Below are 143,747 nucleotides of genomic sequence, written 5' to 3' on the forward strand. Positions count from 1 at the left end.
CAGCCGATACAGAAGCTCGGTTTGAGCGCTCAGCCCAAGCGGAGTCGTGGGGAGCTGGAACCATCGGATGAGGAAGGCGGCTTCTGTTCTGATCCCTGCCACTGGCACTGCTCCCGACTAAGGACTAGGCGCACGAAACCTGCGGACTGCGTGAATGAATGGGATAAATCCGACTTTTAGGGGCCCGGGAAGTGGTGGCGGTCAGGGAGGTAGCCGCCTTCTGAGGTCCACCGGGACGCTGGATGACACGGTTTAAGGAAAAGGTTCACATCGCACTGTTTAGCTAGGCGTCAAGGATAGGGGAGGGAGAGAAGTAGCCCTTCCGTGAATCCAAGTGCACTCCTTCACCAACGCGGGTTCCCCAGGGCGGAGAAGCCCCGCAGCGGCTTCCCTCTCCTCACCACCAGGAAGCCCCCCAGGCCGCTCCACGCGCGACTCGAAATGGCCCCAGCGAGGGCCGGTAGCGGTGACGTCAGCGCGGCGCGCCGGGTGCGAGCCGGCTCCCTGGAGACGCCGCGGCGATCGCGAACTCCGCGTCTGACAGAACCTAGATCGCCGGGGCCTTCCAGTTCCAGCTGTGATGGACAATGCCCGCGAGTCTCCTACGGACAAGGGCGGGGAGGCGGCAGAGTCAGAGGAGACGGCCGCCGCGCTGGGGGGCGCGGGGACGACGGACGCGGACGGCATCCCGGAGGAGACGGACGGTGATGGAGACACGGACTTGAAAGAGGCTGCGGCCGAGGAGGGCGAGGTAGGAGCGGGGCTCGCCGCGGCCTGCGCCCCCTCGGCAGCCCGAGGGCGTGTGGGACGAACGCAGAGCCGGCCGTGCTCCCTGAGGCTCGCGTGTCGCCCGGCCCGGCGTCTGAGGGAACGTTCGATGGCTTCGCCCGTGTCAGCACAGGCCAAGTCAGCGGCAGAGAGCTTTGGGAGGGATGCTGAAGGCCTGTGCCGAGGCTTCTGGGACGTCCTGGACGGTGACCTAAGGGACACCACGTCCATCCGTGGAGCTGCGCTGGAGAACCCCGCAGTGTCGCCCAGCTACGCACCCCTGGGGACCCCAGTCTCAGCTCCGACCTCTTAGAAGGAACTTCGGAGCCCCTGGACTGGGCGTTAGATGGATCGCTTTTGCCCCCAACCGTAGACAGCGTTTAGAAAGAAACAATGGACTGAGCTATTCTTTAAAAGACATTCAAACCCGGTTTAGAAGACAAATCGAGTTTGAGTGATATGCCTAGTCCACTGCAACATGGACATTTGCAGCCAGCGGAGGGTAGAATTATTACTCTTCTGAAACACATTTAAAATTAATCAAGGGCCAATGTTGGGGCACAGCGTATGAAGCTTCTTGTAACCCCAGAATCCCATATAGGTTGTCAGTTCCATCTTTACTGCTCCACTTCCAAGCTAACTCCTTGTCAAAATGCCCAGGAAAGCAGCGGGAAATAGCCCAAATAGGACATCTGCACCCATGTGGGAGACGAGGATGGAATTCAACACTCCTGGCTTAGATATAGTCCAACCCCAGTGGTTGTGGCCATGGAGGGAGTGAACTAGCAGATCTAATGATATCTATAACTTTGCCTTTCAGATAAATAAATAAATCTTTAAAAACGGAACATGTGCCAGACTACTAGGAAAAAGTTCTTAACAGTAAAAACTATTGCAGACCACATCTTGTAACTACATTGCAATAAACATAAAACTAACAACAAAGTCCACCACAAGAATAATAATTTTAAAAAACTAACAACCTGGACATTTAATAGTCCTTAGATTAACTAACAGAATATTGTATTGAATCCTTTCAGATTTGACCAAAGCCTGTTTTAGAGAAAAATTCATAACTTACCTCCCTCTTGGGTTACCACTCCCACTGGACAGCACAAAAACCAGGACAGGGGCAGGGGTGGCTAGACAGAAAGACACCTGCCAATAAGTGTGTGGGCTGAATAGTAGGCTGGTTGGGTTGAACTAGGCTTCAATGCCCATTGACATGTACGAGAGCTAAATGGGAAGTGAGACAGACTAGACAAGCCTGCGATACATACTGGCAAGCATGGGAACCAGGGTAGTGGGCAGGCCTGGTGGGGGTTATGGAGAGTTGCCCCAACTAGGCTGCAGCTCCAACTGGTTTGCGTGAGGACCAAGTATGAAGTGGGTAGGATCGACCTGGACTACAACACCCATTGGTTCATGAGAAAGACAGGACTGGAAACAGAACTGACCCAGCAATAGCAATGACCAGCATGTGCAAAAGCTGATTGGTGCGAAGGATGGTGCCAGACCCTGTACTAGCAAACTCACGCAAGAATCAGGTCTGGGATCATCTTAGATGAAGTTTGTTTGGAGATCCCTGCAACTGAACTGCTGACCTCAGAACCCCAACCATGAGGAGACTAGGTCAGCCAGTGGATTCTGAATCTGGAATGGCGAGATTGGCAGCAATCCAGAACTGTTGAACTATCAAAACTTCTTGAGCAGGACCCTCAGAGCGCGCCTCACATTGGGGATCTGGGATGGGTGGGAAGCTGGGTGGGGCTTTTCCCTTTGTTTCTCCCCTGACCCCAGATACAGGGAAAAAACAATAATAGTGTGGAAACAATGGTATTACCACTTTCACCCTGTAGCCCTTGACCCTTTGTACCCTTGCAGGGCCCAGTCTCCCAAGGGTTAACTGCACAGCTTAGCTTGTTTCTCAGAGGATAACAGGATGGGCAATTTTGGCCTGATACATCTAGCCACTGGCTTAACTGCAAGTTCCTGCTTCTTATTTGTCAAGTTATCTGCCAAGGGATTGGATAGACACTGGGAGGAGCTCGAGGGATTTAGGGTGGCCACTTGAGGACTGGATAAACACTGGGAGGAGCTAGGCAGAGTATAAAAGACAGCCTGGAGTTTCAATAATCATCATTCGCATTCGGCATTCTCCTGACAAGAATGGTGCACTGCGTGTTGTCTTTTTTGTAACCCTAGTCCCTCTGCTCGGCTCGGGGTACTTGGCGACGCGGGCGTTCCCAACATACCCTAATCAACTAAGTAAGATTATTAAAAATAATAAGAAAAAAATCGTAGCTTTGCATATTTTTAATTCTTTTTTTTTTAAAGGTATTTATTAGAGAAAAAAGTTCTCCCATCTCCTGATTCATACCCCCAAATGCTTGAAACATTGGAGCCATTCCTTGCTGGCTGTCAGGCTACATGCTAGCAGGAATCAGGACCAGAGCCAGGCATCAACACCCAGGCACTTGCATGCCAACCTCTTGACATTTTTCTGCTACAAGTAAGCATCCAACTAAAAAAAAAATAAATAAATAGGGGAAAAATTACCCAAAAATGTATGGGAACAAGGAGTTAATGAAGATAAAAGTAGATGCTAATTAATTAGTACCTAAAAATTAGAAATTGTAAAACGAAGAGTTGTTTCTCTGAAATGCTTGTGTACAGCAGTATAGGCAGGAATAAGAAAGGAAAAGTTAGTTTTTCAGTTTAGGCCAGATCAGTGTGAAGATTATGAAAAGCTGATGACCATTTAGAAAAATGTAAATCACTAAAATTGAAGCACAAAGAGGTTAGGAAACTTGTACAATAAATAACTAGAAAGAAAATGAGAAGGTTATCAGATATGCTGTCCCCACTCCCAACCACCACCCTACATTCCCTGACCATATTCTTCTCTGAACTTAAATCTGAGTTCCTTTTTTTTTTTTTAAGATTTATTTATTTTTATTGCAAAGTCATATACAGAGAGGAGGAGAGACAGAAAGGAAGACCCACCATCCGAGGATTCACTCCCCAAGTGACTGCAACAGCTGGAGCTGAGCCAAATCAAAGCCAGGAACCTAGAGCCTCCTCCAGGTCTCCCACTTGGGTGCAAGGTCCCAAGGCACTGGCCGTCCCCTACTGCTTTCCAGGCCACAAGCAGGGAGCTGCATGGGAAGCTGAGCTGCCGGGATTAGAACCGACGCCTATATGGGATCCTGGCGCGTTCAAGGCAAGGATTTTAGCCGCTAACCACTGCACCGGGCCCAATCTTAGTCTTCTTTAAGGAAAACAGAACTAAAATCTCATTAATGAACTTTTTTACATACTCAATATTTTATATTAAACAGATGTGTTAAACATTGAACATGAACAAAAGTATTAAATGTTTTGGGGGGCTATATAAATAGTAAGAGACAAACCTGACTTTAAAGTTTTCAGTCTTGTCATTGGAAATAAATACATTCATATTCAGTGAGATTGAAGTAGAGAGGAAGAAAAGGATACTACATGTAGGGAAGCTTATTTAAAACTGCCAAAGTGAAGGTTTTGTGAGAAGGGAGGCTGGCAGGCAGGAGAACATTCACCTATTGGCTCATTGTCCAAATGCCAGCAACTCAGACTCAGTCCAACATGCCCACCTGGAGAGCAGGGCTTCAGCCATCTGAGTTACCACCTGCTGCCTCCCAGGGTCTGCATTTGCAGGAAGCTGGAACTAAAAGCTGGAGCTATGATTCAAACCCCAGTACTCACTAACTGGCACCCATATGGGATGCCAGCATCGCACAGAGCAGTTTAAACCTCTACTTCATAATACCAGCCCCGAAACCCTGGGCACTCCAGCAGGTGACATGGTCATTCCAACCAGCATCTCAGCTGCAAGGCCAGAGGTGCAACCCAGGGCCTCCTTTCTAAGATGCAGTCTAAATGAGATCGGCAGCAGGAAAAACATCTGCAGATCTTGAGCAGAACTGGTTGGATAGAGAGGATTCTGCTGATATCCCTGGTAAAGAACAAGGCAGGAGAGTGGGCCCAGGAAGCAGTTTTCATGGTCTATGCCATTTCATTATCCTGTAGACACTGAAGCTGTAACCATAGCTGAACTGGAAAGCTAGATTATTTAACTGGCTTTCTTTTCAGGAGAGCCATTCTGAAGCCAGGAGCTTCTTCTGGGTCTCCTACGCGGTGCAGGGTCCCAAAGCTTTGGGCCTCCCTCAACTGCTTTCCCAGGCTGCAAGCAGGGAGCCGGATGGGAAGCAGGCCTGCCAGGATTAAAACCAGTGCCTGTATGGGATCCCAGTGCGTGCCAAGCGAGGACTTTGCCAGTAGGCTATTGCACCAGGCCCCAGTCCAGGAATTTAAAAAAAAAACAAAAACTATTCAATAAATGGACTTGCTGTGTTATGGATAGGTACAAAAATATATCACAGTCTTTCTCATCTTCCCAGCTCAAGAGTCAGGATGCCTCAGATTTAACGGCAGCCGAAAGAGAAGACTCATTGCTTCCTCCTGCAGCTAAAAAGCAGAAAATAGACACCAAAGAAAAGAAGGAGAAGAAGCAGAAAGTGGATGAAGATGAGATTCAGAAGATGCAGTAAGTCTCTTGTTGGGCCTTCCATTTCCAAGGCTCTGACCTAACCACACGAATCCAAAGAACAGTTCTTGGCTCCTAAATTTCTAGCATAAGAGGAAATAAAACAATTAATACATTATTGTGGTATAGAAAATTATCACTGTACCATCAAAAGATTTATGGTGATAATACTTCTGTTAATATGATCCAAGATATTTTCAGTATTTTGTGTGGGTTTTGATTGTTTGGAGGGGAAATGTCAAGTACTTGGGCCAGCCCAGCATTGTGACACGATGAGCTAAGCTAATGCAACACTGGTATCCCATGTCCAAATGTCAATTTGGATCCTGGCTGCTCTACTTCTAGTTCAGTTCCTTCCAAAAGGAGACAGCAGATATGCCCAACTCCTTATCCTGATGCCACTCACCACTCATGGGGAGACCAGGATGGAGTTCCTGGTAGCTGGCTTCCCCTTGGCCCAGGCCTGGGTGCTATGGTCACTTGGGAGGAATGGAGGCTGTTTCTGCTTCTCTGCCTTAAGTTGGTGTTTTAAGAAAATTGTCAAATCCTGTTCATAACCTTCTTTTCTCATTATGTATGGTATTTTACATACTAATAGTTTTACCTCCAGGATATAATCTCGTTCTAGTTGAAAATAGTTCTATTTTCTGATTATAAAAGTGGTATTAGCTCACCTCAAATAACTGAGAGAATTTTAACAAAATTAATGCCATTACCAAGAGTTTAAGTATACACATTTAAACTTAATAATTTGGGCAAATTTTTTTTAATGGTGTATAAAAGCTAAATAGTTTCCTATCAGTAAATCTATTTTTTTTTTTTCATTTTTTTTTTCATTGAGTAAATCTATTTTTAATGGCTGCTCTCTGTCCCATTTTGTGGCTCAGGTAAAACATAATCAATCCTGTAACTATTCTGATTGAATCTTTTATGTTAACAGAATTCTGAAGTGTCTTTGGGTACATGTCCACATATTTATCCTAGAAGTGTAATTGGTGGTTCAAATACGAGCTTTTTCTTTTTTTTTTTAATTATTTTTTATTTTTATTGGAAAGAATATATTCAGAGAGGGAAAGACAGAGAGAAAGATCTTCCATCCAATAATTCACTCCTCAAGTGGCCACAAAGGCTGGAGCTGAGCTGATCCAAAGTCGGCAGCCAGGACCTTCCTCTGGGTCTCCCACGTAGGTGCAGGTTCCCAAGGTCATGGGCCATCCTCTATTGCTTTCCTAGGCCACAAACTTGGAGCTGAATGGGAAGTGGACTAGCCGGGACTCGAACTGGCACCCATATGGAATCCTGGCACATGCAAAGTGAGGATTTAGCCACTAGGCTACCACATCAGGCCCAAATATAAGCATTTTCAAAGGCTTTTCATGTTTCCGAGTTCCAATCTGAAAAAGTGTTCCACTTCATACTCTGCCAGCATGCATGAGAACTTTTTTAAAGATTTATTTTTATTGAAAGGCAGATTTATAGAGAGAAGGAGAAACAAAAGGATCTCCCATCTGCTGGTTCACTCCCAAGTGAAGCCAGGAGCTTCTTCCAGGTCTCCCATGTGGTTGCAGGGTCTCAAGGCTTTAGGCCATCCTCTACTGCTTTCCCAGACCACAAGCAGAGAGTTGGATGGGAAGTGGAGCAGCCAGGACACCAAGCAGTGCCCAAATAGGATCCTGGCACATGAAGGGAGAGGATTAGCCTGCTGAATCATTATACCAGGCCCATATTATGAAATTCTTTACATTCTAATGCTGTTCTTTTTAATACTTGCTTAACATTAAAATATTATCTTTTAATTTATAGCTCTAGTTTAGTATTAAATAGTGAGAATTCATTTTACAATTTTTTTCTCTATATTGGCTATTGTTGGTTTTTTTAAATTTGCTTATTTTCTAAAATTGGTTTAGTCTTTTTTTTTTTTTTTTCTTTCTTGAAAGAGGGATCTTCCATTTCCTGGCTAACTCCCAAAATGCTTGCACAATTCAGTTGGCCAGGAGCCCAGAAGTGCATCTGAGTTACCCACATGGGTGGCCGAGACCCAATTACTTCAGCTGTTATCTTGATGCACATTAATAGGAAGCTGGAATCAAAAGTAGAGTCAGCTCTGCTTCCAGTGGCAGGGTCTGGGGAAGGGGCAGCAGGTGCCCTGTCCAGCTGGGAAGGTGGCAAAAAGAAGCCCCTGAAACAATCCAAGAAGCAGACCAGGAGATGGATGAGGACGGTAAGACTTGCAAGCACAAACAGAAAGAGGACCAGAAGAAACTCAAGGAGTAAAAGCAAAGGCCGCAGGGAAAGGCCCTTTGGCCACAAATGAAATTAAGAAATCTGTCAAAAAGTAAGCTGCTCCTTCTGCCTGAAGTGATGCTGCCCCCGACCCCATGCCTGTCTGAACATCTGGATTCCTGGCCGGAGCGTCTTTTACCTCCCATAGTTAGAGTGAAGTGTTACCTCAGAGCCTGTTGTACATTTACAAATAAACTTTTGTTAAAAAATAAGAGGGGGGATCACCACCATCCCGTAAACAAGAAGTGGAGCGGGGCCTCCCATACGGGATGTGGGTGTCCTTAATGCCCCGAAGGTGGCATAACTGCTGCACCCAGTAACTGCCGTGCCAGCAGTCTATCTGAAAGAATCATGTATTCATAGAATTGTTTTTGATAACTTTGAAAACTATGTATTTGAATGTATATTGATATTTTAAATTTTTGCCGTCAGTATGAAATGCAGCAAGGTAAAATTAGAGAGCCTAATGGTGAAAACAAACGGTATGATACAACATTGTTTCTGTCCTTGATGAAAGGAGTTGATTTATGTTTTCTCAAGTTCTTCCCGAGTACAAATATCTATCCTTCCTAAGCACCAAGCTTATTGCTTAACTACTTCAGACTTTGCCTTTGTTAACTTGCTACCAAGTACTCAGTTTTATAAGCCAACTTACTTACTGGAATCTTTGTCTAGAATCCTGGTTTCTTCCTTCTCGGAGGAGCAGCTGAACCGTTATGAAATGTATCGCCGGTCAGCTTTCCCGAAGGCAGCCATTAAAAGGGTAAGGACCATCACTATGTGGCATTGCCAGCTTTTATTTATTTTTTTTAAGATACTTATTTTTGGGCCCAGCGGCGTGGCCTAGCGGCTAAAGTCCTCACCTTGAATGCACCAGGATCCCATATGGGCACCGGTTCTAATCCCGGCAGCTCCACTTCCCATCCAGCTCCCTGCTTGTGGCCTGGGAAAGCAGTCAAGGACGGCCCAAAGATTTGGGACCCTGCACCCATCATGTGAGAGACCCAGAAGAGGTTCCAGGTTTCCGGCTTGGGATCGGTGCAGCACCGGCCGTTGCGGCTCACTTGGGGAGTGAATCATCAGACGGAAGATTTTCTTCTCTGTATATCTGACTTTGTAATAAAAATAAATAAATCTTTAAAAAAAGGATACTTATTTTTATTTAAAAGGCAGATTTACAGAGAAAAGGAAAGACAGAAAGATCCTCCATCTGTTGGTTCACTCCCTTCAAATGGCTGCAATGGCCAGTACTGAGCTAATCCAAAGCCAGGAACAAGGAGCCAGGAACTTCCTCAGGGTCTCCCGTGTGGATGCAGGATCCCAAGATCTTTGGCCATCCTCAACTGCTGTCCCAGGCCACAAGCAGAGAGCTGGATGGGAAGTAGAGCAGCTGGGACATGAACTGGCGCTCACATGGGATGCTTGCGCTAGTCCCAGGCCCTGCATTTCATCTTAAATTAGAAATGATTCAGACTCCAGCCATGTCCACTGGCAGTTTAAAGTAAGGTTTTGGGCAAGCTACTGTTTTTATTTAGGAAAACACAAATAGCATGCCCTCAATTATTTAAACAATTCCAGTTTGTAAACTAAGGAGTCTCCACATATGAAGTAAGTCATTACGCAGCTGAAGTCTCGTCTAATAGTCTTAGCCTCTAGGCATTAGGAAGCAGTTTTCCACTGCAAGGCTCAGTTGTTAGTACCATGTGCTGATGTCAATCTTGGGCTGTTTTAATCACAGTCTTTGTTCTTTTTCAAGCTGATTCAGTCCATTACCGGGACCTCAGTGTCTCAGAACGTTGTTATTGCCATGTCTGGTATTTCCAAGGTCTTCGTCGGGGAGGTAGTGGAAGAAGGTAAGTGGTGATGGGTACAAATACTAGGTTATACCTGTGCTGGCCTTTTGTTCAAGAATATCTCTACTAAGGAATATAGTAAAGCACCTGTGAGAATTTGTTTGCACTAGAAGTTTACCACATGGTGAGCCCTGTATGACACCTTTTTCTGCAGTTTCCGTGTTGGGGTTAGGATCCATCTGGGAAGTCTCCCTCCCTGACTCCTATCCTCACCCCAGGATGACAGACATCAATTTTATATTTTTCTCTAGTGGACCAGGTTGTTTTTACTGCCAAAATTAAATATGAAAAGGGAGCAGTCATCAGGACTGAACGATGGATTGTGGGTTGTTGTCACTGATATGTAACCCCTGGGGATTGCCCCTTTGTGTATTGAGTCAGCAGTCTGATTTTACTGAGCTGGGAAAATCTTTTCTTTTTTTTTAATTCTTTTTAATTGGAAAGGCAGATTTACAAAAACAAGAGAAAAATCTTACATCCACTGGTTCATTCCCCAAATAGCCAGAGGCCAGGGCTGAGCTGATCCAAAGCCAGGGGCTATGAGCTTCTTCCGGGTCTCCCACATGGGTGTACAGTCCCAAGGCTTTGGGTCCTCCTCCACTGCCACAGCAGGAGGCCACAAGCAGGGAGCTGGTGGGAAGTGGAGCAGCTGGGACATGAACTGGAACCTATATGTCATGTCAGCACTTATAGGTGGAAGATTAGATAATTGAGCTATTGCACTGGGATCCTCGTAAATTTTTTTTTAAGCAGTGAGTATTAAACTGTTGCCTAGAATAAAGCCCTGTGTAGGATTTGTACTAAAGGTAATATGACACATTGTCTAGTATAACTTTTAGAAGGGAAAATGCCATGGTTTATTTTCTTACAAGCTGGGAAGAGTTAATGAGAGTTATACAACTCAAAATGATTATGTGACTAATAAATTCTTATATGATAATCAAACTTTATCCTCACCCCATTTAGCACTGGATGTGTGTGAGAAGTGGGGAGAAATGCCACCACTACAACCCAAACACATGAGGGAGGCCGTTCGGCGACTAAAGTCAAAAGGACAGATCCCCAACTCGAAGCACAAAAAAATCATCTTCTTCTAGACCAAAGCCTAGAAGAGGCTGGTTTAATGATGGAAGAAATAACTGGCTGCAGCTTCTGTTACTGCAGCTGTCTGCATTGGTGCTGCAGTACTCAGTCCGGCGATTACCTGACATGTCTTTCTCAAAACTCTGTTCACCACACCTAGAAGACATGCACCTAGTTGGCACTTGCTGTGACTCAACTTTGGGACCTTCTAGACCTTTTGAGGTGCTGAATACCTGGAGAACAACAGTGTATGCTGCTTTCAGAGAGAGAAAAACATTCCCATGAGAGCTTGGATAGTTTCACGTTAAAGCCTAAAGTTGCTAAGACTTAGATTGTTCCTCACATCAGTTAATGTAGATGAAACAACCAGAACCTTGACTTGTGATACTCTGCCAGGAAGACACGGCGACAGCAGTTAGTGCAATGATGTGTTCTTGTGAACATCTTAAGATTCTCCCATGAATTGGTGGTGAGTGATCATTACACTTTTCTACCTTGACACCCATGTGTTCATTTTCCTTATGGCTGGCTGGAATAGGGAAGGTGAGCATTCATTCATCTTTGGCACCCAAATAAAACTGCTCTTGGCTTTTTTGTGAAAATTTGAGTCTTTCCCATTTTCTACTACAACCATTAAAAAGTTATTTAAAAGAAATTCCAAACACTGTTCAAAACTGTATAAAATTCCATATATTTCACATTCCTGTAAATAAAATATACCACAACCATCACTGTTTAATAAGTTTAATTTGCCTTTTTTTTTTCCAGTTGGTTCACAGAACCAGTACAGTCTGATTAACTATTGCAACATTAAAATTTTCCAATACTGACCAGGATTCCAGTTCATCAATATATTTTCATTGTTTTCCTCAGACAGAGGGGAATGGAGTGACCATTGATTTACCATTATTGACCTTTTACTGACAGTGATCACCAGAAGTAAGGCTACTGTATATAGTTGGCAATCCCCCAGAGTTCATTCTTCTCTATCAGTTAATGTCATGAAAGGATAAGGGTTTTGAAGCTGTCTTCTTTTGAAGTGTTCCTGAGCATGTCTTAAAGATTCCAATTCTGTTTAACACCCTGAGTGGGGAAACAGCTTGGACTCATGAAGTTGGACAAATGTTACCATTAGAATCTTACATTAAAACTCATGACTTCAAACATCTAATTAGCCAAGGAGAAGACACTTCAGCAGGGAATTCCATGAAGAAATGCTATAAGACTCAAGCTAAATCGAACTAACAACAACAAAAGATACTCTTGCAGTTCTAACAGGAAATTTTTTTAAAAAAACAGTGAGAGGGACCATACCTGTTACAATCAGAGATGCTGGCTAAGGCTGCAGCTTAATGAGAGAAAAATGAAATCCCGAGTCTGGTCACTTAGTGAAGCCTCACTGAAGGGTTACGTAGGAGTGCTTCCCTTTGCGCCAGGGGTGAACGAGGAGACCCACTCAGGCAGAAGGCAGACAACAGCCAGGAAGGCGCCACACCAGACGGAAATGCTTAGTGATGACTGAACGCTTGGGCGGTGAAGACAGCTTGGATACTTCTCAAGCAGTGAGGTGTCATCCCACTAACTTGTGTGGTAAGCTACCCACTGGTTTCCATAACTTAGTAATTTTACTACAGCAGACGTCAAATGTTTTTAGCATGTACTAAATAAAACAAAACAAAAAACCCTCACACAAAGTTTTTTTTTGGGAATGGAGAGTTCTCGTGGTACTGTGGCCACACTTCAAAACTGCCTTCTTCCCGCTACTGCATTTCTCCCAAAAGGAAACAAACATAAATAAGTCCAATAGTGTTTACTCCTCTGTGTATTCCACATATAGGAATTCTTTCTTATAGGACCATGAAAAGCATACAGGTTGAGATTATGGCAATAAGAGGGCAGCTGGAACAGCCACAGAAGACGAGCCAGCCTGTGAATAGAACCTACTTTTGCCTTAAGTCAGAGAAACTAAAACAGGAGTTGAAAACAGAATGTGATAGTAAGAGCCATCCCTACAACTCAGATAAAGGGAAGATTTCAAATCAAGTTCACGTGCACTAAGCACAGTCCCAGTACGTCCATGTAAACAGGAAATCCAAATTACAGACCTGTACCGTGGATGTAAATGCTTCACAGCTGAAATGACTGAACGCAGCAACTGAAGCCTCGGAGAGGTGCTGTCACCCCAGACGTTTTCTTGAGGTATTGTTTGTTATTTCTTGTTCTGAGTCTTGCAGCTCCAAGGCAGATATCCAATGGGATCAAGGGGCTGACACGACTTTCTCCTACTATAGAGGAGATTGCTACCAGGCCACATTTGTTCATTATGAAAGTCTCATCTCCCAGTGAGCAGGAATATGAGATTTTATGTGATTTTTACAAAAATCCCATGAAATACCCTACCACCACATTTCCTAAAGAAGGACTTAAACATACAATGACCGAAGCTGCCAACTGTCAAACAGCCAAGAGTTCCAGACTCCTTCAGAACCCAGAAAAGGCTGGGCTGTGCTTGGTCGCTAAGCCTTGGAACTCACTGGATGTATTTGTATTGCCTCCCCCTAAGTAGACCAAAGCAATGCCTGTTCTACATTCCCCTTGCATGGAGGGATACCAGAGGGAAGGACGGAAAGGAAGGAAACAGCTTTGATTTTAAACTAGTTCAGGGAGCTTCAGGTTGAATAATTCTATTTCCTGGCTACTGGGTCTCCCAGCTTTCTCAGGGACATCAGAACCACCATATTGGGAAGGGCCAGTCATCTACCTGATTGAGCATTCAAAAGCACTCTAAAGGATAGTTTGTAGGGGGATGCATATACCTCTCAGTTGTATATCACAAAGTAGCCCTAGTTTTCTACAATTACTTTTTGGAGGTCATTCTACAAGGATTCCTCTTCAACCTTCTGTATCTACTTGGATAACAAGCTTAACTTTCTGACTTGCTGTGGAAAGTGCTTTGTTTTACCTAAGGCTGTGAGGTAGGGCCCCAGAGCCAGTTCTTGAGGACCAAGTCCTTACTCTGCGCTGGGTATCTGGTGAGCACTCCCGTTGGCTTTCATCTGTGTAGAACAATGGTCAACATTTCAAAGAGGTGTCCTCCCATAGGAGCACATCTCCCCCCTGGTAGTTTCCGTTATCCTCTGGACCCTCACTCCCTTCCCCATCCATTTTATAAAACTTCTAGAAATACACAGTACTTAGACTAAGACAGAACCTGGGCTTTGCAGGGGTACAGTTCTGGATGCTGTCCCCTGCTGACCACAGAGGGCAGGCGGGCTCTGACTCCCAGCAGCGCGCTGGGCCTGCTCCCTCTCTATTGAACAGCTGCGTCACTCAGTGGTCCTCACACTTCTGACGCTGAGCCTCACCTATTGCTTTTTTGAGTTTCCACAGCCCTGTTTGCTATGACCTTCCTGTGATTTTGCATTTTGAAATCTCTTCCAATCTACCTGAACTTAGTGACATTAGATTTCCTTATAAAATCCTACTCTTCAAGTCATTTATACAAAGCTTAAACAGGACTGAACTAAGCCTCAACCCCTGGAAACTTCCTGTTAACATTATTTCCAGAAAGACGTTTCTTTATTCCTAAGTCTCCAAATTGTTTTGTAAACATTGACAGAGTCCCACAATCCCATAATAACAGTGTTAAAACTTGCTTTAGTGAAAACACTTGACAAAAGTTCTTTCAAAGTCTGAACATATTAGCTCTTCATCTCCATGATATTTGCTTCTTTTTTACCCTCAAAGAACTAGAATATACAAGCAAAGCATGATAACCTATGAAAGAAATCACTTTATATTTCCTTCAGGTCATGTATGTTTAAGACTTTACTGACTTCACTTAAATCACTATTTTACCATCTTGGCTAGTCAAGGTATTAGCCGATGAACTTTCTGTCCAATCAGTGCAGCTTGGAGTGTATCACAGAGCAGCATGGGTGAAACGGAGAGACAGGAAAAAGAGGGGAAATAACTTCTCTGGGGATGGGACAAAACCCAGAAAGGTTAAGGGTTTTACGTAAGGGTTTATATAAGTCAAAATCACATGATTTTGAATGAGAAGGAGATAAGAAGCAACATGTTACCATGTGTATACATAAAACACATTTTTAGCTTCCAAAGCACCAAGCGCTAAGGAGAGCACTGTTGCCAAACCCCAGTGCTGAGAACACAGATGTGTCAGGGACCCAGAAAGAACAATAGACAAGCCCTCAGGTGCAGTTGTGGGAGAAGGATGGGTCTCTAGGTAGGTAAGTGGAGGGAGTGTAGATTCAAGTTTCCCTGTTGAGCTCTACCCCAGCCCAGCCCAGCCCAGCCTGGGAGAACGTTTCCTTGATTAAAATTGCAAACACTGTGTTTAACAGAGAGAACTGAGCTACTGCTGTTTGCTTTCCACCTCAGCACCATGATGATGAAAGTGTAACAGGAAGCCCGACCCTCCACCAAGATGACAGGCATTGGTTCCCTGTCCAAAAAAAGGCAAAGTGCTGGTCCCCTTTAGTCGTATGCCCTTCCTGCTCCCCAGACCCCCTCGTGAGACTACTTCCTGTTCCTCTCTACTACAAGGTCTAAAGCTTAAGTCAAGGACTTCTCAGGCCTGCCACAGGAAGCTCTGGGACGTGGACTCTTTGGTGGCTCTGTGGGCAACTGGGGAGGTGGGTACTTTCCACTTGTTCACACAGGCTGCAAAGGTAGCAAATATCTCTGACATGAAATTAGGATGTGAAATGGCCGTACAGTGTGAAGAAGATTCCACCTAGTAACCAGAAGGCCAAAAGGCTTTATACAGGCAAGGCATGGTGTGTGAGCCACCCATGCGTCCTGGGATATGGCCGTCCTTCGCCCTGTCCTTCATCCCAGTTACAACAATAGGTGAGAAGCACACCCCTGAGGAGTGGCTGAACACCCACCCTCACTTGCTCTGACATCCACGGCAGATGGACTTGACACCAGGTGGGCCTTCTGTCCTAGATGGTGCTATTGCTGGTGATTTCTCTCCCTGGCGCAGATGGCTGAGCCACTGCCATCAGAGCTCAAAGAGGGGGTTATATTTCCTAATCTCCTGAAGAAGTCTTTCTTTATCTTGGTTGGCATTGGCCAGTGCTTGTTTGGTTTCTATAAGTTCCTTTTGTAGGGTGGGCAGTTCTTTCACCTGAGAAAAAATGAGTCATTCACAGTTAATGTACATGGTAATACCACCTTGCAACAACAACCAGTCAGGGTAATAAAGAAATAATTCAAGCAGAATAATCTATAAGTTAAGCCAATGATCAGGAGAACTCAACCAGATCTAAGAGGTACTTCTCACTCTGGCATTCTCCTCTTACATGAACACCAACAGGAGGACTCTACGATCAAGCAACCTATTGCTTCTAGCTCCTCACTTACTGGTTAGTACTCCTAGAAACTGCTACCAGGTAACAGGAGCCAAGACTGCCAGCTATACATGGCACAAGCCACCTTTTCAGCCCTCAGGGTTCTCCTGCTTCCAGAATTATAGTCCCTAAGGGCTTATGGGGGAGGTGCTGTTCAGTTAGGGCCTCACCTGCTGTCCAAAAACCTCTCCTGTGGATATCAAAAACACCTGTTCTTTGCGGGGTTGCTGCTTCTCACTTTCAGGTACTTCTGTTGGTGGTCTGTCCTGAGCAGTGGCTGGAAAAAAAGTGAAAGTTTCAAGTGACAAAGTGCCGCCGCCACCACCGGCCACTTGCCAGCTGTTGTCTGTTCACTTAGAGGAGACAAAAGGCAGGGGCCAAGAGGCTGGGAAGCACAACTCACCGCCCAAGTGGAACACACCATCGTCACCCCGCTTTAGCACAACATGCTCCAGGGCCACAGTAATGGGGAGCGGGCCTGGCGACGTTGGGTAGATGGGCGGAATATCATCCTAGGGGAGAGTGGGAAAGCATATGACACCTCTAGACAGCTTACTACAGTTAGGCAATGCAACTGTGCCTTCTACCATTCAGCTCAGAGCAGTTTTGTGCTTTTGTTGTGACACATATTTTTGCAAGGTAAGAGAGACCAACAGTCTCTCCCTTAACTACGGCTGGTAAAACTGAAGCTGGGATAGGCTGAGGGCTTGCCTGCAGTGATGAGGGGTGCCAGGGACAAGAATGCATTTAGAGACAAGGTCTCTCACCTGTACTCAGACTGCCTTGAGAGCCACACACATTTATTTCCACACGAACAAAACACAGAAATGCTAACATGCATGTCCTTACCTGACCCTCTTACCACAAGGGAAAAGGTGAACAGCTGTCGCTGCTACAATTCCCTGCTGTACAAGGTCGAGGGCTAAACCCACAGGATCCTCTTACCTTTAGGGTGACGCTGGAGTTCAGGAACTCAATCTGCATGGGGACCACCACTGGGATCTCCTCATCCTCCAAGAAGGGCCCCAGGCCATTCAGCACTGAAGTGAGCAGCTCAAGGTCACAGCCTTGAAGCAAGAAATGCAGGAAGCCATTCTGTGTGGCCAGAGGGGAATGAACGGCTGCACCAGGCCCCACCTCGAAGCGGAGGCCCACCGCTGGTCCAAGGTGATCAGACTTTGGGCTGGCCTCCTGGACGCTTGGGCCTAGCAAAAGGAATATAAGAAGAAGATTCATGAATTAACAGCTAGTAACTGAGTTAAGCGCTTTTCATGTAATGTTCACAGCAACCTTATGCCTAAAGAATGCTCATCACCACCATCTCATAGGTGAACAAACTAGGTTGCAGAGAGTAAGTTGGCCGAAGTTACAGGATTTAAAGCTGGGCGGGCTGACCACAAAGTCTGTGGCTTATATACTTTGGTATAATGCTTTTTCTGGGGGAACAGAGATTAAGGGTCAATGAAAAGCAGACCTTGCTGTGAGTCTGACTGGGCTCCTGGCCAAGGAAAGATTCTATTAATTTCTATGTCTCTTCCATTTGGTACAAAAGTCTTAGGTTCCTCATCTCTTGCTTGATAGAACTAAGCAAGTAGGATCTATGCTGATCTCTCCAAAATTCCATAAAGAACAACCTCAGGCTTAGCCAAGTACATGGAACAACCCATGTATTTCGGGAAATGCAAAAATTGGTACCATCATTTTGGGAAACAATCTGGCCTTACTTTTCTTAGTAAAGTGAAACCTGTTCCTAGAGAAATGATCTAGAAATTATAACCTCAGGAATATCCCGGAGAAGCTCTGCAATGTTGCGTGTCAGGAGACATGCACAAGGCTATTTCCAGCAACTTCTCTGAAATCAGGAAACACCTAGAAACATCCCAGGGGTCTGGAGAAGTAGGTAAGAGTACTGAGTACAAGAGCCAATGGGAGTTGCTGGAGAGTTACTGAAGCTTGGGTCACAACTCAGTAAATTCAATAAAATGCATCAACTTGCACACTTAAAATGAGTGAAGTTTATACTATGAAAATTATATTTCAATTAAAAAGGCAAAAAGTACCATATTTATATAATAGACTGTGATGTGGTAATAAGATTGAACGAGTAAATTAACACCTTGTGAGAATTTCAAGAATATTGTGTCTCATGAAAGAAACCAATCACAAAAACTATAGGTTATAGTTCTTTTTAGAAAAACTAAAAAACCTGTAAAGCTACTTAATACATTTGGAGAAACACACATGGAAAAAATTATAAAGTAAAGGAAAAGGATATAATAAACACAGAACTGAGGATAGTGACCTAACAGGCCAGGTGAGCAACAGGGAGAGGTCCCGGAGAGCAAATTCAGGGACTTCAAAGGTCAGGAAGGGTACCGTCACATTTATTACAGTCAGTGCAGGAGGCAGGCAGTCACGGCATTATCATCTTATGCTTTGTATGCACTTTGTAAACAATCTTTAATATCTGCTCGGTACTTTTGAAATTGACTTTTAATGAAGCATGTTAACATGAGCCCAGGTTTTTGTTGTTGTTGTTGTTGTTGGTTTTTTTTGCTTATGTATACAGTTGAAATGAATCCTTAACATGATAGGATGGAACTGATTCCATACCAGATACAGTTTCAAATTGGCAGCCACAAATGTGAAGAGGTGCACACTGTCCCCACAGAAGCTCCAGGAGTACTGGGCAGGGAGGAAGGGCAACAGCCGAGGGACAGCCAAGCCTGGGAAAGAGCTCACAGAGGCTCCTTGCAACATAGAAGCACTGCTGGAGCTTCCCCTTCTTCTGATGGCTGCGAGTGACAAAGACCAAGGACGTGCACTAGAACAGCTGTCCCTTTGAGCACAGACAGTGGCAGGTGTCAGTTACCGATGGTTGCCCTAGATGAATCCCCTCAGCCCTCCTGGCACAGCTACTAGCCTCACCTGGGCACTGCCCGTGCAGGAACTGCCAGAGTCCCACGGTGCCCAGCTGCTGGAGGGCCAGTTCCTCTGCTTGCAGGGCAATAGTCAGGTCCTCACCGCATACCTCAAGCCCCAGAGTCACCTCATGCACCTTCAGGACCAGGACTGAGACCTGTCAAAGGAGATTGTCTTAGCTCTGAGTCTCGGGTGTCCAGCCCAGTGCCAGCCCTCTGCATGCAGGGAATAAGGCTCAGCAGCTGACCGGCTGAAGGATGAGGTCTTCCCTACTGGGTGAGGCAGAAGTGTTGGCTTCCGACGAGCCTTGGCCAGAATTCTCTACGACAGGGCTGCCCTGAACACCAGCATCATCAGAAACGTTGGGAAGTGGCCCTGGTGGTACAGAGTCTCGACCGGACTCTGCATGAGAAAGATGATAAGACAGTTTGTGAGTCAGAAATGTCACTTCAAAAATAATTACAATCAACATAAAATATTTATGAGACAAAGAGAAATTTGAAGACTATATATTTGATGACATTAACGAGTTATTATGTCTTAAAAACTGCTTTTAAATTTTACCCTTAGCACATATATATTATTATGTATAGGATGCCATGGTGGCATTTCTGATTACTTTTAAGTTTTAAAACCATGATGATGATTTTTGGTCGCATTTCAACAAACCTATAAATAGAATACAACCCAAGTTTCCACTGAATGTCAAACTTGTACACAAAATATCATACACACACACACACACACACACACACACTACGGAACTTTCTTCAGCCTCAGAAAAAAAATTCTGACATTTGCCTGAGAACATTACACCAACTAGAATAAAATCTGTCATAAATGGAAAAGCTATACTGTATGACTCCATTTAAATGAGGAACCTAAGACAATGAAATCTGCAGACAGAAAGCGAGAGGGTGGCTGCCGGGGCCAGAGGAGGGAAGGAACGGTGAGTGAGTGCTTAGTGGGCAGAGCTGCAGTTCTGTACCATGGGACGAGTCCTGCAGAACGTGCGTGTAGTGGCTGCACAGCAATGGTGTCCCTCACGCCTCTCAACCACACACTTAAAAATGGATAAGATGGTAAGCTTCCTAGGTACCCCATGATTTTTTTCAAGTTTTCAGTCTATTTTCCAGCAACATACAACTTGAAAATACTTATGAACAAATGGGTATGCTTGGAATTCACTTTAAGATATTACGAGAAGCAGGCAGGGTCCATAAAACAATGTGAATTCTCCATGCTGCAGCTGGGTAACAGGTGTGTGAGGAGCCACTACTCGATTCTGTCTACTGCAATATATATCTGAAAATTTCCTTGAAACCCTGGCATGGTAGCCTAGCGGCTAAAGTCCTCTCTTTGCAAGCACCAGGATCCCATATGGGCACCAGTTTTAGCCCTGCTGCTCCACTTCCCATCCAGCTCCCTGCTTGTGGCCTGAGAAAGCAATGAAGGACAGCCCAAAGCCTTGGGACCCTGCACCCACGTGGGAGACCCAGAAGAGGCTCCTGGCTCCTGGCTTTGGATCAGCTCAGCTCCAGCCATTGCAGCCACTTGAGGAGTGAACCAGCAGATGAAGATCTTTATCTCTGTCTCTCCTCCTCTTTGTATATCTGCCTTTCCAATAAGAATAAATCAATCTTGGGGCCCGGTGGCATGGCCTAGTGGCTAAAGTCCTCGCCTTGAAAGCCCCGGGATCCCATATGGGCGCTGGTTCTAATCCCAGCAGCTCCACTTCCCATCCAGCTCCCTGCTTGTGGCCTGGGAAAGCAGTCGAGGACGGCCCAATGCATTGGGACACTGCACCCGCGTGGGAGACCCGGAAGAGGTTCCAGGTTCCCAGCTTCGGATCAGCGCGCATCAGCCCGTTGCGGCTCACATGGGGAGTGAATCATCGGACGGAAGATCTTCCTCTCTGTCTCTCCTCCTTTCTGTATATCTGGCTGTAATAAAATGAATAAATCTTAAAAAAAAAAAGAATAAATCAATCTTTTTTAAAAAGAAGTAAAAAATAACAATATTATACATGCTCCATGGCTACATGCCACCCATTCTCTTAAATTACAACCACAATATGTCACACCTGTAAAAATGTCTATTATCAAAAAAAATGAAGAGTAACAATAAAGGACATAGAGAAAAGTAAACCCTATGCAATGCTGAGAGAATATAAGCTTTTTATTTTAAAAAAAATTATTTACTTTTATTTGAAAGGCAGATTTTACAGAGAGGAGAGAGAGAGAGAGATCCTCCATCTGCTAAACTTCACTCACAAATGACCACAACAGCCAGAGTTGAGCCAATCTGAAGCCAGGAGCCAGGAGCTTCTTCTGGGTCTCCCATGTGAGTGCATGGTCCCATGGCTTTAGACCATCCTCTACTGCTTTCCAGACCATAAGGAGAGAGCTGGAGGGGAAGTGGAGCAGCTGGGACACTCATCAGCACCCATATGGGATGCTGGCATTTGCAGGCAGAGGATTAGCCAATTGAGCCAAAGCAGGAATGTAAATTTAGTAGAATTATTATTGCAAACAGCACAGACATACCTCAAAAAAAACTAAAATTAGAGTCACTGTATGATTCAATAATCCTACTTCTGACTATACATCCAAAGGATTTGAAATCAGTGTGTCTAGAGGCATCTGTACTCCTGTGTTTATTACAGCATTATCCACATAGCCAAGTTATGAAATAAATGCAGGTATCCATCAACCAATGAATGGTGAAAGAAATGTGGTAGGGGGCCCAGCATGGTAGCCTAGTGGCTAAAGTCCTCGTCTTGCATACCCGGGATCCCATATGGGTGCCAGTTCTAATCCCAGCAGCCCCACTTCCTACTCAGCTCCCTGCTCCCCATTCCATGTCCTGCTTGTGACCTGGTAAAGCAGCTGAGAACAGCACAAAGCCTTGGGACCCTGCACCCATTTGCAAGACCCGGAAGAGGCTCCGGGCTCCTGGCTTCAGATCGGCTCAGCTCCAGTCATTGCTTGGGGAGTGAATCAATGGACAGAAGATCTTTCTCTCTGTCTCTCCTCCTCTCTTTATATCTGACTTTCTAATAAAAAGAAAATAAATCTTCAAAAAAAAATGTGGTACGGACACACTTTTGGTATCATGGTTAAGATGCTACTTGGAGGTACTGGTGCCATGGCGTGGCAGGGAAAGCCCACAAAGAGGTACCAGCATCCCATATGGGGACAGGCTGGAGTCCAGCTGCTTCACTTCTGATCCACCTCCCTGTTTACAGCCTGGCAAAGCAGCCCGAGATGGCCCAAATGCTTGGACCCCTGAACCATGCAGGAGACGCCAGTAAAGTTCCTGGCTTCATGCTGGCCTAGCTCTGGTCGTGTTGAACATTTGGGGGTGAAGCAACAGAACCAGTAGACAGAAGATTTCTCTGTCTCTTTTTAACTCTGCCTGATAAATAATTTTTTTTAAAACTCCACTTGCAGTACCTGAATCCCACAACAGAAAGCTTAGGCTTGAGCCCCTGCTTGCCAGTTCCAGCTTCCTGCTCATGAGTACCCTGGCAGGCAGCAGTGATGGCTCAAGCACTGAAGCCCCTGCCCTCTCCCCTCCATGTGGACCACCGGGCTCCCAGTCTTGCTCTGGCCCAGCCTCAGCATTTGAACTAAACCAGAGAACTTCCTCCTTCCCTCTCTCTCTCTCGCTTCCTCACTTTTCTCTCTCTTCATCTCTCTCTCTATTCCCCAACTCGCTATTTCAAATAAAAAACAGAAGTTTGAAATCAATATAATTTTGAGAAAGAAAATATACAATAATAGTCACTTTGAAAAAAAAAAGAAGGAAAGCCTATCATTTGCCCCCAACATGGGTAAGTTTGGAGGACATTATACTAAATATCATAAATCAGGCACAGAAAGACAAAATCTACCTGTCCGTCTTCAACCCCAGCATAAAGCAACTGAGCATACAGAAGCAGAGAGCAGCCTGGTGGTTACCAGGGTTTGGGGAACGGGAGAGATGGGGAGATGTAGGTCAGAGGTCACAATGCTCTAACTAGACATGAAGAATAAATGAGAAGTGTTTGGAAATGATGAATACGCTTGCTTGAATCAAAAATTACAGATTGTATACATACAGCAGCACTTGGTATCCCACGTATATACCATCATAATTTGTCAATATCCAATTAAAACACACACATTCACTCTTCGGATCATATTAAGGGATCCTTTAAGAGTTTATTTCAATAAGCTTAAACCTCAATGTAACTTCACAGTTGAATTGATTTAATTTTTAAAAGTTACTTGTTCCTGTCAACAGACAAAAAGCTCATATTTCCTGTCCAATAAAAAGTGAAAACAAAAATTCAACTATACTACTCAAAACTGAAACCAACCACAAACTAATTATATTGCTGCAGCTAAAATCTGATTTAAATATTTCTGTGATACAGATCACAAATAAGCAACAATCTAGGATATAGAAATAAAGGCAATCACAACAAATCCACTCAAACATCCTGGCTTGTTTTGACTGTGAGAATGCCTGCGGTAGGCAGTCTTGGCTCCTCCTGACCCTGGCCCCTGCAGCCCTGTCGGGTTCTGTTGCCACATACCAGCCTCCAGGAGCATCACAAAGCTGTCACTGCCATCACTGTCCACTGAAATCCGGTCTTCGGGGCCACTGCTATCCAAGGAGACTCCGTCGAATGACTGTTGAGACACTGTCCTCTTCATGGAGAAAAACCGCAGGCGGGCAGCGCCCCCACTCGCTGGGGCTGCCAGTCCCTCCTCAGTCCTGCCCATCGGCTCCCTGCTGGGAAAAAAACAGGGAGCACAGATGGGCCTTTAGATGTGCCTGTGTGCTCCCACCCCCTTCCTCCTTGGCTCACACAGTTTACACTTGTCCTCCAGCTCCCGCGACTAAAGGGATGAAGTCATTTTTCAACTGTTGGCTTTTCTGGAGCCTCTTACTTGGGCATAAATGATTAACATTAAATATCACACTTATTCAGCGTCATTCTACCTACAGTAGAGACCCTGGTGCTGACAAATGGCTGAATGGCACCTGAAACCACTTGTATTCATTCTGTAAGTACAAGAGGGCTTCAAAAAGTTCCTGGGAAACACAGAATCTTTTTAATTACATTTTCCATGAACTTTCTGAAGCCCTTCATATTTATTGAATAGCTTCTGTATGGCGAGGCTCCCTACCAGGCATGAGGGAGCAGTGGGGGTGGGCACACTGAGACAGGTATACTTTCTGTCTCAAACAATCCAACTCCATTAGGAGAGAGGGGAGTTGTAAGTGCATTACTTTACATGGGAGTCAGCCACACAATTCAGAGGCTAATGAGAAGGGGATAGGGAACGGCTGTGTGAAAGCACACCACACTTGAAGGACTGAGGTGGGGGAGGCAGGGGGAGACATTCTACAGGGAACACATACACACCACACACCCACCCACCCACACACCCAGAAACAAAATGCACCCTCAGAGATGAGGAAGGACCTGGCCATGCTGCAGCACAGTTTCTGCTGATAAGAGCAGCAAAAGATACAGTTAGAAAGGCCTAGCACAGCAGGAGGATGCCTTTGCTGTCTTTCTAACTCAACTAATAAACAAACCAACCCAAGCTCATACCTACAGGTGCAACTACCAGGCAATTACCAAGTTTCCTAACTTCTCATTAAGTATTTATTCACTTGGGCCACAGCCGGATTACAGAAAACCTTGCATAAAACATTTCCTACCGGGACCAGCATTGTGGTATGACAGAGCCAAAAGAGGCTGCCTGCCACCCCTTTTGTGCACCAGTTTCTGATCCAGCTGCTTCAGCTGCGATTCAGCTCCCTGCTGATGTGCCTGGGGAAAGTAGTACAAGATAGGTCCAAGTGCTTGGGCCCCTGCATCCACATGGGGAACCTAGAAAAAGCTCCAGGCTTCAGCTTGGCCCGGCTCCAGCCACTTGCTGCCACTTGGGGAGTAAATCAGAAGATGGAAAGTCTCTGTCTCTCCTTACCTCTTTGTAATTCTGAATTTCAAATAAAGAATTAATATTTTAAGTGAGATTATTTAAGAAATGTTTTGAAAACTACAAAATGCCATATGGTTATACTATAACTGATTATGCCCCACCAAGAAGTTTAACCCTGAACTCCAGGGGGAGAAGGAAGCAGAGTAAAGGTTCTGGAGTTGGGAACTGACAAAATCACTCCTGTGTTTTAGGAAATCAGCCTCGGCTTTTTCAGACCAGCTAGAGAGGGAAAGACCTCCAGCAGCAATCAGTAATTCACTAAAACAGTGCACCTGTGGGAAGACATGGGCAACACTGATGTGAGATTCCCTAAGGCAGTGGCCTTGAAATGTGGTCCTGGCAGCAGCAGTAGCATCAACAGTTTTTTAGAAAAGCAGATTCTCACAAATATGTGTGACTACTGAATACGGAACTGCAGGCGGGTGCTGTGCTCGCTCTCCGCGCCTTCTAGGCATTCCCACGCACATTAAAATTTGTGAGCCACTGATAGAGGAATTCAGTTAGCACACAACAAATGAGCTTGAGGCAGACAGCTAAAATGTAGCACTTGGATGAACAGGTGAATGTTATAATCAAAAAGAAGGGATAAAGAATTTAGCTTTGTGTTGCTTTGTTTTGTTCTGACCAAAGATTAATTGGCTAGTTGATTGACTGACTGATTCATTGACCTGCCTCGTAGGGTCTGCAGGCGGGAGCCGGATCCAGCACCAAGACCAGGGATTCTGATGCCAGATGGCACCTTCATCACCGGCTCTCACTCCAGGAATTTAATTTTCTCTTTGTGAGGCTGAAGCACCTTGGGAAATCTACGTGGAGCCATGTCTAGTAGGTAGCTTTAAATAAAGAACATGGTAACAGGACAAGGTTAGAACTGAAAATATAGACTATGACGTGAAGACAGGGATAAAACAATCTAGGGAGAAAGTATTCAAAAGCACAGACTGGTACAAAAGCTGATAAATTCAGCAAAAACTTTAAAGATGTTTGCTGCTATTGACCCAAAATTTCACTTCTAGGTTTTTATTCATATGTAAAATACATGTTTATATATGCATCATATGCAAAAAGATGCTGATCACATAAGCAAGAGCATTTAACAAAGCACTGGTTCTACCTGAGAAAAACTGGAAAAAGACTAAATGATTCACAAACAGTGGAATGGATGAATGAATTATAAACACAACCATCTGTAAGAATGCAATAAATGGAGAGGGAAATATTCACAATAAAACGTTAAGTGAATAAAGCAAGATGTAATACTATAGAAATAATTTTTGTTTCAAAAAACATTCTGTATATTAAATGCATAAATACATACAAGCATTCATACAAACACACAAATATTATACAAGTATATAAAAACTGGAAGACAATTGACCTGTACATAACTAGTGACTTTTTCTGGAAGGTATCACTGTTAGTGATCTTCTCTATTCTTCCACTTCCTACACTGACAGCACAATGGATGCAACACAGTCCTATCATTTTAAAAAAAAAACAGCAGTATGACAAAAGTGATCAGAATATGGATGGTGCAGCCTTATGGAGCATTTCCATTTCTAGGATCAAAGGAAGAAGAAAACAGCCCAGAACAAAGAGAAGACGCCTTCGGAGAAGTGAGAGTGACGGGATTAACCACACGCTCAAGGGAAGTGGGCGGCCGGCAATCTGATCACCACAAAGCTGTCCAGGAGATGGGGGACTGCGACAAGCCAGTAGCGTGGGCAGTCTGGAGAGCCTTACTGCTGTCTTCAACAAGTGGGCAGCCCACACCTCTGTGTCCTCCTTGTCACCTCTCCTCTGCCCAGCTCCCTGCCTCTCTCCTTTTGCGACAGGCAGCAGCACACTGCTGAGCAGGTGCCCAGGCAAGCGGTCAGCCTCTGGATCACCACTGCCCAGCTGCAGGATCATGAGCCAACTGCTGGTGCTCTGAGCCTCTGCTTCCTGCGTAAAACAGGAGCGGTGGGGCGCAACACTGGGAGCCACCTTAGGCGGCTGCTGGAGGGATTCAGGGGGTAGGACAGCGCCTTACACACAGAGAGCAGCCAGCACAAAAGTAACATTCACTCCTTCACCTTTTTCTCTCCTCTTGCCATTTGGTTGGCTGTCACAGCGGTACTGGCACACCCCAGGCGCTGCTGAGGGACCTACTGGAGAAGTTTCATCTAGACAACAGCTCTAAAATCACTGTTTTTCACACCCCAGACTGTAAACCACAACGTGTTTCAGCAAAGATTTCCCTAAGTTTTTATTATCTTTCCTAAAACTACAGGCAACCATGAAAACAAAAATCCATACTCTCCACTCTCTACACTGTCCATTTCAGTGGTTCTCTCCTTACCCACAACTGTCTCTCCAGGGTTTAACATAGAGCTTAGCTCTCACTAAGGATTCAACAGAAATAAAAATAATAAAAACTGTCAAAGCAAGAAATGAAAATTCTCTTTTGCCCTGGCAGTCACTGGTAAGGCTCAGCAGAACAGCTAAGGCCCCAGCTTTTCTGCTTACAAGATACAGAGTCAGGACGACGCATGCGCTTAGCTCCCTGAGGGCCTGTTCCCTCAGACATAGCTCAAGACAGAAATGTCTACAGCTACCTTACGAAGAAGCTGCCATGCAGATCCAACCGAACAAGAAATGGCAAAACAGCCCACTGGTAAGACAGACAACAAGTGCTACTAGTCTCCATAGCCCGTCTTTATCAGTAATAGTAAGTCAGCATGATCTGATTCTAAGCAATCAATGTTGCTTGAAAATTGCCCTTTTAGGGCTGGCGCAATGGTTCAATTGACTAATCCTCCACCTACAAGTGGGATCCCATATGGGCACCAGTTCAAGTCCCCACTGCTTCACTTCCCATCCAGCTCCCTGCTGATGGCCTGGGAAAGCAGTAGAGGATGGCCCAAAGCTTTGGGACTCTGCAATCATGTAAGAGACCCAAAAGAAGCTCCTGGCTCCTAGCTTCAGATTGACTCAGCTCTGACCAATACAGCCATTTGGGGAGTGAACCAGTGGATGAAACATCTCTCTCTCTCTCTCTCTCTCTCCTCCTCTCTGTAAATCTGCCTTTCCAATAAAAAGAATAAATATTTTTAAAAGAAATAAAGAAAGAAAAAAAGCTGCCCATTTACACAAAGTATTCCATGCATTGTCCTGGACTCTATGGTACTTGCCAATCTAAAAATGCACTTGGGGGTCAGAACCAGGAGGCCATGAGACAGCTGCCAGAGGCAGGGACACACTCACTTGGCTGGCGGCAGGGACAGCATCTTGTGCATGGTGGAGGTCATGCGATCTCTTCCCAGACTGAAGGCATCCTTGGTGAGGGACACAGCTTCCTTGGTGAGGTCCACGGTGGCATGCAGAGCCTCCTTGGTGGCATCCTTGGTCATATGAATGGCACTGGACAATTCCCCCTCAATGTTCTTCAAGGGGATAAGTTCACCTTGTCCATTCACAGCTGGATCCCTGACAGCTGGGGGTTTCGGAGTAGCTGTTGAGCTAGAGGCCTGGGTTCTGCTTGGTGTCTTTGCCTGTAGCGACCCAACAGCCTCAGGACCCTTCCCTGCCACCTGCTGTGCCAGGGGGCCTGAGTCCTGCAGTTCCCCGTGGCCATGTGCCCTCTCCTGGGATGCCTCCTGACTGCCAATGTTACCGTCCTCCAGGACCCTCTCAGGGCTTGCTGGGCCCCGGTCTGAGGAGGCATCAGACTTCGGTTCCTGTTCCTCCGAAGGGGACAGCTCTGAGTCTACGAGGCTGGTGGTGTCCGAACCCGCAGAGTCGGTGTCATGCACACTGCCTGGAGCAGGCTGCATGAGCAGAGCCACCTCAGCGCTGGGGAAGAGGACTCCAATGCAAGCGGTCTGGTTCTGCAGCGGAGACCCGGTCATGGCCTCCTTGTCTTTCGCCAGCTGCTCCTGGAGCTCCTGCAGCACCTCCTTGAGGCGGAGCAGCGCCAAGTACTGGTAGTGGTCAAGCCTCACGCGGACATGAGTGGGCGAGTTCACAAGCACGTGGACGTCTGCTGCATCCTCGAGTTCCGCCAGGGGTTTCTTGCTGTCCACACCCCCGCTGCCTTCTTTCCAACTCTCAGGAAGTCCCGACAGGCTCTTCAAATCATGCTCAGTCTTTGACCTCTGTTGGGGCACAGAGTCAGCGGCCAGGGCTTCAGACTGGCCGGGACTGCCGAAGCTGGCCGACGGCTTCAGCCTGCCCTCGGAGGCTAAAAGGAGTTTCTGTGCCTGGGCTTGTTCCCAGCGGAGCGGGAGGCAGGCCCAAATGGACAAAGGAAAGGGGGCCACAAAATTCAAAGCATGGCCTTTGAAGTGCTCCGTTCCCTCGAAGTCCAGGGAAATCTGGGTGAAGTAGATGGACCAGAGATCCTGAGAGGCCTTAGGTCTCTGGGGAGGGAGGGTGCTGGGCTGAGGAGGCCGGGAATCCGTCTGGAAGGCATGATGCAGGAAGAGCATGTGCAGAAGGCTGAAGCCCCCTGGAACCTTGGGAAAGCGATCATAACTGGAATGAAAGAACTCCGCAGCAGCAAAGGCCCGGAAGAGACTCTGGAGGTCCTGACAGCTGCAGTGCGGTGCGTGGCGTGTGTTGGTGGCAGTCACTCCCGAGGCAGAGAGGACAAGGGCCTGGGGACGATGCAGCTCCGCCCGTTCTCTCTTCTCCAGCGGGAAGCTAACCTTGCAACAGAAACGGAACAAGTCACCACGGCCATCCGAGTTATCTCAGCATCCCACTGCTAATACATGCATGAAAGCTGACCTGGACTTCCATGAGAGGAACTGTGGATTACAAGCCCCTGGGGAAATGCCACGGGAGCTCCCGACAGGAAGCCCCACTCTCTGCCTACCTTCAGCCAGAAGGCGTCCAGCCGGATATCCAAGTGCTCATCTTTTTGCCTTGAATCTTCCAGCTTGTAGATGGCTTTGAACTGTTCCAGGCTGTGGTACAAATCCAGACAGAAGAGGTTTCCCCAGAGCAGGCTGACCGGGTCCATGGTAAACGTCAGGCCATTTAATTGAACATAGAGATTGGGACAGGGAACTGCGAAGCACAGAGAAAAAGAGATGCTTAGGGACAAAGCAATAGCTCAACTCAAGTTTACTTAACACCTGACGTTATATTTTTTATCATTGGGAAAGCAACTGTTACACACTTAACATGAAGCAGAACTTGCTACGGAAGTGTGCTAATTACTTCAAACACCTACAGCTCCTACTAGTGAAAGAGGACATATGCAGCAGCTCCAGGTGTGTTAGAGGCAACCAAAATGTTGGAAAGCCTGAATAAGCCAGAAGCAGCTTGAACTTAAAGTAAAAAGAAGTTTTTACAAATAACTTATCCCCCACACCCAGGCTCAGGCTGTAAGGGTCAGTGAGTCTTTGCAGGCCCTGATAAGAGTAAGAGCAAGTAGCTCCTTGTCCCGCATACCCAGGCTCAGGCTGTAAGGGTCAGTGGCCCTGATAAGAGTAAGAGTGAATAGCCCCATGTCCTGTGTTTCACAGATGTTACCTATAGGTTTGCATCTGTAACCCCTTAGCTTAGAGTGGTTTTTTTCTTGTCATAATGAATAGGGACTTGAGGCATTTCACAGGCATTTAGTCTTGCCTGTATTTGATTGGAGTATTTTGTATTGTCTTTAAAATGATTGGAGTATTTTTCGTGGGCGCGGGCTTTGCTGTAATGGCCAAACTGGCCCATGAGAATCTGGCTTGTCCCTGGCTTGGGGTCTTGCTTCACCCACTGGTCCTGCGTGGCCATGTGAGGAGCTCGACCCTGGCTAGCCAGCTCAATAAACTCTGCTTGCTGATTGCATCCTCGTCGGGTTCTTTGCTATCCAACAGTGGGATGATTTTGGACCCTAACAGGTGGACAAACCATTGGGAGCCTGGGGGAGGCAGAGGTGGCGAGCAGCAGGTGCTCACCTGGAAGCTCCTGATTATCTGGGAAGTAATACTCGGTGAACTCGATGTGGATGGCAGAGACCTGGGTGGGCAGGTTGTGGAGTTGCCGACTGCAGGAGAGGAGTGTAGAAGGCTTCTTACTTGGCTGGCCAGCTGTGGAAACCTAAGCAATTGCAACTGAGGTTAGCATCCAGAGATGTCCGTCTCCTCTGAGGAATGCCAACCTCTCGCATCCTCCAGAGGCTATACAGGGCGCAGAGAGCACAATGATTTTCACACGCGTGGGGGAACTTCAACAAGTTTTTAAGACAATGGAAGTTAGAAATAAAGTTTACGGGCCTAGCACAGTAGCCTAACAGCTAAAGTCCTCTCCTTGCATGCTCTGGGATCCCATATGGGCACCGGTTCCAATCCTGGTAGCTCCATTTCCCATCCAGCTCCCTGCCTGTGGCCTGGGAAAGCAGTTGAGGACAGCACAAAGCCTTGGGACCCTGCACCCATGTGCAAGACCCGGAAGAGGCTCCAGGCTCCTGGCTTCATGTCAGCTCAGCTCCGGCCGTTGCTTGGGGAGTGAATCAATGGACAGAAGATCTTTCTCTCCTTCTCTTCTCCTCTCTGTATATCTGACTTTCCAAAAAAAAAAATAATAATAATAAATCTTGTTTAAAAAAGAGAGAAAATTTACTCTGCTACCAAAAATGTCAAAATCCAGGCATACAAAGGGTCCTATGAAGTTCCTACCTGCAGGTGATGAAAACTCTTTGCATAGATTTCATAAACTGTTTACAACCACAATAAGCTTCTCTTTTAATTCAACTGCTCTATGAGCTTTTTGAAGTATCCCCACACTCCCAGCATTCCCACCACTGCCTCCCACCATTAGCCAAGTCAGCATGCTCGGCAGGAAGCAGCAGCAGGAGATGCCCTGAGATGACCAAGCCCCCACGTGAGCAGCCATGCTCAGAAACAGAACAATCAACCCACATGCCTATAAGGGCGGTGGGCTGCCCCTGAATTTTACCGCTCAGCTCATTCCACACCTGGGGCCTTCCAGCTGAACGTCCCATCCCTTTCCAACTAGGCTGCCCCATGTCCTCACCTGGTGGATGTCCAGGTCATCGACCCGGACGACTACGCAGCTGGAGCGCAGGCGATTCCATGCTGGGGGTCCAAAGGAAGCTTGCCGGCCCTGGCAGGGGCTTCTCTCAGGCGGGTTCTTCCGAGGACTGGACAGAGAATCTAAGTCAAGACACAAAAGGTGGGCATGAGGATCAGGTATGTTCAACTCTCAGATCATTAATGTTAAGTGTAAAATAGACAGCTATCACTGTCTTGCTCATGAAGGAAGCTCAAAAGTTACATTCTCCTTAAGAGCAAGGCATCAGCCGAGTGAACAGAGATGATGACAACTTCTCTTCAACAATGTGGCCAGCCCTGGGAGCAAACAGGATTCTAGGAAAACAAAAAAAAAATTGGGGGGCAGCACAGTGGCATATTAGCCTAAGCCTCTGCCTGCAGTGACAGCATCCCACATGAATACAAACTGGTTTGAAAGCCAGCTGCTCCACTTCCAATTCAACCTCCTGCTCATGTGTCTGGGAAGGCAGCAGAGGATGGTCCAAATCCTAGGGCTCCTTCACCTATGTGGGAAATTTAGAGGAGGGCTCCAGGCTCCTGGCTTCGGACAGACCAAATTTCGACCACTACGAACATTTGGGGAGTAAATCAGTGGATAGAAGATTTCTCTGCCTCTGCTTCTCTAGTCAACTCGCCCATTGCTTGACCGCAGTGGTTATTCAGTTAAACGGCAAGAGGCCTACAGCAGGAGTCCCTCCTGACTCACCTGCTTTCCTCCGGAAGGGTGAGTCTACTCCCAGGTGCCAGGGTGGTTTCACACCAGTTTCCTCATGCCACTTCTCCATTTTATTCTGAAATTCCATCACCAATTTCTGGGCCCACTGGCCTCGTGTCTCCATGGCCTCACAGTGCCTGACCCAGTGTCTGCAGCTATCGCCTATGCAACAGAGAAGCACAATGGTATTCAGCTTAGGTCATGACCCGTCATGCCAATGCTAACTTTGTCAGTTTTATGCATGTTCAGAAACTGATCCCTCACCCCTGAATCCAGAATCTTCTGGGTTAAGGAAAACTTACACGATGAGAACTCCCAAGCTCTTCAGCATCCCGTGGTGATACTCCCCTATGGTTCCTGAAAGCCGGCTGCCGACTGTTGTCCTCTTTGAGTATGGACTACTGCAGAGGCAGTAAAGCCAGTGGCATAAGGGGCTGAGGCTAATAGCAAGAGCACCATCTTGGGCACTGCCTCCCCTCCCACCTGCTCTCATCACCATGGAGACTCCCCAAGAGCAGGCACTACAAGTTCCTATGTGTCCTCCCGACAGGGGAGATCTCCGGTGCCTCTCTGAGCATGTGCAGCTGTCTTTGGCACCTTCCACTTGGTGGAGATGAACCAGGGAATCTGCCCTCAGTATTTTGGGCCACACTAGAACTGACCCCATTGAGAATTCTCCTAACCTGCCCGGTGGAAGGGGTAATAGTCGAATGCCATCTTGCGGAAGGTAAGCTGCATGGCACCACCCATGAGTCTGTTGGCAGAGACACCTATAAGAGAAAAATACAGGTGAATGGCAGCAGAAGAAATACAGGAGCCTAACTACCAATTCAAGCAGTTCAAAATGCTCTGAGAGGAGCTTTCTCTGGTCCTTGCCTGCTTCCAACTTTGGGTCCCCACCACCCTCTCGTAGTAACCATCAGGAGCACTCCAGAAACCCCTCAAAACAAACAAACAAACAAACAAAACTAGAATAGACAGACAGAGAACAATAAGGAAAGCTTAGAACCAGACAGGAAACGGTCAGCGGGGATGCACTTGTACCTCACTGGGTGGGACACAAAGATTAGTTACTCCTCACTGGGGTATGGAAGATTTCTCTGCACACCCTTCCTAAACATGCTCACCTAAACTGTTGACATATATCCTGTTAGAATTATAGAGTTAGACCACCCGAAAAACAGCCAGGTTCAGCGAAATCATGCTTCAATGCTATAAACTGCTAAAGACTAAAATTAAAATAGGCATGAGACAGCTGAATAGCAATCTAAGCCATTTTAAGGTGTATAGAATACGGTTGAATGTAAACCAAAATTGAAATGTCTATGAAGAAGTCACAGGTTGTGGTTGAGAACCTGCATTTTCCTATTAACATATTGGTTAATCAATACCATGTCAATTAATGCCATAATGTTGTAAATGGTTGGAAATATTATGTTGGGACTTTTAATTGATTGGAATGATACTCGGCCAGCTCTACCTTCAGACCAGAGATGGTCTCACCAAGAAACCATTGACCTTACCAGGACAATAAGATGCTGGACTTTATGCTTGGTAAATACCTCCAATGAAAGAACGTCAACTGAATTTGAACTATGGAAATGCAACAAGGTGGAGCAACCCACCGTTGGGGGAGGGTTTTGGGAGGGGCGGGGGGAATCCCAGTGCATAAAAAAATGTATCACATAATGCAATGTAATTAGTTTTAAAAAAAGGAAATGCAATAAAAATATATGTTAAAACAAACAAACAAACAAAAAAAAAAACCAAAATGCTCTGAGAGTCAGGTCCAAAGCCCAGTGCAGCTAAAAGGCTGTGATGTCAGCTGACACCCTTCTCCTTATAGTAGCAATAGCCAATGAGCATGTTCTAGCAGAATTTTATAAGGTATGCCCCCATTTTCTCCGTAACTTACTGCCAAAAGAAACATGCCAAGTTTTGCAGTTTCTAGAAAGGCAGAAGTTTCTGAACTCGGGATTCAGGAGTCCCCAGTCCAGCCTTCTCATGGACCCACTCTACAACCCTGACTCACAGACTCCGCCAGGCCTAACGAAATGGGTACCCCGATCCCTCAACACAAGGCAGGAGAAGCAGAAGCCAACTTGCCAACACGCAGAACCCTCCACACTTCTACTCAGACCTCAGAACTGAAGCTGTGACATTAGGGAATTATCACTCTGCATACCAAGCAGGCATGGATGCTAAAGCAAAGACTGCAAGCAGGGACACTCTCAAATATACAGAATACTGCAGGAGAACTGGAATCAGAACAGTAAGTCCAACACCGCACTATGCTTTTCTTGGAGTGTCATTTGTGTCCGCATGAACAAACTTCCCACATGTGCCCTATCCCTCCAATGAGGCTGCAGAGCTATAACAGGAACACTTTCCTTCACATCCATGCAATGTTTGGCCCACCCTCTTGTCCTCTATTACTCTATCTAGCATAGAGCCTTGCAGGGAGTAGATGCTCAATAAACAAGAGGGGCAACACCAAGGAAAGCATCGAAGGGAAATGCTGGGGGCGTCTAGGTGTAAGCTGTAACACCTCAACCAGCAGACACTCTTGTTCAATCCATTCTAGGTTTCACTGCCCCACGTTTTGGGCACACCTAATGAGAGGCACACCTGTGCCTATGTTTCTGTTCCTCAGTCTCACTTTCACAATCAGTGCCTTTTAAGTGGCCTTTTTAGACACTTGTTTTTCCCTAACTGCCCATTCTCTGTGAAATCTTAACACCACAGATACACCAGGTATCTATCGAGGAACTATATATATATGTGTGTGCTTTATACACAAAAAAGAACAAACAGAAATTTTACTCTTCTGTTTAAGGCAGGGTTAGGAAACACTAGTTTTTTGAGTTGAAAAATTAAAGCAGAGGCAGGCAGCTGAGCAGCCAAAACGCTGCTTGGGATGCCCACATCTCATATGAGGGTGCATACGGTCAAGTCTGGCCTCGGCACCTGCCTGTAGCTTTCTGCTAATCCATACCCCGGCAGGCAGCAAGCACTTGGGTCTGCATCCCACAGGGCAGGCCTGGATGGGGTTCCAAGCTCCTGGCTGCTGCAGGCCTCTGGCAAGCAAAGCACAGGATGACACTTACCTCTCTATATCCATTTCTCTCTCTGGCAATCAGATATATTTAAGCATTTTTTTTAATTAAAATTTTAAAGCTATCAATATTTTAACTATATTTGTTGATAGTTTTTACTATAATCCCTTTACTTAAACTGTACAATGCCAGGGTCTGGTGCAGTAGCCTAATGGCTAATGTCCTTGTCTTCCATGCGCCAGGATCCCATATGGGCGCCGGTTCTAATCCCAGCTGCTCTACTTCCCGTCCAGCTCCCTGCTTGTGGCCTGGGAAAGCAGTAGAGAATATCCCAAAGTCTTGGGACCCTGCACCTGCTTAGGAGACCCTAAAGAGGTTCCTGGCTTCAGATCGGCCACTGCAGCCACTTGGGGAATGAACCAGCAGATGCAAGATTTTTCTCTCTGTCTCTTCTTCTCTCTGTAAATCTAACTTTCCAACAAAAAATAAAATAAATCTAAAAACATTGTAACACATCAGATTATATATACAAATGAGTAATTTATATGCCTAATAGCAATATAATCAAAATTTTAATTCAAATTGTTTAACAAAGTAAAAACGTTAAACATTTTACATTTCTTAAATTTTAGTAAATTTAACTTTTTATATAAGAAACTGGCTACTGTACATTCACTTACTGTCAACATTTCAACATTTAACTAGATTAACAATGAGTTGAGTAATCCTGAGTAGAATGAAATAAAGCATACAATATTTTAAGTTCATTCTCACAGTTCCACTCACAGACTCAGTCATAAACAACACAAGGACGGCAGACAATGGCATCTAGCAGGCACTTGCAGGCCATCTCTGTCCATGGGACTTCGAGACTGAATAGTTAACTGAAAAGCCTCTACTTAGAGCCAGAGACAGAAGCTTAGCTTGCTACACTAGCACCGGGCCCAGAGTTGTACATTCTAACAAAATAAAATGTGTGATATGTAAATTAGATCTTCATAAGGTTAATAACAGTCACTTTTGACATTTGGTGGTAGTATCACCTCAGTTGAAACTGTATGACTCAAGCTATGGTAGGAAGAGGGTTACATACTAACATTATTTGGAGCTAAAAGAATAACAGACTACCTGGATTGAACACATTAAAACAGCCTAGGGACTGGCTTTGTGGCTTAGCAAACTAGGCTATAGCCTCCAACACCAGCACCCCACATGGGCAATGGCTTGCGTCAAGTCCTGGCTGTGTCACTTCTGGTTAAGCTCTCTACTAATGGCCCACGAAACACAGAAGAAGATGGCCCAACTGTTTAGCCCATTGCACTCATGAGTGAGAACCAGAAGAAGCTCCTGACTTACACTGGCTCAGCCCTGGTTATTGTGGTTATTAGCAGAATGAACCAGTGGGTGGAAAAGTCACTGTCTCAGGACCAGCATTGTGGCTTATCATGTTAAACCTCTGATTGCACCACCAGAATCCCACAAGTCCCAGCTATTACACTTCCAATCCAGCTCCTTACTATTGTGCCTTGGAAAGCAGCAGAAGACGGCTTAAGACATTGGGGGTCCTACATCCATATGGGAGCCCAGGAAAAAGTTCCTGGTTCCTGATTTTGGACCAGCCTAGCCCCAGTCCCAGCCATTGTGGCCATTTAGGGAATGAATCAACCATCAGAAACCTCTCTTCCTCTCTCTGTAACTCTATCATTTAAATAAAAATAAATAAATCAGGCCTAGCGTGGTGGCCTAGTAGCTAAAGTCCTTGCTTTGAGCGTGCTGGAATCCCGTATGAGCCCCGGTTTTAATCTGAGCAGCCCTGCGTCTATCCAGCTCCCTGCTTGTGGCCCAGGAAAGCAGTAGAGAATGGCCCAAAGTCTTGGGACCCTGCACCCGCATGGGAGACCCGGAATAAGCTCCTGGCTCTTGGCTTTGGATTGGCTCAGCTCCAGCCATTATAGCTACTTGGGGAGTGAATCATTGGACTGAAGATCTTCCTCTCTGTCCTCCTCTGTATATCTGACTTTGCAATAATTTTTTTTAATTCTTTAAAATAAATAAATAAATCTTTAAAAAAGTTTTTCTCCCTGTCTCTGTAGCTCTGAGTTTCAAATAAATGTATCATTAAAATAAAACAGAGGCCAGTACTGTAGCATGGTGGTTAAGCAGATGTCTGCAGTGCCAACATCCTTATTGGCCACCAGTGTCACTCTCAGTTATTCCACTTCTGATCCAGCTCCCTGCTAATGCACCTGAGAAAGAAGCAGAAGATGGCCTGAGTCCCACCCAAGTGAGAAAATGGATGAAGCTGCTGGTTCTTGGCTTTTGCCTGGCTCAGCCCTTGCTGTTGCAGACATTTTAGGGATGAATCAACAGATGGAAGTTCTTGCCCAAGGTGTGTCTCTTCTAGTCCTTCTGTAACTTTTTCAAAGAGACAAATCTTTAAAATAACATAGTCTATAATTGAAATCAAATGTGGTCAACAATGGCCAATATATCTAATTGCAAACACAAGACATAAATGGTAAACAGGATCTATAAACGAGTGACTGAAATTCTCCAGTTAGTTGGTGGGCGCAGGACAGGCCATGCTTAAGAGAGAGCGGCAAGGGGAATTTGGGGCCCATATGCTTGATCCTGAAGGAAAACAGAAAGCGGCAGGTGATAACTCTTCTCCCCATCAAGCACCCATCTCCATTCCAGTCTGACAGGTGAAGGAGCTTCTGATTTTAATAAACAGTGTTGGGCCTGTCGTGGTAGCCTAGTGGCTAAAGTTCTCGCCTTGCACGCTCCAGGATTCCCATATAGACGCAAGTTCTAACTCAGCCACTTGGGGAGTGAACCAGCAGATGGAAGAATTCTCTCTCTCTCTCCTTCTCTCTGTAAATCTGATTGTCCAATAATAAATAAAATAAAATATTTTTAATTATTAAAAAGATAGTTTATGGGCCCGGCAGCGTGGCCTAGCAGCTAAAGTCCTTGCCTTGAACGCACCAGGATCCCATATGGGTGCCGGTTCTAATCCCGGCAGCTCCACTTCCCTTCCAGCTCCCTGCTTGTGGCCTGGGAAAGCAGTTGAGAACGGCCCAATGCATTGGGACCCTGCACCCGCGTGGGAGACCTGGAAGAGGTTCCTGGTTCCTGGCTTCGGATCGGCGCATACCGGCCCGTTGCGGCTCACTTGGGGAGTGAATCATCGGATGGAAGATCTTCCTCTCTGTCTCTCCTCCTCTCTGTATATCCGGCTTTCCAATAATAAAATCTTTAAAAAAAAAAAAAAAAAGATAGTTTATTTTTAAAAATATAAGCCAATGTACCCAAATATCCAATATACCCATCTAAATACGCATTCAAAATGAAAATAATTATTGTGTTATTTAACATTTTTTTTTATTCAACATCTTTGAAATTCAAACTTTCTGTCACACTTGCAATATGTCTCCAGTTGCCTTATGACACACTCACATGCGATTAGTGGCTACTCTACTGGACAGAATAATCCCACAGAATCTTAGAGTCCCACCTGTACTACCTAGCTTTCCCTTCACTTCTCTCCCCACATACAACGGGAGGAGTCAAAGCTGTAAGAACTTTCTCCATTGAATGATCCTACACTGAGGAATATACCATATCTGGTATAACAGCCTGGGAATCATCCCCAAAGCTACAAATAGTTCATCCACTAAGTAGATTTGGCTTCATGAAAGAAATGAAAAGGGGCTGGTGTTGAGACACAGCAGGGACAGCCAGCACTTGCAATGTGACATCCCTTATGGGTGCCACCCCACTTGCAATCCACTTCCCTGCCAAAGGCCTAGGAAAAGCAGCACTGAGTGGCCCAAGTGTTTGGGGCCCCTGCCTGCCATGAGGGAGACCCAAATGAAGCTCCTAGCTTCTGGCTTCAGTCTGACCCATCCTGGCCATTGCAACCATCAAGACAGAAAACCAGCAGCTAGAAGATGGCTCTCCTCCCTGTACTTCTCTCCCCACTCTCTCTGCACTTTTTTATTTTTAAAATATTTATTTTTTATTGGAAAGGCAGATGTACATAGAGAAAGAGAAACAGAGATAAAGATCTTCCACACACTGATTCACTCCCCAAATGACCACAACAGCCAGAGCTGAGCTGATCCAAAGCCAGGAACCTAGAGCTTCCTCTGGGTCTCTCACGTGAATGCAGAGTCCCAAGGCCTTGAGCCATCCTCTATTGATTTCCCAGTCCACAATCACGGAGCTAGATGGGAAGTGGAGCAGCCAGGACACAAACTAGCACCCGTGTGGGATTCTGGCACTTGAAAGTGAAGGATAAGCTGTTGAGCTATCACGCCAAGCTCCCAATAATGTATTTTTAGTTGAGACTTTTGAAAGGATTAAAAATCAATCATCAAACAAACAAAACCAAAGACTTTGAAAGAAATAACCAAAGAAAATCACAGTGATGAACTTCCAGAATGAGCAGGTGGGTCAATGATCTCCTTTGGTATCAACAGCAAAAATGCTATTGTTTCCTCTTCCTTTCCTCTCAGAATGATCATGGAGATGAGTGGCCATCACTCACACATCATGCAGAGATGCAATGCTTGTGTGGTCCCCAGGAAGAAGAAAAGCAGGTGGGGCCGCCATGGACACTGAGGCTAGCTCTCCCAGAGAGGAGAACACAGCAGTCAGAGAATCATCTATCATGAGTGAGCATTGAAGACCAAGAGCTGGCAGCCTGGGGCATTATAAAGGGACAGCATTGAAGAAACAGACAGCAGAGTAAGAATAATACTTAATATTCGCCTATAAATAACGTCCTCCAAACTCAGTATGCTGTCTCCTTTGAGCCTAATGACAATCTGTGAGGAAAGAGGATATGATGTAATTCAGCTTCACAAATGAGGAAACCCAGAAAGGTTAAAGCAAGACATTAAGTGATTTCCCTAAGGCTCATCAAGAAAAGTAATGACTTAATTTCATTTATTTTTTATTCTTAATGTTTGTTTGGATGTACGCAACACCAATCGCGCTAAGCATGACAAGAACACAGCAAAACATCTCTACTTGGTAAAAATTGCACACAATAGGGCCCGGCGGCGTGGCCTAGTGGCTAAAGTCCTCACCTTGAACGCCCCGGGATCCCATATGGGCGCCGGTTCTAATCCCCGGCAGCTCCACTTCCCATCCAGCTCCCTGCTTGTGGCCTGCGAAGGCAGTCGAGGATGGCCCAAAGCTTTGGGACCCTGCACCCATGTGGGAGACCCGGAAGAGGTTCCTGGTTCCCTGCATCGGATCGGCGTGCACCGGCCCGTTGCGGCTCACTTGGGGAGTGAAACATCGGATGGAAAATCTTCCTCTCTGTCTCCTCCTCTCTGTATATCTGGCTTTCCAATAATAATAAAAAAAAAAATCTTTAAAAAAAAATTGCACACAATAAACACCTGAAGTGACTCAAAAGCTTGATCACACTGAGGTTTCCTGCAGCTGAATTTACTTTCCTAAAACTATTTTTTTCTTTAAAGATTTACGTGTTTTTATTGGAAAGGCCAAGTTACAGATAGAGGAGAGACAAAGATCTTCTATACACTAGTTCACTCCCCAAATGTCTACAATGGTCAAAGCTGGGCTGGGCCAAAGACAGGAGCCTCTTCCTAGTCTCCAACATGAGTACAGAGGCTCAAAAAACGTAGGCCATGCTCTGCTGCTTTCCCAGGACAAAAGCAGGGAGGAGCTGGATCAGAAGTGTGAGCCGACGCCTATATGGGATGTGAACCGACGCTTATATGGGATGCCAGCACTGCAGGCAGAGGCTTAGCTAGTTATGCCACGGCACCAGTCTTTACTTCGCTGAAATCTTAGGTCCATGATTCTCAAACTCTGACAAGCATTGCCCAAAGGACTTTGGAAGGCAGGAGGGGAATGCACATTGCTTGGACTCTGTCCCTGAAGATTCTAACTTAGCAGGTTTGGGAAATGGGTCCAGAATCTACAATTGATCAAGCACAGCTGGTTGTCCCACTATACCCCTATAGGCTGACAGAGCACTGCCTCCCACTTAACACAGAGAGCCACCCCAGGATGGCTGAGGCCCGGTGGCTGCTTCTTTCCAAGTTCTCAAACAAAGTATTCTAGAGCATCTCAGTGAAAAAGCCCCTTCGGTCCCAGGCTTTGCCCAGCTCTAGACAGTGATGTGGACCACCCAGCCCAGGCTCAGGCCTCATGGGCTACCTGGCTCTCGGGACTGGCTATCATCACAAATGTGCAGGTCCAGGCGGGAGATGAGCAGGTGGTAGGAGGACTCTTTCACATCAAATTTCTCAAAGTACTGGCTGAGGCGGGTGCTGCTGCTGTTGCTGTTGCCCTGGCTGCCACCAAATGCCTGGGCCCAGGACTGCTGGGCACTGGGAGCAGGTGGAGTGATCTACATGTGACAGAGAGAAAAACAACAAGTCCAGAGGCTGAGATGATCCTTCAGAGGCTTTCTTCACACTGCAGCCCAGTTTGAATACAATTACAGTTTAGCGAAATACCCTTGCTTCTAACTGTTGACCTGGCAGCTCACGTAGGTCTGGTGCTAATTCCAACTTAAGGAACTCAAAGTCTAAGAGCACGCCTAATTCATTAGCCTAGTAACTGCTGGAGCACTGTGATGAGATATGAAATGCACTCCAAGCTCTCAACCACTAGGATTTAGCTCACAGATAACAAAACACCTCCTCTAGGGAGTCTTTCCTAAGTGCCGTCATTCAACCTGCGCAGTGAAACACCTCTGGTTTGAGCTCTTTGGCCAAAATGCTTGCCCATGCTGTAGCACTGATCACACAATATTACAACTTGTTGATGGTTCACATTTCCAGACAGTGACAGCCCCAAGGACAGGAAAAGAAGTTTAGTCCACTTGTCTTCTGTAGGGACTAACATCATATTCCTAAAACACTGGAATTATCTAATGAACAGAATGAAAAAACAATCAGAGGTATGGGCAAAGCCTAAAATCATCCCAGAAGCAAAGGAAAAATCTTCCAAACGAACCAAAGTATTGCTCCTGCCTGTGTAAGTCTGAATTAGGTCTGCTCCACCTTCTTCCCCAGACCCAGCAAGGGTGTCTGTTAGGTTTCTAACCTGTACAGGCTCAGGGGCCAGGCTCTTTCTTTGCTGGGCTGACTTCTCCATGGCCTCGCTCAGTGACTCAGCGTACTTCATCATGGCCTTGAGTTGTGAGTCTGTCAGCACCCAGAGCAGGTCATCCAACAGGAACATCAACTTGGAGGCTATGACATTACAATCTTTGGTCTAAAGGGGCCAAAGAAAATACCAGGTTTATCATCTTACACCATCCCAGTGCCTCAAGCTGATGATTGCTCAATCAGTTTCAGAGGTGGATTTCCAATTACTTACCAAATTACTGAAGTTCTCTCGATGAACAACCAAGCAGCAACAGTTAAATGAACTGCTAGGTGCCCATAACAATGTCAAGAATAGTGACTGGAGAACAGAGCTATGGAAAAGTTCCCTCCCTGTGGATACCGTGCAACACTGAGCTGCAGACCCTTCCCCTTCGCATGTCATTTGAGGGGACAAGAACATTCTGAACAACACAAGGACACTGAATCTAGGGCTGTGTGGAAGAAAAAAAGATGGGCATGAACACCTTCCTGAGGGCAGAGAACACACTCACTCTTCTCTTCAGGGCTATCTGGATCCTGCCTTGGTTGGTGATGAGCCTCAGCGGCGTGGTGACTGGCTCCTGATCACCGCTGTCTGTAGCATCCGCCTCAATGCGAAGGGTTTGCCAAGTTATCTCCTTAAATGTTAACACCTGGAAGGAGAGAAAGCCAATTCCTTCATGCCATGGGTGAAATGAACCAAGAGGTAGGAAGTATGGAGACAGACAGGCAAGGCAGCCTCCCACTGTTCTCGATTGAGATCCTAGCTATGAACAGCCAGTGGTCAGAGACCCGTAACTAAGGGAAAGGTGTCTCAGTATCACCAGACAGAAAGTGCACTTGGGTTCCCAGGAATAGGGAACATCAGGAGAAACCGCCCAAGCAAGAATAATGTCCTTTAAGAATCACTCCTCCTTGGTTACTCATTACTATGTCAATTAATTCCATAATGATGTAAATTGTTGCTGATGGTATGTTGGAGCTTTCAATTGACTGGGATGATACTCTGCTGGCTCTGTCTTCAGACCAGAGAGGGTATACCTAAGAAGCCGTTGAACTTGACTGGACAATAAGATGCTGGACTCTATGTTTGGTATACGCTTGCAATGGGGGAATCTCAACTGAACTTGAGCTGTGGTTATGCAACAAGGTGGAGGAATCCACCATGGTGGGAGGGTTTGGGGAGGGGTGGGGAGAACCCAAGTACCTATGAAACTGTATCACATAATACAATGTAATTAATGAAGTAAAATAATAAATAATTAAAAGAAAAAAAAAAAAGAATCAGTCCTCCTTTGGCTCCCCGCTTCCCAACTCCCCCTGCAATGCTGGGGCTGTCACCTCTCCTCGGCGGGGGTCGGTGATGCGAGTTAGGCGGAGGTCACTCTGCTGCCAGTTGGGGTTGACACTATAGCCCTGCAGCTGCCACAATTCGAACGAAGCGTGGAAGGCCTTCGAGTGAATCTTGATGGTGATGGAGTTGACGATGATGAACATGCCCTCCACCACCTTCTCGGCAAAGCCGTACTCACTACAAAAAGAGCAACCCAGTGATCACCATCATGGGAGATTGCAGGCAGAGTTGTCTGTTTTTTCCCAAAATTCCACATAGCCACTCTATTTTCATCATTTATTTTCCTTTTTAAAAATGTACTTATTTTAATTGGAAAGACTGGGAGAAGAAGAGACAGAGAAAGAGAGACATCTTCCACACATTCTGTTCATTCCCCAATTGGCCACAGCAGTTGCATCTGAACTGAAAGAAAGCCAGGAGTCAGGAGCTTCTTCTGGGTCTCCCACATGGGTGCAGAATCCAAGGCCTTGGACCATTCTGTGCTGCTTTCCTAGACCACAAGCAGGGAGCTGGATGGGAAGTGGAGCACATGGGACACAAACTGACACCCATGTGGTATGTTGGCACTGTAGACAGAACATTAGCCTACTATGACACTGTGTGGGTTCCAATTTCTTTTTTAAAAAAGACTTTATTTATTTGAAAAGAAGAGTCACAGAGAGACATCTTCAATTGATCGGTCTATTCCCCAAATGGTCCTAACAGCCAGGGCTGGTCAGGCTGAAGGCAGGAACCCGAAAAGTCTCCCAGGTCCATCATGTGGGTGCAGAGACTCAAGTACCTCAAGCACGTTCCTCTGACTTCTGGGGTGCATTAGTAGGGAGCTGGATCAGAAGTAGAGCAGCTGAGTCTCAATGCCCATGTGGAATGGTGGCATTGCAGATAGCCCAACCTGTTAGGCCGCAATGCTAAACCCACACAGTCTTTATATTTTTTAAATATTTATTTATCTATTTATTTAAAAGAGAGAGAGAGAAAAAGAGATAGCCTATCTGCTGGGTTACTCTCCAGATGACCATAAGGGCCAGGGTGGTCCCAGTTGAAGCCTGGGGTTCCCAGGTGAACCATCTTCTGGTGCTTCTCCCAGGCAGTAGAGCAGCCTCAACTTGATGCTGTGCCTAGACAGGACACCAGCAATGCAGACGTGCCTTAACCTGACCTTCACACCAGCCATTATCCTGGAAGACATCAGACTAAGCTGTTTGGTGCTACAACTATTACAGGTGATTGTCTTCCATTTTCTCTTCTTGTGCCTTATATATTTTTTAATCTTTTTAAATTATTTATGATGACAATGGAATACTCTTTTTTTAATGGGATTTTTTAAAAGGAATATAGGAAAAAGAGTTGACCTGGCAACAATCTCCCCTATTAAAAATAAATTGGTAATTTTTTTTATATTTCACAAAGTCCCTGAATAAATATTATAGATACTGTTTTGTGAGGGGTGATATAAACAACCAAAAGAAAATATGGGTTTGTATAAAATCTTCAAAGACAGAGCGTATTCTGCAAAGGCAATGGGAAGATGACAGGAACTCAACCCAGGTTAGGAAGAGACGGAATGCCACTCCAGAGCAGCCTCACCAGAGTGAGGGCAAAAGCAGCAGAGGGAGAGACATGAACAATCTCTGACAGCCCCTCTGCATGAGGACAACAGATACTCTGGACTTGTGGGGGAACCACTTCTCACTACCACAGGTAAAAAGGAGGCCCAGAAAATCAAACAGAAAAAAAAAAAATAGATTTGCAATTTATATCAAAAAGGACTGATGTTCCTAGGACTTCAAAATTTGCAGGGGATTGGGGGAAGACCAAAAACCCAATAAAAGTAGGACAAACTACAAATAGATTACAGCAAAAAATAGATGCAAACAAATATTAAACAAAAAGTGCTCAACCTGAGCCCCGGGACAGGTCGCTGGCCCAGGTCCATGAGTGCACCTGTGAGAATTAGTCCTTCTCAATATAAAGGATAGAGTGGTGGAGTAGTGGATGGTATATAGCGGATTGGTAGACCACTGGGGCCTGCAGAGAACTTCTGGTACCACAGCAGAGAATGGAGAACAGAACATATCAGACGAACACCCCAGCCAAACGCTGACAGTAAATATGTCGGCAAATGGAGACATTAAGGTCGACACTGCCAGCCAATGGATATTGGAAGGGTTCCCTCAACATTTGATTGGCAAGACTGACAGAACTAGCATTCAGAACTATCACATCCACCTGGACAGAACCCTCGGAGTTTGCAACACATCGGAACCCTGAGTTGATATGGGGGGCCATTCCCTATCCCTGGGTGTTTAGGAGACTGGGTGCAACTTCTCCCCTTATTTCCCCCTCCTCCCAGAAATAGAAAGAAGAAACAGAAAGTTTGGAAACAATGATCACACCAACTTTCCCCTAACCCTGGATCTTTCCCATCCTGATCAACTATGTAGACATCATCTAAAATGAAAAAAAAAAAAAAATGAAGTGGTCAACCTAATCAAAACTACACTGAGAATCACATTACGACAAAGGAAATGGCAATGGGGGGAGAATGGTCCTTTCAATAAACCCTGTCTATCTTACCATCCACGTGCGAAACAGGAGTGGAGGTCCAGGCTCCTGGCTTCTGTCTGGCCCAGCCCAGACTGTTGCAGCCATTGGGGAGTGCATGAATCAGCAGATGGAAGATTTCTTTCTGTGTCTCTCCCCTTGCCATGGTTCTTACACATTTTAAATTTGCATATAGAAAAATTCATTTGTGGTATTACTTTGTGGGATTTAATAAATACATACAGTTATGTACCAACCAACAACAACATGACAAATGACATGGCATTAATATATTGAATAATGTGATGACTGTATTGGTTAATCCTCTACCTGCAAGCATCAGCATCACATATGGGTGCCAGTTTGTGTCCCAGCCGCTCCATGTCCCATCCAGTTCCCTGCTTAAGGCCTAGGAAAGCAATGGAGGATGACCCACATCCTTGGGACCCTGCACCCACATCAGAGACTCAAAGGAAGCTTCTGCCTCCTGGCTTCAGATCAGCTCAGCTCCAGCCGTTGTGGCCATTTGGGGAGTGAACCAGTGGATGGAAGATTTTTCTCTCTGTGTCTCTGTCCCTCTGTATATCTGCCTTTCTGATAAAAATAAATAAATCTTATACTTAAAAATAGAAACTAAAAATACATCAAATATTCACCTATAGCAACAGAGAAATTGTGGCAAATTCATGTAATAGAACATGATACAGTGATGAGGCTGAAGGAATTTTATATACACATAAATGTACTATGTACGTGTATATATATGTATATACATAAACTATCCCAAACTTAACACTGAAGTAACATAGCTTGACACAATTGACTATATTCATTTACACAGCTTTAAAAAAAAAAAAAAACAGACAAAACTCACCCTTGCTGCTTGAAACCAGTAAAAAAGTCACCTTTGCATGTGAGTATGACCAGAAAAGTCACAAGAAGCATCTAGGCTTCCCAAGCACTCTGCCTCTTGATCTAACTTGGTAAATAATGACTGGGCTTACAATTTGTGTATTTCAATATATCACACTTTTATATAATATACCAAAAAAAAAAACAATGAAATATCATGTATCATTTCTCACATTAGGTAAAGATACTGAAGTCTGATTATTCTGTACTGACAAGGCCCAAGAACAAGAACTCTTACACACATCTCATCACAAGGCAAAGTTCCAAAGGAGGGGCTGGCGTTGCGCTCTAGCAAGTTAAGCTCCCAACTGTGATGCCAGCTCCCGTAGATCCAGATGTTCCATTTGCAATCCAGCGCCCTGCTAATCCACCGGGGGAAGCTGCAGAAGACGGCCCAAGTGCTTGGAGGCTGCACCCAGAAGAAGTTCCTGGCTCCAGGCTTCAGAAGAGGTCAGCCCTGGCCACCGCTGCCATTTGGGGAGTGAACCAGTACATAAGACCTAGCTCTCTCTCTTAACTCTTACTTTCAAATAAATTAAAAAAAAAAATTTTTTTAAATAAAAGTCTATAGAGATCCTTCTCCTCCTGGAAACATTTTTACCAACAAAACAAAACCAATAAATAAATAAATAAATAGAATCAAATCAATCCAGTAAATCTAACCATCAGATTCAATGGGAAACATTTGAAATGAAACTTCAAGGATGCAATCAATCAAAATATAATGCAAGGGAAAACCTTTTAAAAAGCATTTTCTACAATGAGTAAGTAGTAGATTCTTTGTACATTTTTTGAAGATTTTTTTTATCTTTATTGGGAAGCTAAATTTACAGAAAGAAGAGACAGAAAGATCTTCCATTCACTGTTTCACTCCCGCAACGGCAGGAGCTAAGCCAATCCATAGCCTGGAGCCAGGAGTCTCCTCGGGGTCTCCCATGAAAAAGCAGGGTCCCAAGGCTTTGGGCCAGTGTCCACTGCCTTCCCAGGTCACAAGCAGGAAGCTGGAAAGGAAGTGGAGCAAGCAGGATACGAAATGGTGCCCATACGGGATCCCAGCACATGCAAGGCAAGGATTTAGCCACTAGACTATCAAGCTGGGCCCAAATCGTACATTTTTCAAAAGATCTATTTATTTTTATTAGAAAGTTATATTTACAGAGATGAGGAAAGACAGAAAGATTTTCCATCTGTTGGTTGGCCCCCGCAAAAGACCACAATGGCTGGAGCTGAGCCAATCTGAAGCCAGGGCTTCCTCTGCGTCTCCCTCACAAGTGCAGGGTCCAAAGGCTTTAGGCCATCCTCCACCAACCTCCCCAGCCATAAGCTAAAAGATGGATCGAAAGTGAAGCAGCTGGGACATGAACCAGCACCTATATGGATGGCAATTTCAGAAGAAGGATTAGCCAAAAGAGCTATCATGCCAGCCCCACAAATAGTGTATTAACGGGGATGTGAGACTATTAAAGCCTTAAAAGAATATCACCCAAATACTATATAAGGACCTCTTCTTTCTTTCTTTCTTTCTTTCTATCTATCTATCTATCTATCTATCTATCTATCTATCTATCTTATCTATCTAAGGGTGGAGTTACAAAAGAGGGTCAGAGATCCAAGGAGTTGGTTCATGCTTGGCTGTTTTCCCAGGTGCATTAGCAAGGGAGCTGAATCAGAAGTGGAGCAGAGCCCAGAACAATGGCTCAATTGCTAAATCCTCACCTTGTAGGTGCCAAAATCCCATATGGGCACTAGTTCGTGTCCTGACTGTGCCACTTCCCACCCAGCTCCCTGCTTGTGGCCAGGAAAAGCAGTCGAGGACAGCCAAAAGCTCTGGGACCATGCACCTGTGTGGGAGACCCAGAAGAAGCTCCTGGCTCCTGGTTTTGGATGGTCTAAGCTCCAGCCATTGTGACCACCTGCAAAGTAAAACAGTGGATGGAAGATTTTTGTCTCGTTGCCTCTCTAAGTCTGACCTACCTTCCAATAAAAATAAGTAAATCTCAAAAAAAAAAAAAAAAAGAAGGAAGGAAGTAAAGAAGTAGTTGAGCAAGCAACCAGGACTCTAACCAGTTCCCATATGGGAAGGCGGTGTTGCAGGTACCAGCCTAACCCACAATGCCACAGCACTGGCCCTGTAAACCTCTTTTATTCACTATGTACTGTTAACAAACATTTTTGGAGGTAACTCAGGAACATGTATTATCAAGGTGCTAGATGACATTAGGGAATTCTTGTTACTTCACTGAATATGAGAGTGGTTTTCACTGTGTTCAATCTGTTATAGGCATATAATACAGCAATACTGCTGGCTGAAATCACATTTAGCACCCGGGATTTGAGTCAGTATGTATGCACACAATCATGCACACACACACTGAGTGGCAGAAAAAATATGAAAAAGGAAAAGCAAAGTGCTGGTCATGGCTGAAGCAGGTCTTGGGAACGTGGGGTTCGTTACACTATGCTCACCACAATGAGAAGTTTCAGGTTATTTTTAAAGAAAAGACTGTAGCAATTCACACGTTGGAAATAACAGGGCTGGAAGCCACTAACCTCTGTCCGGAAGCCAGGGCAATGGGAGACTGTCCATTTGGTGGCCGGGGCTCCTCACAGGTCCTCATCTCCACCTCGACCTTATCCAGACACTGCAACAAAAGCCAGCTGAAGCTAAGCACCCGCACAGAGGCACACATGGTACAACAAACAAACAAACAAACAAACAAAAACCAGCACACACTCCATGCTGAGTATCACCCAACAGTCAACATGAAGTACCTTTCTAACTTGGCTTCTGCCAGGATTCTCAGGAAAAAATAGGGAACCCAAGGGACAGAATCTGGGTAGCAAGAATTCTAGACAACACAGGTTTTGGGTCTGTGTCTTGCTGATTACTCCTGTCCTGCACAGTAGTTCCAGAGTAAACCCAGATAATGGTCATTCTGTCTTATGGAGATACTTACCAGGCCCCCAAGAACCACCCAGCACTCTCCAAAGGGTCAGCGCATCCCAATTCCTCCCCACCTCCTCCCCTGTATTGTAAAGTCCCGTGCCCATCATGCCCAGTTGATGACTCGTAACCAAGAACGGTCATTACCAAGCAGATCGGGTGTGTCTTCAGCTTTGTCCACTGAATCTGCAAGAGGAAAGCAAAGGCTCAGATCTTGGGAGCTGCCCACCCAGGAGGCAGGCCTGCTGGTCAAGGAGCACAGCAGTGCCCTGACCCCCCCCCCGCCTCACCCGGATGGAGGCCTTGTTGCAGTAGACTCGAGTGATGGCCAGCCAGGTGGGCAGCTCCAGCACATTCTGCAAAACCTCTTCATCCAGCTCCAGGTTGGTCAGCTGACCTTCTCCTTTCAGGGTGCTCAGGTTGATTTTGTCTGGGGAAAGATTCTTGGTGAACCTGAGAGGAGGGAGGATAAGAAACCATCATTCCCATTGGAATCTGTTAAATGGGAATTATGGTCAATAATAATATTTCTGAATTTGGTTAAAAAATAAAGTTAAGAACAACCGACAGGCCTGGCACAGTAGCCCAGCAACTGAAGCTCTCACCTTACACTCACAGGGATCCCATACGGGCGCCGGTTCTAATCCCAGAAGCCCCGCTTACCACCCAGCTCCCTACTTGTGAAAACAATCAAGGATGGCCCAAAGCCTTGGGATTCTGCACCTCTGTGGGAGACCCAGAAGGAGCTCCTGGCTCCTGACTTTGGATCAGCTCAGCTCTGGCCATTGCGGCCACTTGGGAAGTAAATCAGATGATGGAAGATCTTCCTCTCTCTGTATCTCCTTCTCTGTAAATCTGCCTTCCCAATAAAAATAAATAAATCTTTTAAAAAAACAGTAGAGTAGGCAACACTGCCCTTTGAAATTTATGAATCCCCATATAAAAACAGAGCAAGTAGACAGCAACACAAAAAGCCCATGGGTAACATTTCTTTCTTTCTTTTAACCACTAGGCCACGCCACTGGGCCCCATGGGTAACATTTCAAACAAAAGTAGAGGGGTGGGCCCGATGCAGTACCCTAGCAGTTAGAGTCCTTGCCTTGAACGTACCGAGATCCCATATGGTCGCCAATTCTAATCCCGGCGGCGCCACTTCCCATCCAACTCCCTGCTTGTGGCCTGGGAATCAGTTGAGGACGTCCCAATGCTTTGGGATCCTGTACCCATGTGGGAGACCTGGAGGAAGTTCCTGGCTCCTTGCTCCAGATATGCACAGCACTGGCTGTTGCACTCACTTAGGGAGTAAATCATCGGATGGAAGATCTTCCTCTCTGTCTCTCCTCCTCTCTGTATATCTGCCTTCCCAATAAAAAAATAATAAATAATTTTTTTAAATGCGGGGAGAGGATACCAAAAGCCAAAAGAGATGAGGGTCGTAAGTAGCTGTGCAGAACAAATTAGAGGGATCCAAAGAGTGCTTGGTGAGCCTGAGAATGGAAGAACGAATCCTCAAAGAAAGGCAATGGGCCAATCTGAGATCAGCAACTGAAGCTGAGGTGCTTCTGCCCCCTGCAAGAAGTCCCAGTGAGGCTGCCGTGAGCTGGGCCAGCCAGCCACGGAAACTCTAGATGCTCACTTCCCAAAGTTCCTTCCTGGGAAGAGACCCCACGTGGTAAAGGATCCAAACTGAGCTAGACAGAATGACAGCAATGAAAAAGGGAGTTCATCCAAACAAAAGCAGAGATGGGGAAAAGACCAGGCTGCCTCTGGGAGCAAGCTGCTGCTTTTGAAACACCACCTGAAGCGACTGAAGAGGGAGCTCTATGAATCAGGACTATGAAACACCAACAGGCCAAAGACAGAATTACCTGGGACAAAACAGAATCCCAGAGCCTTGCCAGTACCCTTACTGACCCGCTAAGCAATCACCTGGTCTCTGCAAAGGAACAGAACCTGAATCTCATCAAGCCCCTGGGGCCAGCTGCTAATCTGAAGCAAATACAGACCACAGAGGCGAAATGAGAACTACACCATTAACATGTGCAATCCACAAAATCCAGACCTTGGGACACAGCAGGTCAAGGGGCTGGACACAAGCAGCTGCCACAGGCCAGTCTTCTTACTCAGCCATGCTCGCTGTCTCAGTATCTGCTCCTACACCCTTGCCACCTACCCTGCTCTGGAAGCATCCTCCCCTCCACCTCCTCCTAGTCTAGGCCCACCTCAACATGTCCCACTACAGCTGCAATCTCATTTTAAACCCTTTTCTTCTCCATTCCTGAAATTGTAGTGAGGCAGGCAGCTAGTTCAGGGCCAAGAGCTTGGAAGCCACTACCCTGCCCCACCACCCAGGTGTTCCCTCCTGCCCATCTGTGATGCTCACCCATTACCACATGGAACCTAAAAAGGGGCAATATTGCATTGTCTGTAACCACTCCCCTCAAAAGCCCCCATAAAGGCTTATGATAAGGAGGGGCTCCGACTCTTGGCCTCCCCAGTACCTGCTTGCTCTCTGGCTTCCTGCAGACAGACTCTGAGGACAGGTATCCCCTGAGCATGGCCCCTGTGTGTCTGTATTCCTCACCCTCTGTTCACTGCTTGGGCAGGACAGTAAAGATGGCAATGCTAACATGCTTTGCATTTCTAATTTGTGTACTGGCTTCAGGGGAGGTGAGGCCTAGCAGGAGTGGAATGTGGACGGAGAAGCCAGGGAAAGGTGAATGTCTGTAGCTTTGTAAGTGTGTCCAGATTAGTTATTGCATGTCTTTTTGGATAACTTAAATTGCTGAGGAAGCTGGGACATAGGTCTTCAGCTTAACGGATGGACTTCAGTGTAATGACCATTTGTTCTTCTTGGGGTTACGATTTATTGGATTGCCATATGGACTTGTGATTTGCCATTTCTGGTGGGCCTTGTTCTCACCAAGCTTGATTAATAAAGACTCCTTAATAAACCTCAGACATGTCTGGCATGATCTCGCTTGCACCCCACAACAGAATTTGTAGCACACACATAGGTATTCATCATTGAGAGCTTTCAAATGGCTGATTCTTCATTGCATAAGCCTGCTCAGTTAGACATCAAGCATTCTGAGTCAGGGTAGTCCTTCTTTGCCGGAGTCCAGCTCCAGCCGAGTTCGGAGCTCGGGAAGCGTGCGTGGAGTCAGCAATAAAGAAAGACATGGACGCTGTCACTTGGTGCCCTCTCGCAACAGCTCAAGAAGCTGTCCTTTTTTATTTTCTCAGACACATCACAAGCCTCTACACAAACAACTAGTTGTTCTATTTTTACTTCAAGACTAGGGGAGCATGTACAGACATTTGGTCATTCTGTCTGCACTTCAGGGCTAAGTGGGTGACCCTAAAGATAATTCTGCAAAGTACTGTATTCATATTCGTCAAAGCAAGCCATTATTCATTCTTCAGTAGTAGCCATGGAGCGACAGCCAAGGCTCCAAGGTCAAGGCACATGTGATTACCTGTTAATCAGTAATGCATTCCTACTACATTTCTATTACCACAACTTGCCCATCATTTAATGGGAGAAATATGTTACAAGGGAAAAAAATATAAAAATCCAAGACAAAAGTTTCAAATATTAAATCCCCCCACAATTATAGACTCTATAACCTCATAAACAATCAAACAACAATCAAAAGCATATCTCTATGTTATTAATAAAATCACCCTATAATTCCTCTAGTTAAAAAAATTATAAAAGCGGCTAAAACAGTTACATTTTCTATGCTCTAAAGAGTTGCAGGGACAGGCTAATCTTTAACATCACAGTAGCTATATTTTTTGCCTAGCAGTTTCAGTTTATACTTCCATCACTTTCATCAACATTTAGGATATTTATCAAGGTCTTTCCCAGAAGATGTGCTACATGTCTGGTCCAGAATATAGGGCAATGGATAGGCACACAATAAGGTGTCCAGAAATGGCATGGGCTTAATTGTACTCCTGTGCGCAGTTAAGGGCCCATTCACCAAGACATCATCAGCAACATTAACTCTCAAGCTCAATCGGTTGCAAAAACCATCTCACAAGGGCAAACAACAATGCCTCAGTAGATTACAGAATTCTTAGTGGGGTGCTTGAGTGTCCATGCAAACAGGGGTTGAGACTGCATCAAGGTGGTCAGAGAGAAATCTGCTGGGCCCTGCCAAACAGGGGAGCTGTTCTCTTCACACCTTGGTGTCATCCACATCTACTGCATGGACCCAAACACTTCAACCCAACCAAAATGGTCACCTCAAAGTTAAAAAAGGCTCTAGGGGCAGGCAGCCATTTGGAATAGTTCCGTTTGAGAGGGCAATGTTGTGGTGTAGTGCCCTAAGTTGCTTCCTGAGATGCCAAGCATCCCACAATGACACCAGTTGAAGCCTTGGATATACCACTTCCTGTGCAGCTTCCTACTGATGCACCTAAAAAAGCAGCAAAAGCTAGCCCAAGTCCTTGGATCCCTGAACCCATGAGAGACCTGGAAGGAGTTCCTGACTCCTGGCTTTGGCTTGGCCTGCCCTAGACCTCTTTCTGTCCCTCTATGTCTCTGCCCCCATCTCTCATCTCTCCCTTTTTCTCTATAACTCTTTCAGTTAAACAAATCAAAAAAGAAAAGGATGTTTTTAAAAAAACACATTATTCTTGATTTTAAGTCACTTTTACCATTTTATTTTTTATTTTTTAAAGGATTTTGAATGCATTGTTTCTCTAAGATTTATTTTCTATTGGAAAGGCAGATACACAGAAAGAAGGAGACAGAGAAAGTTCTTATGGATCTCCCATGTGGGTGCAGGGTCCAGAGGCTCATTTTTTTTAAAGATTTATTTTATTTTTATTGGAAAGTCATATGTACAGAGAGGAAGAGAGGCAGAGAGGAAGATCTTCCCGTGAGGAGTGATTCAAACATCCTATCCAGGACCTGGCACAGCTTCCTGCTTCCCCTCCCCAATGCTTACGAAATTGGCTCCTTCCGATTATCCACCAATGAAAGGTAACCACACGTTTTATATGAGGATCCCATTCCCCAATCTCTGGTGGCCCCTCCTTCTAGTCCCCACCCACCTACCTGTGGCTCAGATAATCTCAGTCACCAGTCCCTTGCGGCCCCACCCACAGCTCCTCCCAACCAATTCCTCACCTTGCAGGCTCACCAGGGACACCCTGCAGGCTCACCAATGTTGTGTAAGTGAGCTGCCACGTGTGTTCCCTGCCCCTTCTGCCACTCCCCTATCCTCCTCCATCTTTCCCGTTTCCCTGCCCTGGCAGCTCTAATCCTGCCACCATGGCAGGAGATGTTTCCCTTCCTGTCCCCCGCACCCCCACCCCGCTCCTGTTCCTATCCCTTTGGAATAAAAGGATCTCCTAATATCTCATCGTGTCTGGTGTTTCGGCTTTCAGGAAACTAACTGTGAAAACAGGACTTGGCTGCAGGAATTAGCTGCGCAAACAACTTTAAGTGCATTTTAAAACCTAACAGTGTATTTCTTCTGCCATTAAGAACAGTTCCTGCTAACACACCTAATACAGAATGAATTTATAAGCTGTTTTCAAAATGGTTGAGGGATAACCTTTCTCTTTTAGCATTATGATCAAAATGAGTAAGAAGAATGAACCTCAATTTGGGGAAGGAGGACTGAATTTACAGAGTAATTCAGCAACCCAATCAGATTGATAGAATCTTTTTAAAGATTTATTTATTTTATTGCAAAGTCAGATTTACAGAGAGGAGAAGAGACAGAAAGGAAGATCTTCGTCGGATGATTCACTATCCAAGCGGCAGCAAAGGCAGGAATAGAGCCAATCCAAAGCCAGGAGCCCCAAGCCTCCTTCCGGGTCTACCATTCGGGTGCAGAGTCCCAAGATTTTGGGCTGTCCTCAACTGCTTTCCCAGGCCCCAAGCTGGGATTAGAACCAATGCCCATATCAGATCCTGGTGTGCACAAGGTGAACACTTTAGCCGCTAAGCCAATGAACTGGCTCCAAAATTTTAAGTATGGCCAGGACTAGTCTGTTACCATTCTATCAATAATCCCTACTCTCTACCAAGATGCTGACAAGCGACCACAGAGTGTACTTTCACCATTAGGTCTATGATGAGACACACAAGCAAGCAAACATCCAAAGCTGGACAAGTGCTCCACCACCAAGAGTCCTTCCGGTACCTAATCGGAACTCCTGGGCGCATGGATTTCTGCCAAACCACCACTGATCCTCTGCCAGAAATCACACATAATTGCTTTTGCCTGTCTCAACTTACTTTCTGGGTTCAATGTACTGGATACATCATCAGCCTCTCAAAAGACAACCTCTGATTCTGCTTGCATTTTACAGTTGCAAAGAATCAGTCACTCAATACCATGTCAATTAACCTCATATTGTTATAAACTGTTGTCGATGTTATGTTGTGGATTTTAATCGGTCAGAACAATATTCTGCCAGCTCTGCTTTTAGACCAGAGATGGTCACCCCAAGAAACTGTTGAATTGATCTGGACAATAAGATGCTGGACTCTGCATGGTACATGCTTGTAATGAAAGAAACAAGAATGGATTTGAACTGTAATACTGCAATAAGGTGGAGCAATCCACGATGGGGGGAGGGCACGGGGAGGGGTTGGGGGAACCTCAGAGTCTATGAAACAATGTCATAAAATGAAATGCAATAAAAAAAAGAATTAACAAAGCAATTACAAAGAATAGGCAATTAAAAGGGGGAGGCGTACTCTGTGGGCGGACTATAATGGCTGAAAGTGTGTGGAGCTTTGCTGGGCCAAGGAAATTGAAGCTGTGAGAATTACACAAGAGCTCAAAGGTCAGCTCTCTCAAGCTCTCTGTCCAGAATGGAGTGCAACAAGCCATCCGGCAGCAATGGGATGGTGGCGCCAACTATTCCAAGCTGTCTTCAACAGTCAGTCTTAAATACATAAGTGACAAGTGGACACTGAACTCCTGATATGAATGAGTATTTTTGTCTATATCTCACCATCTCCTGGCACAAATTTTATTTGGCATTTGTGCTCCCAATTGCAGCAGATACTATTCAGAGTCCAAGGGCAGCTAAAAAGGCTAATCGCAGCCTGCTATTTATTCCACTTCAAGAATGTGGGAAAACATTTTCTGCCCATCTGTTACTGTTACAGAGTGTAGAAGCTAAAGATGAAATCAAGCTGGAAAAATTAGATTCTGATCCAGTTTCATTTCTGCCAGGGGAATGAAATCTGCCAAAGAGATGACAGAAAAAGGTTCTCTGATATCATTGAGAAAATGCTCCTATTTGGGGAAGTGGAAATTCTCAGATCTGAAGATTCTCAGGATTTCAGAGTTGAAAGAGATCTTAAATAATCACTCAGTCCACATCTATAATTTGAAAATGAGGAAGAAAACAGCCGAAAACTAAATGACTTGCCCAAGAATCACAGCAAATCAGTGGTAAATCTGTGACTGTCAATATTAGGGCTTGGACCCAGCGCTGTAGCCTAGCGACTAAAGACCTCGCCTTGCATGCACTGGAATTCCCATGTGGGCGCTGGTTCCACTCCTGGCAGTCCTGCTCCCCATCCAGCTCCCTGCCTATAGTCTGGGAAAGCAGTCGAGGATGGCCCAAAAGCCTTGGGATCCTGCACCCTCGTGGAAGACCGAGAAGCTCCTGGCTTTGTATCGGCTCAGGTCCAACAGTTCCAGCTACTTGGGGAGTGAATCAGCAGATGGTAGATCTTCCTCTGTCTCTCCTCCTTCCTGTATATCTTGACTTTCCAATAAAAAAAATAAATATTTAAAAAGTATATTAGGGTTTAACCCAGAACTCATTCAACTCTCCCGCTACCTTCCTCCCTCTTCACTCAGGATCTGTGTTACTAAGAGGGTAAGTTGCCATAGGCAGTTGGTCTCAACACCAGCACCCCAAGTGTAGTACCTGCTTCAAGGCCCAGTTCAAGCCTCCTTCACTTCTAATCCAGCTTCCTGCTAATGTACACTGTGGGAGGCAGTGGACCACAGATCAAGTACCTAAGCCCTTGCCACCCATGTGACAGACCCAGATGGCTCTTCAACCTGCCCCAATTCTGGCTGTTGGAGGCATTTTGGAGAACTAACCAGTAAATAGAAGATTTTTTGTTTGGCTTACCTTACCTTTTAAGTAAAACCAAAGAAAAAAGTGTCCTTGGGGGGGGGGGGGACCCTCTGAATACAATTTGTTCTCTTTATTATCTTTGCCACTGATTAGTTCTTAGGCTTTGGCTCCTGAAATGCCTACAGAACTCCACATGGAAACACTTTGACTGCTCTGTAACACCAAGGACTTATCTTCTAACAAAGATGTAACACAGCTCCGAAGCAGCTGGCTTAGAAGCTTAGCAATCATTAACAAAGCTACACTATTCCAGCTCGCATAATCTGATGGAATGCTTCAATCTGAGAAGGCTGTCCTAACATACTTTATACTCCAAACTTCTTAGAGAAAATATTCCTTCCTCCAGACTTTTTTTTTTTTAAGGATGGCTTTTTTTTTTTTCAAGATTTATTTTATTTTTATTACAAAGTCACATATACTGAGAGGAGGAGAGACAGAGAGGAAGTGGAGCTGCCGGGATTAGAACCAGCAGCCATATGGGATCAAGGCGAGGACCTTAGCCACTAGGCCATGCTGCCGAGCCCCAGACTTTGTTTACAATGTTGGATTTTTTAAACTGTCATACTATTTAAGCTATAATTTATAAACAATGGTTTGTTTCTGAACCTTCAATTTTGTTCACCTGATCTTTAAACATATACATGTATGTGTGTGTGTGCATATATATATATATACATATACATACATACTTAGGCCAATATCATAGTATTTATTACTGTAGTTTCATTTTCAGTGTTGAAAATACCCTTTCATCTTGTTCTTCGAGGTTATTTTGACCACTACAGAATGGTCAGTTTTTTTCATGTTCATGATGATTTTTAAATCAGCTTCTCAATTTCTTTTCTGGATTTTTTGTTTGTTCCCCTGCCCCAACACACACACACACACACACACACACCCCTACTAGGCCCAGTGTTGTGGCCCAGCTCTGGCCATTGTGGTGATTTGGGAAATGAAGAAGCACATAGAAGATATCTCTACTAAAATGTCACTTTACACACACTAGGATGGTTATAATAAAGGCAGATGATAACAAGTGTTATGATGATGTCAGAAATTGGATTCCCCAAACACTGCTGGCATAAATGTAAAATGCTGGAGTTGGCATGGTTGCATAGCACACTAATTCTCAGACTGGGGCACAGGTATTCCATATGAACACTGGATTAGTCTTAGATGTTCAGCTTCCTGCTAATGTGCCTGAAAAAGCAGCCAGAGATAACCCAAGGGCTTAGGCCCCTGCACTCACCTGAGAGACACAGATAAAGCTCCTGGCTTTAGGCTTCAGACCAGGACAGTTCAGTCAATGAAACCACGTGCAGAATGAACCAGACAAAAGATCTCGCTCACATTTTCTCTGTCTCTAAGTGACTCTGCCTTCCAAATAAATAAATAATAATAAAAAGATTTATTTATTTTTATTGGAAAGTCAGATTTCCAGAGATGAGAGACAGAGGGATCTCCCATCGACTGCTTCACTCCCCATATGGCCACTACAGCTGAACCTGAGCCAATCCAAATTCAGGAACCTCAGGCAATCAAGATGGCAGAATAGGGCAAGGACACATTTAAATATACGGAGAAACATTTAATCAGGATGAAGCAGAGAGGATACATTCCAGGAAATAGGAGAGGACAGAACAACAGCAGAGGGGTAACTGCAGACTGACAGACACAGGAAAGCAGTGGAAACAACCATGTGGTGTTGCAGTGACTGATACGCCAGCGGCATTCAGCTAATGGCAATCTGAACTCCATCAGCAACTAGGTGGGAAGGGACTTTCACTGGGAGCTTGGGAGGTGAACCCAGACAAAGAACTGTCTGTCCTGCTGGTCCGTTTGATTTGACCAGGAGCAGAGACAGAGCAGCAGATCCCAGATGGACAGTGCAAAAACAGGGTGGATTTCACAGCCCAGTCAGCCCCCTAGAGCTGAACTGGGCGCCATTTTGCGTAAGGAAGCAAAGCCAAGGGAAAGGACTGAGCATACACTGAGCTGGGAGTGAACTCATTTCTGACTCAGTGAACTGCAGCAATGTGGCATCCTATAGGTTCCACTCAAGACAGGTCAGGGTAGCCCTCAGATCTGATGGCCAGCAGATCAAGAACTCTAGTAGTGGTACATCAGGCGCCATTTTGTACACTGTGGCAAAAGCTTTAGGACTGTAGGGGACAACAGTGACCTGCGCATGTGCTGAGCTTGTGAGAACTCACTGAGTTCCATGGATTGCACTGCTCCTGCAAGAAAATAATACCGACTGTGGCATTGTACGGGTCAAAATAGGTCTGTGTTGCACCCAGACCGAACGTCTAACAGGTTCTACCAAGATCAGTGCCACAAACAACCTAGCTATATTGGACACCTGGTGTCTCTCCAATCCTGGGACCTGCTCTAACCAGAAGTGGGAGAAAAGTTGTACAGACAACGGTGCAACCTCAGCATGGTATCACAGGAGGTGGAGAGTGATGAGCCAGGAGCTGGGGCTGTGGAGACCATGGTGGAAATCTAACATAAAAACCCAGACCTGGAACTTGCTGGAGGAAGTGGCACAAGTGGCTGCAAGCAAAAAGTTGTGTACCACCTGCACTAAGTAAAATCAAACTGCAGACCTGTGGGTGACACAGCTTAGAAACCTGCCCCAAGGAGAAGACTTTGCTAACCAGAAGTACAATGACCAAGAGCAAAAGAAGAGACAAAGGCACAATGAATATTACTGAAAACTCCCCTGCAAAGGAGCAAAACCCTATGCCAACCTCAGAGTTAATTGAGGAAGACATCGAGAAAATGGGGGACACAGAATCCATAAGACTCATTTTAAAGCTTCTGATCAAAAATGAGAAGCACATACAAGAGTTCAAAGAATTTAAGGAAGCAATAAAGCAAATCAAGGCTGATACATCAGAAATTAAGAACACAGCAGAGCAAATTAAAAGTACAGTGGAGAGTCTCCAAAATAGAAAGAAGCAAGCAGAACAAAGAATCTCAGAATTGGAAGATATTGCCTGTCATCAGGAGGAAGCAAACAAAAAGCTGGAAACAGAGCTGGATCAGGCCAAAGAAAGTATTCAAGAATTGAAAGACACTATTAAGAGGCCTAACATAAGAGTTATGGGAGTCCCAGAATGTGCAGAAAGAGAAACTGGTTTTACAAATGTATTTAATGAGATAATAAAGGAAAAATTTCCCTAATCTAGAGAAAGAATTGGGAAACAACATCCAGGAGGGGCACAGAACTCCCAACAGGCTTTACTAAGAGAGATCTTGACAAAGACACATGATCATCAAGCTCTCTTCAATTGAACATAAGGAAAAGATCCTGAAATGTGCACGTGAAAAAAAATCAATTGACATATAAAGGAATGCCAATTAAACTCACAGGAGACTTCTCACAAGAAACTCTACAGGCAAGAAGAGAATGGAACGACATAGTCCAGATTCTAAAAGAAAAAAATTGTCGGCCTAGGATAACATATCCAGCAAAGCTTTCTTTTGTCTTTGAAAATGAAATAAAATTCTTCCACAGTCAAGAAAAGTTAAAAGAATTTGGCTCTTCCAAACCTGCCCTAACGATGATACTTCAAGATGTTCTCTTGACAGAGAAGAGGAATAGCACCAAACAAAACCAAAGGCAAATGGGAAGAACATCCCAATAAAATGACAACAGAAGACTAAACCAATGAACAACCCATTCCTAAAATGACAGGACTAAAGTACCACCCATACATATTAACCCTGAAAATAAATGCCTTAAGCTCAATCAAACATCATAGATTAGTAGACTGGATTAAGAAACAACATCCATCTATTTGTTGTCTAGAAGAGACACACTTCACCAACAAAAATCAGTGGAAACTATATCACATGGGTTTTGATGTTTTCTGTTGGTTTCATCTCTTCAAAAACACTTTCTTCTGATTAAATCATTCGTTGACTCGTAGATCATGAAGTGGCATCATTTTCTTCAAGAAGGTTCTTGATTTTCATTTCTTCAGCTACATGCTAGTCACTTAGTAGCATGTTATTTAACTTCATGATGTTGTTAATTTCTTTTTTCTCCCTGATGTTGATTTTGTTTTGTGGCTTTTCATTTAAGGGGATATATAGCAGCTGTGTAATGGAGACTGTCATATCTAGTAACATGTTATTTAACTTCATGGCATTGTAAATTTCTATTTTTCTTCCTATTGTTGATTTTGCATTATGACTTTTCATTTAAAGTGATGTACAGTAGCTGTGAAATGGAAATATCTAGATGTGAGGATACAATGCAGTATGCATTTCTATTTCCAGAAAAAGATGGACTTACAATGAAACTGTTTACTATATCTTGACAATAGGATGCTGGACTCTCTGCCATTGTCCATGCCCGCAATAATGGACATATGACTGTGTATGAAGAACTATACTTTAGTAATGATATAGAGGAACTAGGTGGGGGAAGGTTTGGCTGGGATAAGGGAAATACCAGGAGCCTACGGAATTATATCATAAAATGATAATAATAAAATTAAATAAATAAATATATATATGTATATGTATGTATATGTATATATAATATATATGTATATATATGTATGTATATATATATATTTATGTATATGTATATATAAACAAATTTAGGAACTTCTTCCTGTCTCCCATGTGGGTGCCACAACCCAAAGACTTGAGCCATATTCTGCTGCTTCCCCAGACCATAAGTTAAATGGGAGGTGGTACAGCTAGGACATGAACTAGTGCCCACATGAAACACCAATGATTGTACGTAGAAGATCAACCAATTGAGCCATAAGCTTCTAAATAAATCTTTTAAAAAATGATAATAATAAAGTAAACGTTTAAAAAAAAAAAGAAAGGCTGGAGGGAAGGTGGAAAAGTCTTGCCCCAGGTCTGTTACCCCTGTAAGGAGCCCCTGCTTGGATGATGACCATAAGTTTCACTTAAGCACATCCCAGAGAAGTGGAGGGAACAGCAGCATGCAACAGCTGCCAAGTAAAGCTGCAAGCAAACAGAAATGTACACAATAGTGTCAAAAACCAAACACACAGGCATAAACTCAATAAGTAGCAAAGTGTAAAACCTGCAAAGTGTTTCTGAGACAGCAGTTCAAGAGGACCTAAGTACCTATGCAGTATCTTGAGTATCTAACATGTTCAAGAACAAGAAGGCTCGTCAGTGGTAATATGTCAGATTTTCCTAAATTAAGGTATAAATTCAAGGTAGTACCAGTGAGAATTTCAGCAGAATTTTGGAAAAGATTTATTTATTTGTTTGAAATCGGAGTGACAGAGAGATGGGAAGAGACAGAGACATATTTTTCATCTGATAGTTCAATATTCCAAATGACCAAAGCCAACAACCTGAAATTGCATCTGTCTTCCATGTATTGGCAAGACACTTGGGCCACCTTCCATGGCCTTCTCAGGTAGCAGAGAGCTAAGTCAGAAACAGAGCAGCTGGGATGGACCCCATCAGGTATTCGCATGGGATGCTAGCACTGCAGGAAGTGGCTTAACCTACCACAAGGCTGGCCCCAAAAGTAGAAATTTTCACTTGAGTTTTAACCACTACTCAATATGCAAACTTGGGAGTACCTTCAGGCAAAAACTGCATAATGAGACTCATACCCAAAGCCATTCTCAACTTTCAAGTTGCCTGTCATTCTGATCTGATCTTCCCATGTCTTCAAGTAGTTATCTTTCACAAATTATGTTTTTACTCAAATTTACAAAATGTTATCAGAGGGTTAGTCTGATACCCATCTATAATTAGGAACAGAATCCGTTTCGACATTTCACATGCTCCCCAAAGGCAACCTGATGTGAGTGACCAAAACCACATGACCAGATGGACACAAATGCATCTTCTCAGAACAGCAAAATAGATGGGGAATACCTTGTTGTTCTGCTCATGATATGATTATAAATCATTAAATAATAAAAAAGCGAGGTTCTAGTACACAAAAGTAATCCTATACGTAGATCAATAGATTTTAAAATACAATACCACACTCTTCCATGGGACTAGTGTCACAACATAGCAAGTCAAGCCTCAGTTTGAGTCCCAGCCACTCCATTTCCAATCCAACTCCCTGCTGATGTGCCAGTGAAGACAACTCCTTAGACCTGTACACCCTCGTGGTAGATCCAGAAGAAGTTACTGGCTTCAGGCTAGACCAGCTCCAGCTACTGCGGCCATGTGGGGAGTGAACCAGTGGATGGAAGATCTTGCTCTATCTGTCCTTCTCTCTCTGTAGCTTAGCTTTTCAGATAAAAACGAACTAGTCTTTCAAGGAATTCTTTTATTTTTAACCAGTATATCCTGATCATTTTACATTGTTAACTTTTTAATACTTCTCAACACCTGGGAAGTTATATGCAAACTACAGTTCCAGATGGATGCACTATAGTTCAATAATATCCCAGGTGCAACTAAAAACTCCCAGGTTTTCTACACGTTTTTCGATGGAGTAGATTCATAGACGCGGACATTGACATGTTACCAAATGCTGCCAAATCTCCCTTCAGAGACACGAGTGACAATGGTTTGCATTCTCAGCAGCCACTACTGACTGCATTCCCATAAGAGCTGAACAATCCATGATAGCACAGCTCTAGGTCAATCAACAGAGTGAGGACTCTGCAGAGCTTCTCTTAAGCATCAACAGTAGGCCTGTTGTACACTCTAACTCCCTCCTATGAGCATACAACCATGCTCAAAACCCTAGCCTGTTTAGCAGAGGTCCTAATGGCCTGTTTACTTCATGTAAATCTTTTGTCCTGGAACTGAACACTTGCAATCTGGCCTACTAACAGGGTTTGTGGCATATCAAGCATGTACTTGTACACACCTCATCCAACTGACTGTCATATAGTTGATTGCCACCTAGAATTACGGCTGTGATATCTTACATAATTAACCACCCTTTCACTAATTCAGGACTTAGAACAAGCTCATCAGTGGCTGTGACTCTCAGAGAGCTGCCCCTGCCTTCTCTTAATTCTTCTACCATTTCGCTCCCATAATATTAGGTCCCCAATTTGCTTCCTACACCGTCTTCAAGTACTGCACCATAGTTTAGTGGCTAAATGCTCACCTTACATGCACCAGGATCCCATATGGGAACCGATTTGAGTCCCAGCTGCTCCACTTCCCATCCAGCTCCCTGCTTATGGCCTGGGAAAGCAGCCGAGGATGGCCCAAAGTCTTAGGACCCTGCACCCACATGGGAGACCTGGAAGAAGCTCCTGGTTCCTGGCTTTGTATCGGCTCAGCTCCAGCCTTTGTGGCCATTTAGGGAGTGAACTAGCAGATGGAAGATTTTTCTGTCTCTCCTTCTCTGTAAATCTGCCTTTCAAATAAAAACAAAATAAATCTTTTTTATTATTATTAATTACATTGCATTATGTGACACTGTTTCATAGGCTGTGGGATTCCCCCAGCCCCTCCCCATACCCTCCCCCCATGGTGGATTCCTCCACCTTATTGCAATATTACAGTTCGAATTCAGTCAAGATTCTTTCATTGCAAGCATAGAGTCCAGCATCTTATTGTCCAGATAAATTCAGCAGTTTCTTGGGGAGATCATTTCTGGTCTGAAGGCAGAGCTGGCAGAATATCATCCAATTGAATTAAAATCCACAACATAACAGCAACAACAATTTACAACATTATGGAACTATTTGACATGGTATTGAGTAACCAATATGTTAAAAAAAAAAAAAATGCAAGTTCTTAACCATCCTGTGACTACTTCATTGACATTTCAGTTTTAGTTTATACAAAGAACCAGCTGCTATACACCTTAAAATGGCTATAGGGTACTATTCAGCTGTCTCATGTCTATTTTCATTTCAGTATTTAGCAGTTCATAGTGTTGAAGTATAATTTTGCTGAACTTGTCAGATAGTAGGATAGTCTAAACTGGCTTGAAGTGCAGAACATCCACGCTGACCGTTTCCTGTCTGGTTCTAAGCTTTACTTGTTGTTCTCTGTCTATCTATTCTAATTTGTGTGTATGTGTGTGAAAATAAATCTTAAAAAAAAAATACTTCAGGGCCCGGCGGCGTGGCCTAGCGGCTAAAGTCCTCGCCTTGAAAGCCCCGGGATCCCATATGGGCACCTGTTCTAATCCCGGCAGCTCCACTTCCCATCCAGCTCCCTGCTTGTGGCCTGGGAAAGCAGTCTAAGGCAGCCCAAAGCCTTGGGACACTGCACCCGCGTGGGAGACCCGGAAGAGGTTCCTGGTTCCCGGCATCAGATCGGCGCGCATCGGCCCATTGCGGCTCACTTGGGGAGTGAATCATCGGACGGAAGATCTTCCTCTCTGTCTCTCCTCTGTGTATATCTGGCTGTAATAAAATGAATAAATCTTTAAAAAAAAAAAAATACTTCACCAACTCATGCCATGTCTCACTGTTGGAAACATTTCCTGTTATCATAACATATTCCTATTATTCCCGGCGGCGTGGCCTAGCGGCTAAAGTCCTCGCCCTGAACATGCCCCGGGATCCCATATGGGCTCCGGTTCTAATCCCGGCAGCTCCACTTCCCATCCAGCTCCCTGTTTGTGGTCTGGGAAAGCAGTCTAGGACGGCCCAAAGCCTTGGGACCCTGCACCCGTCTGGGAGGAGGTTCCTGGCTCCTGGTTTCAGATCGGCGCAACAGCAGCCGTTGCTGTCACTTGGGGAGTGAATCGTCGGATGGAAGATCTTCTTCTCTGTCTCTCCTCCTCTCTGTATATCTGACTTTACAATTTAAAAAATTTACTTAAAAAAAAAAAAAAAGAAGTTGGATAGCTGAGACACGAACCAGCATCCACATGGCATGCTGACACTTGCAGGCAGAAGATCAGTCAGCTGAGCTATCATGCCAGCCCCATTTTTGTAAAGATTGATTCATCTGTCTGTCTAACCATCTATCTATATTTGAAGGGCAAGAGTTACAGAGAGAAAACGGGAAACATGTAGAGATCTTCCAACCATTAGTTTTTTCTCCAGGTAGCTGCACAAGTTTGGCCCATGAGCTTCCTCTGCGTCTCCTACTCAGGTGCAGAGGCCCAAGCACTTGGATCGTCTTCTGCTGCTTTCCCAGGCACATTAGCAGAGAGCTGGATCACATGAGGAGTAGCCAGGACTCGAACTGGGACACATTTGGGCTGTTGGCATCCCAGGCAGTAGATTAACCCACAATGCTACAATGCTGGAACCAAGCATAGGTTCTTTATGGTACCTCCTCAAAAAAAAAATCACTTAGAGAAGTCTAATTTCTGGGCTTTGAACAGAACCCAAAGAGCAAATTGAGGGACAAGGCAAATCGTAGTATGCACTGAGAGTCTGTCCTTACCTTCTGGGTACCAAATGACCCTAACTATGACCACATATGTTTGTTCTCGGGGGGCAACAACTGTTCCAGATGAGCTCTGTCACATCTAGTGGCAGACCGGAGTGGTTCCCCTGCTCGTACGACCCAGAGAGCAGATAACAACTTCAGCAGTACACTCACCTTACAAGTATCTGTGAGTCTGCACACATAATGGTGCTGTGGAGAACACAAACAGGAGTGGAACACAGAAATGAAGGTCTCTTGGGACTGGCATACAGTGGGTAAAGCCACCACTTGGAACCACAGCAGCCTGTATGGGCACCTCTGGCTCAAGTCCAGCTGCTTCATCTCCAATCTAGTTCCCTGATAATGTACTTGGAAAAACAATGGAAGACTGTCAAAGTCCTTCAGACCCTCCCTGCCACCCACATGGAAAAACCAGAAGAAACTCTTGGATCCAACCTGGCCCAACAAATGGTTGGTGCAGCCATTTGGGGAGTGAAACAGCAGACGGAAGATTTTCTCTCTGTAATTCTTCCAAATGAATAAATAAATCTTTATTTTTATTAAAATAAATAAATATTTTAAAGAAAAAGGTCTCTATCCCTAAGAATTATGAACTCCTTTCTGTCTATCCTTGTGTCACCAAGTCTGTACCTACCACAAAGTATAAAATAAGAATGTTCAGTTTGTATCTATTGAATGAGCTCGTAATAATTACAAGGCAATGATAACTGCCAAGTAAGTGAAATGACTTAAGGGACATACCCAACAATCCATCCATGTTCTTCCGTACTTTTCAAACCAACTATAATATATCTGATTAACCAGAAATGTTAAAACAGCTTTAACAGGGGTTTGGCGCAGTACCCTAATGGCTAAATCATTGCCTTGCACACACAGGTGCTATTTGGAATCTTGGCTGCTCCACTTCCCATCCAGCTCCCTGCTTGTGACCTGGGAAAGCAGTCAAGGATGGCCCAAAACTCTGGAACCCTACACTCTCATGGGAGACCAGAGGAAGCTCCTAGCTCCTGCCTTCAGCTTCAGATTGGCTCAGCTGAGGCTTGAGGGGAGGAACTGCAGACAGAAGATCTTTCTGTCTCTCGTTCTTTCTGTAAAGCCACCCTTAAATAAAATAAATGAATCTTAAAAAAAAAAAAAAAAAAGGCCCAGCACAATGACCTACTGCTGGATCCTTGCCTTGCATGCACCAAGATCCCTTAATGGGCACCAGTTTGTGTCCCGGCTGCTTCACTCCAGCACCCTGCTTGTGGCCAGGGAGGGCAGTGGAAGACAGCCCAAAGCCTTTGGACCCTGCACCCACTTGGGAGACCTAGAAGAAGCTCCTGAATCTTGGCCTTGGATCGGCTCAGCTCCGGCTATTGTGGCCTCTTGGAGAGTAAATCAACGGATGGAAGATCCTCCTCTCTGTATATCTAACTTTCCAATAAAAAATAAAATAAGTCTTAAAATAAGTAAATAAATAAATCAATCTAAAAAAAAAAGAGACAGGTTTAACAGTATCATCTAGCATCATGGAAATGAACTCTTCTGTGAGGCTAAAACAGAAGGTACACCCTTCCCATTACAGATAATTAGAAGGTGCAAGGTGTCTTAAAAGGAAAAGAGCGTTGTCCTGATCAGACTGCAACACCTGCTGATGCGCGTGAAGATGATCTGGGAGCAGGCTGGGTCTGGCTAGGCTGCAGCACTTACATACACACATGAGAGCCAGTTCTGGTGGCAGGGACTAAGGAAAGGAACCTTGGAGGTCTGCCTAGGGCACAGCACTAGGCAGTATGAGTAAAGGTCAGATCTGGGGATGGGCAGGGCCAGACCACAGTCCCACTGGTCCACATGGGGGACTGGACCTGGGTTCAGGCTTAGTTGGGTTTCTTAGGGGTTGTCCCAATCAGACATCAGCACCTGCCAGTACACCTGGGTCTGGTAGTGGGCCAGGTCAGGCTGGGATGCAGCACCCTCTGGTACACACAAGAGCCTGTTCTGGTGACCAACTCAGTAGGGGTTCTTAGGAGTCGGCCCAATGGATCTAGTCCACCTGCTCTCTAACCTGAGGGAACACCACATGGACATTTGATCCGGCCTCACAGCACGTGCTGTGGGACCAGGCTGTCCTCAAAGTTGACTCAATGTAAGTAGAGACAACATACTGCGATGTACGCTAATAGGACAGGGCCCAGTGTGGTAGCCTAGTGGCTAAAGTCCTCCCCTTGAACGCCCCGGGATCCCATATGGGTGCTGGTTTGCGTCCCAGCAGCTCCTGCTTCCCATCCAGCTCCCTGCTGTGGCCTGGGAAAGCAGCTGAGGATGGCCCAAAGCCTTGGGATCCTGCACCTACATATGAGACTTGGAAGAAGCTCTTGGCTCCTGGCTTCGGATTGGCTCAGCTCCAGGCGTTGAGGCCGCTTGGGGAAAGAACCATCAGATGGAAGATCTTCCTCTCTGTCTCTCCTCCTCTCTGTGTATCTGTCTTTCCAAAAAACAAAAAAGGACAGTCAACCTCACTGATTCAACAGAGGATCTTTAGTACCTCACCAAAAGATGGCAAGAAGCAAAGGTGAACAACACTACAGGCCAAATTCTCCACCAGGCATCTAAGGCTTTGGACATACCAACAAGACACAGCCAGCCAGCAAGTATGGGAAATGATATCTCTTACCTGTTGCAATGAAGCCCATACCATGTCAGAATAATTGGAACTACTCAAGTCACACCCTCAGGACGTTCTTTCCCCTTCACCCCTGGGACGAAACCAGGGGACCATTTCTGTCCCTGGTCAGAGGAGGGAAGGTGGGGTCTTTTCTCTCAGCCACCTTCTCTCCCCACCCAGCCCTTCCTATCCTACCCAGAGACCTGCATGGGTCTACAATCCCCTCACCCATGTAACAAACATTTACAAATAAATAAATTTTAAAACATTTTGTTATCCAGGTTTGACTAGAAATACATAATAAATCAAAGTATGTAGAAAAAGTTGAATAAGAGAATATCTAAGAATAAAAATCATTTTTTAAAGATTTGTTTATTTACTTGAAAGACAGAGTTACAGAGAGCTCTTCCATCACTAATGAAAGTGGATACAGTGGCTGGAGCTAGACTGGTCAGAAGCAGGGGTCAGGAGCTTCTTTTGGGTCCCCTATATAAGTGCAGGACCCAAAAGACTTGAAACATCTTTCAAGTCCTTTCCCAGGCACATTAGCAGGAGTTGGATCAGAAGTGGAGTAACCAGGACTCAAACTGCTTTTACCCACTATGCCACAGCACCGGCCCCACAAAATTGTTTTTTAAAATCATAGCTACCACTTAATAATAGCTAACTTTGTTCTAAGCACATTATACATCTTTCAAGAGATTTATTTACTTGCTTGTTTAAAAGGCAAGGTATCTAAGAGAGACAAAGAGATCTCCTACTGCTGGTTCACTCTGCAGATGGCTGTCACAACCAAGGTTACACCAGACCAAAGGCAGGCGCTTCACTGGGCTCTTTCACGGGGATGAGAGGGGTCCAAGAACTTAGACCGTCTCTCACCACTTTCCCAGGTACATCTCAGGGGGCTGGATCAGAAGCAGAGCAGCTGGGACTCACTCCAGAACAGGATGCCAGTGTCATAGGCAATGGCTCAAGGCGCTGAGCTAGAACACTAATACCTACACAGTTTTGATAAATTTCTCAATAATCTATGATATGGAATAACACTACTATTCATATTTTATAAAAGAGGAAACCAGGGCGCAGAAAGCTTAAATAACTTGCCCAAAGTCATGGAGCTAGTAGCTGACAGAGCCCAGGACTCAAAATCCAGCAGTCTGGCTCACATCCTTGCAACTCTAACTATACCATACAATCTCCCAAAGTCAACATTGCCTGAGAGCTTTACAGGCGCTCTAGTTACCTCAGCCCCAGGTCAAAGGCAAGTGAAAGAAGAAAGCACACACACACTGTGCGATCCCAGTGCCTTGACACAGCACAAAAGATCTGTCTGATACAGCCGCTATCTTTCCAATGTCACTTCCAGCTGTGTTCCATCCACAAACCCTACTTTCTGGTGCAGAAGTAGGGACCATCCAGCCTGGCGCCCATTTAAGACCTCCAAAATCACCTGACCTGACCCTGCCAAGACAACTGCAGGTGGGTCTCAAGAATCTACTGCAGGGTCATTTTTCAGTCGATCCTTTTGTGTGCTCCACAAATATCCAAATGGTCCTCAGTGGAAAAACTGGTTCCTCACCCCTGCCTATGATACAAAACCACATGCAGTTTCTCAAACACGCCCTTTGGGGGAGGTGTTTGCAAGCAGCAGTTAAGATGGCACTTGAGATGCCCAAGTTCAAATCCCAGGTCTGCTTCTGATTCCAGCCTCCTGCGAATGCACCCAGTGTGCAGCAACAGATGATGGCTCACGTTCTTAGGCCCCTGAAACCTCGCTGGCAGATCCAGATGGATTTCTCGGCTCCTGGCTTCAAGCCGGCCTAGTCCTGACTGTTGTAGGCCTTTGAGGGGGTGAACTAGCACAGGGAAGAAACTCACTCTCTGTGTGTCTCTCTACGCATGTGTGTCTTTTTCAAATAAATATTGATAATTTTATACACACACACACATATACACAGAGCGTGCCTCCTTCACTCACTACTATTCATTGTTCCTGCAGCTCCCTCTGCCTGCCAACACTGTTCTCTTGTCTGAACCTCCTCATCTTCAAGTCCCACGGATACTTCTCAAAATTGTGCTGGGTAGTATCTGTTACAGGTCTTCAGGAAGGCAGTCCCCTCAACTAGGTAATGCCTTGCCTCATTTGTTACTGAGTTCTTGTTCTTGTCATAAAAAGTAGGGGTGGGGAGGGACTTTAAAAGCTTGTTAAAAAATTCAAGAGCGGGGTCCAGCACCATAGCTGAGTGGCTCGCCTTGCATGCACCGGGATCCCATATGGACACCAGTTTGTGTCGCAGCTGCTCCACTACCCATGCAGCTCTCTGTGTCCTGGGAAAGCAGTAGAGGATAGTCCAAAGCTTTGGGACCCTGCACCCAGGTGGGAGACTCAGAAGAAGCTCCTGGCTCCTGGCTTTAGATCGACTCAGCTCCAACCACTGTGGCAAACCAGCAGATGGAAGATCCTTTCTCTCTGTCTCTCCTTCTCCATATAAGTCTGCTCTTCAATAAAAATAAATAAATCTTAAAAAAAAATTAGGAGCAAATAGTCTCAAAAAGAGTCTTCAAAGGTTTCTTGGGGTCTGGGTGCAGCTGAGAGAGGGGCAGGCTTCCTGGGTTCCCTGTCTGAAGCTTTTGAGAATGGTTGGGACACCAGCTACAGCTGTGTGCCCCACCTTCCCTCACCAAGCCCTTCTCCGAGAGGCTGAAGAGAGGACTGAGGAGCCGCAGCCAACTCCACCTGGAAGGAAGGCATGCAGAGGGGTTCGGCAGAGGCTCTGCACACACACGCCACAACACACTGCCAGGTCTTCGACTTCACACTGACCTCTAGTATGACATTATCTCAAATGAAGTGGTTCCCTGAACTGTGGCCCCTATTCTCACTCAAGTTAAAAACCCATTTCTTAGGGCCAGCACAATGGCTCAACAAGTTAATCCTCTGCCTGGAAGTGCCGGCATCCCATATGGGCTCCAGTTCGTGTGCCGGCTGTTCCACTTATGATCCAGCTACCTACTAATGATCTGGGAAAGCAGCAGAGGATGGTCCAAGTCCTTGAGACCCTGCACTCACATGGGAGACCTGGAAGAGGCTCCTGGCTACAAATCGGCTCAGCTCCAGCCTTTGTAGCCTTTTACAGAGTGAACCACCAGACAGATCTCACTCTCTGCCTCTCCTTCTCTCTGTAAATTTGCCTTTCCAACATAAATAAACAAATCTTTAAAAGATGATGTCTTAAGAAAAATGAAAGAAGGGAGGGTGGAGAGAGGGAAGACGAAAAAACGGACCAGATGCCCAGAGGCAGTCATGTGAGGAGCACTTAGTCTCTTTAGCTGGATTACTGCACATTAAACTTCTCAACATTCACATGACATGCAAAGCACACATTCCTGCCCAGACCCTTGCCCCATCCCCACACCATCCGGGTCTCCCATGTGGGTGGCAGGTGCCCAAGCATTGGGGCCATCTGCTGCTTTCCTAGGATGTTAGCAAGGAGCAGGATCAGAAGCAGAGAAGCTGGGACAAGCACTGGCACTCTTAGATGGAGCACCCGCGTTATAGGGAGCAGCTTAAACCACTAAGACTCAGCACCATTCCCTCAATTCCTTTTTCAAACAATAATTTTATAATACTCTTTTTACTATAGTAAATATACTTACACATAATTTTAATAAAAGTCAAATATAATGTTCAAATTGCCACATAAGAACAAGGACATAATTTGTAATAAATCACCTATTCTATTTCTTTCTTTCTTTCTTTCTTTTTTTTTACATTTTTGTTTATTTGAGAGGTAGAGGGCCCGGCACCATGGCCTAGCGGCTAAAGTCCTCGCCTTGAAAGCCCCGGGATCCCATCTGGGCGCCAGTTCTAATCCCGGCAGCTCCACTTCCCATCCAACTCCCTGCCTGTGGCCTAGGAAAGCAGTTGAGGACGGCCCAATGCTTTGGGACCCTGCACCCGCGTGGGAGACCTGGAAGAGGTTCCTGGTTCCTGGCTTCGGATCGGCGCGCATTAGCCCGTTGTGGCTCACTTGGGGAGTGAAACATCGGACGGAAGATCTTCCTCTCTGTCTCTCCTCCTCTCTGTATATCCGGCTTTCCAATAATAATAAAATCTTAAAAAAAAAAAAAAAAAGAGAGGTAGAGACAGAGAGCTCTCATCTTCTGAATCACTCCCCCATAGCCAGGGCACCAAAGCCAAGAACCAGCAACCCAACCCAGATCTTCCACACGGTCAGGTCATCTCACTGCCCCACCATGTTTCATGGTGTCCACTAGCAGGAAGCTGGAACCAGGAACTGGAGCCAGAAGTCCAAGCTAGGCATTCTAGTATGGGTCACTGGCATTGTACCCAGCAGCTTGACCACGAGGCCAAAGGCCTGCTTGCTACTCATTTGTATCTTAACATGCAAAGGCTCCGATACTACTGCACTAGAAGACAGAGTGGTCAGATGCTTGCACCCATGTGTGGAATCACCAGGAGGAGGACAACTACAAATACACACTGACCCATACAGGCCTTTGTACCAATGGCCGCGGCAGCATTTTTCAAAATGGTGACAAAATGGTAAATTTCAAAAATAATCTTCCCTCAAGATAGTTGTAATCCTGAAACACTCCAGACAGTCTAAACTGTTTCAATATCTGTGTTTTTTATGTAAAACAGTTACATACCAGGCTTACTGAATCTAAGTAGGCAATTTACCTAGGTAAACATCTAACAGAAATGAAAAGTCAAAACAGACAAAAGATAATGCCTCTTTGTGTGAGAGTATTCTGCCTGTTCCAGGAATCAGTCTCCCTACCCTCACTCCAATCATGTAATGCTGGTCATACTCTTCAATCACAAAACAGCCACTGTTAAAAATCAAGGATGCACAGACCTGGGTGGGCAGCTGACCCAGCAGTTTAACTATAAGATGACCATACACCACATCAGAGTGCCTGGATTCAAGGTCAGCTCTGCTTCCAATTCTAGCTTCCTGCTAATGCACACCCTGGGAGATGACAGGCAATGGCTTCAGTAGCTGGATCCATGTCACACCACCCCAATAGGAGCTATGAATGCCTTCCTGGATTCTGACATTCCTGAACCCTGGCTATTGTGAATATTTGGGAAACTAACCAGAATATGGGATCTTTCTCTGCCTATGGATCTTTCTCTGCCCCCACTCTCCAACTGTCTCTGCTTCTCAAATAAAGAAATAAAAGTGTTAAAAAGATTTCACTCCAAGTGAAGTTACAGTTAGCTTAAGTAACTCCATAATGCCTTTAGATGCCATTTGCTACTCCTTGTAAACTCCCCGGTTCCCTTTGTGAGAGGGGTCTAGGGGACCTTCCTCAACCTCAGCCTGACGTTGGGGAAGTTGATTTACAAGATCCTGCTTGATAGTGCAAGGCAGTCAGCACCTGCCAATCAGCCTGTGAAGATGGTAACTGCAGCCGCAAATGAGCAGAGCTCCATCAGCTCCTGCGAATCAGCTTGTGAAGACAGTAATGGCCAGCTGTTACTCCCTGCTCTTTGACGTGACACCCCCCACCCCCGTCCCTTGTTCCCGTTGGTTCCTTCCCATGTGCAACTACAGTTTCCAGCCTTAAAAACCCGTTGGTTTCGGCCCGGCACCGTGGCCTAGCAGTCCTCACCTTGAACGTGCCAGGATCCCATATTGGCACAGGTTCTAATTCCAGCAGCTCCACTTCCCAACCAGCTCCCTGCTTGTGGCCTGGGAAAGCAGTCGAGGACAGCCCAAAGCATTGGGACCCTGCACCGTGTAGGAGACTGTTGGGCTCCATTCAGTGGATGTGGGGGACAGGAAGGTGTGAAGAGTAATGTTCCATTGCAAGCAGGGCCGCAAGGAACTTCCTGCTGTATGGCAGGGCCCAGTGGATGTCTCTACAACCACCTAAATGCAGCTCCACCTTCCTTGGCATGGACACCCTGCGGAAGAATTCTAATCCATTCAGGCATTGTTTGCTACTGTGGAGTTGGCCTTTTACTTAATGTGAGCTTGGAGGTTAATGTCAATAATGTCAATAATAATGTCTTGCAAAGAGGCCTTCTATTATTCATACTGTTTTGGCTGTCGCCATTGACCTTATGCTAATCAAGGGACCTATATTTAGGGTTTCATTCTTTCCTTGATCTTTGTGATACAAGATTAAGTTGTAGAATAAGAATTGTAGCAGGAACTTCTAGAGTTTTTAGGTGAAAAAAATGGCAGAATTATCCTTAGAAACTGTAGGCCCTGGTCTTCCAAGGGTTAACTCCACAGCTTAGCTTGTTTCTAAAGGGTAACAGGATGGGCAATCTTGGCCTAATGCATTTTAGCCCCTGACTTGACTGCAAGTTCCTCTTCCCTGCTTCCCCTTTGTTAAGATCCCCCAGGGGAGCTTAGGAGTTCTTGAGCATTGGATAATACTGGGAGGGACTAGGCAGACTATAAAAGATGCAGGCTGACCCCAAATAAATGGCATTCTGTTTACAAGAGTGACCCACTGCATGTTGTCTTGTGTTGTCTTATGTGTTGTTTTTTTGTAACCCTAGTCCCTCCGCTTGGCTCGGGGTACAGGGCGACCAGGGCAACGAGGGCAACGAGGGCGACGAGGGCGTTGCCGACAAGAAACACCCACTTGACCATGACATAAACAGTCTGAGCCAGAGTTTGACTGTTTCTGTATAAATAAAACAGACAGCTTTCCTGCATTGTCCATTATGATCATGGAATCCTAGTGGTCCATCTATTTTCTCTACGCCTCATCCACGCACCCTTCTCGAGTTCCGAACTCAGCTGGAGCTGGACTCCAGCAGAAGACCCAGAAGAGGATTCGGCCTCCTGGCTTCAGATCGGCTCGGCAGTGGCCATTGAGGTCACTTGGGGAGTGAATCATCGGCCAGAAGATCTTCCTCTCTGTCTCTCCTCCTCTCTCTCTATATATATATCTTACTTTGCAATAAAAATAAAATAAATCTTAAAAAAAAAGCCCATTGTTTGCCTTTGTTCAAGGTAGACTGAACTTTGGAGGTATGAGCCTGTTCTCTCGGCCACAGGCAATAAAGGATTCACTCCAGATTCCGAACCAGCAAATGGAAGACCTCTCTCTTTCTCTGCTTCTCTCTGTAAAATCTGAGTCATTTCTCAGGGACTCGCTCTGGATACAGAACAAGGAATACAAAGGAAAATAATCCTGGGAGTGGTCATTCAACCTAGAAGTTACAACACCCACATCCCACATCACAGTACCTAGCGGAGACATCCAACCCCTGACCCCAGCTTCCTGCCACTACAGATCTCAAGAAGCAGCCGTGATAGCCCAAGCAACTGTGTGCCCGCCATCCCGATGAAAGACTTGGATTGTCAGACTGCCTGAGTGCAAGTCCTGACTCTGGCTCCCAGCTCTAAGCCTAGCCCAGCCCTGGTAGTTGTGGACATCTGAGATGTGAATCAGATGGATGGGAGGTGTCTCCACTCTGTCTTCTCAGTGTCTGCTTGTGTATCTGCCCCTCAAATACATTCTTAACATTAAAAAAAAATTAAAGAAAATAATTTTTTGTTTTTCTCATTAACTTATCCATATTCTTTCAAATAGCCCCCTAACAACCAACACTCAAAATTTTCATTTGAGATACCAGTAAAGTGCAGATCACACTAATCCTCTACCCTGTGGCACCACCATCCCTATGGGTACCAGCTCGAATCCCGGCTGCTCCACTTCCAACCCAGCTCTCTGTTAATGGCTTGAGAAAGCAACTGAGGATGTCCCAAGCCTTTGGGATTCTGTATCTACAATGGGTGACCTGAAAGACACTCCTGATTCATAGCTTCAGATCAGCTCAGCTCTGGCTACTGCAGCCATTTGGGGAGTGAACCAGCAGATGGAAGGCCTCTCTCTGTCTCTGCTTCTCTCTCTGCAAAATCTGCCTTTCAAGTAAAAATAAATCAACCCTAAAAAATAATAAAACAAAAATGTCATCTGAATGAGTTCCAGGCTCTTGGTTTCACCTGGGTCAGGTGGGCATTTAGAAAGTGAACCATAGAATGAAAGGGTCTCTTGGGCCCGGCGGCGTGGCCTAGCGGCTAAAGTCCTTGCCTTGAACGCCCCGGGATCCCATATGGGCGCCTGTTCTAATCCCGGCAGCTCCACTTCCCATCCAACTCCCTGCTTGTGGCCTGGGAAAGCAGTCAAGCATGGCCCAATGCATTGGGACACTGCACCCGTGTGGGAGACCTGGAAGAGGTTCCTGGTTCCCGGCTTCGGATCGGCGCGCATCGGCCCATTGCGGCTCACTTGGGGAGTGAATCATCGGATGGAAGATCTTCCTCTCTGTCTCTCCTCCTTTGTGTATATCTGGCTGTAATAAAATAAATAAATCTTTAAAAAAAAAAGATTTATAAAAAAAAAAGAATGAAAGGGTCTCTTAATGTCTCCCTTTCACATAACTAAAATAAGTAACAATGGGCCTGGCATAATGGCACAATGGCTAAATCCTCAATGGCTACATGCTCACCTTGCAAGCACCAGGATCCATCTGGGTGCCAGTTCATCTCCCAGCAGTTCCATTTCCCATTCAGCTCCCTGCCTGTGGCCTGGGAAAGCATTCGAGGATGGGCCAAAGCCTTGGGACCCTGCACCCACGTGGGAGATTCAGAAGAGGCTCCTTGGATCCTGGCTTCAGATTAGCTCAGCTCCAACCATTGTGGCCATCTGGGGAATGAACTGGCTGGCAGATGGAAGATCTTTCTCTCTGTTTCTCCTTCTCTGTGTAAATCTGACCTGCCTTTCAAATAAAAATTTAAAATCTTTTAAAAAATAACAAGAAAATTTCATCTGATTCGCTTATAATCATATTACATTCCTAATATGTGTAACTAATACATTGCAGCTTTCATGGACCATCTGAGGAAATAATTCATTATATGGTGCTATATTACTGTTTCTACTAGATAATATACTATAAATTTCAAACTCAGAAATAAATTTTTCAAAACACTATTTCCATTAAGTCAGACTTAAACACTTGTACAATACCTTATCATTGGGGCTTTTGTTGTGGTGCAGTAGGTTAAGTTGCCCATTGCAATGCCAGCATACCATATTGGAGTACTGGTTTGAGTTCTGACTGCACCACTTCTGATCCAGCTTTCTGCTAATATACCTAGGAAAGCAGCAATAGACGGCCCAAATTCTTGGGCCCCTGACACTCAGACAGAGTTCCTGGCTGCTGGCTCTGGCCTGACCCAGATCTCCAGCCAGTCACTCACATATGGGGAGCGAACCAGGAGATAAGAGTTCTCTATCTTAGCAACCAATAGAATGGAAGAAAATTTTTGCACACTACACAAGTGATAGGGGACTAATATCCAGGATTTACAAAGAGCTTCAGAAACCCAGGGACAGAAAAAAAAAACAAAAAACTCTGTGACACAATGGGCAAAGGAAATGGACAGACATGTTTCAAAAGAACAGATTCAAATGGCTGACAGACATATGAAAAGATGCTCAGGCTCCCTAGCCATCAGAGAGATACAAATGAAAACCACCTTGAGGTACCTCCTAACTCCAGTGAGACTGGCCTACATTCAGAACTCAACTAACAACACCTGCTGGCATGGATGTGGGGAGAAAGGCACCCTCCTTCACTGCTGGTGGGAGTGTAGGCTAGTACAACCACTGTGGAAATCAGTATGCAGAGTGCTTGGAAAATTGCAAATAAACCTGCTATATGATCCAACTATCCCTCTCCTAGGAATATACACAAATAGAAGTGAAATCTGCACATGAGAAGGGGATCTGTAATCTATATTTACAGCAGCACGATCTACAATAGCAAAGACATGGAAACAAACCAGATGTGTGTCCAAAGAAGAGTAGTTAAAGAAACTGCGGCACATCTACTCCATGGAATATTATTCAGCTATTCAGAAAAATGAAATTATACTATTTACAACCAGGTGGTCCCAACTAGAAACCATTATGCTCAGTGAAATGAGTCAATTACAAAAGAACAAATACCATATGTTCTCTCTTACATAAGGAAAACAACATGGAAAGTGTAACTTCAATAATCTGATCCATGCTATTTTTTGTTTGTTTCATTTTTTGGCTGTATCCCATGTGTTTTGATATTTTTTCAGTTTTGTTTATTCCAAATAATTTCATCACTGGCTCTTCAATTCATCACTTGCTCTGGGATTACACAGTGGCATCATTTTTCCCAGGAGACTTCTGTGTTTCCTTTTTGTCACTCATGTGTTGGCTACTAAGTGCTGCATTTTTCATGTTGCTGTAATTTGTTGTTGATGTTGTTGTTCTTGTGGCTGTTCTAACTCAGACCAGTTGTTGACCTTGTTTCATGGCTTCCTACTTATGGAAATGTTTAGTGATGCAGTTCTGGGGTCTATCATATACAGATATGGCAGTATAATGGAACATGCATTCCTGCTTTCTGATGAAAGATGGATTCCCAATGAAACTGTTGGACATGTGTAGACAATGGGATACTGGAACTGTCTGACATTGTCTGTACCAACAATGTTGGGGTACACTTAAATAAGAGACTGATAGACTTAAGATTCCTTATGAAGGACCACACCATTGTAGTAAAATGAGAAAAATCTGTTGGGGGGTGGGAGTCTGCGGAGGAATCCCAGCCTATATGAAATTGTACCACATAATTCAAAATTCAAAATAAAAATATTTTAAAAAGTTCTCTATCGGGCCCGGCGGCGTGGCCTAGCGGCTAAAGTCCTCGCCTTGAAAGCTCCCCGGGATCCCATATGGGCGCCGGTTCTAATCCCGGCAGCTCCACTTCCCATCCAGCTCCCTGCTTGTGGCCTGGGAAAGCAGTTGAGGACGGCCTAATGCATTGGGACACTGCACCCGCGTGGGAGACCCGGAAGAGGTTTCAGGTTCCCGGCATCCGATTGGCACGCACCGGCCCGTTGCGGCTCACTTGGGGAGTGAATCATCGGATGGAAGATCTTCCTCTCTGTCTCTCCTCCTCTCTGTGTATCTGGCTGTAATAAAATGAATAAATCTTAAAAAAAAAAAAAAAGTTCTCTATCTTTTGTCATTTTGCCTTTCAAGTAATAAGCAAAAAAAAAGAAAATCTCACCATCAATGTTCTCCATAATGTTTTAAATGACAGGCTGGCATCCAAGCTACACATAACCAGTATACTAAACAGGCAGCATATCACATAAAAAGATTACTGATAGAGGCAAATAAAACAGATATATTAGCTCAATAAATATTCACAATATCTAGCCCTTCTTTTTCTGAAAAGTAGGTACAAACTATTCATCCTTTATCTAAATTACTAATATGAGTCAACATTACACTTTAGTTGCCGCATTTACTATAGACACTTGTTTGATCTGATTGCTTATAACACTGGAAAATACTCCTTCACACCTGTGGTCACCACAAAGAGTAAGTATTCATTCTCACTACATAAAGATAAAAGGCCTTTTAATGGGCCTGTTATAATGGCTCAATGGTTAAATCCTCACCATGCAAACCCTAGGATCCCATACAGATGCTGGTTTGTGTCCCAGCTGCTCCACTTCCCATCCAGCTCCCTGCTTATGGCCTGGGGAAGCAGTAGAGGATGACCCAAAGCCTTTGGACCCTGTACCCATGTGGGAGACCCATAAATTCACAGCTTCTGATTGGCTCAGCTTCAGCCATTTGCAGTCATTTTGGGAGTGAAACAATGGATGGAGGCTCTTTCTGTCATTTTGGGAGTGAAACAACTGATGGAGGATCTTTCTGTCTCACCTTCTCACCCTAAATCTAATCTGTCTTTCTAATTAAAATAAATACATCTCTTAAAAATAAAAGTAAATAAATCAACCTTTTAAAAAATCCATAAGAATAAATAAAATGAAAAAAGATAAAAAATATCAAGTGTTGGGCCCGGCGGCGTGGCCTAGCAGCTAAAGTCCTCACCTTGAAAGCCCCGGGATCCCATATGGGCGCCTGTTCTAATCCCGGCAGCTCCACTTCCCATCCAGCTCCCTGCTTGTGGCCTGGGAAAGCAGTCTAAGGCAGCCCAAAGCCTTGGGACTCTGCACCCGTGTGGGAGACCTGGAAGAGGTTCCTGGTTCCCGGCTTCGGATTGGCGCGCATCGACCCGTTGCGGCTCACTTGGGGAGTGAATCATCGGACGGAAGATCTTCCTCTCTGTCTCTCCTCCTCTCTGTATATCTGACTTTGTAATAAAATAAATAAATCTTTAAAAAAATATATCAAGTATTGGCAAGGATATAGTACAAACCTAATCCTCACACCCTTCTGGTAGGGGTATAAATTGGAACAGCCACTTTGGAAAACAAGTGTCTATTAAACCTAAGCATATGGACATCCTACAATCCAGAAAGTCTATGTGTGTGTATATGTGTGTGTGTGTGTGTGTATTCCCAACAGAGACATAAGCATTTGTTCAATTTACTAGAATATTCCAATTCCAGAAGCACTATAATAAACCTGAACTGGGAAACTATTCAAATGTCTATAAACAGCAAGATATATTAACCGAGGTAGTCACATAATAAAACAACATAAAATGGAGTAGAGACCAGCATTGTGACACAGTGAGTTAAACTGCTACCTGCAACACCCATCCCATAAATGCCAGTTCAAGCCCTAGCTGTTCCAGTTCTAATTTATGACCCTGGTAATATGGCTGGGAAAGCAGCAGGATATATGATCCAAGTGTTCCGGCCCACGCCTTTTGTGTGTGAGACCTGGATGTAGTCCAGGCTCTTTGCTTCAGCCTGGCCCGGCCTGGGTCATTACGACAATTTGAGGAGTGAACAGTAGATGGAAGATATCTTTCTCTCTGTACCTCACATTGGGAGATTCCAAGTTCCTGGCTTTGGTCTGGCCTAGTCCCAATTACTTTAACTATTTGAGAAGTGGACCAGCAGATGGAAGATAACTTCCTTTCGCTTTCTCTTTTGTCTTTCAAATAAATAATCTTTTTTAAAGTTTTTAAATCAGAAGCTGGAGCCATGTAGTAGGTTAAGCTTCCACCTTTGGCCCCAGCATCCAATATGGGCATTAGTGTTGCTCTACTTCTGATCCAGCTCCCTGCTTATGGCCTGAGAAGGTAGCAGAGGACGGCTGAAGTCCTCGGTCCATGAACCCATGTGGGTGAGCTGGAAGAAGCTCTTGGCTCCTAGCTCTGGACTGGTCCAGCTCTAGCACTTGTGACCAACTGGGGAGTTAACCAGTGGAAGGCAAATCTCTCTCTTTCTCTGTAACTCTTTCAAGTGAAATAAATAAATATTTAACAACAACAGCAACAAAAAGAGTGAAATAAGTATATTAAAAACTTATTAAGGCATCTGTCGCTCTGTCTTATGTGTTCTGGTAGTATGCCTACTACATGCTACGTAGTTATTCCTTATGAAATACCTATTTATACATCAAGTATGAAAATAAATACATTATCACTAGTCTTACAGAAAATGTGCTACATGGTATCAGTCTTCCTTAGTCTTATCTTTAAACAATAAAAACCTTGAGGCTGCCCTGCTCCTCCGTGGAGGAGCTGAAAGGGGACTCCGGCTCACGGTGTGCAGAGCCCAAGCTCTTACATGAGCTGTGATGTTTCGATTTATTTCACAATCAATCACATTGCTTCCTGCTTATACAACGCAGGGTCATGAACTAAGGTGAGCTCAAACAAGAATAATCCAATGTAGAGAAAGATCAATTTTGATCATCTGTAAATCAATGATGACTTTGTGTTTCCCAGTAAAGGTCTCTTCCTTCATTTGTTTAAATGAGTGCTGTGCAATAAAGCTGCTTGTACTGAGCAGCAGTCATCCAAGCTTTGGCTTAAAGCCTTTAGAAGACATTTATAGGCCCAGTGCGGTAGCCTAGGGGCTAAAATCCTCACCTTGCATGCGGTTCTAATCCCCACGGCCCCACTTCCCATCCAGCTCCCTGCTTGTGGCCTGGGAAAGCAGTCAAAGATGACCCAAAACCAGGAGACCCTGCACCTGTGTGGGAGACCCAGAAGAAGCGCCTGGTTCCTGGCTTCGGATGGGCTCAGTTCCGGTCCCTGTGGCCACTTGGAGAGTGAATCATAGGAAGATCTTCCTGTTTCTCTTTCTCTCTGTATATCTGAGTTTCCAATAAAAAGTAAAAAAATCTTTTAAAAAAAAAAAATTTACATTTCTTCCCTGCTGTACCCAGAGGGCCCCAGTCAGTGTCTGGCCTAGAGTAGACCTCAAGACAAATATCCTAAATCCCAGACCCACCAAATCTTGTTTACTAAAATACGAATAAGGAAGACGCCATTCCAATGAGACACTTTATTATCTAAAATTTTGTGCCTAAAATTAGACAAGGGAGTCACTGGGATATCCTGTCTCTTCTAGGGCATTCTCCTCAGGTCAAACGGCACAGTCATCATCAACAACAAGTCATTATCCAACACTCCAATAGTTGTTTAGCAAGGTAACTCCATATGCCTTCCTTCCCAACCAGGTTTAACAAGCCACAAAGCCACAGTTCCTGTCCAAACAGGCTAGCTTGGTGTGTGTGTGTGTGATGAAGACAACACAGAGACACAAATGACACACATCATGAAGCAGCTTTTTCAACTTCAACACACACAAAGGCCTCTGGTGTCTGGCCTCCCCTGTCAGACTCACTGCCTGACACCTCTTCCTGGAGCTGTGAAATTGCGGTTATCTCTTCTTCCTTATCCTTCTCAGTCACTTTGCCCACAGTTGAGAAAAATGTATCTCCCTCAATGTCTACTATACTTACTCTCATTTCATTTTAAAGATATATTTTATCCCCCAAGAACTCACTGAATGTATCAGCACATACTGTAACAATTTCTCTTTAAAAAAAAAACTACTATGTTCATAAAGGAAACACGTGATATGTGTATACTAAAGGGGAAAGTACCAGAGTGACAAAATTGGGTTCTCTCCCGCTGCCTCACCTGCCCATGTGACTTGGGCAAGTCATTTATCCTCTCTAGATTTTAGGTTCTTCACCACAAACTGAGTTGAACCAAATCAGAGCTTATTTATCTAGTTTCAGAAAACCTTGAGAGCTCTGCATTTTAGGGGTTCATACCTCTCCCCACACACATAAAACTTAAATAAAAATTATCTTGGGACCAGCGCTGTGGGGTAGCTGGTAGAGCACCCGTGACACGAGCATCCCACATGGTTCAAGTCCTGCCTGCTCCACTTCCAACCCACCTCTCTGCCAACACACCTGGAAAAGCAGCAGAGGACAGCCCTCTGTTAGGCCCCTAAACCCATGTGGGCAACCCAAAAGAAGCTCCTAACTTTGTACCAGCCCAGCTCTGATCACTGCTGCAAATTGGGGAGTAAACCAGCAAAAGGAAGATCCCTCTCTTACTCTCTCTCCTCTCTATTTCTCTGTGTCACTCTGCCTTTCAAATAAATAAATAAATATTTTCAATGTCTCTGTCGATTCAAATTTTTCTGAAGATGTCTATGGCTATATTGAATTATCACACAAGATACAGCCCCTAAAATAACCACAGTTTGTGCTTTACTGGTGCTTTATTCACCAGGCATGTGCTAGGTGCTTCCAACAGGTTAACTCACATATGGGGACAAGGTCGTGGTACAACATCTGAAGCAGCTACCACATGTTGACACCTACATCACGTCAGGAGGACCAGCCTTGATTCTGGCTCTTCTGCTTCCAATCCACCTTCCTGCTGATCATCCTGGGAGTAGGATCATGGCTCAAGGACTTCAGTCCCTGCTACCCACGTGGGAAACCAGGATAGAGTTCCTACCTCCTGGCTTCTGCCCAGCCCACACCTGGCTCCTGCAGCCATGTGGGGGAGTCAACCAGCAGATGGACTCTCTCTGTGTGTCATTCTGCCTTTCAAATAAATAATAAATAAATTCTTCATCCCCTGTGCCGATCAGCCATCTTTAGTCCCACTCCTAACTCTTTAGCAAACAGCCAGACTCAGAACTCTTGGAGAAACACTCCCTGAAGAAAGACTGTCATTGGTTGCAGTACAGGATCCGCAGGCAACTCCAGCTCCTGCCTCCCATGCATTCTCCTTTATAAAGTGTTGAATATCCAAAAGATGTATCTGAATCGAACTACTAAGTGAAGCCCAAGATCCAAGTGAACCGCAGGAAATAAAACAGAGGGTCATCGAGGACAAAGAGGAAGCAAAGGCAGCCACAGTGTCTCACACACCACTCACCCCAGCCAAAGGGTACATCCTCTGAAAGCCTAGGTGTCCCTCGTTGATGGGCAATTTAGCACCCTACCTCCTGAACACCACCAAGCACCGAGAAGCCAAGACGTGTATTATTCTCCACCTGAGACATACAAGGGCTGGTGACGGTGTTAGCCACCAACCCCAGTAGGGGACCAAGAGTGGAAAGCAAATGGTGGGGAAAAGCAACTTGCCCCCAATTTTTGCAGTCACCAGTTCCCACAACCTGCAGGAGCTATCCAGCTACTGGCTGAAAACTGTCTTACCCCTGCGCTAGAGCGATGCAACATTGCTGCAAAGCAGAAGCAGACCTTGTGGGTGGTTTTCACAGAGTGTCAAAAAACCAACAACTATTCTTTAGCGGGAGGCTGCGGAAACTTTATCCCAGCCCTTCTGACCTTTCTCCAAATGGTTTGTGCACTGACAACAGAAGCAAAGGGGGGAGGGGGTAGGAAGGCAGTTCAGAAGACGGGCCCCAGGGTGCAGGCAGGGCTCACAGCTTTTTTTCAACCGTGATGCAACAGGGTCAAACACAAGAGCAGAAAGAGCTGCAAGCTTCAGGGAAGGAGAAAACTCAGTGTCAGCGCTGGAAATGCCAGAAGGAAGCGGGTTCTGAAGGACTGGGTGGCAGGGTCATACAGAATCAGCACGGGGGTGGATAAAGGGTCTGAGAGAGAGGAAGCAGTGGACTGGCTGGTGGGGCGGGTCAGGAGGAGGGCTGGGCCGGGGGGAGAGGAGAGGGAGGCAGAAGGACGGCCAAGTCCAGGCAGAGCAAGCAGAGGGAACCCAGCAGGGGCGGATAGGAAGGGGACCACCAAGGCATAACCAGGAGTGGGTCGGGTAACCTGCACTGGCTGTGGAAACCGAGGAGGGGACAGCAGGCCAGGAGAGAACCTTCAGGAATGGGAGGGGTCCCGAGAAGAGGGGAGAGCAGTGAGGGTAGGGAGGGGAAACTAGGGGCACCCTGGATCCCGACAGCGCATAGCAAAGGAAGATAGGAGGGGTGGCAACGGTCGGCACCAGCAGACGCCGGAGGAAACAGTCCAGGCTCCAGTTGGGGCGCAGCCGCCCCGGGAGCCCCGGCTCGGAAAGGTCCTGAAGACTAGGAGGAGGTCACAGAGGGGCACCGGGAAGGACTCCAGGACTGCTGGGGTCGGTGTTGGCGCTCTCACCGGGACAGGTGCTTCAGGATCTGCTTCTTAATGATCCCGGCCATGCCGAGGCCGCGGCCCGCGTGGAAGGCAGGGAGCAGCGGTGGCCTCCTGGGTCCTGAAGAACAGAGGCGGTCCTCCTCTCAGCTCGCCGCCGCCCGGGCACCGGATGCGGCAGCCACCGCAGCCGCCATAGCGCTCGCTCGCCCCTGCCCCGGCGCCCGGAGCTCCGCCGCGATCCCACCCACCCGCGCGCGCCACGCCGCGGCCGCCCGCCCGAGCGCCGCGTAGCCCGGCGAAGGGGCGGGGACGGCGCGGCGCGGAGGCGGGCGCCGGCCGCTCGCCCCCGCCCTCCCATCTGTCCCTCAGCCCGCGGGGTCCAGGAGATTGCGCCTCAAAACTGCATGAGGTTCCCGACCCCCAAGGACGCTGAAGCATCGTGGGGGGAGAGGGTGGGAACGCGGGTGATTGTGTTTTAATTCGTTAGATAATTGCTCATCTCCTCGCTGACTAGATCCATATCGTATTCATTTACCCTTGAACCTTCTTTTTTTTTGGTTGAGCATTAATTGTATATTCCATTCTGAGTAGGAAAAAGTCACTTCAGGCACGTTCAGTCTCACAGACTGGCGGAGGAGGCTTGGAAACAGCACCGCTATCAGCTGCCAGAGGCTTCCTGCTGAGGAAGTGAGACGGGTCACCTGGCCGTGCCAAGTGTGCCTCGCCTTGGCCCGTTAGCTATCAAGCAAATGTTGACTCCAGACCTAAGGCGAGGGGCGGGTCTTTGGCCAGTGAAGTCACCGCCTGGGACAGCAAGTCCCTTATCAGCAGTGCCTAGGTTTCTTCAGCAGGATCCTGCTTCAATGCATTCAACTGCCTGTTAATGCACCCTGGAGGCAACAGATGGTCCCCAAGCTTGGGCTCCTGCCACCCACATGAAAGTTCCAGTTAGAGTCCAGGCTCCTGACTTGACCTGGGCCAGCCCCTGGTGCTGGAGACATTAGGGAGTCAATCAGTGGATGGGAAAGAAAAGGATCTTACTGAAATTTTGATAGGAATTGCTTTTTTTTTTTTAAAGATTTATTTATTTCATTACAAAGTCAGATATACAGAGAGGAGGAGAGACAGAGAGGAAGATCTTCCATCCGATGTTTTCACTCCCCAAGGGAGCACAACGGCCGGTGCGCGCCGATCCGATGCAGGGAACCAGGAACCTCTTCTGGGTCTCCCACGCGGGTGCAGTGTCCCAATGCATTGGGCCGTCCTCGACTGCTTTCCCAGGCCACAAGCAGGGAGCTGGATGGAAAGTGGAGCTGCCGGGATTAGAACCGGCACCCATGTGGGATCCCGGGGCGTTCAAGGCGAGGACTTTAGCCGCTAGGCCATGCCGCCGGGCCCACAAACATTGTTTAAAAGCATATAACTACCACAGCTAAAGCCAACTAACTAGGTTGCCTTGTACCGAGGTGTTACACAGCTGGGAGAAAAGCAGTTAGTAGCTGGTGGGTATTCTTTTTAAAGATTTATTTATTTTTATTACAAAATCAGATATACAGAGAAGAGGAGAGACAGAGAGGAAGATCTTCCATCCGATGATTCATTCCCCAAGTGGCCAGAATGGCTGGAGCTGTGCTGATCCAAAACCAGGAACCAGGAACTCTTCCTCCAGATCTCCCACGTGATTGCAGGGTCCCAACGCTTTGGGCCGTCCTAGACTGCTTTCCCAGGCCACAAGCAGGGAGCTAGATGAGAAGTGGAGCATCTGGGATTAGAACCGGCGCCCATGTGGGATCCCGGGCGTGCAAGGACGCTATCGCGCCGGGTCCAAAAATAAATGAATCTTAAAAAAGTGACCATGCAGTGGATTCTGGAGATATTTCACCATGCTTTGAATGGTGAGATGGACAGCAATTCAAAACTGTTGAACTCTCAAAACCACTTGAGCAGGACCCTTGGATCATGCCCCATGAAGGGGGCATCACTGAACTCAGAACTCCAACCATGAAGAGAATTGCAGGTTCCTTAGTTTGATCATGGTGTACATGTATCAGAGTTGGGCCTCCTCAGTGGCTTAGATGGAGTAGTGGAAAGCATATCCAGTTGCACATGGAGGATATGGCAGTACACTGGAGCTTCCAGAGGACACCTGGTACCATAACAGAAGATGGCGGACAGAACAAATCAATCAACTACCCCAGTCAAGCATTGGCAGTGACTCTAAGGTGGACTGTCAGCCAGTGGATTCTGGAGAGATTTCATCGTGACTGGAGTGGTGAGATCGGCAGCAATTCAGAACTGTTGCATTATCCAAACCATTTGAGCAGGATCCTCGAAGCATGCCCCACATCAGGGACCATGGGATGGCACTGGGTGGCTGTCCCCCATCCCAGGGTATGGAGACGGTTGCGAGCCTGGTGTGGCTTCCCCCTTTATCTCTGCCCTTCCCCTAGATACAGGAAGGAAAAAACAGAGAATGTGAAAATAATGATCTCACCCACCTTCCTCTAGCCCTTGACCCTTTGTAAAGAAACACCTCGGGAATTCTGTCTTAGGTTCTGAGTTCCTTGAAGAGATCTGCCTGCCCTCTTCCCCTTTCAGAGATGAATTAGCCTTGCCCTGTGTGCACTGAGAGGGTGGTCAGAGTTTTCAGCTGTGACTAGACATAAGCACAAGGAAAAGCACATCTATTTTATCTTTCTGGAAGCATAAGTCCACACTCCTTTAAACTTCCTATTTTGAAGAAATTACAAATGCAAACAAAGTTTTTTTAAAAGACTTATTTGTTTTTTTTGTTTGTTTGTTTGTTTTTTTAGTTTATTTTTATTACAAAGTCAGATATACTGAGAGTAGGAGAGAGAGAGAGGAAGCGGAGCTGCCGGGATTAGAACCAGCGGCCATATGGGATCAAGGCGAGGACCTCAGCCACTAGGCCACGCTGCTGAGCCCAAGACTTATTTGTTTTTATTACAAAGTCAGATATACAGAGAGGAGGAGAGACAGAGAAGAAGAGCTTCCGTCCAATGATTCACTCTCCAAGTGAGCGCAACGAAGCCAAGAACCAGGAACTTCCTTCTGGGTCTCCCACACAGGTGCAGGGTCCCATGGCTTTGGGCCATCCTCGACTGTTTTCCCAGGCCACAAGCAGGGAGCTGGATGGGAAGTGGAGCTGCCGGGATTAGAACCGGTGCAAATATGGGATCCCGGGCGCGTTCAAGGAGAGGACTTTACCCGCTAGGCTACGCCGCCGGGCCCACAAACAAAGTTTTGCATAGCAGTCTCCCATACTTTCCACCCTGATTCCTTCAATGATCGCACGATACAGAAAGCAGGAAGTTGAGATGTGTGTCTGTGATTCTGCTATTTTATCACATGTCTAGAATTGCACAACCATTACTATATCAGGAGTCAAAACTATCCCAAACACCACGAGATCTTCTTCATGCCATGCACCAATTCCTGGCAGCACCCCTCACCCCTGGGAACTACTCCTTTCTCCTTTCCCATAATGTTGTTACATACAGGAGCAGGAAAATTGAGTCTGTGGCTTTTTTTTCAGGGTTTGTTTTTTTTTTTTTGCATTCAACATACTGTTCTTGAGATTCAGCCAAGTTGTATCTCATTAATTACTGTTATTCAGATTCCACAATTCCTATATTTTAAAAACACTTCATGATCACTGTGTCACATTAGTTTTAGTCACTTTTGTGACAAGAGGACCCCAATTTTGCATAACTAAACATTCACTTGCACATCCTGAACAAAAGAGGACAGACACTAAACTGAAAGGACATCTGTGCAACGAGAAGCAACGTTTAGCAAAAGCCCACAGCACGCTTCTGAGCAGACTCCTCATTAATATAAAGGATAACATAATGTAAAGGAATCTTGGCTGTTTCTCCTTTGTGGGGATGGGTAACAAAAGGACACACGTTTAAATTCATAAACTTTAAGTTCTGACAAATGGACCCCGTGTTGAATCCTCACAAGGAAAATGCACATAACCACCACTCAGCACTTCCCGTTGTCAGCTGTGCTACCCTCTCTGCTGCCCCCCACTACAAGTGCACCCCACTGCAGCCAGAGGCCCTGCTGGCTGACTGTTCTGCTACCCAAGCATGTGCACGGATATTGCTCCCAACCACCACCACTCCCTTCTTCCTGCAATGCGCTGCCACTCATTGGGCATGCTCAGTCCCCTCACCAGCCTTGTTTTTCTTCATGTCACATAACATTTAATATCAGTATTTTTTTTAACTGCCTGACTTCCCCTTTAAAATATAAGCTCCTTAAGAGAAGGGACTTTATACTGCCTTAAAAAAAAAATTTATTTTGGAGACTGTTGTCATGACTCAACAGCCTAATCCTCTACACCTCTACTTTCAATCTCCAGTATCCTATATGGATGCCATTTTGTGTCCTGGCTGCTTCACTTTCCATCCAGCATCCTGCTTGTGACCTGGGAAAGCAGTCGAGGACGGCCCAAAACCTCGGGACACTGCACCCGTGTGGGAGACCCTGAGCAAGCTCCTGGCTTTAAATCGGCTCAGCTCTGGCCACTGCAGCCATTTGCAGGAGTGAACCAGTGCATGGAAGCTCTTTGTCTCTCCTCTCTAAATCTGCCTTTCAAATAAAAATACACATTTTAATTTTTTTAGATTTTTACTGGAAAGTCATACATACAGAGAGAAGATCAGCTGTTTGTTGATCTACTCACCAAGCGGCCACAACAGCCAGAGCTGTGTCGATCCAAAACCAAGAACCAGGAGCCTCTTCCAGGTCTCCCACATCAATGCAGGGTCCCAAGGCTTTGGGCCGTCCTTGACTGCTTTCCCAGGCCGCAAGTAGGGAGTTGGATGGGAAGTGGGGCTGCCAGGATTAGAACGGCACCCATATGGGTCCCAGCGCATGCAAGGTGAGGACATTAGCCACTAGGCTACTGCGCCAGGTACTAAATAGGCCTTTTAAAAAATATCAAGATTTATTTTTGCTTCAAAATCAGAGAGATCTTCCATCTGCTGGTTCGCTTCCCAAATAGCTGCAACAGCCAATGCTGAGCAGGTCTGAAGACAGGGACCAACAGATTTTTTCAGGCCTCCTATGTGAGTGCAGGGGGCCCTAGGCTGTTAGCAGGGAGCTAGATCTACAGCACGAGAATCGAACTGGCACCCATATGGGTTGCTAGCCCCACAGCAAAGGATTAGGCTGTCTCCCCACCATGCCAGACTGTTTTGTTGACTCTTGTGTCCTCATCACGTAGAACAGTGCAGGCACTCCAAGCAGCTTCTCCAGATGGAAAAGTCCATCAGTGCCCTTCTCTTTTTTTTTTTTAATCATGAAAGCAAAAAGTTTATTCATGTTTGAAACTACATAGAACTACCACGAGGAAGACTTTTTAATCCAGGGTGTAATCCAGTTAGAAAGGAATACGAAACGTTTGTAATACATTAGAATCACCGCCACAAATTATTTTCATGACTCAATCAGTTTCAGAATCACATACAATACAAAAAGAGAGAAAGGAGGGGACCCCATTACACAGGGTGAAATATACAGACCGAATCATCAGTGCCCTTCTCTATCAGCATCCCTCTTCCTGTAAGTCACGTGCAGGCTTAGCTGTACATACATCCTGCCAATACCAACCCAAAGAGTCAACTCCTGGCCCAAGTTGGTTGCATGTGTTCCAAACATCTCCACATTCCGACCAACAAGAGAGAAAAAGGACAGGAAAATAAAAGAATATACCTACCTCCTGCCACCTGGCCTCACAGTCTAACTGCAACCTATGTGAAGTGTCCTTCATTGCAGATGACTACGGTTCCAGAACAAAATGAAAAGTCCCATTACTTTAGGGAGTTACCCATACCGGGGTGGGTAATCAGCAATGACTCCCTGTCCCTAGGCTCTGCGTTACTCTCTCTATCTCTGTTAACGGGTTTTATCCTACCAGCAAAGGTCTGAAAGAGAAGAGTGTCTCTACCATTTCTTTCAACAGCCATGGCTAAAAAGCACCAGGATGTGGCAAAAATGCAAAGAGGAAATGTGGAAACAAGACATCACACCGTGAAAGCTAAGTCCTTATGAAAGGTTTTGAGGTCTTGACTTCAATATGCTTGCTTCAAAGTGTATTGGATGAGGACCGAAGTTAATAGGTTTACTGGGAGGCCAGGGAAAAGGCTTATTCAAAAGAAGTAAATTTGGAAAAAGTGTATAATCGTTATCCTGATGAAAGATCGAAATCAGTACCACCAATGAGGGGCAGATGGCTCCTGTGTACCTGTCTACAGGGGTGATCTCCTTGGGATAGGACCGAGGATGCGCAACTCAAATATAACCAAAACGGAATGGAACCCCCAGTGTCTCAAGAGACAGTAAAAAGGCTAAAGCTCCTCTAGAAAACTATTCTAGAAAGGAGAAAATACATACTCGAGGACATTCATGGATCAACAAACAAAAGCAGCAGCATCAGATTAAATTATCGAGGCAAGATTTTTATTTTCTGGCCTTGATTACTGAACCATGATCCTATAAACGGATGCTCTTAGTTATAGGAAATATATATATATATATATATATATATATACACACACACATAAATATTTATGGCAAATGACAAGACATAGAGACTTCAAAAAGTTCACCCATTTCCCATCTAGCTACCCGCTAATGTGCCTTGGAAGACCACAGAAGAGCATTTGGGCCTCCATCACCACATGGAGACTGAGGTGGAGCGCTGGCTTTCCGGCTTTCACCTGGCACAGCCACAGCTATTGCAGCCATGTGAGGAGTGAGTCAACAGAGGGAAGACCTCTGTCTCTCCGTGTCACTCTGCTTTCCAAACAACTCATTTACTAGAAGTTGTCAATGAAGGAATGGACACATGGCACAGCAAGTCTATACTCGGATCCTGGCTTCTGCAGGGCTACTGTGCAGGACAGGGCTCAAGTACTTGGGTCTCTGACACCCATGTGACAGACCTGCACTGAGTTCTACACGCCTAGGTTTAGTCTGTGGCTACTGTGGACATTTGAGGAATTAAATAATGGACAGAAGACTTTTCTCCATCACTTTAGGTTTCAATTCTCCATTTGTCTATTTGCATTTCCAGTATGAAGTCTAAAAAAATTATGAAATTAAAACATAAATTTGGTACAAAAGCTCTTGAAATGCGTATATAGTTTTTCATAACTGCATTTTTCGTGATCTTTTTGTGGGCCCTGTATGCTCAAATACTTGGCAGAGAGAACCCAAACATTTTTAGAAGGGGGAAAGAAGCAACTGGGGCAAAATGTTAACCACTAAGACAGACTCTGAACAAATGGTATATAGTTGCTCTTTTTCAATTTGTATAACTTTCTCCAAACCTGAATTCTCCTTAGGATTATCAACCAAGAATGGAAAGCAACATTTCAGATTTTTTTCTCATTTGATGAACTACTTAAAATGTTTTTCATATTGTAGCAGAAACTAAACCTTCGGTGTTTATCTAGGAGGAAAAGAAATGTCTCCCAACCAGCTATTAACAACTTCTTACGCATTTATGAAGGGGGCTGGAATTGTGGTTTATCAGGTTACGCCTGCATCCTACACTGAGTGCCTATTCAAGTGCTGGCTATCCTGCCTCCCACCCAGGTGCCCGCGAATGTATCCTGGGAGGCAGATGATGGCTAAAGCGCCTGGACTCTGCCATTCACCTGGAAGGTCCAGATGGAGCTCAGGGACCCTGGACTGCATCTGGCTTTTTGAGCATATGGGGAATGAAACAGCCAATGGCAGATTACTCTCTTTCACTCTGCCACAAATAAATGAAAATAAATCACAAACACTTTTTTAAAGCTACTTAGGGTTTTCATTAAAAATAATGTATCAGGGCGTGGCAAGGTAGCCTAGTGGCTAAAATCCTTGCCTTACATGCACCAAGATCTCATATAGCTGCCTGTTCTAATCCCAGCAGCCCCACTTCCCATCCAGCTCCCTGCTTGCATCATAGAAAAGCAGTTAAGAACAGCCCAAAGCCTTGGGACCCTGTACCCACGTGGGAGACCCAGAAGAGGCTCCGGCCTCCTGCTTCGGATTGGCTCACTTCCAGCCACTGCGGCCACTTGGGGAGTGAATCATTGGACGGAAGATCTTCCTCTCTGTGTCTCTTCCTCTCTGGTTATCCAACTTTGCAATAAAAATAAATAAATTTTTTTAAAAAAATTAGTGTATCAGATAAGCCCCCAGAAGATTGTCTCCTTAAAACAATTTTAACAGGGATCAGTACAGAGGCTCAACAGGCTAATCCTCTACCTGCAAGTGCTGGCATCCCATATGGGCACTCCACTCGGAGCAGCAAAGGATGGTTCAGGTTCTTGGCTCCCTGTATCCACTCCCAAGAACTGGAAGAAACTCCTGACTCCTGGCTTCTGATCGACTCAGCTCTGGCTGTTACAGCAATTTGGGGTGTGAGCCAGTGAAGGGAAGATTTTTCTGTCTCTCCTCTTCTGTAAATGTGCTTTTCCAATAAAATCTTAAAAAGATTTTAATTTAACATAAACATTGTACACACTGATGTGGGTACTATGTGGTATTTCAATACATGTATATATAGTATGTCAGGGTATTTCAAACATTTAATTTTTTCCCATTTTCTTTGAAAGGCAGAGAGAGAGATATACAGAGATCTCTCCCATCCTGTGGTTTACTCCCAAACACCCACGGGAGCCCGGGCTGAGCTAGCCAGAGCTACGAGCCTGGAACTCAAGCTGGCTCTCCCACATGCCTGGCAGGGATCCAAGTATTAGACTATCTGCTGCCTCCCAGGGTGGGTGAGCATTAACAGCAGGAAGCTGAACCAGAAGCAGAGTTCAGACAGAAACTAGGCCCCTGGAGATCGAATAACAACCCCCACATCAAATGCATCCCTCCTTAACATTCCTTTTTTTTCCTTTAAGTTTTTATCTGTTTTTTTAAAACAAGAAAAGAAGATATACAGAGAGAAGGAGAGACAAAGATCTCCCATCGGTTGGTTCACTAGGTGGCTGCTACAGCTGAAGCTGAGCTAATCCAAAACCAGGAACTGGGAGCTTCCTATGGATCTTCCACATGGATGCATCCTTTTCTGCTTTCCCAGGCAATAAGCAGGAAGCTGGATTTGGGAAGTGGAACAGCCAGAATATGAACCGGTGCTCATATGGAATCCTGGCAGATGCAAGGCAAGGATTTATTCGTTAGGCTACCGCACTGGGCCCTTAACATTTTTTTTAACGCATTTTTTAACGCACTTCTTTGAAAGCCAGAACAACACAGTGAGAAGGAGGACAGAGACCTTCCAAAAGCTCTAACAGCTGGCGCGGACCGGGCCCAAGCCAGAAATCAGGAACTCTGTCCGCGTTTTCCACATGGGTGGCAAGGATCCAACTATCCAGGGCATCCTCTGCCTCCTTTTCAAAGGTATTACTAGGCCAAAGGATTGGAGAGAGAACAGCTAGAACTCAAATCAAAACAAGATAAAGAAAGCCAGCACTGAAACAGTAGATTGGGCCCGGTGGCGTAGCCTAGCGGCTAAAGTCCTTGCCTTGGACATGCCGGGATCTCATATGGGCGCCGGTTCTAATCCCGACAGCCCCACTTCCCATCCAGCTCCCTGCTTGTGGCCTGGGAAAGCAGTCGAGGATGGCCCAAGGCTTTGCGATCCTGCGTGGGAGACCTAGAAGAGGTTCCTGGTTCCCGGCATCGGATCAGCACAGCACCGGCCGTTGCGCTCACTTGGAGAGTGAATCATTGGACGAAAGCTCTTCCTCTCTGTCTCTCCTCCTCTCTGTATATCTGACTTTGTAATAAAAGTAAATAAATCTTAAAAAAAAAAAAAAAGAAAAGAAAAGAAAACAGTAGATTAACCTCAGTGCTTCTTCAAGCATTCTTCTATAAGATAAAGTAGGCCTGGCCCAATGGCTCAGTGGCTAAATCCTTATCTTGCAAGTGCTGGGATCCCACATGAGTCCCAGTTTGTGACCTGGTGGCTTCAGTCCCCATCCAGCTCCCTTGCTAGTGGCCTGAGAAAGCAGTAGAGGATGGTCCAAGGTCTTGGGACCCTGTACCCGTGTGGAATAAGAGGTAGGCCAGGGTTTTTTTTTTTTTCCTTCTGTTCATCAAATGTACCTGGAAGCCTAAAAGATACGATCTGACTGAGCTGTGTAACTGGAACAATCATTTTATCAGTGGACTTGTTCCATGCAGGATGGCCAAATCAGCCCATGGTTCCTGAACGAGGATCCTATTTCTCACGCAGCTTAGTATTAAACCCAACAATATTCTAACATACTACCGAAACGCCACAGCAGAGGACAGGATGAAAGCCTGCACTCAAGTGTACTCACAATGGCTACAAAAAAGGAAGAAAGATTTGGTACACTGATATAACTTCTCTGATTATTTGTTTGACATGTTAGAGATCTTCCCTACACTGGTTCACTCCCCTAATGGCCACAAGGACCAAAGCTGGACCAGACCAAAGCAGGAACCAAGAACTATTTCCAGGTCTTGTATCAGTGGTCTAGAAATTGGGTCATCCTACACTGCTTTTCCCAGCTCATTAGCAGGGAACTGGCACCCATACAGCATGCTGGTGCCATAGGTGGCAGGTTTTCCTGCTACGACACAGCAATAACTCACTTCTTCAATTCTTGGTATTTAGTAGTATTCCTGTATACACCTACACAAATCCACCCATTACAGTGTGTTCATATTCTAGAATTAAAACCAAATGTTTAAACAAATGAAAGGAAGAGGGAAGCGCCAGTTTCTGTTCTGGCTGCTGAACTTCTCCAATTTCCTACTGACACACTGGAAAAAGCAGAAGATGGCACCTGTCACCCACATCGAAGACTCAGCTGAAGCTCCTGGTTTCAGCCTGGCCCAGCTCTGGGATTGTAATCTACTTTCAAATAAATGAATAAATCTGAAAAAAAAAATGAAAAAAGAAAAAGAAAAAAAAAAAACACAATTGTATAAATGAATTACTCTGGATCTGTTCTTTTCACACTAACATAAAAAAATAAAGTATCAAAAAACTCCACATGCCTCAAAGAATAAATATCAATACAGGGCCCGGCGGCGTGGTCTAGAGGTTACAGTCCTCGCCTTGAACGTGCCAGGATCCCATGGGGGCACCAGTTCTAATCCCAGCAGCTCCACTTCCCATCCAGCTCCCTACTGTAGTCACTTGGGGAGTGAATCATCAGATGGAAGATCTTCCTCTCTGTCTCTTCTCCTCTCTGTATATCTGACTTTGCAATAAAAATAAATTAAAAAAAAATCAATACGAATAAAAAATTGTCTTTTGGGCCCGGCATGGTAGCCTACTGGCTAAAGTCCTCACCTTACACACACCAGGATCCCATATGGGCGCCGGTTCTAATTCCATCAGCCCTGCTTCCCATCTGGCTCCTGCCTGTGGCCTGGGAAGGCAGTCTAGGATGGTCCAAAGCCTTGGGATCCTGAACCGGCATGGGAGACCCGGAAGAAGCGTCTGGCTCCTGGCTTTAGATCAGCTCAGCTCTGGTTGTTGCGGCCACTTAGGGAGTAAATCAGCGGATGGAAGATCTCTGTCTCGCCTTCTGTCCTTCTGTCTGTAAATCTGACTTTCCAATGAAAATAAATAAATCTAAAAAAAAAAAAAGTAATCCTTTTCATTTTTAGTTGCTATTCACACCACAATCAATCTTTTTGTACTTTAGCATAAAAGACTCAAAACTTTGAACTCACGACACAATGTTATTCCTGTGAAAAATCACTGTTGTTTATTATTCCAACCAACAAAAGCTCTATGACCACTAGACAGGTTTATCAGAATTCCCCGCACAAGAACTTTACCAAACAAAGACAGGGTGTCCAAAGGTACCCGCTCTTGTTAAGGACAAAGAAGCTCACACAGAAGACAGGCTGAAAACAGAATGAGTTGGAGAAACACAGCTGCAAGTTTCATCTTTTTATAATAAACAAAGAATACAGAGGGGAAGAAAAGGGAACACTTTTTTTTAACCAAAAGAGTTGACCATTTTATTTTCACATGTCACAATACAAATGAAAACTCCACTTTTTAAAACCCTACTTCTGCCCTCCAAAACTACTTTTTTAATAGGAAAGGGGAACAAATCATCTTTTTCATGCTGTTAGAAAACACCCAGAGTCACAGCACCATGATCTCCTGGTGAAGCAGAGCAAGTGACACAGAACTGCCAGGAGGCCTCCCCGCTCTCTTTATCTGTCTGGCCGAGTCATTCCTGGGCGAGTGGGCACCATCATGGGACGGGCAGGAGGTCTCATCATTGGGGGCCCCGGCATCATTGGCATATGGCCTCCCATGGGTGGCCTCATTCCAGGAGCTGCAGGACAAAACAAAGAAAAGAGGAGGAAAAGTGAGAAAAATATCATTTACGAGAGAGCCTGATGGGGCTTTTAGTTTAAAAAATTTTAAAGTAGACCCCCCTTGCAAAATGCTGGAAAAAAGACACACTTAACAGAAGAAATGCAACAAATCCATCACATCTATTAATTACTTGGACATTCTCAAACAAAAAAACAAAAACTCCAACACAAGAACCATGTGGGAATCGTAATCTAATGATAGTAAGGGGTAAACTATAAATAAACTGCTTTCCAGAAGTCACCAGGCACACTAGGTCCCTAAACTGACAGCTCATCACATGTCATTCAGTGAGCTCTTGGACCAGGTATATCCACCATATAACCAGGAGCTAGTCATGGAGGTACACAGGCACAGAGGACAATCTTACCACTAAGCGTTTGTTCGGAGTTGTAGGAAAGGTGAGCAGGAGGCCCATGCTGAGAACCTGTTAGCAACCATACTTAGCTCAAGTCAAGAAAAATAATAGGCAATAATGTGATAACAATTAACACACAAACACTTTGATTTTCCTAACGCATTTTAGAAACTAGTAAAGATGTTTTTAAGGTGTCCCCTCAATCAACCAACCAACCAAAGTGACAAGCCAGGGAGGAAAGGACGAGCAGCAGGGCAAGGGAGGAGACAGGAAGCTGCTGTGGAATTGATCAAGTTCTACTTTTACAGCAGGGTGGGGAGTTCACCAACATTCATTGTATTACAATGCCTATAATTTTCACTTTACAAATATTTCTTTAAAAAGATCACATTTCACCTAATTATTCTGGACTACATAATTTTGATTAAACATATGCAGGAAATGGTTCAAGAGAAAACTACATTCAAAGCTGAATATAGCCTTATCACAAACAGTGAAACACAAGGCATGCAAACACATAAACATTAATAAGCACAGATTGTTTTTCTTAAGATCAATTTCAAAAGGAACATAGAAAAATACCAAATGCTTAATATCATGCACAGGCCTATGCTTAACATAACCTACATTCAAGTATTTCCAGATTTAAAGATTAAAAACAGGGTGCCCCAAAATGTGTTTTCTTCTGTCTCTACAGAATTAATTTCAATTAGTTACTGACATTGGTATTTCATACAGAAATCAATATTCCTTATAACTTTTCACTACCAAAAGGTTCAAACAAACAAGAAGAATTAAAAGGATTATACTAAGCATCCATGTGACCACCATCAAACGAACAATTATCCCTCCACAGCGAGTTGTTTATCTGCACTCTCCATCCCTCCTATCCTTGCCCACTCCTTCTCCAACTACTCAATTATTTTCTACTACAAATCCTCCCCTTTTTATCCAGACTTAAAAAAAGAGGAAGAACAAGGAACAACAAGTTGGCACTTTCAAATGTCAAACATGGGCTTTACCAAATTCCAGAATCCTTTAGGTGATTCAAGCATTCCTCATTTAGACCACTGCTAATCCCTTCAAGAGATTTGTTACCTGAATTTAAGAATGTTAAAGCCATCTACACCACGATTACTGTGACTTGCGCTCCCAGGCCAGAGAGGCAGGCCTGGAACGGATCAACACATTCCTATCTTTCTCCATTAGCCCTGCACCAAACACTATTGGGGAAGAGGCCACTCTGACACGTCACACCATGTCTTCCCAGTGGAACTGCAGGCCTCAGCCACACCTGTCTTGGTTAGTCTCATCACATAAGCTAACTCTTCTGTTAAGTCAATAAAAAATAACATGAAAAGAGAATTGCGGTAACTATGAACACTAACTTAGTGTTACTTCAGGCAAATCATCCCTTCAAAGCACTCACACAATTTAGCACAAAAATGACCATGAAACATTGGAGTTAGTCTGCATCACAAAACCCCTAACTGCTTCATGGAAGAAACAAACAAATGAAATGAAACAAGAGCTGGAAAACGATGCAGTATGATTATAGTCCACGCAAGAAATTCATGATGTTCCAATCTATAGACTCATTCTAACAGCAAAGGTCATACCAAAGGTTGGATCCTTCAAAGACACTTAAACCTATGAACACTTAGGCTTATACTACAATAAAATGTCTAAATGTGAAATTTCTTTTCCTACAACCACAATCAGAAACGAATTGCCAAGCTTAATGGCTCAAAAATTTTTAGATAATAATTCAGCTCAGGTAACCTGCAAGATTAAATCAACAACAGGACGCAGCTCTACTCCAAATCAAAACCTAGAAAATCTCTCTACTCTTGACCCAACCCCACAGTATAAATTGGCCCAAAGTCAAGATAAGGTAAAAAACAGGAGGGAGGGGAAAAAAGGAAAACATATCTTGCTTTGAGCAGCACAAGGTCACTGGATACCACCCAGTTACACTGATAAACCAATACTTTCCTTTGTCATTAAAGACTGACCAAATCTCATGTTATAATACATTCAGACAGCTATTTAAGAATTCGTTTACCTGAAATGATAAATAAGCACAAAGCAGCATCCTACAACCAAAGACATTCAAACTTACCAGGTCCTACTGGCATCATCCCAGGGGGAGGAGGGCCCATCATTGGCATCATGGGAGGACCTCCCATATGGGGCGCAGGCATCATACCAGGGCGAGGAGGACCCGCTGAAACAAACAGCAGAGCCTGTGGTTAGAGTACGCTCCTATGATGACACAGTCCTTCCTAACAGCACTAACATGATCTCTTAGACTGTACAAACGGTTTGGCAGGCCGACAGTGACCCACTTGGGTTAGTGCGCACTCTTACCAACAGCCTACTTCTCTATTGATACCCATGATTACTCACATGACTGAGCGCAAATCTCTGAACTGAATTTGAACCTGAACCCTCCCAAGAAAGCCAAAAAACTTAGGCTCTTGGTATTCAACTCCTCCTTTCTGACATGTAGAAATCACAAACCTCTGAGTGAAGAAGCCTTTGAGCCACTCCATTTTCATCTTTTATCTTTCATAAGTTTATCCCTTGGCATTAGATGAGGTAGAAAATAGGCTGAAGGGGTGAGGAGTTTATCAGCTACTTCAGTCCACAAGTACTATGACCACAGCAGTTAATAATCCAATGTGTCCAGCAACACCTATTCCTGCATCAGTTCATCTAATCACAGGTTCTGTCTGAGACTTCCACTTGAATTTCTCTCATTCCCACACTATTGGGTGTTACGTCACAAATACAGTATCTTGTAATAATGCAATCAAAATTTAACTCCAAACTAAGAAATTATACCTTTACAAGTATAATCTTTTATTTATTTAAAAAAAAAATTTTAGTGGTATAATTTTTATTCACTGCATTTTCATTCCCCAAATATTTGAAAGCCAACTATGAGATAATCTAACAATCAAAAGAAAATCCGCAGTTACAAAAACTTCAGACTTACGCAGACTCGGGGGAGGTGGGATCATCGCCCCTGCAGGAGGAGGAGCAGAGAATGGAGTAGGAGGTATCTTTCCTTGCTGAAATGCAGCCGCTGCGGAAATAAGGGTGAGAGAAAAACAACAATGAATACAAATCTAACAACCCATTTACTAAAATAACCACTTCCTTGTAAATCTTAACTAATGCCAAGTATTTTACTTTGGCAGAAAAAAAGTTACATCATGGCTTTGGTTTTTCAGTAAATCTATGATATTCACCAGTAAAAACTGCAATTAAAAGGCTGATTTTGGGGTCAATGCCATGGCACAGCAAGTTAAACCTCAGCTTATAGCACTGGAATTCCATGTATAGAACTGGAATTCCATGTAAGTGTCAATTCAAGTCCCAGCTGTTCCATTTCTGATTCTGCTCCCTGCCAATGTGCCTGGGAAAGCAGTGGAAGATGGCACACATGGGAGACCAAAGGAGGCTCCAGGGTCCTGGCTTCAGACATGGAAAGCTCTGACCCCTGCGGACATTTGGTGAGTGAACCAGTAGATGGAAGACCTCTTCCTTCCTCTCCTTCTCTCTCTACAACTCTGCTTTTCAAATAAAAGTAAAAAAATAAAGGGTCTGGCATGGCGGCTCAGTGACTAAATCCTCGCCTTGCAAGTGCCGGGATCCCATATGGGCACTGGTTCATGTCCCAGCTGTTCTGCTTCCCATCCAGCTCCCTGCTGTGGCCTAAAAACGCAGTAAAGGATGGCCCAAAGCCTTGGGATCCTACACCTGCATGGGAGACCCAGAAGTTGTTCTTGTCTCCTGGTTTCGTTCAGATCAGCTCAGTTCTGCCTGCTCCAGGCACCTACGGATTGAATAAGCAAATGGGGGAATCTCTCTCTGCATCTCCTTCACTCTGAAAAATCTGCCTTTCCAACAAAAATAAACAACTTATAAAAATAAGCAAAGTAAAAATGCAACACCTCCTTCGATCGGTGTCTTCAGCCCAACCAGCCAGCACAACAAAATGTTCCTAATTTACAAAGTAGATCTGACACATCAAGGGTCCAAAGCATAACCAGACTACTCCGTCACATCAGTTAGTTTCTTCAACTAATTCTCTTGGTCATGATTTCAAATAAGTAACCCAAATGAAATCTTTCAAACTATTACCAACCCACCCCTGCCTTACCTTTTCCTATTACAATAGGAAAATACTTCTAAAAGCTGCAGATTACTAAAAAGGGTGTCTTACACAAATGTGTTAAGAAGTCTGGCCCACATTAATGGAAAAGTATTAGGCAACTTCATTCTCCACCACCCTTCCCTCCCAGCCCATTTAACACCTGACAGCTCTATCTCTGTTTTTTATTCTCAATAATTAATATTAATGCGTCCCAATATCCCTGGGAAACCGATGACCTTGCCCATCATCCATTCAACATGCCAGATGCTCTATTTATCATTCAGAAGGAGTTGCTTCAGTGAAAACCAACACAGACAGGGTAAGAAAGAACAAGATCACTCTACAACAGAACAAGAGACTGAAACATACTTGTTTTGTCAATCAGGCTCTGCGCCTGCTCTTCCATCCATTTCTGATAGTAGTCTTTCACATTCTCTTTGTGTTTCCTACCACTGCAGTGTGTCTTTCTCACAGATGGCTGCAAAACAAAAGGGTCAGATCATAAACAGACACAAGTTTCAAAAGCTCTCAGGTTTACAAAGCCTTAATCTTATATTATCAACAGTGTGGCTAGCTTTAGCAGTTAATCTGCTTACTAAAGCTTAACTTGTAAACATCATACAGCAAGATACTGCAGTAATTAACTTACCGTATGAACATCAGGGGTTCATGAGTACATGAGTCAACCAGATACATATATAATGTAACAGTGATATTCATATAGATATATAAAAATTTAAAAACCTACATATATATAGACATACACAGATTTGCATATACATGCATAATGTTTTCTCTACAATGGAAGAATTCAGTAATTCCACCAAATCTAAAATAATCACAATGTTACCTCAAGAAAAAGTTTGCAAACCCTTAATTTAGAACACAGTACCTTTTCAATGCTTTTTACCAAGGCCAAATAATGTAACTTATCAAGCATATCGAAATTCAAAATTCTATTTTTTTAAAACATTTATTTGAAAAGCAGACAGAGATATTGTTTCTACTGGTTCACTCACCAAATGCCGCAAGAGCTGGGACCTAACTAGCCACAGAAAGGAGCCCGTAACTCATTCCAGGTCTCCCACATGGGTGGCAAGGACCCAAGCACTGTCACCTCCCAAAGCATGCACAAGCAGGAAGCTTGATCAGAAGCAGAGGCAGGACTAAAGGGTTCCAACAAGAGACAGGGGCTTCCCAACTGGCATCATAATTACTGCACCTCTTAACACTTATTGACACTTAGTATGTGCAAGACACCATGCTATGCACTCTACAAGCAATGTTTTAATTTATCTTCATAAAAATCACACATACATAAAACAATGGAACACTACAAGGAACAGTAAATTACCCACAAAATGGATGAATCTCAAAAATATACTGAGCAGAAAGACACATAAAGCATCTACATTTCTTTGTCTTTTTAATTTGATAAATCATCAAATTTGTTGCTTAAAATGTTGTTTTAATTGAACATATATAATTCAGTAAAACTGGTGGAAAAAAATCATGGAATAATATCTTCTCTTTAATTATTAAAGCCTTATCTGAAAACACAGGATGGTGTTCACATTTAGCTGTCTGGATCTGTGTTTCTGTATCAGTCTTTTGTCTTTCAAATAAAAATGTTTTTAAAATAAATAAATGTAGGACCCGGTGAGATGGTAACCTAGTGGTTAAATCCTCACCATGCATGCACCAGGATCCCATATGGCCCCAGTTCCCATTCTGATGCTCTACTTCCCATGCAGCTCCCTGCTTGTGGCCTGAGAAAGCAGTAGAGGACGGCCCAAAGCCTTGGCACCCTACAACCATGTGGGAGACCTGGAATAAGCTCCAGGCTCCTGGTTTTGGATCAGCACAGCTCCAGCCATTGAGGCCACTTAGGGAATGAATCAGTGAATGGAAGACCTTTCTTTACCGCCTTCTCTCTGTGCATCTGCCTTTTCAATTAGAAACAATTTTTTACATATAAAAATTTTTTTAGAAAATAAAATCAGGTGAAAAAAAAAAAAAGAAAAAGAAAATAAGACCATGTGGCTGATAAGGTCAGGAGTCCAAATGCTATCCAGATGTCCCTCATCAATTATAAATGACATGCAGCCCACTTCTGGTATACTCACTCTTCACATGACTGCCACAGCAATAACAAGCCTGACTACTGTCAACTAAGCAGAAATGGCTTTTTAATAGACTACAATTCAAAATACACGTCAAGGGCAGGTACTTGGCCCAGTGATGAAGATACCACTTGGAAATCCCACACACCCTATGAGAGTGCCTGGTGCTGCGGCCAGCTGGTGCTTCTGCTGTAGCTGTCTGCTAATTTAAACCCTGGGACTCCTCAGTGACAGCTCTGCCATTCACATGGGAGAAGAGCAATGAGCTCCAGGATTCTGGCTGTTGCAGTGAATTAAGGTTCCCACCTTTTTCAAATAAATGAAAATAAATAAAAATTCAAACTATTGTTTCCTGTCTCTAAAACCACTTTCATAAACTCAACAATGCTTGCAGGCATAAAGGCAGCTACCAAAATTTTAACTAAGAATCAAGCAAAATCCAAAAATTACAGCATTAAATGTTTTTGATGCATTTTTTATTTACTTGAAATGCAAACTAGGGCCAGCATTTTGTCATAGTGGGTTCAGCTGCTGCCTGTAACATGGGCAGCAATTCAAGTCCTAGATGCTTCACTTCCAATCCAGCAATCTACTAATGGCCTGGGAAAGCCTAACAGTTTTGGCCCCTGCACTCACAAGGGAGACGAGGAAGAAGCCCCTGGCTTTGGATGGGCCTAGCTCCAGCTTTTGGGTTCATTTAGGGACTGAACCAGCAGACGGAGATCTCTCTCCCTCTACATCTTTCCTGTAACTGACTTTCAAATAAATGAACCTAAGGAAAAAAAGGAGAGGGAGAGAGACAGAGCAAGAGAAAAGAAAGGTAGGCAGGTAGATAGACAGGCTAACAGAGATCTTCTATTGGTTCTCTGCCCTAAATGGCTGCCACAGCCAGGGCTAGGCCAAGTGAAGCCCTGAGCCAGGAACTCCACGAGCTTCTCAGGCGGGAGGCAACAGCTCGAGGCCTTGGGCCTTCTTTTGCAGCTTTCCCAGGCATGTGAGCAGAGAGCTAGATTTGAGTAGGGGCCTCAAATCCAGTAGCTTAAGCCATTGCACCACATGTTGCTGCTTACCCCAATTGTTTCGGTAACTTTCAAAGCCTACTGTATGGAACTGCTACAATCATCATGGAAATTTTTTTTTCCCCAAGAGATCATCTCAGAACAATATTAACAGATTTTCTGACACTTCTCATAAAGATACTTATTAACTGCCTGACACCTGGGCACTACCAAGATGTGAGTACATGAAAACGCAACACTCCCTGTTGATTTTATCTGGACAACAAGATGCTGGACTCTATGCATGGTACATGCTTGCAATGAAGGAATCATGACTGAACATGAACTGCACTACTGCAACAATGTGGAGGAATCCAACATGGGGGGAGAGCATGGGGAGGGCTTGGGGAATCCCAGAGCCTATGAAACTGTGTCATAAAACGAAATAAAAAGAAAAAAAAAAAGAAGAAGAAGAAGAAAACACAACACTCCAGAGGCAGACATTAGACCCGGAAAAATCACCCTGGGATTCAGATGAAATGGATAGCCTGAAGTCCAGCCCTGAGTTCAAGCACCAGCTCCACGCTAATGTACATCCTAGAAATAGCAGCGGATAGCCCAAGCAGCCAGGCCGCGGTCCCACGTGAGAGACCTGAGTTCCCAGCTTCCAGCCTTGGCCTTTGAGGGCAGCTAGAGAGTGGACCTGAAGACAGGAGTTCTCTGTGTGTGTGTCTCATCAATAAATTATTTTTATCATTAGCAAATAATAATAATAATAATAATAATAATAATGCCTCTAAGAATTTTAGAAAATTCAGATGAGATTTTCCTAGAAGATATCACAAAACAATACAAAACAAAAAAATAGTAAGACTATGCAGCTACAAAGACTATCTGCATGTGAGAAACAATTACAAATAACAGAGTACAAAGAAGTCATTGGCTGAGCTGCCTACAGTCACTACTCAAGAAGTCCAATTTCCTCAGCACTCTGGAAAGGCAGCAAAGAGGGCAGTTCTCCAGGTGCAGTTCACAGACACACAGCGGTCTGAAATATCACTTCAGGGAATCTGCAAAGTGAAGTATTTTTATTGAAACTAACATACTACTTTCATTTTTTACTGTCAACATTTATAATGATAATGTTACACTCTTGAGGGTTTAGAATAAAACAACCCAATGATATCTCCACATATGAGTGATAACTGTATTCTTCAATGTCACGTATGGACAAAACGAGTGGAGCTGGGGTACAGTCAGCTTTACTAAGATTGCCCTAGAAAAAAAAAAAGATGTATTTATTTTATTAGAAAAATATACAAAGAGGAGACAGAAAGATCCTCCACGAGCTAGTTCACTCCCTAAGTAGCCTGGAGCTTAGCTGATCTGAAGCCAGGAGCTTCTTCCAAGACTCCCACGTAGGTACAGGGTCCCAAGGCTTTTGACTGTCCTCGACTGCTTTCCCAGGCCACAAGCAGGGAGCTGGATGGAAAGTGGAGCAGCTGGGACATGAATTTGCACCCACATGTGATTCTAGTGGTTGCAAAAGTGAGGATTTAGCCACTAGGTTACCATGCAGGACCTAAGACTGTCCTAACAAAGCAATAAAGCTGAAATCCTCACCTTGTATGTACCAGGATCCCACGCGGGTGCTAGTTCATGCCCCGGCAGCTCCACTTCACATCCAACTCCCTGTTTGTGGCTGAGAAAGCAGTAGAGGACAGCCCAAAGCTTTAGGACCCTGCACCCACATGGGAGACCCAGAAGAGGCTCCAGGCTCCTGGCTTTCAAACAGTTTAGCTCTGGCTGATGCGGCCACTTTTGGACTGAACCAGCAGATGGAAGATCTTTCTCTCTGCATATCTGCCTTTCCAATATAAAAATAAAACAAATGCTAAATTATTTTTAGTTAAAAAAATTTTTTTTTAAAGCTACATTTACAGGCCCAGTGCCGTGGCCTAGCGGCCAAAGTCCTCGCCTTGCATGTGCCAGGATTCCATATGGGCGCTGGTTCTAATCTTAATGGCCCCACTTTCCATTCAGCTCCCTGAGAAAGCAGTCAAGGACGGCCCAAAGCCTTGGGACACTGCACCAGCATGGGAGACCTGAAGGAAGTTCCTGGCTCCTGGCTTCGGATCAGTGCAGCTCTGGCCGTTGCAGTCACTTGGGGAGTGAATCAACAAATGGAAGATCTTCCTCTGTCTCTCCTCCTCTATATATAACTTTGTAATAAAAAAATAAATCTTTTAAAAAAAGGATTATCCTCGAATAAAAAAAATAAGTTAAAAAATTAAAAGCTACATTTACTTTGACACACAAAAATTCTGAAATGCATACACATATGTACTTGAATGTAGTGAGCTCCCGGCTGCTCATAAACAAAATAAATCATTTGAAGGAAAGCGGTCACGGTGTTTGTCAACAATAAAATCTGGGCTTTCAAGGAAAAACTGTAATTGTAGAAAAGCTCCACTACATATCCAAGTGAGGCTGGGCATTCTTCACACACCTCAAACAAGACAACACTCTACAACAGATTCAACACAAAAAAAAATGAGAAGCCAGCTCTTTTCTATTAAGTCAGAAATTAGAGCTTCCAAAGACTCTAAAGCAATGCCATTATTCCTACTAATCTATGCATTAGAAAGGTAGAGAGACAAGGAACAGAAGAGTGATCTTCCATTCACTGGTTCACTCCCCAAATGGCTATAAGAACCAGGACTTGGTTAGGCTGAACGCAGGAGCTCCTTCTGGGTCTCTCATGTGGATGCAGAGGCCCAGGCACTAGGAGCATCTTCCGCTGTTTCCCAGGCACATTATAGAACACTGGATTGCAAGTGCAGCCTGTCAGACTCAAACAGTAACCATGTAGGACTGGCACTGTATACAGCGGCTCTACATGCAATGCCGAAGCGCCAGCCACCCATTTCCTTGTTACAGAAAATAAAAATTTTATCATTACAGCTAAATTATTAAAATTATTATATTGTTTTAATTCCAAATACGACTGATCAATAAAATCACAATTTTTAAAATAAAATTTTTCAAAATTTATTTTTATAAATATTTGACTCAGAGTGAAGGCACTGTGTTACAGCAGGTTACACTGCCAGCTGCTAAGGCAGCATAGTAGGTCAGGAACGCTGACTCAGCCCTAGCAACACTGCTTCTGACCCAGTTTCCTGTTTGATCTGGGAAGGCAACAGCAGACAATGGCCCAAGTGCTTGGGCAACTGCCACCCGTCTGGGAGACCTCACTGGAGTGCCAGGTTCCTCGCTTTGGCCTCAGGCAGCAGTAGCTGCTGCAGCCACTTGGGGAAGAGAATCAGCCCATGAAAGCGCTCTATCTACCTTTAAAACAATCTTTTTTTTTTTTTTAATCAGCCAAATAAAATGTTCACTATCTTTTAGCAATATAAGCTTTGAATTAGGACTACTGGACTCACCTCCCAGCTCTATCTAATTAACTGGTTTTGTGACATCCAAAAGCAGTTAGTCATCCTCTGCCTCAGTTTATTCCAGGTATAGGGGGAATAATAAACATACACACTTTGTATGATCCTTAAACAGAATTTCTAAATATCTGGAAACTGAGGCCAGCACAGAGGCAATAGGAAGTAAAGATACTGCCTGGGAAGCCAGCGTGCGATATGGACATCAATGGAGTCCCAGCTGCTCCACTTCCGACCCAGCTCTCTGCTAATGCACCTAGGAAAGCAGGAGAAGAAGGACCCAGTACTTGGGGCCCCTGTACTTGGGGCAGCTCTGAGCTCCTGGCTTCCACTCGGCACAGCCCCAGCCACTGTGGCTTTCTGGGGCTTGAACAACACATGGAGTTCTCTTTCTCTCTGTGTCTTCCTCTGCGTGTTACTCTTCTTTTTACATGAATAAATCTGAAAATCAAATTATTTGGAACACCAAAAACAAACAAAAAACACTCCATCTTAACTGCAGCAATTATTTGCTCAGCATTTCTCATCAAAGTATTTTAGCTCAAAGCAATTGTTTTTGTAACCATTCGTCGATACAGAGAAACACACAGGTGGAGAACTGTGTCCCTACACAGTCCTGGTGCACAGGACTCTGACAAACCACAGGAATATATAGGCGTGGACCCCGGCTGTCCCTCAGGAGGCAGAGCCCTGTCTTCCCTGTGCCACCCGGACCGAGCCCGAGACCCGGGAGGGCGACCTCCCAGGTTCTCCACGCTTGCACTTCTGCTCGTTTTCATGACATCTGAGTAACGTCAGACAACCAAATACTTGAGCTCTAAGGACACAATCCAGAAATGTCTGATTTACAAAAAATGTGGGGTCTCCAATGCAAACATGGAGCTGCTGGAAAACGAACTCTTGCAAAAGTCCTCAAATTAGGGAAACCATGCCAAGGAAAGGTGGAACAACCCCCCACCCAGCTCTTTCCTCGGGGCAGTGGGGTCTTCAGCACGCGGACACACACACACTAGCCCCTCACACACTTCCTCGCCGTGGAACGTCACACCCGTGGCCACTTACAGAGTCATGGGTCAGATACGTGTCGCAGTAGTCACAGTAAAACCTGCAAGGGGGCGGGAGGAAGAGAGACGCCGCTCATCGCGAGTCACAACACAGAAGGAACCGCTTCCCGCCCGGGCGCCGCCGCCTCGTCCTCACGGAGGGCCGACCACCGCGCCGCTCGGACAAGGCGCGCACACTCCCACCCTTTCCCTCGCATCCTCTTTCCCCTCAGGAATTTCAAGGATCCGAACACGAGCTCCGCTCGCCCGTGCAGGACCGCCGCTGCCAGCATCCCCATCCCCTCCGGCTTCCAGGATCCACTCACTTGGGCATGTTGCCGGTAGCTAGGCCGGTGGACGATCCGTTCCCCGCCGCTCGGAAATGACGCACAAGACGCGCGCCGACGCCGGGGAAGTTCGACACTGCCGCTGCCGCTCCCACAGCGCTCGCCTATGGGAGTGGTCTCTTCCGCCCCTCGAAAATAACAAGAAATGGCGGGTGGCTACGGGTCCCTGCAAGGCTCAGTCCAAGGCAGTTCATCCTGATTGGATGCTTCCGGAAATACGTTATTCGGTGGTTGTGTGTTTTTTTTTTCCCCTAATATTCGCCTGTGTGCCAGGAGCTGGCATAACTACTGAGAAAACAGTAGAGAACAAACAACCCCAAATTCTGGTATTCGAGAAAGAACATTCTATGGGGGTAAGACATAAATAATAAATTCAGTGTATGTGTTAGGTTAGATGGCCCGAGGGGAGAAAAACATGAAGCGAGTAAAAGGGACCGGTTTAACTTGAACAACAGAAGGCTTACTGCTGAGTCAGCAGGAACAGATTTCCACCTTGAGATATCAACTCCAAAACGACCTGCCTCCCTCTTAGGGAGGGAAAGGAAAGCTGAGAACTCTGCCCCACTTTCTCCCATGATGTAGTTGCAGCCAAAATAGTAATTGCTACTTTGTATAGTGGTTTACTATGTCCCACAGTCCTTTTAATCCGTTCGCTTGCTTAATCCATTTAACCGTTTGACAACTGAGCTCTAATCAGGTTAAGTACCACAAAGATTACTTGCTTGTCTTAAAGGGAAAGTTAGTGTAGAATCAAGTTGTTATCCTCTAATCACCCAATGGCCCCCCCGGGAGGAGGAGCTGGAAATAAGTATCATTGTTAATGATTAGATGGTTTCTGCTGGAAAACCAGCAATGAGAATACATCATCCAAAATGAGGTGCTGTTATGAAAAATGTTTACCTTGGATCCAATCAAGTTTGCAGGCTATGCTAGAGGATCAAGATAAAAGGGAAAGATAGCAAGCAAAGTCAGAAGATGACATTGAAGATAGCTAACCTTTCTTCACCAAGAAAAAGATGTTTTAAAATTCTTTTTAGGGCCCGGCGGCGTGGCCTAGCGGCTAAAGTCCTCGCCTTGAAAGCCCCGGGATCCCATATGGGCACCGGTTCTAATCCCGGCAGCTCCACTTCCCATCCAGCTCCCTGCTTGTGGCCTGGGAAAGCAGTCGAGGACGGCCCAGTGCACTGGGACCCTGCACCCGCGTGGGAGACCTGGAAGAGGTTCCTGGTTCCCGGCTTCGGTTCGGCGCGCACCGGCCCATTGCGGCTCACTTGGGGAGTGAATCATCGGACGGAAGATATTCCTCTCTGTCTCTCCTCCTCTCTGTATATCTGACTTTGTAATAAAATAAATAAATCTTTAAAATTTTTTTTTAATTTTTAAATTCAAAAAACCTATTTATTTACTTGAGAGGCAGAGTGGCAGTGAAAGAGGGACAGACAGACAGAGGGAGATCTGGGTTCCAGTTGCTCACTACCCAAATGGCCACAACAGCCAAGGCTGGGCCAGGTCAAAGCCAGGAGCCTGGAAGTCCATCTGGGTCTTCCACAGGGGTGACCAGGGCTTTAGCACTCAGGTCACCTGCTGCTTTCCCAGGCATGTTAACAGGGAATTGCACTGAAAGTGGCATAGCCAGGACTCATACTGATGTACCACCTCAGGCCATGTCTTAGCCAACTATGCCACAAAATAGACCCCATAGTAAAATATTCAAATATGTATTTTATATATAAATAAATCAAACTATAAGATTAAAGATATACTTTATAATAAAATTATATATGTAATGTAGACATGTATGTATCTACATGTATGTTTAAGTATGTAAAAAAATACAATAGATTGTATATGTAAATATAAATAAAACAAGCCTATGTAGAGCATGGGTCTAGAGTTACATACCAGTTTTGAGAAACAATCTAAGTGAAATTTTGTCTAGCTTGAGGATGCAGTTCTAGAGGCCTACCTGTGTCTAGGCAGCCTAGGTTGATATTCCTCAAAGCAGCAAATTCATGGAAATGTTTTAAACTTTTCCTTCCCCTTTTACTGTTCCTGATGTTCTTTGTCTTTAACTCTGTTTTTTCTCACTTTTCTGTTTTTAAGAATGATGAGAAGACTGCAGGACCTGGAATCCCGGGCCGGTTAGCAAATTATTCATCGTCTGACCAGGATTTGGCTGCACGGACTCATGTCGACCTTTCCACCACAAAATCGTATGTGAACGGTTACCGGGTGTGCTCATGGTGCATGGTTAAGTGTGGAGGCTTGATCGCATTCTGGCATCTGGGAGGTGGGCCCAGGCGTGAGGTCTTAAGGTCACTGGAGACTTACACAGGGAAGGAATTTGTCATGTGAAGCATAGTTAGGCGTGCTTCCTGTTCTTCTACAGTTTCCTGGCCCGCCACTGGCCATCTTCCCACCATTGGACACCAAGCCCCAGGAACCAGAGCCTGAGCCAGGATTGTGAACCTCCCAACTATACACTGAAATGCACACTTCCCTTCATGACAAGCTCCCCTCTGGTATCTCAGGTAATGCAGTGAAAACCTAACATGCGTGTTTCCTGAATCTGTTAGTCCATTTTGCATTGCGGTAACAAACTACTTGCACCACATGACCTTATTTTTTATTTTTTTATACACTTTATTATTATTATTATCATTTTCTGATACACTTCTTTTTTTTTTTTTAAAAGATTTATTATTATTGGAAAGCCGGATATACAGAGAGGAGGAGAGATAGAGAGGAAGATCTTACATCCGATGTTTCACTCCCCAAGTGAGCCACAACGGGCCGGTACGCGCCGATCCGAAGCCAGGAACCTGGAACCTCTTCTGGGTCTCCCACGCGGGTGCAGGGTCCCAATGCATTGGGCCGTCCTCGACTGCTTTCCCAGGCCACAAGCAGGGAGCTGGATGGGAAGTGGAGCTGCCGGGATTAGAACTGGCGCCCATATGGGATCCCGGGGCACGTTGAAGGCGAGGACTTTAGTCACTAGGCCACACCGCCGGGCCCCTGATACACTTCTATAGGCTCCTGGTATTTCCCTTATTCCAGCCCCAATTTCCCGCCTCCCGCCTAGTTCCTCTGTATCATTACTAAAGTATAGTTCTTCATAAACAGTCATATGTCCAAAATTGCGGGCATGGACAATGGCAGAGAGTCCAGCATCCGATTGTCAAGATATAGTAAGCAGTTTCATTGTAAGTCCATCTTTGTCTGGAAGTAGAATTGCATACTGCATTGTATCCTCATATCTAGATATGTTAGTCTCCATTTCACAGCTACTGTACATCCCCTCAAATGAAAAGTCATAATACAAAATCAACAATAGGAAGAAAAATAGAAATTTACATTGCCATGAACTTAAATGACATATTATTAGATATGACAGTCTCCATTGTACAGCTGCTATATATCCCCTTAAATGAAAAGCCACACAATAAAATCAACATCAGGGAGAAAAAAGAAATGAACAACACCAAGAAGTTAAATAACATGTTACTAAGTGACTAACATGTAGCTGAAGAAATGAAAATCAAGAACCTTCTTGAAGAAAATGACACCACTGCATGATCTCCGAGTCATTGAATGATTTAATCAGAAGAAAACAGAAAACAACAAAACCCATGCGATATATTTTCCGCTGATCTTTGTTGGTGGAATAGTTTCCACTGATTTTTTGTTGGTGAAATGTGTCTCTACTAGACAACAAATAGATGGATTTTGTTTCTTAATCCAGTCTACTAATCTTTGTTGTTTGATTGAGCTTAATCCATTTACATTCAGAGTTTAATATGTATGGGTGGTACTTTGGTCCTGTCATTTTAGGAATGGATTGTCATTGGTTTAGTCTTCTGTTGTCATTTTACTGGGATATTCTTCCCGTTTGCCTTTGGTTTTGTTTGGTGCTATTCCTCTTCCCTGTGAAGACAACATCTTGAAGTATCCTTTGTAGGGCAGGTTTGGAAGAGGCAAATTCTTTTAACTTTTCTTGACTGTGGAAGAATTTTATTTCATTTTCAAAGACAAAAGAAAGCTTTGCTGGATATGTTTTCCTAGGCCAACAATTTTTTTCTTTTAGAATCTGGACTATGTCGCTCCATTCTCTTCTGGTTTGTCGAGTTTCCTGTGAGAGGTCTCCTGTGAGTTTAATTGGCATTCCTTTACATATCAACTGATTTTTTTCACGTGCACATTTGAAGATCTTTTCCTTATGTTCAATTGAAGAGAGCTTGATGATCATGTGTCTTGGTGAAGATCTCTTTTGGTCAATCCTATTTGGAGTAGTGTGCCCCTCCTGGATGTTGTTTCCCAATTCTTTCTCTAAATTAGGGAAATTTTCCCTTATCATTTGATTAAATATATTTGTAGGGCTCGGGAGCGTGGCCTAGTGGCTAAGGTCCTCACCTTGATCCCATATGGCTGCTGGTTCTAATCCCCGCAGCTCCACTTCCTCTCTGTCTCTCCTCCTCGCAGTATATCTGACTTTGTAATAAAAATAAAAATAAATCTTTTTAAAAAATTAAAAAAATATATTTGTAAAACCAGTTTCTCTTTCTGCACATTCTGGGACTCCCATAACTCTTATGTTGGGCCTCTTAATAGTGTCTTTCAATTCTTGAATACTTTTTTTGGACTGATCCAGCTCTGCTTCCACCTTTTTGTTTGCTTCCCCCTGATGACAGGAAATATCTTCCAATTCTGAGATTCTTTGTTCTGCTTGCTAGATTCTATTTTGGAGACTATCCATTGTACTTTTAATTTGCTCTACTGTGTTTTTTTCATTTTTTAAAGATTTATTTATTTTATTACAAAGTCAGATATACAGAGAGGGGGAGAGACAGAGAGGAAGATCTTCCGTCCGATGATTCACTCCCCAAGCGAGCCGCAACGGGCCAGTGCGCGGGAACCAAGAACCTCTTCCAGGTCTCCCACATAAATGCAGAGTCCCAATGCATTGGGCCGTCCTCGACTGCTTTCCCAGGCCACAAGCAGGGAGCTGGATGGGAAGTGGAGCTGCTGGGATTAGAACCAGCGCCAGTATGGGACCCCGGGGCGTTCAAGGCGAGGACTTTAGCCACTAGGCCACGCCGCCGGGCCCTACTGTGTTCTTAATTTCTGATATTCCAGCCTTGATTTGCTTTATTGCTTCCTTAAATTCTTTGAATTCTTGTATGTGTTTCTCATTTTTTATCAGAAGCTTTAAAATGAGTTTTATGAATTCTGTGTCTCCCATTTTCTCGATGTCTTCCTCAGTGAACTCTGAGGTTGGCATAGGGTTTTGCTCCTTTGCAGGGGAGTTTTCAGTAATATTCATTGTGCCTTTGTCTCTTCTCTTGGTCATTGTACTTCTGGTTAGCAAAGTCTTCTCCTTGGGGCAGGTTTCTAAGCTGTGTCACCCACAGGTCTGCAGTTTGATTTTACTTAGTGCAGGTGGTACACAACTTTTTGCTTGCAGCCACTTGTGCCACTTCCTCCAGCAAGTTCCAGGTCTGGGTTTTTATGTTAGATTTCCACCATGGTCTCCACAGCCCCAGCTCCTGGCTCACCACTCTCCACCTCCTGTGATACCATGCTGAGGTTGCACCGTTGTCTGTACAACTTTTCTCCCACTTCTGGTTAGAGCAGGTCCCAGGATTAGGGAGACACCAGGTGTCCAATATAGCTAGGTTGTTGGTGGCGCTGATCCTGCCAGAACCTGTTAGACGTTCGGTCTGGGTGCAACACAGACCTATTTTGACCCGTACAATGCCACAGTCGGTATTATTTTCCTGCGGAACCAGTGCAATCCATGGAACTCAGTGAGTTCTAACGAGCTCAGCACATGCGCAGTTCACTGTTGTTCCCTGCAGTCCCAAAGCTTTTGCCACAGTGTACAAAATGGTGCCTGATGTACCACTGCTAGAGTTCTTGATCTGCTGGCCATCAGATCTGAGGGCTACCCTGACCTGTCTTAGGTGGAACCTGTAGAATGCCACATTGCTGCAGTTCACTGAGTCAGAAATGAGTTCACTCCCAGCTCAGTGTATGCTAAGTTCTCACCCTTGCCTTTGCCTCCTTATGCAAAATGGTGCCCAATTCGGCTCTAGGGGGCTGACTGGGCTGCGAAATCCACCCTGTTCTCGCAGTGCCAATCTGGGATCTGCTGCTCTGTCTCTGCTCCTGGTCAAATCAAACGGACCAGCAGGATGGACAGTTCTTTGTCTGGGTTCACCCCACAAGCTCCCAGTAAAAGTCCCTTCCCACCTGGTTGCTGTTGGAGTTCTGGATGCTGGTGGAGTTCACATTGCCATTAGCTGAATGCTGCTGGAGTATCAGTCACCAACACCACATGGTTGTTTCCACTGGTTTCCTGTGTCTTTCAGTCTCCAGGTACCCCATTGGTGATGTTCTGTCCTCTCGTATTTCCTGGAATGTATCCTCTCTGCTTCATCCTGATTAAATGTTTTTCCGTCCATTTAAACGTGTCCTTGCCCTATTCTGCTGTCTTGATATACCTCACCACATGACTTTATTTTTTATCTATTTTTTTAAGGATTTATTCATTTTTTATCGGAAAGCCGGATATACAGAGAGGAGGAGAGACAGAGAGGAAGATCTTCCATCCGATGATTCACTCCCCAAGGGAGCCACAACGGGCCAGTGCGTGCCGAACCGAAGCCTGGAACCAGGAACTTCTTCCAGGTCTCCCACGTGGGTGCAGAGTCCCAAAGCTTTGGGCCATCCTCGACTGCTTTTCCCAGGCCACAAGCAGGGAGCTGGATGGGAAGTGGAGCTGCCGGGATTAGAACCGGCGCCCTTATGGGATCCCGGGGCGTTCAAGGCGAGGGCTTTAGCTGCTAGGCTACGCCGCCAGGCCCTATGCACATGACTTTATAAAGAAAGGAGATCAAGCCCGGAGCAATGACCTAGCAGCTAGGGTCCTCACCTTACACACACTGGGATACCAGTTGGTTGCCAGTTCTAATCCTGATAGCCCCACTTCCCATCCAGCTCCCTGTTTGTAGAGGCAGCAAAGGATGGGCCAAAGCTATGGGATCCTTCACCCACATAGGAGACCCAGAGGAGACTCCTGGCTCCTGGCTTTGAATCAGCGCAACTACTGCCGTTGAGGCCTCTTGGGGGGTGAATCATCAGACGGAAGATCTTCCTCTCCGTCCCTCTTCCTCTCTGTATATCTGACTTTATAATAAAATTAAATAAGTCTTTTAAAAGAGAGAGAGAGAGAGATGAGGCCAATGTTATAGAACAAAAGCTTTGCATCAAATCACCAGTCTGAATCCTGGCTGCTGCACTTACAGTCTATCCCCCACCTAACCTGGGAAAGCAGTGCATGATGATCCCAAGTGCTTGTCCCCCCCTTGCACCTACACAGGAGATCTGAATGGAGTTTCAGTCTCCTGGCCTTGTCCTGTTCCAACTGTGGTCACTGAGACCTTCTGGAAAAGAACAGTTGGAAGGGCTCCTTCCTCACTCTCCCTCTCCCTCGCCCTCCCTCTCTGTAACTCTGCCTTTCAAATAAATACATGTAAGAAAAGAAAGAGATATATTCTGTCCTATAGTTTTGGAGGTATGAGGTATAGGCATCACCAGGTGATGGCCTTTTGCTGATGCAATATTGAGTTAGCAGAGAGCATCTGTAGTGAAAGACCAGGACTGTGAGTATGTGTGTATATATATATATATATATATATATACACATATATATATATATATACTCATATATACTCATATATATACATACACACACACATATATATATATATATATATACTCATATGGTTGGTCTCTCTTCTTGTTCTGATAAAACCACCAGAATTCAGTAATAAGGGCTATACCTTAATGATTGATTGTATTTAATCTGAATCATTTTCCAGAGACACCCTCTAAATAACATAGTCAAATTTAGTTTCTACCTTCCTAATCCCTCTCAATGGGGAAGTATATTTCTTTTCTCTTTAAAAAATATTTATTTATTTGAAAGCAAAGTTAGAGACAGGAGAGATCTTCCATCTGCTGGCTCACTCTTAAATGGCCACAATGGCTGGGGCTGTGCTAGGCTCAAGGCAAGAACTTGGTCCCTCCTCCACGTCTTCCACTCAAGCACAAGGACCCAAGCACTTGGGCCATATTGTCCCAAATACTCTCCCAGGCACATGAGCAGGGAGCTGAATCGTAAGTGGAGCAGCCAGGACTTGAACTAGCACCCATATGAGATGTTGGCACTCCAGGCAGCATGTTTACCCACTTCTTGATAACACCAGCCCTTGGTAATAAATTTCAATACAGAGGCAGGCGCAATGGCTCAGTGGCTAAATCCTCACTTTGCATGCATGAGATACCATATGGGTGCCAGTTCATGTCACAGATGCTCCACTTCCCTTCCAGCTCCCTGCTTGTGGCCTGGGAAAGCAGCAGAGAATGGCCTAAAGCAGCGGTACCCTGCACCCGTGTGGGAGACTTGGAAGAAGCTCCTGGCTGTTGTGATGGGGTGCAGCCAGTTGATGGTTAGCACCCACTTGTCAGGTGCACCTGCCTGTCAGGTTAATTGACACCTTAGCCTGTCGTGCCTACTTCCTCTCACACCTTTCAAGTTAAGTGAATGAGAAACACGGGCTCTAGAGACTCCTCAAGTGCAAGCCCTCCCCCTCCTGTCTCCTGCACCGTTCAAGGTAATTGACTGTGGGGAATTGACTCCTACTGTGCTACTTTAGATTAATAAAACTACAGGAAAACTTTGGGCTCCTGGAAGTTCCCTTCCTGCCTCCAGACACTGAGTTAATTGAATGCATGGAAGCTTTATGTGTTCCATACCTCTCTCAATCTGATTGAAGAGCTTAAAAAACCCTGATTTGGGTGGCCCTGCACAGAACTTCCTGGAATGTAGAAGCTGGTGTAGCTAATCCTGGCCAATAAAAATTCCTCCTGGGCGCAGTATACTAGCCTGGCGGCTGAAATCCTCGCCTTAAATGCACCAGGATCCCACATGGACACCAGTTTCATCCCGGCAGCCGCACTTCCCATCCAGCTCCCTGCTTGTGGCCCAAGGATGGCCCAAGGCCTTGGGACCCAGCACCCATGTGGGAGATAAGAAGAAGCTCCTGGCTCCTGACTTTGGATTGGCTCAGCTCCAGCTGTTGCGGTCACTTGGGCAGTGAATCATTGCATGGAAGATCTTCCTCACTCTCTTCTCCTCTCTCTATATATCTGCCTTTCCAATAAAAGTAAATAAATCTAAAAAAATAAGATTCCTCCTAACATCCTACACTTGTGTCCAGTGTGACCTCTCTCGCACTCTACAACAAACCAGTGGTTGGAGGATCTTTCTCCCTGTATCTCCTCTTTGTAAATCTACCTTTCCAATAATAAAAAAAAAATCTTTAAATAATCAAAAATAAATTTTAATACTGTAAGCTTTTAGAAACACTCAAAATATATCTCAACCATATCATCCATATTGTAGCAATGGCCCTCAATTTTAAAAAATTATTTTTTTTGCATAAGTTCGCCTGCCATAATATTTTTTTTAAAGATTTATTTATTTTATTACAAAGTCAGATATACAGAGAGGAGGAGAGACAGAGAGGAAAGATCTTCCGTCCGATGATTCACTCCCCAAGTGAGCCACAACGGGCCAGTGCGCGCCGAACCGAAGCCTGGAAGCAGGAACCTCTTCCAGGTCTCCCACGCGGGTGCAGGGTCCCAATGCATTGGGCCATCCTCGACTGCTTTCCCAGGCCACAAGCAGGGAGCTGGATGGGAAGTGGAGCTGCCGGGATTAGAACCGGCGCCCGTATGGGATCCCAGGGCGTTCAAGGCGAGGACTTTAGCCGCTAGGCCACGCCGCCGGGCCCCTGCCATAATATTTAATAAATATTTAAAAACACTTATTGGAAAGGCAGATCAAATTTATGGGGAGAAGTAGAGACAGAGAGAGAGATTTTCCATCTGCTGGTTCATTCCCCAGATAGTCACAGTGGTTGGAGCTGAGCTAATCCGAAGCCAGGTGCCAGGAGCCTGGAGGTTCTTCCTCATTGCCCATGTGGGTGCAGGGATCCAAGGCTCTGGGCCATCCTCGAATGCTTTCCTGGGGCATAAGCAGGGAGCTGGATGGAAAGTGGAGCAGCTGGACACGAATTGGTGCCCATTAGGGATCCCGGCATTTGAAGGTGAGGATTTAGCCATTAAGCCATCATGCTGCACCCTATTTACTTATTTATTTAATTTCAGAGAAGGGGAGAGACAGGTCATCTTCTTGTTCACCCACCAAATGAGCATAAGCCAAGAGGCAGAAGCTTCATCCTGATCTCCTACGTATGCGAGTGGCAGGATCCCAAGCGATCCAGCCCCCCTCAGAGGCTTTTCCCAGTCATTATCAGGGAGCTGGACAGGAAGTAGAGCAGATAGGACACAAACCGGCAACCATATGGGAAGCTGGCGTTGCAGGTGGTAGCTTCACGAGCCACATCACAGTGTTAGCCCCATACCTCAATTTATTAACTAGTTCTTTACCTAATGAAGGCTAAATTGTTTCATATCTTGAAATTATAATGATGCTACATACTTAGTTGATTCACAGACACTCAAATTGGGATCAAATTTTAGAATTGCTGAATTGAACATATTTGCATTTATAATACTGAAAAATACTATGCAAATGACCCTCTGGTGGTTGGATTTGAAAGTACCTTTCTATCTTTTCAAAAATGGCATTGTATTAGCATTTGAATTTGTATCTCTCATGAATTCAGTTAAGCATTTTTTCCCCATATGTTTGAGATTCCTGGGTATAACATTTGGCCTAGCACTTAGGACACCTGTTCTTGTGCCATAATCAGTTGTCTAGGTTCAATACCCAGCTCCTACTTCCTGAGAGAAGCCTCTGGGGGGCAGCAGTGATGGCCCAAGTGGTTGAGTTCCTGCCACCCAGGGAAAAACTGGCCACAGTTCAGCTCCTCATTTAGAGACTCATCTGGCAGTTGCTCTCTCTCTTTCCCCACCCTCCCTTTCCCTCTGTGTCTATATCTCTATCTCCAGGTCCAAAGTAAGCTTTAAAGCTAAAGAGTTATTTCTTTAGGGCCCAGCACGGTGGCCTAGTGGCTGAAGTCCTCACCTTGGATGTGCCAGGATCCCATATGGGCGCTGGTTCTAAACCCAGCAGCTCCACTTCCCATCCAGCTCCCTGTTTGTGGCCTGGGAAAGCAGTCAAGGACGGCCCAAAACCTTGGGACCCTGCACAAGCGTGGGAGACCCGGAGGAAGTTCCTGGCTCCTGGCTCCGGATCAGCACAGCACCAGCTGTTGCGCTCACTTGGGGAGTCAATCATCAGACAGAAGATCTTCCTTTCCGTCTCTCCTCTCTGTATATCTGACTTCATAGTAAGAATTACATAGTAAGAATTTACTTGAGAGGCAAAGTAACAGAGAGAGAGGCAGAGTTCTTCCATGCATTGCTTCCCTCTCAAGTTCCTCCAACAGCCAGGGCTGGGCCAGGCCAAACCAGGAGCCAGGGATCCCATCCTGGTCTCCCGCATGAATGGCAAAAGCCCAGGTACTGCTGCCTCCCAGGTTGCATTAGCAGGAAACTAGATAAGAAGCAGAAGTGGGACTCAACCCTGGCATTCTCATATGGGATGCAGAGTCTTAAGTCCTCTATGTAATCTTTTTTAATATTGAATGGACCGAGATCTGGAACAAGACAGGGATGTCCACTTTCTCCACTGCTATTCAACATAGTCCTAGAGGTACTTGCTGAGGCCATAAGACAAGAAAAAGAAATCAAAGGAATCCAAATGGGAAATGAAGAAGTCAAGCTTTCACTATACGCAGATGACATGATTCTTTATATAGAAGAGCCAAGAGGCTCAACACAGAGACTCCTAGAACTTATACGAGAGTTTGGTAGAGTGCCAGGGTACAAAATTAATGAACAAAAATCAACAGCCATAGTGTATGCAAACAGCCCCAAGTTGGAAAAAGATCTAACCAGCAAAATACCATTCAAAATAACAGAGAAAAGTATGAAATATCTAGGAATTAACCTAACCAAAAATGTAGGAGACCTATTTGAGGAAAACTACAAACCACTTAAAAAAGAAATTGAACAAGACCTCGAAAGATGGAGTAACATCCCATGCTCCTGGATAGGTAAAATCAATATCATTAAAATGTCTATATTGCCAAAGGCAATATATACATTCAATGCAATTCCAATCAAATTGCCAAAAACATTCTTTACGGAACTGGAAACAATGATCCAAAGGTTCATCTGGAAACACAGAAAACCACAAATAGCCAGAACCATCCTGAAGAACAGGAAGTTAGCAGGGGGAATCACAGTTCCAGACCTCTGGACATACTATAGGGCAGTGATTATCAAAACAGCCTGGTACTGGCACAAAGATAGAGAGGAAGATCAATGGAACAGAATAGAAACACCAGACGGGAACCCACACAGATACAGCCAAATAATCTTTGACAAAAGGACAAACGATAATCCTGGCAAATGGGAAGGTCTGTTCAATAAATGCTGTTGGGACAACTGGTTAATAGCCTGCAGAAACAAAAAGATAGATCCACATCTCTCACCATACACCAAGATCAAATCTAAATGGATAAAAGATCTAAACCTACATCCAGAAACCTTTAAACTTTTGGAAGAAAATGTTGGAAATACTCTGCAAGATCTAGGGGTAGGTCCCTACTTCCTAAAAAGGACTCCAAAAGCAATAGAAATCAAGACCAGAATAAACAAATGGGACCTCATCAAACTAAGAAGCTTCTGTACAGCAAAGGAAACAAGAGTAAAAAAGCAGCCCACAGAATGGGAGAAGATCTTTGCGCACTACATAGGTGATAGAGGGCTAATCTCCAGAATATACAAAGAACTACAAAACAGCCAAAACACCAAAACAAACAAGCCACTCAAGAAGTGGGCACGGGAAATGGGCAGACACTTCACAAAGGAACAAACCCAAATGGCAAATAAACATATGAAAAAATGTTCAAGTTCCCTGGCAATAAGGGAAATCCAAATTAAAACATCAATGAGGTACCACCTAACGCCAGTAAGACTGGCCCACATGAATAAAAGCACCAACAACACTTGCTGGTGAGGTTGTGGGGAAAAGGGAACCCTGCTCCACTGCTGGTGGGGCTGCAGGCTGGTACAGCCTCTATGGAAATCAGTATGGAGAACATTCAAACAACTCAAAATCAACATACCGTATGATCCAGCAATAGCACTCCTAGGAATATATCCAGAACACTTGTTTTATGAGAAACCAACATGCACTCCTATGTTCATAGCAGCACAATCAGTAATTACAAAACCATGGAAGCAGCCAAAATGCCCATCAGCAGAGGATTGGATAAGAAAGCTATGGTTCATCTACTCCATGGAATACTACTCAGCTATTAAAAAAAACAAAATGCAGTTCTTTGTGGCCAAATGGGCCAAACTGGAAACCATAATGCTAAGGGAAATGAGCCAATCCCAAAAGGTTAAATACCACATGTTTGCCTTAATTTAAGATGATAGGATGTTATGTATAACATGTTATGTTATGTATGTTGTATGTTGTGTATAAACTAAAATTGAAATGTCAATGAGGTGGTCACAGAAGGTGGATAAGAACTCGCATTTACCTTTTTTTTATTATTATTATTAATTATTTTGCATTATGTTACAGTTTCATAGGCTCTGGGAATCCCCCCCCCAAGCCCCCCCCCGGTGGCTTCCTCCACCTTGATGCAGTATTACAGTTCAAATTCAATCAAGATTCTTTCCTTGTAAACATATACCAAGTATAAAGTCCAGCTATTTATTGTCCAGATGGGTTGAACAGTCTCTTGGGGAGACCATTTCTGGTCCGTTGTTAGAGCTGGCAGAATATCATCCCATTCAACCATCACATTTACTTTTAACATATTGGTTACTCATTACTATGTCAATTAATTCCATAATGATGTAAATTTTTGCTGATGGTATGTTGGAGCTTTTAATTGATCGGGATGATACTCTGCTGGCTCTGTCTTCAGACCAGAGAGGGTATACCTAAGAAGCCGTTGAACTTGACTGGACAATAAGATGCTGGACTCTATGTTTGGTATATGCTTGCAATGGGGGAATCTCAACTGAACTTGAACTGTGGTTATGCAACAAGGTGGAGGAATCCACCATGGTGGGAGGGTTTGGGGAGGGGTGGGGAGAATCCAAGTACCTATGAAACTGTGTCACATAATACAATGTAATTAATGAATTAAAAATAAAAAAAAATATTGAATGGACCATTTTTTAAGATTTATTTAGTTTTTATTGTGAATTCAGATTTGCAGAGAAAAGGAGAGACAGAGAGAAATATCTTCCATCCACTGGTTCACTCCCCAAGTAGCTGCAATGGCCTGGGCTGGGGTAGGCCAAAGGTAGAAGCCAAGAGCTCCCTCCAGGTCTCTCACATGTGTGCATAGGCCCAAGGACTCAGGCCATTCTTTGTTGTTTTTCCTGGCACATCAACAGGGAATTGGAGCAGAAGTAGAGCAACCAGGATTTAACCAGTGATAATGTGTAATGCTGGCACTGCAGATAATAGTTTAATATGCTATGCCACAGTACTGGCTCTTATCTTTTTCTTAAGTGTTTGTGTGTGTGTTCTCATTTGGAAGGCAGAGTGACAAGAAGAGACAGAGAGAGATCTTCCATTCAGTGGTCCACACCCCAGATGGCCCCAGTGGCTAGGTCTAGGCCAGGCTTGCCGAAGCCAGGCTCCTTAACCTCCATCTGAGTTTTTCGTGTGGCTAGCATAGGCACAAGCACTTAAGCCATCGTTTTCCTTCCTAGCTGCCATATCAGGAAGTTGGACTAGAAACAGTGCTTTAAGGACGAAACTAACACTCCAATCAATATTGGATGCCTTCATTGCTGATAGTGGCTTAATCCACTACACGATAACACTAACCTATGCCCATCTCTTATCCTTGTGACTATTCTTCTACACATTGGCATCTTTATATTATATTCCGACTTCTTCTGTGCACCCAGGTAAGACAACCTCAAATCCGTGCTAACTTCCATTTTTCTAGCATTTGATGCCAAAATCCTAAGTGGGGAAAGACCTAAATGGTCAGGTTTAGGCTCTGATTGTGGACCAGTGGGGCATTGTGCTTAACAATTCCACTTAAACTTCAGAGTATGAGGAGTACCCAAAACTTGCAGTTCTGTGTCAAAACGTACAGAAAAGCAAAAATGACAGATACAGCTGCCACCACTGGTCACATCTAACCTGATCTGTAAAACCTAACTCAAAGGAAACATCAGTTTAAGGGGATGTATTCCACTGTCACTGTTGGAAGACATGGATTCTCTGTTTAATTACCCACCTGTTCCCTTCTGCAATTCTCCCACATATCTCCCCAGTGTAAAGGCACCACAAAAGTAATACTTAGTTCCTCGGCACTGATGTAGCAACCATTGATTGAACATTGACTTGGTGTTTGGGTCTGTCATCAGTGGACATCATCAGTGGGAAAATGCACATCACACTGTGCCTTCCAGCAGCTTTAATAGGAGAAAACAAAGAATTGTAGCATGGTGTGGTGAGATGATTTTATCAAGAGATAGTATCACATGGTGCTGATGAGCACAGCTGCTGGGTCCAGACTGCCCACGTCTGCATCCCACCACTACTACTACGTTTACCTTAGGGAAGTCACTTAAGTTTTCTGTATCTCAACTGAGTTGACTGGGAGGTGACCTAGCTGAGACTGTCCAAGACCATGGGTACTTCCACCTAACCTAAATAAATCACAGCAACACTGGAGCCATAATGAGCATACCCATCTGGTGTCTGCAGGTTGGTGGCAGACACCATCCATCTTGGACTGGCCAGGTTAGAACGAAGTAACTATTTCTTAGTTCTGCTGAGATTGTCTTGCCTCCTTCACTGTAAACAGAGGGCTTGCTTCTAAGAATAGAAAATGCCAAAGTTGTGGGGTCTGGGGAGCATGTTGTTTTTGACCTTCTATATTAATCTAAAGCCATTGGACCAACAGGTTGTGGCATCAAGAGAAGCCAGGCAGACCTTAGTCACCCAGGCAGAGGAACTGGTTTGGCAGGGTGGTTTTGAATAACTCCTTACTGAAAAGGAGTTATTTCTCACTTTTGAAACATCACATCTTAGATAGATAAGATATTTTCTTTGAGCCTCTTTACCGCATAGGAAGCTTCCAGTCTGATTTTAGGGGTGCCATGCTGAAGAATCAGAAAGAGGAGCCTAAGTTATGCCTATATGAGTTAACACTCCTGCAGGAGCTGAGGTTGATGTTGGCAGTGAGACATACAGGCACCTAGGCATGTACCCACAACACCAGTTTACTGCTCCCAGGGCATGTTGTCTATAATTGGTGGCTTATTAAGTACTCTGCTGATGTCAGCTTTTATCTTATCCCACATGGGATTTGATTCTGAAGATTTATTTGTTTGTTCTTTACTGATAAGAAAATCAAAATCCAAAGAAGTGATGCAATCTGAAGTAAATCACATGACTATATGTGACAAAGACAGAACTTTAGCCCAGAAGGCCAGAGTCCAGTGCCTTCCCCATTGAGCCCATCGACTGCCTTCACAGTCTTATCTTGAGTGGAACTCTGTCTCAGTAACTTCCCTGCTGCAGTGGGAAAACATAGGCTTTTCAGCCAGACTTCAAGGTGCCAACATATGACCCCAGCTGCCCCACTGGAAGGCCTTCCACATGGATGGGACATCTCCACCTAGGTGGAGATGTAGGTGGAGCCAGACACCAATGAACTTGAATTTCTTAAAGATGTGGGACATATTACATAAAAAGTTCTACAGAATAATAATACAATGACCATCAAGACTATAGAAAAGTACTAAGGAAAAAGAAATGCAAATACCATTACATTCATCCTTCCTCACAATAAGAGGAATTCAAGTTAAAAGTCACTGAGAGGGGGCCTGGCAAGATAGCGTAGTAGTTAAGGTCCTTGCCTTGAACGCACCAGGATCCCATATGGGCGGCAGTTCTAATCCTGGTGGCCCCCCACTTCCCATCCAGCTCCCTGCCTGTGGCCTGGGAAAGCAGTCGAGGACAGCCCAAGACTTTGGGACTTGCACCCGCGTGGGAGACCTGGAAGAGGCTCCTGACTTTGGATTGGCTCAGCTCCAGCTGTTGCAGCCACTTGGGGAGTGAACATTGGATTGAAGATCTTCTTCTCTGTATATCTGCCTTTCCAATAAAAAAATAAATAAATCTTTTTTTAAAAAAGTCACTGAGAAACCATTTATCACTTACCAGGTTGGTAAAAATATAAAAAATTGATCTTAGAATTGCCATGATTATGGATAAATAGGAATGCTCATATATTATCAGGCTATTTAAATGAAAACAGTTCTTCCTGTTAAGGACAATTTGACAATGATTATCAAAATTATCTAAGTATATACTTTTTCGCAACCTTTAAAAATTTTACTCATTTGAACGGCAGAATGACAGAAAGAGATGACATAGATCTTTTATCGATTCACTCCTCAAATGCCTACAATAGCCAGGCTAGATCAGACAAAACCAAAAGCCAAAAGTTCCTTCTGGGTCTCCCTTCCTAGCACAAGAACCTAAGCCACATGCAGTGTCCCAGCCTGGCACCACAGCCAATAGGAAAAGATACATTTTTAAAATATTCCTCAAAAAACATACATATCAGTAAGAAGTAAGACATTTTATCAAAGACACTATACAAAAGGCCTATGAGCTCTTAAAAAAATTCCTGAAATTATTGTTCATTAGAAATGTCAACTAAAGTCACAATGAATTATCATAACAAAAGCACTTTAATGGTTAAAAGTAAAAAGTTGAAATTTCAAAATGGTAATAAAGTGATTGGAAATCTCATATACCAATGGCAGGAATTTAAAAAAATGCACAGACCCTTGTTCATGAATTGAAAGAAGCTGTTCTCATCAGCACCACGCTGGAACCATGTAGATACAAGAAACCAGTAAGTATGGTAATCTGTGATGGACAGTAGAAGTGGCAGAAGTATATCGCTGTATGCTTCTCAAAAGTTATGTTTATTACTTTTTTCTGAAAGGATTCATTTGTTTTTACTAGAAAGGCCGATTTATACAGAGAAAGAGAGACAGAAAGATTTTCCATCTTTCATCCCCCCAAATGACTGCAATGGCCAAGCTAGGCCAGGAGGTTCTTTCAAGTCCCAATGTGGGCACCTGGACCGTTCCCTGCTGCTTTCCCAGGCCACAGGCAGGAAGCTGGATGGGAAGTGGAGCAGCCAGGAAACGAATCAGCGCCTGTGTAGGAGGTGTAGGATTAGCTTGTTGAACCATGGTGCTGACCCCTAGATATCTATTTTTTAAAATTGGTTTGTTTTCATTGGAAAGTCCGATTTACAGAGAGAAGGATAGACAGAGAAAGATCTTCTGTTTGCTGGTTCACTCCGCAAGTATCTACAGCAGCCGTATTTGAGCTGATCGAAAGCCAGGAGCCAGGAGTTTCTTCCAGGTTTCCCATCATGGATGCATGGATGCATGGATACATGGGAGTTCCAGGCTCCTGACTTTGACCCAGTCCAGCCCCAGCCATTGCAGCCTTTTGGGAGAGTAAACCAACAATGGAAGGTTCTCTCTCTATGTGTTTTTCTTTCTCTCTGTAGCTTTCAAATGAGCAAAATAAATATTTTTTTAAATGGGAGGGAGATGTAGCATTCAATGCTGAATTAAAACTTGAAGTATTAGGGCCTGGCGGCATGGCCTAGCAGCTAAAGTCCTCGCCTTGAAAGCCCTGGGATCCCATATGGGCGCCGGTTCTAGTCCCAGCAGCTCCACTTCCCATCCAGCTCCCTGCTTGTGGCCTGGGAAAGCAGTCGAGGACGGCCCAATGCACTGGGACACTGTACCCGCGTTGGAGACCCGGAAGAGGTTCCTGGTTCCCGGCAGCGGATTGGCGCGCATCGGCCTGTTGCGGCTCACTTGGGGAGTGAAACATCGGACGAAAGATCTTCCTCTCTGTTTCTCCTCCTCTATGTATATCTGGCTGTAATAAAATGAATAATCTTTAAAAAAAAACTTGAAGTATTACCATGAATGCCTGGTTTATACATATTTATATTAACCAACAGCAGTTTGAGCATGTCTTGTGCAAAAAGAAGAAACTGCCTAGGCAGAATATTGGGGAGCTCCCATGCCTCCCCACCTGGTAAAAGCCCCTGCCTAGCTCAGCCCATTGAACCAGGGCACATAGCCTCTGTCTGCTGGGCTTCTTCCTTATGCTGAGCATGGCCCTGGTAATCCTTTCTGGGAGGATATGGGCCTCTTGTCAATTTCTCTTTGCAAATGAGTCCAAGAACCTGGGGTAGCTAGCACCATTGCACAGATGGAAAAACTGAAAGAGAGTTTCCACTGAAGCTAATGACAGGATTGGAGATTAGAAACTCTCTTGTGAGTCTCTAATGGTGGATGTAAGGAAGTGGCAGAGGAACTCAATCGGGCAGACATGTGCTCAAATCTGCTCAAACCTGGTCACAGTATTCTCTAGATCATGCAGCAGTGACAAATAAGCCCTGAAATGTTAGCAGTGTAAAGACTTGTTCCCATTAAAGGGTAATGTAGGTCACTCAGCTCCTTTGAGTGGCTTTCCTCCAGCTCTTTACCCAGAATTCTGGGGCCCTCCCTGGGAGGTCTGGGTGAAGTGAGTCTTCTGTTTCTAGCTGTGCACATAAGGACTGCGAAGTCAAAGCTTGGGCCCAGCACAATGGCCTAGTGGCTAACGTCCTTGCCTTGAACGCACTGGGATGCCACATGGGCACCGGTGCTAATCCTGGCAAACCCACTTCCCATCCTGCTGCCATCCTGCTCCCATCCTGGTCCCTGCTTGTGGCCTGGGAAAGCAGTTGAGAATGGCCCAAGGCCTTGGGACCCTGCACCCATGTGGGAGACCTAGAAGGGGCTCCGAGCCTCTGGCTTTGGATTGGCTCATATTTAACCGTTGCAGCCACTTGAGGAGTGAACCATTGGACAGAAGATCTTCCTGTCTGTCTCTCCTCCTTTCTGTATATCTGCTTAACAATAATAATAACTAAATCTTTAACAAAAAGGTCAAAGCTTGTGTGCTTTAAACCTGGAAATTGAGTAGATGACATCTACATTCTATTGGCCACAATTCAGTTACATGGGCCTGCCAACCGGCATGGATATCTGGGACATATATCTTCCTGAGTATTCAGAAAGAAAATAAAACACTTTCTTTTTCATCTAACTTTGATTCTGTTAATACTAGCTATGGAAATGTTGGGCCTGGCACGATAGCCTAGTGTTTAAGTCCTCGCCTTGCATGCGCCAGGATCCCATATGGGCACCAGTTCTAATCCTGGTGGCCCCACTTCCTATCCAGCTCCCTGCTTGTGGCCTGAGAAAGCAGTCGAGGATGGCTCAAAGCCTTGGGACCTTGCACCCGCGTGGGAGACCCGGAAGAACTCCTGGTTCCTGGCTTCGGATTGGCTCAGCTCCAGCCATTCTGGTCACTTGGGGATTGAACCATCGGACAGAAGATCTTCCTCTCTGTCTCTCCTCCTCTCTTTATCTGCCTTTCCAATAAAACTAAATAAATCTTAAAAAAAAATACTAGCTATGGAAATGTGAGTGATTTCTCTAAACTTTTTATCTTCTCATTTAGCAAATGGAGACAATGATACTATATGGAGTTGTATTAAACAAAGCACTTAGTATCTGGCACACAGTAAATCAATAGTGGTAGTTGTTAGTTTTGTATAATTTCTCATGTCTCCCACAGTTATGCCAATTCTCTGGCAAATGGTGGAGACTGTTCATGCCAAACTTTTCTATACAATACTGTTTTTTTTTTTTCCTTGTTCTCTATCCACAAAGTAGGATAATCAAAAGAAACAAAGCATTCATTATATCAAAAGGAAAGATCAGGGCCTTGTAGCAGGGCCCAAAGTCACTTTATAATGTGAAGAGCAGTATCAAGATAGGCTTTAATTCAGGGGCCTGGGAATTGCTGAGCTGGTGTTGGCAAATTTCCAACAAACTTGGGCAAGGAATCTATTCTCTACTTTCTGGAATTTAGAGAGTGGTGACCAGGGAGGTGAGTTGTAGGCAGCTATTCCAGGTTGACAGCTTTCTCCACACTTCATGCCACACTAATTTAAAGAGACCCAACTAGGAACACCCAGTGCCTACTGCTGACCCTGAATATCAGAACACTGATTTTGAGCAGACTGTAGATTAGATTTCCGCCCTTCCTTGCAAGAAAGAAATCAGACATGATCATTTCGTTTATGTAGCGAGAGATTTTTCCATTCAGACTGGAAAGGGAGCCCTGGAGCCAGCATTCTTCATTTCCTCCATTTCCTAAAACTAAACTCTAATCTGGTCCACCAATACCCAGAGGTGTTTACTTTTCTAGTTTGTGACCAGAGTTGAGAAGTTCAGCAAACTTAGCAAACAATGTAATTCATGACAGTCTAGCCAAATTAATCCTGTTCTTGATTTGTCAAATAAAAATCACAGTAGGCTATTGTTTTGGTCTAAGCTCCTGAATTGGACCCCAATAGAGCAAGCTAAAAATCAAAATGGAGTCACTCACATTGAAGTTCCACATCAGCAGGTTCAAACGAAGCTGTTTCTCTCTCACCACCCCAGAAATCAGGAGAGTAAGCAGTAACAGTCAGATTTTCCAAACAGGATGGTTTCAATTGGCATGACAACTGAGTTCCCTCTGATTTAATCTTTACAGAAAGGAAGCGCCCAAAAATAATCTGTTGTAAATTCATTGGTTATTTTCCCATTGTCTTCCTCCTTGTTCCTGCCTTACAAATAAAATAACTGAATTATTTCTTTATTAAGGGGGAAGGGAGAAAGACACATCATTGGCTCAATCCCCAAACTTCCACAGCCTCTGATTGTGGCCAAAGCTGGGAGCCAGGAACTAAATCCGAGTCTCCCACATGAGGAGCAGAACTCCAATTGCTTACGCTTACACTGCTGCATCCCAGAGTTTCCACTACCAGAAAGTGGAAATTAGGAACCAAAGATCAACATTGAACAAAGGCACTCCAATGTGGGATGCCAACAACTAGCTGCAAAACCATCACCTTCCCCTAAAACAACTAAAATAACCAGTGTGCTTTTTGCTTTTTGTTTGCTTCTCTGTTCAGCCCTTCTCTGATTTAAAAATTCAATTCCTCTATTTATCTCTTTGGACTACCTTTTCTGTTTTATAGAGTGATGTATTTCCTGACTCAAGAATCACAAAGCCAATTAAGATCCTCAAACTGGGGCCCAGCACAGTAGCCTAGTGACTGAGGACCTCACCTTGCACCCACCAGGATCCCATATGGGTGCTGGTTTGTGTTCTGATTGCTCCACTTTTCTTCCATCTCCCTGCTTGTGGCCTGGGAGGGTAGTCGAGGACAACAAAGAGCCTTGGGACCCTGCATCCATGTGGGGCCCAGAGGACGCTCCTGACTCTTGGCTTCAGATGGGCTCAGCTTCATGTATTGCAGCCACTTGGGGAGTGAACTAGCAGATGGAAGATCTTTCTCCCTGTCCTCTCTGTATCTGTAAATATGACTTTCCAATTAAAAAACAATGTTTTTTTTAAAAGATCTTCAAACCAAATCCCTTTAACTTTAACAAAGCAGTGGTTATCTAAATTTGACAAGCTAGCAGATTTGCCAGCACTGTAGGAACACAAGAATTTGGATCAAATTTTCAATCTACTTGAAAGAAATAGCAACTTTTTTTTTTAAAGATTTTATTCATTTTATTACAGCCAGATATGCAGAGAGGAGAGACAGAGAGGAAGATCTTCCATCTGATGATTCACTCCCCAAGTGAGCCACAACGGGCCGATGCGCGCCTATCCGAAGCCGGGAACCTGGAACCTCTTCCGGGTCTCCCATGCGGGTGCAGGGTCCCAAGGCTTTAGGCCGTCCTCAACTGCTTTCCCAGGCCACAAGCAGGGAGCTGGATGGGAAGTGGAGCTGCTGGGATTAGAACTGGCGCCCATATGGGATCCCGGGGCATTCAAGGTGAGGACTTTAGCTGCTAGGCCATGCCGCCAGGCCCAGAAATAGCAACTTTTACTGAACTCTGAAGTCCGACATACAACTTTAGGTCATTAGATGTCCTCAAAGCATCTTTGGTGGTTATTTGCAAGCTTACAACTTTGTGACTCAACCCAGCATGAATAGATTCATGGCTCTGCTCCCCTCCCTGCAAGATCAAAGTTTGCACAGCCTCTGCCCAGGATCAATGTTAGGCCCTGCTTAACTGTGCTGTATTGATTTTTTTTTTTTTTAAAGATTTATTTTTATTTTCATTACAAAGTCAGATATACTGAGAGGAGGAGAGATAGAGAGGAAGTGGAGCTGCCAGGATTAGAACCAGCGGCCATATGGGATCAAGGCGAGGACCTTAGCCATTAGGCCACGCTGCCGAGCCCTGTATTGATTTTACAAAGCAAATTTGTGACCTCTTGGATTCTACCTCATCTGTCTCAACCTGTGTTCCCATTCCATTTCCCCACTTACTTGAGAAATCTCTGTGTAGTTGACTCCTTTTTACTAGCACCTGGGAAGTACTGCTTTCTTAACATTTATCAAAGGTAGCACAGAATTTCTATAAAGGGGGCTTCTTAGAAGGTTCCTTTTTTCTGGAAGGTATTTAAGCAGCTATGTTATTGCATAATTACAGGGTCTTCACTTAAACCCTATTTCACATAAATGATACCCTTTGGAGTTTTGACTCTTGGAGATTCTAAAATGTGGAAAACTGATGCCAATCTGTATTTGGCTAGTTCTGTTTTCATGTAAATTGAGTGGTTTTTTGGAATGGCTTGCGCTCTAGGAAGGCTAAAACTCTCCCAGTGTCACCCTTTGGTACCACTACCACAACCACCCAAAACTAGGCATGGAAATTATTGTATGGAGAAATTTAAATCAAAGGTGGTGGTCTCTATTTACCACTGGAATCTTCTAAATACTTAAGTGACTTAGCAGAAGTGAGGACTAAAGGAAAAAGTAAAGAAAAAGAACTTAGTAGAAGCAAATCTGCATAAATAAGTACTGAATCCCTTATTTGGGAAGACGGATCATGAAACCCTTTGGGTAAAAAGACCTTTTTAGAAGAACGGTGCAACATGGGTCCTCAAGTAAGATGACCCAACTTCATATTTACTGTAAGCCCTGCAACTTACAGTTATATAACCCTAGGAAAGTTGTTTACCCTTCCCAGTATGTCTTCTGGTTTATAAAATAATGACCCAACGGAGGACTTTGGGCACAGGGGTAAGATGCTGCTTGGGATGCCCATTGTAACATCTGAGTGCCTAGGTTTGAGACCAGTTCTGTTGTCCATTGCAGCTTCTGGCTAAGGTCACCTTGGGAGAGACCAAGTGATGACTCAGGTACTTGGGTCGCTGCCAGTCATGTGAGAGACCTGGGCTGGGTTCCTGGTCCCTGACCTTGGGGAGGCTGTATGCATTTGGGAAAGATCTCTGTCCATCTGTTTCTATCTACTTTTTGAATAAGTGAAAATTCAAAATAATTAAAATATAAAACACATAAAATAGTGACCCAGGGCTTGTTATGAGACTCAAATGAGATACGGCTGTGAGGATGCAGTAAGTGGTTTGGTTTGCTTTTACTTTTCAGTGAAGCTTCCTGGAACTTCCTTCAGCATTTTCGGGAACCTGGTGATCATTTGAAATGCAACTCCTTCCCATTTTTTTCCTCTCAACATATTTCTGAAAATCCCTTTTAAGAGCACAATTTCTTCTGGGGAAAAGACGAAATCTGACTTGTTTCCAGGTAGCACCTCAATCTTCCACTGATGCTTCAGCTTCAATTAGGTATGGAGTAGGCTCCTGGAGTGCTAACTGTAACAAGGTCGATAGAAAATTGCTGTTTCACAACTTTAAAAAAATGTATATTTATTTATTTGAAAGGCAATTACAAAGAGAAAAAGAGAGGCAGAGATGTTCTGTTGGTGAGTTCACTATGGCTGGGTCTGGGACAAGCCAAAGCCAGGAGCTTAATACAGGTCCCTCATATGTTTTCAGGGGTCCAAGCACTTAGCCACCTTTTTTTGCTTTTCCCCAGCTATTAGCAGGGAGCTGGATCAGAAGTGGAGCATCTGCAACAAAAACCAGTGCCCATATGAGATGCTGGTGTCAGACAACACCTTTACCGACTGTGCCACAACACAAGGCCCAGGGTCTTTCCCAGTTTTGCTGAAGGGAAAACCTGGCAGATCAGGGTAGTATTTGTTCAGCATTATTGTACATTCCAATTCCTATCCAAAGGGTTGGACTAGCCTGTTGTTTAGTGATATGTATGAGGATACTTCAGGAAGCTCAAGGAGTGGTGGGCTCTGCGATGCAGCTGGTTGAGCAGCCCCTTGGGATATTGTATCCCATATCAGAGTACCAGTTTCACTTTACAGATGCTTCATTTCTAATCCACCTTCCTGAAAACACCCAAGTGTTTGGATCTCTGCTGCCGGTGAGGGGGATGTGCATGGAGCTCCTGGCACTGGGCTTTAGCCTGGCCTTAGCCTTGGCTGTTGTTGCTATTTAGGATATAAATGAGTGGATGGAAGGTATCGCAATAACTTTCTTTTTGCCTGTCTGACTTTCCAACATGAATTTTAAGATCTTAAAGAGGAAAGAAATTACTCTATAATGTTACTATTCAGAGATACAAAATTAATACCAGATTTTTACATATCCTAGTATTTATGTATAATCTTCAAAAAAAATGAGGTGTCACAATAGAGATACCTTCCATCTGCTGGTTCATTCTCCCAAAGGCCACAATAGCCAGCACTGGACCAGGATGAAGCCATAATCTTGGAACCTTCCATGGTTTCTCACATGGGTAGCAGGGGCCCAAGTGCTTGGGCGATCTTTCATTGCTTTCTCAGGGCATTAGTAGGGAACTGGATTAATAGAGCAGCTAGGACACAAACCAATACCCATATGGTAAGCCGGCTACACAGGCGGCAGCCTAACACTATAGGCCACAGCACAGGCCCTTGTATATGGATTTTTCAAAAAATATTTATTTTTCTTGGAAAAGCAAATTTACAGAGAAGAAACAGAAAGATCTTCTATCTACTGGTTCACTCCCCAGATAGCCGCAACAGCCGGAGATACGCTAATCCGAAGCCAGGAGCCAGGAGCTAGAGCTACCTGCAGGTCTCCCACACAGGTGTAGGGTCCCAAGAACTTAGCCCAATCTCCACTGCTTTCTCAGGCCACAGGCAGAATGCTGGATGGGAAGTAGAGCAGCTGGGACCTGAACCAGTGCCCATTTGGAATGCTGGTGCTTAGAGGTGTAGGATTAACCAATTGAGCCAACATGCCAACCCCAGGAATGTTAAACTAGTAGATTTCAGTGAGCAAAATATAAGCAAACAACATTTAATAGACTCTGTCAAGGCAGTGATCTATAACATGAGAATTTTGGGTTCACATATGCTTCTGGCTCCATAGCCATAGGAAAATCATTGTTTCTGTATTTTGTAATTCACCACGGTAGAGAGAATGCCAGAGCCAGTCATCACTAAGATTTGCTCACAGAGACAACTACTCTGTGACTTTTCCTTCCATAGTGAATCTACTGATACACTTAAGATCCAACTAGACTATTAGGTCAATGAACAGTTACATGAGACACAACCCCTTGGGGAACTGTGTGGCAATATGGAGGTGTCACTAGAGCAGAGTGACTGCAGAGGACAGACAGGTCGGCTTTGCGTCAAACCAGCAGTGTCTGTGTGACCTTCAGGGGCTTCCCTGCAGAGGAGCTAAGAAATGAAACTTCACTTTTATGAGAAAAAACATGGCTTGGAGAGTTAAGGACTTTTAGGGGGAAATCACTGCTATTTTTAACTCTGAAAAATTGTGAGGAAAGATCAGCAATTAAAACAAACATTCAGTAAAACACAAAAGCATAAGCAGGGCAAAGATCTATTTTGAGGAGTTAAATGGGAGAAATAATACCAGATGAATGGTACTTAGATATCATACTGAATTACTGGGATGACAGCAAAGACTTTGATTTGAGGAGATGGCATCTTTGTGGTGGATTGGGTAAAGCTGGCAGCTGCAATGTGAGCAACCCATCTGGGCTGAGGCACAAGTCAGGAACTGGGAACTTGGGTCTCCCGAACTGGTGGCAGGAACTCAATTAATTAAGCCATCAACTGCTGCTGTCCGAATTGCACATTAGCAGGAAGCTGGAATTGGGAGCAGAGGCAGGATTGAACCCAGGCATTCTGATCCGGATGCCTGTTACTCGACAAACACTTTTTTTTTTAAGATTTATTTTATTTTTATTGCAATGTCACATATACAGAGAAAAGAGACAGAGAGGAAGATCTTCTGTTCGATGACTCATTCCCCAAGTGACCACAACAGCTGGAGCTAAGCCAATCCAAAGCCGGGAGCCAGGAGCTTCTTCTGGATCTCCCACATGGTGCAGGGTCCCAAGGCTTTGGGCCGTCCTTGACTGCTTTCCCAGGCCACAAGCAGGAAGCTGGATGGGAAGTGGAGCTGCCAGGGTTAGAACGGGTGCCTATATGGGATCCTGGCGCTTTCAAGGCGAGGACTTTAGCCACTAGGCCAACGCGGCAGGCCCCAGACCCTCTTTTTTTTTTTTTTTTTAAGATTTATTTTTGGGACCTGGCATGGTAGTCTGGCATGAGGTCCTGGCTCCTGGCACTTGCAAGGTGAGGATTTTGCCATTGAGCCATCATTCCAGGTCAGCAACAAATATGTTTAAACAAATTACTGTGATATGGTAGGTTGAGCTACGACTTATGACATCAACATCCCATAGCGGCATCAAGTCATGTCCCAGTTTCTCCATTCTGATCCCCAGCAAAACATATATATTAATATGCCTGGAAAAGCAGCAGATGACCCCAATCTTTGGGGATCTGCCACCCTCTTAGTTGCTGACTCCTCACTCCTGGACCTGGCGGCCATTTGGGGAGTGATTCAACAGGTAGAAAATCTCTCTTCCTCTACCCCATGGAAATTCTGCCTTTTAGTAAAACATACAGGGCCCAGCGGCGTGGCCTAGCGGCTTAAGTCTCGCCTTGAACGCCCTGGGATCCCATATGGGCACCAGTTCTAATCCCGGCAGCTCCACTTCCCATCCAGCTCCCTGCTTGTGCCCTGGGAAAGCAGTGGAGGACGGGCCAAAGCTTTGGGACCCTGCACCCATGTGGGAGACCTGGAAGAGGCTCCTGGTTCCCAGCTTCGGATAGGCAGCACCGGCCCGTTGCGGCTCACTTGGGGAGTGAATCATCAGACGGAAGATCTTCCTCTCTGTCTCTCCTCCTCTCTGCATATCTGACTTTGTAATAAATAAATAAATCTTTAAAAAAAATAAAACATACAAATTTTATTTTTTAAAAATATTTATTTACTTTTACTGTCAAATATATAGAGAGAAGGAGAGATAGAAGAGATAGAGAGAAATATGTTTCATCCAATGATTCAATCCCCAACAGCTGCTACTGTGCCGATCCGAAGCCAGGAGCCAGGAGCTCTTCCGGGTCTCCCACGCAGGTGCTGGGTCCCAAGGCTTTGGGCCATCCTCGACTGCTTTCCCAGGCCACAAACAGGGAGCTGGACGGGAAGTGGAGCTGCCGGGATTAGAACTGGTACCCATATGGGATTCTGGCGTGTTCAAGGCAAGGACTCTAGCTGCTAGGCTATTGCGCCTGGCCCAAAGCATACAAATTTTAAAAAGCAAAAACAAGCAAAAACCCTGGTAGGCCAAATGCCAACCCCCCTTACATCTTTGAATCATGCTATGCCAGAATGGGCAATATGGAGGAAGAGCAGTGCACCATCTTAGAAAGAAGCTGACAGTCAACCCCCTCAGACCTACCCCTCCCCAATGCCTGGGACTCACCCGAAGTACATATGTGTTCCTTCTAGAGAAAAGATACCACATTCCATTTCTATTCGTAATTTTGCTCTTGTGTAATACAGCAGGAAAATTTGATTAAATTTTCATTCTGTGTGCATGGATTATGACTCATTTGAAAATTTGCAGCATAGCAAGGCACTAGAACCAGTTATTCCTATAAGGGAATCAGGTATCCCATCCTGCAATTTCACCCACTATTCCACAACACTTGCTCCCCACTGACACACTCTATTATCAAAATTGTCCTGGAGAAAGTGGAATTTTCTTATGATGTACGTTTTGTTGTGTTAAGATTCTTAGAATTGAAGTAAATTAATGTTTTAATTATGATTGATATCATTAATATAATTAATCAAGTTATGCTTTGACAGTACTAACTTGATTTTGAGCTTTCTCAAAATATAACAACCAGAACGTTTTTGTTGTTTGTTTTTGTTGGATGGGTGTGTGGCTCAATTTAAATCAATGAGATTTTTCTTTTACTTGTTTATTTTAAACATTTATTGTATTTGAAAGGTAAAGAGACAAGAGAGGGACACACATACACACACACATCAGGTGTAATCCCCAAATGGCCACAATAGCCCGGACTTTGTCAATATGCAGCTAGGAGTTAGGAATTCCATTTAGGTTTCCCACATGATTTGCAGGGGTCCAAGTACTTGGGCCATCTCTTATTTTTCCAGGTGCATTAGCAGGGAGCTGGATCAGAAGCAGAGCAGCTGAAACTTGAACTACCTACTGTTCTGATACAGGATGTCTACATTATAGGCAGGGGCTTAACCCTTGACACCACAATGCTGGCACATTTTTTTTCTTAATATTTAAGACAGAGTGACAAAGAGAAAGAGAGAGAGAGAGAGAGAGATCTTCCATCCTCTGTCTTACTCCTTAAATGCTCACAAGAGCCAGATCTGAGTTAAGCTGAAGCCGTGAGCCAGGAACTCCATCCAGGTCTCCTACATGGAAATCAGGAATTCATGTAATTGAGCCATCATCCTCTGTGTTCCAGGGTGTATTAGCAGCCAACTGGAATGGAAGTGGACTGACTAGCTGGTACTCAAACCAGCACTCTGATAGGGGATGGCTAAGTCACAAGCAGTGGCTTAACCAGCTATGTCATAATGCAGCCCCAAGGAGACCCATTATGCCATACTGACTGACTGCTGACCCCAAAACAACTATTTACATATATGCAAATGAGATAGCTTGGGTCAGGGACTTTTCCCTTGAAGGTTGATGTTTAAACCTAAGATAATATGCCTTTGGGGGCAGGTATTGCAGTACAGCATGGTAAGTCCCTGCTTGAATACCCACATGCCATATTGGAGCTTCAGTTGGAGTGCAGCAGCTGTGCATCCGCCCTAGCTTCCTGCTGACGCATCAGAAGAGGCCCAAGTACTTGAGCTCCACTGTGCTTATAGCCGACTCAAGTTGAGTTCCTGGCTCCTGGCTCCTGGCTCCTGGCTCCTGGCCCCTGCCTTTAGCCTGGTCCAGCCTCAAGTGTTGCAGCCATATGGGGAGTGACCCTTCAGATGGAAGATCTCTTATTCTATCTTTGCATTATTCTGCTGTTCAGATAAAAATAGAAATCTTTTTGTTTTGTATTTTTATTTTTTGTTTAAGATAGAAATCTTTAAAAAAGAGTTTATTTTCCCAACCATTCTTTTTTTTCCTCTTCACAAGTCATACTTGCTTGAGACAAATATAATTAAATACAGCGAGAGTCTATAATCAGAA

The 143,747-nt window shown here is 44.8% G+C and overlaps 3 protein-coding genes across 4 annotated transcripts; 1 reads left to right on the forward strand and 2 right to left on the reverse strand.

Annotated features, from left to right (window-relative positions):
* The first annotated feature begins 469 nt into the window (after nucleotides 1-469).
* TAF11 (TATA-box binding protein associated factor 11) lies at nucleotides 470-10,693 on the forward strand. The gene is made up of 5 exons (XM_058664246.1): nucleotides 470-751; nucleotides 5,208-5,353; nucleotides 8,312-8,399; nucleotides 9,393-9,489; nucleotides 10,456-10,693. Exons 1-5 carry the CDS (start codon nucleotides 581-583, stop codon nucleotides 10,584-10,586), a joined length of 633 nt encoding a protein of 210 aa, XP_058520229.1. The 5' UTR covers nucleotides 470-580; the 3' UTR covers nucleotides 10,587-10,693.
* Nucleotides 10,694-15,332: 4,639 nt separating this feature from the next.
* On the reverse strand, nucleotides 15,333-88,402 carry BLTP3A (bridge-like lipid transfer protein family member 3A). Of its 2 annotated transcripts, none has more exons than XM_058664256.1 (21): nucleotides 88,131-88,402; nucleotides 50,878-51,040; nucleotides 50,735-50,773; nucleotides 50,194-50,285; nucleotides 44,175-44,364; nucleotides 43,346-43,486; nucleotides 42,790-42,960; nucleotides 41,896-42,088; nucleotides 33,322-33,408; nucleotides 32,630-32,800; nucleotides 31,886-32,025; nucleotides 30,808-30,949; nucleotides 29,733-29,926; nucleotides 28,121-29,562; nucleotides 23,452-23,648; nucleotides 19,117-19,271; nucleotides 18,876-19,026; nucleotides 16,893-17,152; nucleotides 16,351-16,459; nucleotides 16,118-16,224; nucleotides 15,333-15,724 (listed from the first exon to the last, which is right to left on the reverse strand). In XM_058664256.1, exons 1-21 carry the CDS (start codon nucleotides 88,172-88,174, stop codon nucleotides 15,599-15,601), a joined length of 4,314 nt encoding a protein of 1,437 aa, XP_058520239.1. In that variant the 5' UTR covers nucleotides 88,175-88,402; the 3' UTR covers nucleotides 15,333-15,598. The 2 variants fall into 2 exon arrangements, with proteins under 2 accessions (XP_058520239.1, XP_058520236.1); XM_058664253.1 differs by having other exon boundaries at nucleotides 23,452-23,651; nucleotides 88,131-88,401.
* Nucleotides 88,403-99,875: 11,473 nt separating this feature from the next.
* Nucleotides 99,876-113,086, reverse strand: SNRPC (small nuclear ribonucleoprotein polypeptide C). The gene is made up of 6 exons (XM_004590294.4): nucleotides 112,984-113,086; nucleotides 112,677-112,719; nucleotides 105,411-105,519; nucleotides 103,878-103,967; nucleotides 102,999-103,103; nucleotides 99,876-100,477 (listed from the first exon to the last, which is right to left on the reverse strand). The coding sequence occupies exons 1-6, from the start codon at nucleotides 112,989-112,991 to the stop codon at nucleotides 100,353-100,355; spliced, it is 480 nt and encodes a 159-aa protein (XP_004590351.1). The 5' UTR covers nucleotides 112,992-113,086; the 3' UTR covers nucleotides 99,876-100,352.
* Between the last annotated feature and the right edge of the window lie 30,661 nt (nucleotides 113,087-143,747).

Source organism: Ochotona princeps, chromosome 1 (assembly GCF_030435755.1).
Source record: "Ochotona princeps isolate mOchPri1 chromosome 1, mOchPri1.hap1, whole genome shotgun sequence".
NCBI lineage: Eukaryota > Metazoa > Chordata > Mammalia > Lagomorpha > Ochotonidae > Ochotona > Ochotona princeps.

Bases quoted from the DNA above. Each gene is read 5' to 3' on its own strand.
- TAF11 (XM_058664246.1), top strand. From the start codon at position 581: ATGGACAATGCCCGCGAGTCTCCTACGGACAAGGGCGGGGAGGCGGCA. The intron at 752-5,207 runs GTAGGAGCGGGG...TCATCTTCCCAG, and splicing joins CTGCGGCCGAGGAGGGCGAG to CTCAAGAGTCAGGATGCCTC. The intron at 5,354-8,311 runs GTAAGTCTCTTG...ATCTTTGTCTAG, and splicing joins GATGAGATTCAGAAGATGCA to AATCCTGGTTTCTTCCTTCT.
- BLTP3A (XM_058664253.1), bottom strand. From the start codon at position 88,174: ATGGCCGGGATCATTAAGAAGCAGATCCTGAAGCACCTGTCCCG. The intron at 23,652-28,120 runs GTGAGTGTGTCC...TTTTTTTCCCAG, and splicing joins CTGTCCCTGCCGCCAGCCAA to CAGGGAGCCGATGGGCAGGA. The intron at 16,225-16,350 runs GTGAGTTGTGCT...CTTTTTTTCCAG, and splicing joins TGGTGTGTTCCACTTGGGCG to CCACTGCTCAGGACAGACCA.
- SNRPC (XM_004590294.4), bottom strand. The intron at 105,520-112,676 runs GTAAGTGGCCAC...TTTGTTTTGCAG, and splicing joins CGTATCTGACCCATGACTCT to CCATCTGTGAGAAAGACACA. The intron at 103,104-103,877 runs GTAAGTCTGAAG...TGTTTGTTTCAG, and splicing joins CCCACCTCCCCCGAGTCTGC to CGGGTCCTCCTCGCCCTGGT.